General features: G+C 37.3%; 2 protein-coding genes across 2 annotated transcripts; both read right to left on the reverse strand.

The window, feature by feature from the left end:
* Nucleotides 1–23,580: 23,580 nt before the first annotated feature.
* LOC149179839 (putative UPF0481 protein At3g02645) lies at nucleotides 23,581–25,959 on the reverse strand. Its single transcript, XM_089418066.1, has 2 exons — nucleotides 25,305–25,959; nucleotides 23,581–25,053 (listed from the first exon to the last, which is right to left on the reverse strand). The coding sequence occupies exons 1-2, from the start codon at nucleotides 25,655–25,657 to the stop codon at nucleotides 23,973–23,975; spliced, it is 1,434 nt and encodes a 477-aa protein (XP_089274192.1). The 5' UTR covers nucleotides 25,658–25,959; the 3' UTR covers nucleotides 23,581–23,972.
* Nucleotides 25,960–32,697: 6,738 nt separating this feature from the next.
* LOC149179840 (uncharacterized) lies at nucleotides 32,698–90,781 on the reverse strand. Its single transcript, XM_089413663.1, has 5 exons — nucleotides 90,516–90,781; nucleotides 86,619–87,060; nucleotides 86,204–86,307; nucleotides 32,948–33,040; nucleotides 32,698–32,905 (listed from the first exon to the last, which is right to left on the reverse strand). The coding sequence occupies exons 1-5, from the start codon at nucleotides 90,779–90,781 to the stop codon at nucleotides 32,698–32,700; spliced, it is 1,113 nt and encodes a 370-aa protein (XP_089269789.1).
* Nucleotides 90,782–144,179: the final 53,398 nt, after the last annotated feature.

Consider the following 144,179-nt stretch of genomic DNA (forward strand, 5'->3'; position numbering starts at 1 on the left):
ACCCTAGAATGGTTATTGAAGATGGTCTTAATATCTTCATAGGGTAGCTAGTAGATTTCCCCTCCTGTAAGAAGGTTTAGGGTATCCAGAAGATCTTCCCTGAACCCCCCCTGAGTAGGACTAGCTTCAGTGACTCAGGATCAAGTGTGAACCTGACCCTTTTGTACCTAAGCTGGAATCTTTCCTCATAATCTTCTAAGGAATCATCATGCCCCAAGGTCATTCCCAAAATTTCCTCTTTAGTGTCTTTGGACTTGTAGTAGTCCTGATACTTGTTGTTGAAGGCTTGCTGCATCTGAGCTCAGATGGTGATGTTATCCCCAGGTAAACCCATGAACCAGCGTAGATCTGCATCCTTGAGAGTGGATGGGAAGAATTTCAACTTTTGATCATCAGTGGTGTAATCATAAGTTATGCGTATGATAGCGAACTCAAACAAGAAAGTATCTGTATCTTCTGAGGTCAAGCCATGGAAGTGAGGAAGAGCAGAGGGGCTTATGTTTTTCATCTTGGCATCCCCATTAGTTTCTTTGATGGGAAAAGAAACTTCAATTCTTTCTCTATTTCATCTGTCATTTCTATTTTCATCCATTAGCTTAATTGAAATGGGTTCTCCTTCTTCTTCTCCCCATGTAGGCTCTTCAAAATTCTTAGGTTGTTCGCGTAAGGGGTCCTCCAATTCACAGCCACCGAAGAAGAGCAAAGGTTGGCTATTTAAAGTGTTGTGTGTATTTGGTATAAATTTTCCTAAGTTATCCCTATTCCTAGGAGGCATGAAATAAGTTCTTTGTTTTGTTTTGTTTTTTAAGCTTTAAGACTAATTGCAGAATTGAAATAACAAGCTGAATGGAAACTAACTGCTGAATGAAATATCACTTGCAGAATGGAAAGGAAAGCAAACCAACTTACAATTACTTTTGCAAAAAATGAAGCTAATAACATAATGGAAGAAAGAAAGCAGAAATCACACCTACTTAGACACATCCCTGGCAATGGTGCCAAAAATTGATGAGCACCAGTATTACAACAAGAATTCTACAACTCCTAGGGCTACCAACTTTACTTTATCAACCCGAGGTTCGTACAAACTTGGAGGTGAAATTGTTGTATACACAAGTAGATGCAATGGGTCCACTCTTTGTCACTGCTGAGATAGCGATAGACCACTAGAGTTTCTCAAACCAACCTTCTATTGATTTAGAAGAAGTTTGATTACCAATGGAGAAAGGGGATTTTACCCTAATTGAGAGAATTGAAATATTGTCTACTGCAATAATGAAATACCGAAATAAATGCTTTAAACACACCACTCATCTAACTATTTTTTAAGAGATCTTTCTTTAGAAGAATTATAAGCTAACATATGTGTAATCCTAACTATTCTAAGTATGCAATCTGAGATAATCCAACACTTTACTGTTGCATATGAATGAACACAATAACCTTTTTTTCCTTTTTGTACTTTTTATGAAAACATGAATGCTAATTCTTCTTGGTTGTGTGGCAGGTGGGTTAGGTGTGAAGAGAGATGGTTATGAAGGGTCAGATGGCCTAGAAGGCAAGCAGGGGTCTTCTCCTATCTTTCTGGATGCATTTTCCACAAATTAGTCTCAAAACAGGCCACTACAGGTTGTCCTATAGGATGTCCTAATGCACCTACATGATGTCCTGATGCTCCTACAGGATCTGACCGAAAGCATAAGGAGTGTTTTGGAAGATGGTATAGGGCTTAGGGAAGTTGAATGATGGAAGAATAAGGCAAGTGAGTGGCTAGGAGTTCCTCATAACTCAAACCAGAGTTTGTAAGATGGTTGGATTTGCTCAACAAACATAGAAAGTTATTCTTATGGAATGATAAATCGGTTTATGGACTTAGTGGATTTTGGTGATCATGGGTAGATGAGGTTAGGCTGGGGCTACTGATATGAGATATTCCTGCATAATTGAAACTCCTGCAATACACACATCACTGGCATTTACCCATGAATGATGTCAAATAAGAAAGATTTCCAATCAACATAGGAAGACAGAATTCCATCATTTAGTTGCCTAGTTCATGCATGAATACTTGAAGGATATTGTAAGACACCATGAGATCTAATACAAAGCTGGAGATATCAGAAATAACAACTGAAACCTATTCTTGAAAACTAAAAAGATGTTGGCCTAATTAGCAAAAAACCCTAAATTCCATAAGAAATCATAATTTTGTCTTTTGGGGGCTGAATAAGATTTTTCCTCAAACCATGGTCCCTGAAGGGAGGAGTGAGGCAAGATCCATCTGCTATCAGCCTTTTTGGTATTACTTTATCTCTCTAAAGCTTCTGCTAAAGCTATGCATAAATGGAAGCAAACTAATCAAATTCACTAATACTTGCAATGAAACAATGCCAAAATCAATTCAACAATTAATTTATGAAATAACCTAAGCATACAAGTACAATAAGAGGAACCTCTGCTACTAGGGTTGGGCCCTAAGCCAAGAGCTTCATTTCTCTGAGTCAACTCAGTGCTGGATCAAGGAAATGCTCATTCTCATTATCATATCAAAAAATTACATAACAGTGTTTTGCCACAATCCTTCAACTCGAAAATGCTTAGTTCTCTTACATAAAAAATCTGAATCCTAATGAGGCTCTAGGCCTCCTTATTTATACAACTGAAGTCTCCAAAAAATTCCTTATATCTAGGGAGGTTTGGCTCCCAAACTCAAGATGAACTGATTCTTAACTATCCCTAGCTCAGCTGCCAATGACCTCCATGACTCGGCTGCTCGCAACTTTGAGCTAGTGTGATTTGATTAAGGGATATTCAAATGAGTGAGGATTTAATGAGGAAGATCCATCTCTTATAATCTCTCAATCTTGTCTCATTCGAGTTCCTGCACCTTAATTAGCCAAAATTTCCATGATTTTCTCCCAAAAACCTGCAATTAATGCACATTAGCCGACTAGACATAACATCTTACTTTTACTCATCTCATTAAGCAAAATATAATTAAAACATGTAAGGAATTATGAGAAGAGTTGATTTTAGTAATCTTGGAGGTGTATTAAAGTCCATATATCTACCCAATGATGAGCCTCATCAGTGAATTCGACTTGGTACTTATAGAAAATGATTAGGAATCTTCCCCATGAAATAAGGAAGCTTTCCCCACCAGAATCCCTTGATTAGTGGATCTAGTTCCCAATACTAGGAATTTGCATTAAATGGCAGGGAACACATTCCTATATTTTTTCAATCATTAGAGCTCCACAATTTGTGCCATAATTCCATAATATCTTGTTGATTTATTATTTAATATTGATCTTCCTGTAGTAGGGAGCAAATCCCTAAATTATCTCCTCCTCCAAATCTCCATATTCTGCCCAATATTCTCACAATATTCCACAAAAATAAATAATATTAGGAACAAATATGCAAATATGCAATTATCCATAAACCTTCCTAATGAAAATATTAAAGTTAAAAATACATTATCTAATGCAAAAAGAGAGGTTTAATGTGTTGAAGGATGGTTACATGGGCCTTAATTTATGTTTAATTTAGGGACATGGGCCTTAATTTATGTCTAATTTAGAGACCCATCATACCCCTATGTTGAAAGTGTTGCTCATCCTCTGAGAAGCTTAGTGACCTCATTGTGTCTCATTCACAACCTTGGTGGCCTCTCTCTTGTGCATTCCTCAGACCTTTCTCTTAAGAATGTTGGTTGTAAGTTCTACAAGGACAAGCACAAATATGTAGTTGTTCTTATCATGATTGTTTAACAGTATTTCAAGAAAAAACATAACTTTCCTCTTTGAAATTGAACGTTGTTGGCTTGTAGATCCATTTCATTCATATCCTCTCCCTTGAAACCATCATTCCATTTTCACTCATTTTTCCAAAACTGTTTGTGCATAGAAAAAATCACAATGTTTCTTAAGACCATTAGCCTGCCTTCTTCCCATTATTCAAGATGGGTTCTTGAATATTTTTCAGTTTGGAAAGGTCTTCCACATCCTTTTCCAACCTTGTTCTACCTTGTTCCACAATTTGGACACCTCTGAAACCTTCAAAACGCCTTTAGATGAGAATTAGGACATCCTGTAGTAATTCCTATAAAAATTACAGGAAACTCTGTTTAAACCTGTTTTGAGCAAAAATGATAGTCTGAGCCTAGGGTAGGCCCTTAACTTGACTTCCATGTCTTTCTACCATTTCTATAACATCTTTTAGGCCTTAGACAAAAGTTGGAAAGAGATTAGATACCTCTTGGAAAACCTCTTTTCATCTCTACAGTTTGAGTTATGTTTAGATGGTGAATGCCTTATTTATTTTTGTTGCCTTCTTCTTCTCTTTTGTGGCATAGATGATTTCCTAATGGCCTTGGAGTTCTATGTTTTGATTAGGTCTCTCTCAGGCACTGCCATTTTGGGTTTTAGCACAATTTGTTCATTTCTTCCTTCTTGTAGCAGTCATTCCTTCTTCCTTCAGGGTCTTAATCTAAGTATATGGGAGTGATGAGAAATGATGTAGAGGGTTTGGAGGATGATGCTAGGGCTCAGAGGGAGTAGAGTAGGTTTGTGAAAATGAAGAAGATGCTATATTTGTTTTTTTCAAGAAATTTTCAAGGTGAGACAGAGTGTAGGGTTTTTCTTGAAAAATATTATTTTTTTCTAATAAAATGGGATGGACGAATGATGGATAGATAGTGGATATGAAGTGGATGGAGAGCTTGGAGTTCTTTGGTGACTTGGCCTTTACACAAATTTCCTCTTGTAACTATTATTCCCATTCCTCGAAATCATCACCCTTCATAATTTGGCTCTTCCACATTGCATAAGTGAAGGAGTGAGTTGCAATTAACTATTTGAAGACATCTAAGACTACTGATCCATCCTTAGCTTATAAAACCTCATCTCTCATGCATTGACAATAAATTTCTAACTATAATATGCTCAAGAGAAGAGGTCAAGAATATTGCATACATATACCTACCTGATGGTTTTTGGAGAGACATGCAGGCTGTTGTTAAGTTGATGATTGATCATGGTCCCCTATAGGTGATAATTTCCTTTGTTTTCTTCTACACAGGTCTTCATAGCTTGGTGATTCTAAACCTATGTCTTCCAGTTACCATGAGAAAGTTATCTTAGTCAAATTCGACCTTCTTTGAGTGATGGGTTTGTCCATGGGTGATGTTCACCTTCCCTATAACTTATTCCACCATTAGACACCTTTCCCACACTCCATTATACCTTTCCTACCATCTCCTAAGCTTACAGCAGGTTTCCTGTAGTAAAACAGGGCATCCCATAGTAGAACTAGGACATCTTGTAGTAGTACTACAAGAAACCACATATTTGCCTTACTTTTTCTATATCTCCTAAATGGTAGAATTGATTGACCTAAAAAATTTTGAGCATGTTGCCATCATCTGTATGCACCTCCTAATAAAAAAAAAATGGGCAATGGATGCAAGAATCTCGAGAAAAATTAAAAATGGCTAAAGTTGATGGAGGCTGATTTCTTGGAAACCGTGCACTGGAATTTGCTAAAACTTATTGGGGATGTTACCACCATCCATATTCATATCCCCATGAAACAACATTTTAAATGGATGCATGAATACTGAGAAAATTAAAAAATGGTTGTAGGTGATGGAGGCCAATTTCTCGAAAACTGTGCACTAGAATTTGCTGAAATCGCTTGAGCATGTTACCCTCATCCATATGCATCTCCACCTGAAACAACTTGGCAAATGGATGCATGGTTTTCATGATATGACAAAAATAGTTTTCTGCTCTATGTATTTATGTTTCCTGTAGTAAACAAATCATTCTTGTAGTATTTCAGGACAACAAAGAAAATGAGTGGTAAAAGCTTGGGAATGATGAGTGGATGATGGAAATAGACGAGGGTAATGGATTTGTATGGCCTTGGTCCTTCTAAACCATCTGAGCAAAGGAGGAGAAAGTCCAAGTTTGAATTCCTTTGACTAGAATTGTGTCCAAATTTTTCTATTCTTTGGTGCCAACTTGTTTTTGTTGCTTGCAGGTATTGGAGAGCACCTACATTCATCAAAGAAATACATGGAGTAGAGATTTTTTTATTTTTTCCTTCTTTTTTTTCTCTTCTAGGCCTACTAGTTGCCTCAATGAGGTTTTCAACTCGTAGGTCTACTTAGGCACCTCAAAAGAGATTTTCACCTAAGATCTTTTCTTTTTCTCTTTTTTCTTTTTTTTCCCAACCCATTGACAGCCTCATGGAGGTTTTCAATCAATGAGCCAATCTCAGATGCCTCAAAGGAGGTTTTCACTTGAGATTTATTTTTTCTCTATTTTTTCGTTTTTTTTTCTTCCCTACTCTACTTGAAAAACAAAATCTTTTTCAAGTATAAGAATATTTCCAATGGAACCATGTGCATATCAAGATGACAGATAAACTGATGTGTAGGCTTAAAATACATGATTTGACATGTACCTAAATTTCAAAGACCAAATTCTTTGACTTTGAAAATATCAAGCACAATTGAAGAAGAGATTGATGCTCGATCTTATTGATTTTCTAGAACCAAACCTCAATATAAATTTGATGTCCTTGATTTGCTTTCTTATCTGGATCATTCTTCATGTCTTCTTCTACCATGACCTTCAAATATTCATGTTTTTGTTGATTGTTCTCTTGAATACATGGAGGATTTGATGGTAACCATAAGGGGCCTTTCTCAATCTCTGATTTTGATGTCTGTTCTTCATCAAGTGCATCCCATGATTCTTTGGTCTTCTCTTTTGAATCAATTTTTTTGCATGTTGTCCTTCAATGGCATTAATAGAATCTCCTTTTTGTAATATTATTCCTGAGTTGAGATGAATACCATTGAGATCAAGAGGAGATATTTGGAAGCATTGTACCTCAACATTGTAATTGGGCTAAGCTACTTGATTGTGTGGGTTTGGAAATGGTGGTATAGGTAGTTGAGTGGGAGTGGATATTTTAGATGGATGTGGTTGGGGTTGTGGTTGTGATGGAGGTCACTGGTAGGGATAACATGGAGTTGGGTATGGAGGATATAAAGGAAAATATTGAGGATATTGTGGATGGTTGTTATGAAACCAGCTCAAGAAAAGATAGAAAAGATAGATCAACGCCTTAGAATTTAGCCTCTTTGAGGGGGAAACCTCCTTTACATTACATAAATGAACAATTCTTCGATGATACGAATGAAAAGACCTCCTTTCTATATATAGGAGTCTAAGGGGTCATAACATAATCAGAGCCGACATAACAATAATAATGTAAGGGCACAATAATAACAATAGTGGGCTTCTATGTGGCACAATAGTAACAATATCAGCACTACATGGGTACGTCAATATAATAAGTGAGTTGTACTAATAACAATAAGGGGTTACACTAGTAGTATAGGGGCCTAACATGCCCCTCTCCTTCAAAAAGCGTTGTCCTCAACGCTTGAGTAGTTCTTGATGCTTCTGTATAAAATTCTTGTCCTCCCATGTGGAATCTTCAGCGGGTAAGTTCTTCCACTTGATGAGATACTCTGAAATTGATTGACTTCGTAGCTGTCGGGTTCTTGCTTCTGTGACTGCTCCAGGTTCCAATATGATTTTTCCTTCCTCTTCAATTTCTGGCAATATTGTTTGAATTGGGATCTTTTGCAACTTTTGAATAAGTGGCCATACTTCTTCTTCCTTCTTCCATTCATCCCTTACTTCGTTTATCCAATCTGGTTGGATAATAGAAATAACACAAAACAATGCTTCCACATCCTCATCCTTTCTTGAGAGTGCATCTGCCACCACATTTTGCTTCCCTTTTTTGTAGATGATTTCAAAGTCATAACCCAACATCTTTGTGACCCACTTTTGTTGCTCTTCAGAGGATAATCTTTGTTCTAAAAAGTATTTAAGGCTATCATGATCCATTTTTACCTTGAAGTGTCTTCCCATTAGGTAGGGTCGTCATTTCTTAAGTGCATGGAGTATTGCCAACATTTCCTTCTCATAAATAGCTTTGTGTAAAAACTTTCCCTTGATTGGACGACTTTCAAAAGCAATGGGTCTTTCATCTTGCATTAAAAAGCACCAATTCCATTTCCTGAAGCATCGCATTCCACAATAAAGGTTTTTGTGAAGTCCGGTGTAGCTAAGACCAATGCTTGGCACATTGCCTCTTTAATATGTTCGAAGGCCTTTGTTGCTTCTGGAGTCCATGAAAATGCATCTTTCTTCAATAATGTTGTTAGAGGTGCTTCTATTCTCCCATAATTATTAACAAACTTGCGATAATACCCTGTCAACCTGAGAAATCCTCGCAGATGCTTTATGGATGTGGGGATTTTCCATTCCTTAATGGCTTTAATTTTGCTAGGGTCTACCTTAACTCCTTCATGAGATACAATATGACCCGGATATTCCACCTCTTGTACTCCAAAGAAACATTTGGATCTTTTTGCATATAATTGTTTCTCCTCCAATAGTTGTAGCACCCTGTCAACATGTTCAACATGATCCTTCCAAGACTTGCTGTAGATTAGTATATCATCAAAAAATACTAACACAATTTTTCTAAGGAATGGTTTGAAAATGGAATTCATCAAACCTTTAAATGTTGAAGGTGCATTGGTAAGGCCAAAAGGCATGACCAAAAATTCATAATGACCCCCATGAGTTCTAAATGTTGTTTTCAGAATGTCTTTAGTCTTCATTCTAATTTGATGATATCCTGAACGAAGATCCAACTTGGTGAAGTAAATTGATCCATGCAATTCATCCAGTAATTCATCAATGATGGGAATGGGAAACTTATCTTTAATAGTGAGCTTGTTGAGCTCCCTATAATCCGGACACATGCGCCATGATCTATCCTTCTTGTGCACTAATATTACTAGAGCAGAGAAAGAACTTTGACTCGATTGAATTATGCCAGCCTCTAGCATTTCTGTAACCATACGTTCAATTTCACTCTTTTGGGCATAGGGATATCTGTACAGCCTGATGTTTGGAGGAACACTTCCTGGAATCAAATGAATAGCATGATCATGATCACGAATAGGTGGGAGACCTTTGGGAGTCTCAAATACCTTGGAATGATTGTCCAAGACTTTTTGGAGATCTGGAGAAATAGATGATTGCAATGTGGAAACATCTAGTGAACATAATTGTGCAATTACACCCCTTTGTTCCTTTTCTAGAAGCTTTGTCATACCATTAGAGCTAATTCTCTTTCCCGGTTTCCCTGAAATACCCCTTAATTCAACTTCCTTTCCTTCCACAGAAAATTTCATGAAAATTTCTTGAAAATTGAAAGCTATTGTACCCAAGGATTGTAGCCATTGTACTCCTATTACGACATCAGCACCTCCTATTGGAATGGAAAGCATTGGGCTAGCCAATACATATTCTCCCATCGATAGCTTGATATTATGGCACTTTCCAGAGCAATTTATTGTTCCTCCATTTGCAACCATCACTTGACACTCTGGTGTTGGGTATAAGAAGCAATTCAATTCTTTTGCTACCTTACAATGAATAAAATTGTGGGTACTTCCTGAATCAATCAACACTAGTACCTTTTTCTTCTTGATTTGTCCTTCTATCTTGATGGTTTGAGGAGTGGTAATTCCCGCCAATGCATTACAAGATATGGTTGGATTCATTTCTTCTTTATCTAGGCTTTGTTCCTGGAGTATATCCTATTTTTTTGACCTTTCTTGCTTCTTTTCTTCTTCCTCTTCACAATCTATGTAGAATAATTTCTTCTCAGCACACTTATGACCTTTAGTGTATTTGCTATCACAACTGTAACAAAACCCTTTTGCTCTTTTTTCTTCCAATTGTTGTGGTGTCAACCTTATAGTTTGTGGAAGACTAGGAGCAACCACACTTCCATCTTTATAGTTGTGAGTGGTATGCTTCCTTGTTGCCATAATTTTTCTTTCCATTTTTCTTGCTAACCTGAATGCCTTCTCTAATGAATCAGGTTCCCAAAGGCAAACATCATGTTGGATATTATCCTTTAAAGTCCCTATGAACACATCAATCCTATGCTCCTCTGGAATATCTTTTACCCTTATGTTCAATTTTTGGAACTCCTCAATGTGCTCCATTATTGAACCCTTTTGTTTGAGACTTATCAATTGGCTAAAAAAAGTGTTGCTTTTTGTATCCTCATAATGTACTATCAATTCTTCCGTAAAAATTACCCAAGTGATAATTTGTTTATGAGAGCAAAGCCATTGATACCATACAAACTGATTTGGTTCCAAATATAAAGTTGCAATACATACCTTTTGTGTGTTTTGCACATTATTGAGATCGAAAAATTGCTCCATTTGTAATATCCATGTTGCGAGATCCTTGCCATCAAACTTCCTTATATCTATTTTTGGAATATGGTGGGTTTTTGATCCCACATTAGAGTCTAAGAAATCATGATTAACATTTCTTTTGTTCGCATCATGAGTTTCCTTTACTACCTTTTCACCATTGGTAAGTATTTCTTGTAGAAAATTTGTCAAATCTGTCTTCAAATCTGCCATGCCTGTCTTCAAATTTGTGTTCAAATCTATCTTCAAGTTCTCCATCTTAGCTTCCATTCCATTCATATTAGCTTCCACGCCATTTATCTTAGCCTCTGTTAGCTTTTGTGACAGTGACATTTGTTGCACTTGTTCTTGTAATTTTGATATATCATGTAGCATTTCTTCCTCTTCTTCATGAGTCATGCTAGAGCTTTCAGGTTGCTTACTAGGTGTTTGCATTTTCTTTCCTCGGGGCATCAGTTACCGATAATAATTCTCTACTATGCCCTTTTAATTCCTTCAAAATAAATTTTCAAACCAAGCTTAAGCAAAAATTTAAGAAAATATACACACCTTTTTTCACTTTGTAGGAGCTCGATATTCCCTCTGATGTATCTCTGTACTTTCCGATCATCTAGTTCTGAATTTGTGACCTACAGTAGCTCTCTATGTCCTCTTTCCAATGCCACTAGTCTGACCCAAATTGGATTCTCCAAGGAAGCGTTATGTGAAATCTCCCACAGTGACTTGATTATAGACTAGTTCAGTAGAGCGAACTTGTACGACGTGCCACGAGTCACTATTTCTACCTTTGGATCTGAAAAATGTACAAAACAAACTACAATCCGTCCTCTTTCTGCACCTTCTTACGAAATTTCAATCCGATCCCCAGAGAGAAAGTTATGATGATTTTCCCCAGGTCACCTGTTTGGAATGTAATTCAGGAGTCTGCAAAAAGACCAACTTCCTCAGATCATATCTCCGCAAATATAGCGCGAAAAGCTCTGAAATTTGGACCCGAGGTTTAGCGTGATCTCTTCTCAAATGGGTTTTCCTTGTAACTTCCGAAACGTCACAGAAAAAAGTTATAGCGAAAATGTCACGATGACTTGTTTGGAGCAGCGAAACCCTAGAATCCAAAGCTCTGATACCAAATGTTATGAAACCAGCTCAAGAAAAGATAGATCAATGCCTTAGAATTTAGCCTCTTCGAGGGGGAAACCTCCTTTACATTACATAAATGAACAATTCTTCGATGATACGAATGAAAAGACCTCCTTTCTATATATAGGAGTCTAAGGGGTCATCACATAATCAGAGCCGACATAACAATAATAATGTAAGGGCACAATAATAACAATAGTGGGCTTCTATGTGGCACAATAGTAACAATATGGGCACTACATGGGTACATCAATATAAAAAGTGAGTTGTACTAATAACAATAAGGGGTTACACTAGTAGTATAGGGGCCTAACAATGGCTCCCATAAGTTCCTTTCCAACCTTGTTGCCAAGATTGGTTTTGGGGTTGAGATGGCCAATGTTGCCAAGGAAAAGGTGTGTTCCAATTACTTTGAGGTGGACATGCATGACCTTGAATTTGTGAGTTAGATTCATGCATCATACTAGGTTGACTAGGTTGTCATAGTCCTCTTGGAGCTACATAACATAGTTGCATTTGCAATTGACTTGCTCCATTGTCCTCTTGGTAAACTTCCTTCAACCTTGATAATGATGGATGTTATTTAACATCATGTGATTCTGCATGGACAACACAAATATCAACATCTTTTTTTTCTTCATCTTGCATTCTTAACATTTCTACTTGTTTAGTTAGATTTCTATGAATTTATGTTTTAAAGTCATTAAACAAATTTCCAAATTTAGCTTGACTTACCAATCTTGATGTTGATTTACATACTCTTACCTTTCCTCTTGATATGTGTTTGCATGTTTCACAAATTTCTTCAAATGTTAATTGGTATACATCACTTCTACTCATGAGATCAAGTAGATCAATCTACTCATCCCTAATTGTTCTAAGTAAGAGGGTTTTTGGTGTGTCAGATCCTAAGTGATGCAGTTTTTCCCTCTTAACATTATACATGAACCTTTACATTAGATCCTCAAGGTTCTCATCTTCTTTTTGATTCATTCTAAAGATTTATTCTTTAAGATCATGATCTTTATATTTTTCTAGAAACATCTTTTGCATCTTACTCCATGATCTTATTAAATTAGTCGCTAAACTCCTGAACCATTTAAGAGCTCTAACTTTCAATGTTGCCGAAAACAATCTCAATTTTTGAGTGTTTAATAAGTAACCATAAGATCTACAAAGGATTTCAAATTCAAAGAGAAAGGTTTATGTATCCTCTAACCTTAGACCATGAAAGTTTGGAAGAAAAGATTGAGAATTGTTCTTCATATGGACACTGAAATCAGTATCTTGAATGGGAAATCCAAGAGGAACTTCCTCATTATTATCATTTTCATCCATTTCTTCTTCCTTCTCTGTCACCTCTTCTTCTTCTACCTGCAAAAATGAATGGTGATGTGGCTCTTACTGCACCACATGATCAAATGGGGGGGGTTGGTGTTGGAGAAGTATTTTTAATTTTTTTCTTTTGAATAAGAATGCTAATGCAATGCAAATTTCTATTTTTGAAATGAAATATGCCTAAAACATTTTTTTTGTTTATGCAAAAAGTAAAAGAAATAAATCGAATAGAGAAGAAAACAATGCAAATTTTTACACCTCCTCGGCAACGGCTCCAAAAAGTGATGAGCCTCGGTATTGCAACAATAATGCTACAACTCCCAAGGCTACAAACTTTAATTATCAACCCAGGGTTCGTACAAACATAATAGGTATCAGCACTATAAGTGCAGCATATAATGTGTCCTTCCTTTGCTATCATGATGTAATGGAGTGCATGTAATGAAATCAGATCCTAAACAGAAAACGAAATACTTGAAATGGAAACCTTAACCTATTGCAAGAAAGAAAGAACAAGAAAAGAATACTATTCTAATTGCATAAAGTAAATATCATGAACTAAATGTCAACCATTACATTTCAAAGAGTTTATATCCATTAACAGAGCTCACTGGATGTGGCAATCAATAAAATCATCATTGTATTATTCAATCCATAAATTCGTCCATTAGCCCAAATCGCTTAAATGTTTTGCATGGGTAAAGAAGCAAGTCCTAACTTCTAAGTAGTCTTTAGTCTTCCCTAATAATTGATTTAGAGCCTAAGGATATTTATTCAACCCTAAGGGACAATAACCAATATTCTTGAGTGAATTTGGGCAAGTATATGCATGTTGGAAGGCTAGTACAGGGTTTCTTGTAGTACTACTACATGAAACAACAGATTTGCTATAGGGAATTATAATTCACCAAATGACCAACCAATTCAAATCTAAATTGGATGGAAAAAATTTATTTACTGACTAGGATGTCTTAGGTCTCCATTCCAAGTGGAATCACTCAAAAATACCTTTGTTAACACATGCTAAAAAATGGCAGAAAATTACTAGTCTAACAACTAGAAATTCGAGAACTAGTGAGCTAGTAAATCATCAATTACATAACCTAATAAAGTAATAATGAAATGGGTTAATTTTTTTATTAACTAGAATTTTTTTTTGATCTAATTTAAGTGGAATCAACTTGATTGAGGCTCGATAGAATTATCTAAAAAAATAGTAGAAATTTACTGTTATTTGCCACAAAGGACTTCCAGAAATCTAGATTTGGGAATAAGAAAACTAATCCAAGTAGCTCAATGATTACTATGGCCTTCCAAATCTATTCCAAGGATGAAATGATGCTTGTGGTCCTTCAAAAGAACTTACTTCAACCATTTAACCCAATCCTACAACAAGAAATCATTTAACACTAAATGCAGAAATAGAAGAAAGACGAGAACAAGATATGCATGTGAATAAGTGAAAGGAAGAAAAGTAAATGAGACAAAATGGCTTTGAAGCTCCTGGGGTGGCCAAGCCCAAGGAAACTCAGAGTCCTATGGAGGAGACCAAGATTTAGAAACTGAACACAACACCAATCTTCATTATTTCCATCAATACTATTACATCCCAACAAGAAATGAAAATGGAGCTGCAAAAATACGAGTTCTCTCCACAAGAAGACTAATAAAATCCACCCCTAGAGGAAAATTAGACTTGTAACTTATACAAAATTATTAGGAATCATTCCCCATGAAATAAGGAATTTTTCCCCACCAAATCCCTTGATTAGTGGATCTAGTTCCCAATACTAGGAATCTGCATTAAATGGCACGGAACACATTCCTAGATTTTCTTAATCATTGGAGCTCGACAATCTATGCCATAATTCCATAATATATTGTTGATTTATTATTTAGTATTGATCCTCTTGTAGTAGGGAGGAACTCTCTAAATTATCTCCTCCTCCAAATCTCCATAATTTGCCTAGTATTCTCACAACATTCCACAAAAATAAATAATATTAGGCACAAATATGCAATTATCCATAAAACTTCCTAATGAACATATAAAAGTTAAAAATACATTATCTAATGCAAAAAGAGAGGTTTAATGTGTTGAAGGATGGTCAAATGGGCCTTAATTTATGTTTAATTTAGAGGCATGGGCCTTAATTTATGTCTAATTTAGAAGTCCATCAATGTACATATGTATATCGACGTAAATACTGCCATGGGCTATGTTATAAAGCTCCAATAGGTGGTATGGGTGTCATGTCATATAATTTCATACTATTATGTTGTTATGATGTAGGTTTGCTTCTCAGCAGGGTGATCATTGTAAACACTGCATTGAGTTATGTTATAAATCTTCATGGGTAGTATGTTTGCTTTTTATCGGTTTTGTTGAGGTCTTGGTGTGGTCTAACACTGAGGATAGTGTTCCCCAAGGGGGAGGGTTCTGTAATAGCCCTGGTGAAAATTTCATGTAATAAAAGTTAATAAAGGCAAAAATAATAACCACGGTTGATGGGACACTTATTCCAAGCTGAATGTTGGGCAAGACATCCTATGGGGTGTTCATTTGGTTTATTATGGCTAAGGAATTTGGATAAGGCAATGGTTAAAGCTTTGGAAAGGCAAATGGAATTTTTGGCACATTTATTTATGAAAATAATGGAAATTAGGAGAAAAGGGAGGTGAAATGTCACAGGTTGCATGTGAGGAGAAAATTAAAGGAAAATAATGGAAAATGAAGAAATAGAGGCCTCAATAATAAAAAGGCTTTTGAGGATTAGTTGGTAACCTTTTCTCAGTTGAGTTTTGGAGCTCTCTTGTTATTCTCTCTATATATCTCTCACTCTTGGACACAGAGTTTTCAGGGACCAATTTCGGAATTGGAGCAAGAAAGACAAGGAAGGCAAGAGGAAGCAAAGATCAAGTAGGGAAAGGCAGGATCAAGCAGCTACAATAGGATTCATTGTAGGTATCGATTTGCATTTCTATTTTCCTTGCTAGATTTGAAATGCATGGTATTGCATGTGGTTCTTGTCTATCATGGCATAGGTATTTCCACGTGTAATAGTGCTTTTAGCCTAGCCTTTCCATTTCTAGATAATCATGGTTTGATGGGGTTCTCATGTTTTGGTTGAGACGGATTGTCAGATGGATTCAAAGTTGAGTGGGGTGGTTCTTTGAATGATAAAGCAAATGGCTTAGTGGTCCCTGAACCAGACTGTGGATCACTATAAAGCCATTGGCCTAGTGACCCCTAAGCCAGATTGTGGGTTGCGGTAAAGAAAGGATTTTTTTGCCTCGGTGGGCCTAGGAATCCTTACCAGTAAATGGTGGGATATACAGTAAAGACAAGAAGTGGTTTTCTCTTCATTGGGCCTAGTAATTCGGGTTTGGGATATGCAGTAAAGCCTGGAGAGTGGGCCTTGGTTTAGGGCCTAGTGATTAGGGTTTGGATTGCGGTAAAGCCTGAGAGACTAGGAGGCAGGAAAATTCCTCATTGTGTAGGTGGAGAAATCAGGTGGCATCCATGCTTGTTTAGCCTAGTGATTGGGTGGAGATCACAGCAAAGCCTGCTATGATGTGTTCATGTGTTGGCCTAGTGATCTATGATGGATTACGATAAAACCTGGTCTCTATTGATGAGGGTGAGGTCATTTAGGCTCGGTATGCCCTTGTTGGTTCTTTGGTTTGAGTCTCATATTCATGCTTGGAATATGGCTTGGGGGTGAATGAGTGAAGAGAGATTTGGTTCAACCATTCTATGGTTGGGTGGAATGTGGTAGTCCCATCTCTGGTTGGTTTATTACATTTATTAATGAGAAATTCGTTCCCTTAATTTTCATGTGTAAACTTATTGATGTATATGTGGATTTTATGGCTGATATGCTTATGATATTTATGTCCCTATTATGTTGGTTATATGTATGATTTATGACAACATCGATGTATGGCTCTCAACATGTTTTTACTTGTAAATGAATGGATAATGTATTCATGGCCTAATAGATGATAATGTAGCAAATGACATGAGGCAACGATGGTTCATAATGATTCTCAAATAAGCATGAGATCCCTACACTTAATTATGGTGTTTACACCTGTAGGTTACATGTTGATGACATGTTTGACAAAATGCATGTAATGGCTAGTAGGGGTCTGATTAAGGTCTTCTTTAACTTATTGTTTTTGCATCATTGTTTCCCTGTTCTTTGACTGATCTTATGCTATCATTCCATTCTGGGCAGTGACTTGGGCTCTGGGCCTGAAAAAGTGGCTCAAATCCCGGGGTCGCTGGCATAACACATGCAAATCGAGTCTCTGGACGTTGGCACGCAAGCCTATGAGAGTGACTTTGGGTTTCCGAACGTTATCATGCCTTTAGCATGAGAGCGAATGAGGCTTAAGATATCTAGAACATCAGTGGGACCTAGGGACAAGATGTCTAAGTGCCTCTCATCACATGTTTACCTCGACTGGCTAGTTACTTGGGTAAATCTGTGAGGAGGGTGTTACAGGGAGGCCTCTAGAAACCGGCTTTAGCAAATTGAAATATATATGTTCACTAGTTTATTCATCTTTAATTCTTCTACTCTTTGTATATGATGTTTTAGTTTTGGGGATGGTTTATAGAGAGGTGTTAAAACTATTCATAGTAATTTAAGTGTTTTGAGAGTTGTATTGTCCAAAATATATATAGTTGAAATGTTTTTAGAATTATATTGTCAAAATAATATATATGAAATAAATTAACCTAAATCTTGCATCATGTTAATAAAGATTTATTAAAGTTTTTATTTTTATTTTTAAAAATGATTTTAGATTGGAATTAAATACTTTGAAAATTGAAATTAAATATTTTGATTTTTAAGTGAAATTAAAAATGGTAAATAAAATTTTTAGAATCAAATAATTTGAAAATTGAAATTAAATATTTTGATTTTTAACTAAAACCCATAATTGTAAATAGAGTTGTCTTATCATATATTATATAACTTTGTTTATGTGGTAAATTTACATTGATTATTATTAATGTATTATTACACGACTATTCGATGTAATGTTGAATATTGTTTTATATTTCTAAATGTATGTTGAAAATATTAAGAAAAATATTTGCAATTTTTGTGCACTGGAAATATTTTCAATTTTTGAAAGTAAAAATGACATTGAATAAATATTAAAGGTTAATTATACTTGAAAAGGAGTGGAATAGGCTTTTGGGTTTTTGACTGGTTTTTTTAATGGGCTTTGAATATTTTTTTCTTTTTTAGAAACACTTATTGCGAAAAGTTTATAGAATGATTTTTGGTAGGTGATTGTAGAAGATGGTTTAAAAAAAATATTCTATTTAACTCTTTTTGTTGTTGTTGTTAATAATCTTGATGGTAGAAGATACCCTACAAAATAATATTTTATTAACTTGTTTTTTATGGTTAATTTTGGATTGGATCATGAGTCTTTTCAAAATTCATACATTGATTTGATTGTGATTATTTGTTAGATAAAATTAGAAATTTGAGTAAAAGGATAAAAATATAATTCCAAATATGATTTTAAAAAACAGTTTTTTTTGTTCATAAATTTATTTTATTTTTACATTTATGATTAACGTGAAAATCTTAAATCTTATTAATTTTTTTAAGTTGATTTTGATTTAAAAAAAAATTAATGTTTGAAATTATTTTTTACTTCTAAATTCTATGATAATTGCATTCGACTTCTCTTTAATTTATTTTTGAAAGGAAAAAACTATAATTTCATAATTATTTGATATTTAATTAATTATATAGATGTAAAATGTATTTTTAGATTCAATTTTTGACAATATAAAACAATTTAATTTTTTTAAAATTAAATAATAATAATAATAATAATATAATATATGATTTAATTTATATAAAAATAGAAATTTTGCAAATTCTCTCTACCAATCTCACTCTGAGATTTATGTAGAAAATTTGAGTGTAGATTAACCCGATAATGCAATATAACCAAAGCAAAATACTATAACTTACTTCCACTATCAATTTTGCAGAAACTTAAAGATCGAGCTGAATCGATCTGAACACATATAACCATAAGAAGAAGAATCAATGCACAATACACATGAAAATAGTTTGGGGAAAGCCTAGCTAAAACCCCACTATCTGTATTATCATACAAGGTGGAAATACATAGTAATTATACAAAGCCTTAGCTCTCATAGCTAACTAGCTCTCAGTACAATCCTCACAGATGCTCAAAGGCAATCCTAGCTTCTCACAAGCCTTCTCCTCTACCCTCCAAGCTCCTATTTCCTTGAGTTGTTCCTGTCGGATGATCTTCTCCAACCAAGTGGAAAACTGATCTCACACCCTGTATGAACTATGCAATCCTCAAGGAATTATTCCTTCTGCATGCATGAGTTTTCTTTATAGGAAAACACATGCAACTGATAGTACACTGTCCTTGTCTTTAATCTCAATTGGGTCTTTCTCAGAATAGACATGCATGAGTTTCTGATGAGGGAATCTTCAGTTAACTGGAGTACACTAGTCGAGTGCATGCATGCATCAACTGACTGTTAACTCTTTATTAGTTCCTCAAATAGTTTAGAACTAATTTAACTGGACTTAACTCAGTAAACTGAGTTAACTAATTACAACTCAAATATAACTCAACCTCATCTCCTAAATTTAGGGATAATTCTTGCATGGCTTCAGAAAGACTTCTAACATGAATTTCTCCAACTAATTAAGTCAAAATAAATTAATTGATTATTTTTGAAGTAGTTGGTAAGGCTAAATTCGATTTTAATAATTCAAGGACCAATTAAATTGGAATATTCTAGATTCTATTTTTATCATTTCTTGTTACTATTTTCAACACTCCCTCTCAACAAGAAAGGAATTCAACTCGATCCCGATCGCGAACCTTTGGAATGTTATGCATGTAACACTTCTCTCTAGTGTTGTTGCTCCAACAACTCCAGAAACAAAAAAAACATCCAACCTGAATCAGTATGACGCATCTGTCATCAAAGTCTCTGACTGCTATTACCTTTGTCAGCTGAAAACTTTGCGCTTTTGCTGACTCTGCCTTCTGCACTGTTGTCAATCCTTCTCTGCACTCTTCAGTATCTGACTGCTCTAGCCTCTGTCACTTTGATCTCTGACTGCATCAATCCCACTGATTTCTCCTGCTACTATGTACTTTGGGCTCCTCTCAATGGACCCTACCCAATTTCAGCCTTCCTGGGACTATCACTTCACATCGCCCCACCTCACACTTGGAGGTATGGCTACATGTGATCCCTCTGCCCACTTGGATCAAAATTCTCCCCTAATGGAGGTATCCGAATGAGTGGATCTCTTCACTCGGTCTCCTCTCTGCTTCTCCAATTGTGGCTCCTCCATAATTGTCTGAGACTTCATCTGGGACTGCATGTTGAGAGGTAATTTACTCTCCCTCTCAACCACCAAATCTCTAACATGTGTCTTACTCTTCAAGGCTTTGCATGCATCTTAAACCACAAGAGCATACAGGTTCTTAATTTGTGAACCGATATGTTTCACCTGTCTCATGGTGATGTGTCTAAGGAAAACCTTTCCCTTACTAAAGACAACATCGTAGCCTTTGTCCTCTGACATCGCGACCGATACCAAGTTCTTCTTCAGTCCAGGCACATACTTTACATCTGTCAAGGTGATAGGAGCTCCAAGCTCTCTCTGAAAAGCAACCGTGCCCACTCCTGAAACACTATACATTTCGTCATCACCCATCTCTATGCGCATCTTGAGGTCATTCTCCTCCAAGGCACTGAATAAACTTTTAACACTGGTCATGTGGAATAAGGCTCCACTGTCAATATACCAGACAACCCATCATCGATGACACCATGCAAGCGATGAGGGTAAAGTCCATTTTGAACTAAAAGACCAATGCCTCACCTTCCGATCCTTCCGAGGATCCTTTCGATGGGCAATTAGTTGCATAATGTCCCATCTCAATTGAAGTATGATATGAATTTGATTTGCACCTGCAACCTCGAACTTCAAACTTCGAATTCTCTTCTCAATATACTATTCACAGCTCCAATAAACTTAACTCCGATACCATGTAGAAATTTTGCAAATTCTCTATACCAATCTCGCTCTGAGATCTATGTAGAAAATATGACTGTAGATTAACCCGATAATGCAATATAACCAAAGAAAAATACTATAACCCACTTCTACTATAAATTTTGTGGAATCTTAAAGATTGCGCTGAATCGAGTTGAACACATATAATCAGGAGAATAAGAATCAATGCATAATACACATGAAAATACTTTGGGGAAAGCCTCAACTAAAAACCCCACTATCTGTATTATCATACAAGGTGGAAATACATAGGAATTATACAAAGCCTTAGCTCTCACAGTTAGCCAGCTCTCCGTACAATCCTCACAGATGCTCACAAGAAATCATGGCTTCTAACAAGCCTTCTCCTCTGCCCTCCAAGCTCCTATTTCCTTGCACCGTTCCTCTAGGATGATCTTCTCCAACCAAGTGGAAAATTGATCTCACACACTGATCTCACACCCTGTATGAACTGCGCAATCCTCAAGGAATTATTCCTTCTGCATGCATGATTTTTCTTTATAGGAAAACACATGCAACTGATAGTACACTACCCTTATCTTTAATCTCAACGAGTCTTTCTCATAATATGCATGAATGAGTTTCTGATGAGGGAATCTTCAATTAACTGGAGTGCACTAGTTGAGTGCATGCATGCATCAACTGACTATTAGCTCTCTATTAGTTCCTCAAACAGTTTGGAACTAATTTAACTAGACTTAACTCAGTAAACTAAGTAAACTAATTACAACTCAAATATAACTCAATCTTATCTTCTAAATTTTAGGGATAACTCTTGCTTGACTTCAAAAAGACTTCTAACTTGAATTTCTCCAACTAATTTAGTCAAAATAACTTAATTAATTATTTTCTAAGTAGCTAGTAAGACTAAATTCGATTTTAATTCACAATTTAATTCAAGGACAAATTAAATTGGGATATTCTGATTCTATTTTCATCTTGTTGCTATTTTCAAAAAAAAAAAAAAATACTAAAATAATAAAACATTATAAGAATTTCTAAAATATTATAAATATGATTTAATATATATATATATTATCCAAAATAAATTATATAATATATGAATAAATTATACATTATACTTTCAATTACATATATATTTATGTTAAAATTTAAACCTTATCTACCGTTTAGATCCAGTTTAACTCCAGATCAAATCTCTTTTCACTTTAAAACATCTCTACCATACTCAGATCAAATGTTTACATAGGAGTTAAGTTTACTTAGGAACCTCAAATATATATATATATATATGAAAAAGTGAATAGGTGAGGGGAAATTTTGGATAAAATATAATATTGCAATATTATATGTTACCCAATATTTATTACCACCCCCACCCAATAAAAAGTGGCTAGCTGTCGGGGAATACCAATTAAAATGTAATATTATTACATTTACATTTTACTCAATATTCCCCCTCATCCGTGCTAATTTTATAGTTGAGTTTATTTACTTTTAAACTTCAAATATAAAAAAAGATTACAATAAGAAGTGGATCTGTTGAGGGGAAATATTGGTTAAAATGTAATATTATAGTATTATATTTTACCTATAACATCAAACTAAGATGGATCTAGACTAGTTTAATTTCCCCCTTAAATAGGCTATATTCCACATGAATACCATTGATTCTTAAAACCGTGGGTCAATATCATGCGTCATTTTTATTTTTGTATTATTTAATTTTTATAGGGTTATTTTTATTTTATTTTTTCACCGAGTTAAAATGTTTACATTAACTTAGATCTTAGAATTTTGTGATCCATATTGTGAACAATAATGGATTTTAGATTAATCACATCATTAAGATTTGGTCGACCTTTCGAACCAATTAATGTGGTTCATCCTCAGGACAAAAGTTTACATTAGGTTTTGTTAGACATTTCTAACATACTATAACCAATTAATGTGGTTCATCCTAAGGACAAAAGTTTACATTAAGTTGTGTTACACATTTTTAACATACTATAAGCATTAAAACGTGAAAATTAAAATAACTTTATTAATTTGTAAAGATAACATTTATTTTTTTAGTATAAGTAACAATATCTCCTTCATGTAGTGGATTGTAAAGCCCTCTAAACTCCACGATTATATAATTTATTTTAAATACATTTTTTTTTAAATTCTTTTTCAAATTAACCATACTAAAAAACTATATAACTTATAAATGTATAAAAATAATATATATATATTTGATTTATAATTTGATTTATTTATTTATTATATATTTAAACAATTAATTTCATTACAAATTCAAGTCACAAGAGGGCCTTGCAATAATCAACTAAGACTAAAAAACCACATAACTTATATGAACTATAAAGATGATATAGATATTTTGTTTTATAATCTAATTTGAACAATCATGGCGTTGCAATAATCAACTATTATTTTATTGTTAAGTTTTCCAATGATTGGATTTTATAATAAATTTATGCTACTATATAATTTACTTAATGATATTAACTTCTCATCATCTTTAAAATAATAAGAAATTACATTCTAAAGCAAATAACCCACATTTACAATTAAATTATATCCACAAATAGTTCGCTCAATAACATTGACTAGTCATCAACTCCAAATAATAATAATAAAACATTCTTACAAATTAAACAAAAGAAGCCGAGAAAAACAATAATTCTAACTTTTTTTTTTTTTTGGCACGGTCGATGAACTTTCCTGCCATGCAAGCAACGCGAATACACTTAAAGAGAAATAAAGTGATACAGTTCACCAGCCCAAAATGAAATATGGCCTTTGGAACCACCATTTTTCCACCTCGCTGCAATAAAAATCGGTGATTGTACAGAGCCCGCCACTCTATTAAAAGAAAAAGGAGGTGTACCTACGGAAAACCAAAACCGCCTACATCCTGCACTGCAAGCAGAAGTACTTGGATTGTTGATAAAGAAATCCGACAGAGATAATACTGAAATAGGACATAATAACTAACCTGCTACGACAGAAGCCACTGCTATTTTGAAATCTTTGTGGTAATGGAGCCGATCACAATGAGGAGATGAATCTGATTATACCTTTTTCATACTCTCTTGTTGAAGACGGAGTTGTTTCCAGGCGAAAATAGTTTGCAGTACACTTAAAATTAAGAGGAAACATCCTATGATCAAAGACAGGACCAGCCATGCCCTCGGCAAATACTTTTCCTTGACACCAGCATACATCATTCTATACTCATAATTTATGTAGAAGGTTGTAACCTCATCAATGGCGGTCTGGATTGGTTCGTATTCGCCTTTGTCCAGTCCTTCGCCAATTCCTTTCCAGGCAGTGGCCACTTCGTCTGGTTGCGAGAATTCGTCGATGATGCCACTATCTATGAGCACATCAACATCCGCGGATGTATCGATCAAGGATTCCATCAAGTCCAGGTAAGTCTTTAGCGGTTTCCTTTGATCTTTCCGAGCCAGTGCCTCGAACGCCACCAGATTTTCCATTAAAACCACTGTTCGGTTGCTTATTTCAACTCTGGGCAAGTAAAACGTGCCGGTTTTGCCATCAAAACGAATCCTGTTGAGAACCTTTACGTTTGCAGAGAACGTCACTCCTTTCTTTTTGAGTTCTACCGCTGCTGGCAGACTGATGCCCCAGTTCTTCTTCTTCTTCTTGTTCAATCTTGGATCACCTTTAGTACGATCTGTGAAATGAGAAGAGCGGATCATATTTTCGTACAGAAATTCCAATAGATGTGAATTCTCCCTCACAGCAGCCCCGGCTGATATTTGCGAATCTTGGCTGTTACGCATATCCAGGAAAGGGCAGAGACTGTGCCAAGCCAGTCTTAGAGTTGAGTTGAGGTCTTGACCTGCACCTAAAACCCACTCAAGAACATGGTATCGATTAATCTTGATGTCTTGATATCGACTATTAAAGGTCCGGCTTTCAAGGTCCTTTATGATTTCTTGATGTAAATCTGGAAGTGTAGCTAGCTCCCATCGAAGGATCATCTGTAGGGCAAATAAAGGTATTTGATTTTCTAGCTTCATAATATCTTCCTGAACTGCGAAAGATTCTTGCAATGGTTTATACTTGGGATCTGTATACCTGTTCGCCAAGGATATCAAGCGAGATCCATACTCCTCGGAGAATTCCCTTAAAACACAGAAAAGTTTACGAGTCATTTGACCGAGTAATGGTTTTAAAGATTAAGCACAAATAAATCCTCATTGCTGGAATAAAAGCGTAAAAACACGCATTAAGTCTGCAACTGCAATAATTCCATTCCTGTCGCACTAAATAAATTGGGGATATAATGGATGTATGCTACTTGTAAGTTTTAAAACGGACTTCTTTGTCCTGATTTTAAATTTCCTGTGACATTTCGACAAAAATGGAGACCATACCTCAAGAATTGCAGAAGGAAGAAGCCATCTGTAGCCATCATTTCACATAATTCTTTGTCTCCAGGAACAGAGTCGGAGAGCGCATACCATTGCCGAATGCTACTGATAAATCCTTGATCATCTCTCATGCTGTGAACCAGCTCCTCGAATTGTTGGTCTCTGACGCAGAATCTGACCCAAGGGAGGTCCCTTTTAAACGTAATTTCATACTCGTCAAGTTGGGGCTTAGAACGGTAATGAAACGGTCCTAGAGAAACCTTCTGTGGCACATAAGCTCTGGATTTTTCTGCAAGCAGAGACTCCGGTACGCGGGGTATACAGCTCACAGCAATATCAATCCTGTGGTCGTCCATGATGCGGCAGTGCTTCCTTGGCCACAAGAAAAACTCAAATGTATATAATCGCAAATTTAGAGATTTAATGCGGAGAAGACAGTATAAATAGGAAGTTCATAGCCTGTAGATTTCAGTAAAATCATTTTATATGTCAAACAGCACAGCTAAGCTCAGCTCAAGACAGGCCTACCAATTCCAGAATATGTTCTTCCATTTTAACATTTAAACATGCCGAAGAAAGCGAATTGGCAAATAATCCCCTGTTTTCAAAGGCGGTCTAGGGTTTGCATTTGACAGAAGTATTTTGCACTTGTGCAATCGTGAAGATTGCCCAGCGCGACACTGACATCAAGGTTCTCTCCGGACAATAACAGATGTTTTTTTGACATATGCTTTGAGTATGATTACAGAGAGGAATAAGCAATAGAAACCATTTTGGTTCAAATATGTTTTTTTCCTTTCCAAAGTGGGGTGCGCCCATCCCATCCTGTTAACTCATTCTTTACTTCGATAATACGCCTAGTTTCCACTGATTACATTACAGTACCTTTCTCTTCGATCCTTTTAAATCGCCGATTTTTTCTAATCTCATAGCTTCATCCAGAAATAATTATTATTCCTCATTTGTCTTTCCACTAGAGCTTCCACGCTCCCCTTGCTACAGATACAAATTGCAATTATTTTTTATCCTTTTTTTCTCCTTACAGTAATCTAACTTTAAAAATATCATCCAATTGGTTTACCCTCTATTAATTTACATTTTTAAATCTCATGGGATAGGTTAGCTCTCACTCAATTTTTGGGAATTAAATTATCCAACAAGCATCTAAGACAATTTTGGAGAATCTCTTATTAGCATGTAATGGGCAATTTTTGGGGAATTAAATTATTTGGGGCATCCAAATTGACAATTTTGGATAATTGGTCACTTTTGGGGAATTAAATTATACAAAAGGCATTTAAGCAAAACAATTTTGGACAGTCCCTGTTAGCATCTAATTGGTGTACAAATCATTCCTCCATTCAACATTGGGATTGATGACATCCTAAACTCAATATATATATATATATATATAAAAGAAACTAAATATTTATTCATAGAATAATAATAATTATTTAATTTTAAAGTATACTCAAACTAAATATCAAATCTTTTAAATATAAACTGTCTCCTATACAATTATTACCATTAAATTATTTAGGAAAAATTAAAATTTTATTTAATTATAAATAAATAAACCATGATTAAGGTTATAACAAACATAAATAGGACATCTGCAATCTTAAGGAATTAATTAGAAACCCTTTAACACATCAACAATATTTCATGTTATAGTCGTTTTCCAGTCGAAGTTACATTATAAGGTTAAGGGATCTGGAGGCGGAGCTCTACTAGGGTTCGTGACGGCGGCCTCGGCCCTCTGCGGCTGTTCCGACTTCCTCCCTGGATCCGATTCTCTCTGTAGCGGTGAGTTAGCTGGGTGCTTTCCTGAGCACTGAAGATTGTTTCTTGGCGTTGAAAGGGCGCAGGGGCATTCCAGGTAGCGCTCCTGTGAGGCAGCCATGGGTGATCCTGGGGGTGGGGATTCCTCTCCCACCCCTCCGCTATCCTCTGAAGAAGCATTTCTGCGTTTATTAAAGCAGAAAGGAAAGAAACGCCCAGCCCCAGACATCCCTAAATTCATTAAGAAACTCGAGGAAGTGCCAGAGATAGCCCTGCAAGAAGATCAGCCGATCAAAATTGCTCTTGCCCTTGCTGATAGAGGATTGGTCGGGCAATTCATGGGGCGTTGGCCTTCTACTAAAATCACGGACGATTGGATTCAACGCAACTGGAGGCCTCAGCTGAAGAACAGTGTGATCTGTTATCCGGTAGGGAGAGGTTTCTTCATTTTCAAGTTCACCACCAAAGAAGATCGGGATCTGGTATTCAGGAATGGACCGTATTTCATGGGAAACCAGGGTCTGTACCTCAATAAATGGACCCCGGATTTTGATCCCTCAGTAGATGTTCCGAAGGAAGTTCCAGTCTGGGTTAGGCTCCCCAACCTTCCGATCCATTGTTGGAGCTATCAGTCATTGCAAAAGATCGGGAACGGTCTGGGCAGATTCATTGACAAAGCAGACCCTAAAGGCCAATACACTTGTGCAAGAATTTGTGTGGAGGTTGACTTGGAGGCTGGGCTCCCCGAAGCGATTAAAATCACAGTGGGAGAATGGCAGCATTATCAAAAGCTGGACTACGAACAACTTCCGTTCAAGTGCAGAACATGCCATGAACACGGACACTTCCAACGGAACTGCCCCAAATCCCAAGTCGGGACTAAGGAAGACGAGGAGGGATGGAAAGAAATCAAAAGGGGAAAGGCCATCCCAAGACCAACAGAAAAGAAAAATTCGGGTTCAGGGGAGAAGCCGAAGTCCAATCTGAAGAACAATGAAGACCCAAAAGTGGGATCCTCCGCTGGTGGGAATGAAGAAACCAACGAGACTCACGAAGCAACTGAAAACCCAATGAAGGAAGCAAAAGAAACGGGTACTGAAACAATCACCCCCCCAGCCTCAGGAGGCATTGAAGGAAACAAAGATAATGAAGATCACATAAGCCTGGCCTCCGAATCGGATGAAGACTCAGAAGGAAGAACCGATGAATCAGACAGCTCTCAAGTCACCCCTATCAAGTCATCCAGGGGGCGAAAATCCAAGAAGAAACTAAGAGAGGAGAAAACCTATAGGGATGTTCTCCAAGGATCCCAAAAAACTCTCAAGGGAATGATGAATACAAGGTCTGGGCGCAAGCATGGCTCGGCTCCAAAAGGAGCCACAGTCCCCCAAGCCAATAAATAATGAAGTACGTCTCCTGGAACTGCAGAGGATTAGGCAGCAAGCTAAAAGAAGATGCCCTCAAAGACATAGTCAGAATGTACTCGCCTGAAATCCTACTAATCCAGGAGACAAAGATGGAGGAAAACTTCCTCCTTAATACCAGCAAATCCTTCTGGCGAAAAGGTATTGGTTGTGCTGTCAGTGCAAGAGGCGCCTCCGGTGGAATCGCTACCTTCTGGGACAGCACTATATATGACCTGCTTCAAAAAGAGAAATCCACCCACTGGATATTCACGAAACTCCTCCACAAAGACTCCGGTCATCAAGTAAGTTTGTTCAATATGTATTCTCCTGTTCTCCATTCTGATAAAAAACTATGCTGGGATTCAATTTCGTCCTATCTCTCTCTGAACAACCCTGAAAACATTATCATAGCTGGGGATATGAATGTTACTCTTGCTGCAAATGAGAAAAGGGGAGGGACCCTGGTCAGGGACCCAGCAAGAGAATGGGTTGAAGATCTCATATTGGGTTGGGATCTAGAGGATATCAAGCCCTCATCCGGGAAGTTCACATGGTCCAACAGAAGAGTGGGTCCAAATCATATCGCAGCTCGGTTAGACCGCTTTCTGGTTCAATCCTCTTTCCTGACCTGTGGTCTCATGGCTTCGTCCAAGATTTTGCCAAACAGCACTTCGGATCACAAACCCATTATTCTTGAGCTCTCCACGGAGGAAAATCTTGGGCCCATTCCCTTCAGATTCAGCTCATTATGGCTTCAGCATGAGGGGTTCCAAGAGATGGTTTCTGAAGCCTGGAATAGACCGGTTCAAGGTTCCCCCTTCTATGTATGGGAAGAAAAGCTGAGGAGGCTCAAAAGAAGACTCAAGGACTGGGCAAGAACGCTGAAATCCCCCTCCTCCAACAGAAAAGCAGCCATGGACAAGCTAGCAATCCATCAAATGTCGTTGGAAAATACTGAAGTCACCCAAGACCTTCTTCAGAGAGAAATCGACCTGCAAAAAGATTTTCACAAAGCAAGCAGGGAAGAAGAAGAATTCTGGCGGCAGAAATCCAGAGCTCTCTGGTTACAAGCTGGGGACAAAAATACCAGCTTTTTCCGCAAGCACGCTGAAGCCCGAAAGCAATTCAAATCAGTTAAAGAAATTCACCATCAAGATGTAGTGGTCAAAGACTTCGAAGAAATAAAGCGGGCAGCTCACATTTACTTTAAAGATCTTTACTCAGCCCCGCAAGAACCACCTTTGGATCCCCAGATCTATCCGATGAATATGATTCCTCATTGTGTCCAAGATCCTACCAACGCAATGCTGATGGCCCCTATCAGTATGAATGAACTCAGAAGCGCCTTGGACAGTATGGAACCGGACAAAGCTCCGGGTCCGGATGGGTTCCCTGTTAGATTCTACCTTTCCTGTTGGGATATAATCAGTTCTGATCTTCTGAGAATGGTTAAGAAATCCCAATCTTGTGCCAAGATTGGCGGCGGCATCAATTCAGCGTTTCTGGCCTTGATACCAAAGGAGAAAGGAGCAGCTAATTTCAGCAGATTCAGGCCAATCTCGTTGTGCAACTCCAACTACAAGCTTATAACCAAAATTATAGCCAATCGCCTCAAAAAAATCCTTCCTGCCATTATTCCGGAAAATCAAGGTGGTTTCATCAAAGGGAGGAAAATTCTTGATAATATAGTGCTGGTGCAAGAAGCTGTCCATTCAAGCTATCATCGAAAGGAAAAAGGTATGGTGATTAAGCTGGACCTGGCAAATGCGTTTGACAGGGTTAAGCATGAATTCCTGTTCATGGTTATGGAAAAAATGGGCTTCTCTCCAGCTATCACTAACTGGATAAAAGCCTGCATTGCCTCTCCTTGGATTGCGCCTTTAGTTAATGGGCGTCCTTCAGATTTCTTCCAAGCCTCTAGGGGCCTTAGACAAGGGTGCCCTTTGTCCCCGCTTCTCTACGCGATCCAAGCCTCGGTTCTCAGCTTCCAACTGGATCATAATCTCCAATCACAAATCCTTCCTGGACTCCGTATGGTTCATCAGGTCAAAGACATAAACCATGCCCAATTTGCTGATGATACGCTTTTGATGGGAGGGGCAAGCATTAACTCTGCAAAATCCTTCAAGAAGGAGCTGGACAGCTACAGAGAAGTTTCGGGCAGCAAGATCAATTATTCTAAAAGTACAGTTTATAGTTGGAATTGCTCGGCCAGGGAACTATCTGATATTGCAAGGATTCTCCAAATGGAAGGGTCTTGGGATTGGGACTCCTTCAAATACCTGGGGATTCCTATCTTCAGGACCATTTCCAAAGTTGCCCATTGGACGCCCTTGCTGGACAAGATCAAAAACAGAATTCATGCCTGGGGAGCTTCATGGCTGAACAACGCAGGGAAGATCATTTTGATGAAAGCGGTCCTCTCAAGCCTTCCGTTATATCAGCACTCTATACTCTTGGCCCCTAAAACCTTCATCAACAAGATGGAAGTTCTGCTCAGACGCTTCCTGTGGGAAGGGGGGAAAAACAACGAAAGAAGGCTGCACCTTGTTAAATGGGATACTATAAAAAAGCCATTTATGGAAGGAGGATTACAAATCCGCGATCTGGCTTCTCAAAATTTGGCCTTGGGAACCAAGCTGCTCTGGGACATTGTCTCTGGGAAAATCAGCTGGAGCAAGAAGGTCCTGTGGAGAAAATATTTCCATGGGAAGCGCCTCAGATGTCTGGACCATCCGCCTCGCTTCGCCAAAGGTTCCCCTGTCTTTAATCTCTGCCTCAAAGCCTGGGATCATTTTAGTCGTAAACTGTATTGGATTCCAGGTAATGGGCGAAAAATAAGAATTTGGGATGATCCTATTCTAGGTGACCAACCGATGAATCAAGAAGAAGAAATTTCTAATATCAGAGACTGGCTCCAAGATCGCAACCTGAACACTCTCTGGGATATCTCCTCTTGGTCAGAGGATGGTCTTTGGGAAAGCTGGCATTTGGGGGAGGTCCCCCAGTGGCTGGAGGGTGAAGCCTCTGTTCTATTGGATAAGCTACAAGGGAAAGCTCCTGTAAAAGCATCAACAAAAGACAAACGAGGGTGGGGATCAGTCACAGGCTCATATTCCGTCGCCGAAGGATACAAAAGCATCACGGCCATCCCGAATGTTCCCCCAAACCCGGCTCAATGGCATTTTATTTGGGACTCCCCCTCTCTTCCCAAAATTGATTTCTTCTGCTGGACATTAGCTCATAATAGTATTCTCACTCGAGATAATCTCCGTAGGCGAGGAATGGAAGGACCATCCTGGTGTAATCTGTGTAAGTCAGAGGAAGAAACAGCTGATCACTTGTTCTTAACTTGCCCCTTTGCATCAGAAGTCTGGAGGGGAGTCCTCATGCTAAATGCAGATAACTTCGAACTCCCGAGGAACATCCAAAACCTGTTCCAGTCCTGGAGCAAATTGTCGCCGTATGGTCTCTCCAAAAATATCCTTCTCAAAAACTGCTGGCTCTGGATCCCCAAGTTCGTTTGTTAGAAGCTGTGGCTGGAAAGGAATAACAGACTTTTCAGAAATGAAAGCTGCAATCCGCTCAAAGTCACCACCAAGATCAAAGCTCTTTTAGGAGAAACTCTGGATGCCAACACTGCCAAAAAATCTGGGAAAGCCCTGAATAGAGAAGAGGAACTCTGGCTGAACTGTTTGGTCCCAAATCATAAAGATAGTGCTGCCATCGCTATCAATGTTCCCTCTAATTGGGAAATCAGGCTGGAGGAGCAAGAGTTCATAAAATGGAGGTCGGCCCTTAATGAGCATTGCCTGTTTTTTGATGGGGCCTCCAAAGGCAATCCCGGTTTCGCAGGAGGAGGCGGAGTTCTATTGAGCCCGGATGGCTCTGAGCAGTTAAGGTTTGCCTAGGGATTAGGCAAGGAATCCAACAACAGAGCGGAGGCTCTGGCTCTGTGGCAGGGGCTCTCACAAGCGATCAAAGGCAATGTCAGTTCCATATCAGTCTTCGGGGACTCCAGAATTATTATTCAAGCTCTGCATACCAAAAAGAATCCTTCGCAGCTCCAATTATCAATCATCCTCAGGAGAATCAGATCTATTTTGCCCAAATTTCACAAGATCACCTTCTATCATATCCTCAGGAATCTAAACTCCCAATCAGATATGGAAGCCAACCAAGGCGTTTTGCTAAGCAAAGGTTCGATGTCAGTCAACCAGATCGACTGTTTCTGCAACATCCCCTAAATTGAGATCGTTGGATTTGCTGATGTTTTGTCGCCTTTCGTTTTCTCTATGCTGTAAGGGCATCCAAAGAATCAATAAGAAGAACGATCTGAGGAGTTCTGACATTGTCGAATCTGTCTGCCTTTGGGGAGAGCTACTGCCACCGGGCCATCCAGCCACCAGAAATCGACTACAAAATCCGAAAGGGCAATGCTTTTGAATCCGTTTCTACCTGAGTTTTGTAATCGCTGGATTCTCCAGGATAGCGATGTAATCTCCAACTGCATTATTGCTGGCGCTTATTAAATAACATATCCGTTTCTGTCTAAAAAAAAAACAAACATAAATTAATAAACCATTGTTTAAAGGGAAGGAAAAAAATGTCATTGAATAAAAGTCATTTACTTTGACAAATTGTAAATATGGTTTAGACCAATTTTCAAAAGAATATCCCTTAAAGTAAGTTTAGGGAAGTTTCTTTCCCTAATCAGGACTTGAACATCTATAAACACATGCTTGTCCATTGTAGGCTTAGCTAAATGTTTTCATTGGATCTTGAAAGTGTAAAAGTATATTTATGGTTGGATAGTCGTTTTAGTAGGAAGAAATATTTGATGTTGTGATTATAGGTGCAACAATTGATATTCTTGATAACTTCTTCTATTCCAAGGAAAAACAACAAGATACGTAAATGAGATGTTTATTTCTCAAGTATGATGCCCTTACATAGGAAATAACAATCTCAAAGTTTTTGTTTTGACTAAATTATAGAATATTCCTGGTTTTGGGTCATGTTACCCACCATTTTGTGGGTGATATCCCTAGGAGAATTTCTCCATGGTGGTCCTTAGCCTACAACCAACAACCACTTGCATCCACCAACTAGCTCATTGTGCCATTTCTCCACCACCTAAGCCAGCCATGTGGTCCCTCACCCATCTCCCATAATCGTATGTTTGAAGGTGGGCCTCCCAAACCTAAAGGCATGCCTTGTCATTTGGTAATTGAGTATTGTAGTTTGCTTATCATGGACACTTTCGGGCATGGACTAATGGGGGGATTCAACGGAAAGAATAGACTAGGTATGTGCTCTTGTCCCCTAGTCCCCTTTGGATGATTAACCTTGGATTCTAGTCCCGTGGGAGCTCTTTTACAAACCATTTGGCTTTAGGGACACTATTTCATGGGAAACCCTGATTTTGGTTGCATGGTCCTGCTCCCTCATCCACAAATATTATGCAATTTCCACTCATTATTACCCCATTCATCATTTCTCCCACTTGGGTCCACATTCCTCCACTGGCTCTACATAGTTGTATTTCGCCCCTTCCCCTTACCCACACCTTGGGTTAGGCTTGGAATGATGAACCAGAGGTTGATGCAGCTAAAATAAAAGCAAAAGAAAAATTGGCCACATTCAACACGAAAATGTACCACAAAATGCAAAAGATAGTCGGGACAAACACATTTATCACATGGGAAAAACCCAACACATGAGCTCTAGCCAATCATCATGGTCATCACCCTCATTCCTACAGGTTCTATGAGCCTCCTTCATCATATAGGAATCCATGATTGTCTCAACCCCTTGTGGGAAATGAACCGACCTACCTTAAAAAGGGTATCCACTGCTATATCTCACACATCATACTCTTACCCCTTGAGCCCCGAGTAGTTAATTAAAGAAAAATCATCCTTGAGCCCTGACCAGTTAATTAAAGAAAAATCATAATTTAAAGGCAAAAGACATATAAAGAAGGGTGGAAAAATCAAGGTTGGGGCACCTCATGTACCACAATTGCTACCTCTTATACATTATATACCCAAGTGCAAGTTTCCACTCTACTAGCTACCCTTGTAACCTAGTATGTGGCCCAGGGTTGCCCCTTCTCATCCCCTACTCCATTCACCTCTTTATCACATACCACCACCTTTTAAAGGATGTGCCTTAGACATATTATCCAATTTAGAAGTAGAAACCACCTAAAGGGATACTTGGTTAGCCCCATTTGGAGTTTGGAAACATTAGCACATGCCAAAGGCCATTATGGAAGGGCGGGCCATTATGAAGTCCCCACTTGTGGTCCATGGTTTGTAAGCTCTTTTACTTGATTTCCTTAATGACTTGTTTGGAAGGCTAGGGGATGCATTGGATCTTATGTAGGATTGTAGCTGGTCTCCATCTTGGGTTTGGTTTCTCTATACAAGGTCCTAACCCTCTAGAGGGCCAAATTAGCACATGTAGGGTGTGTGTTGAGAGCCATGGGCCTCCACAACAGTAGATAACACTCCATGGATATGTAGAAATGTTCAGATATTGGCTCGAGATCCGCTTATTGGATGAGGAAGATGCACCTGGTTCACCTTTACCTAACCAGCCCCATAGATGTACCATGCACTTGGAAGCTGACCTGAGACTTGTAGGATGATGTGACATTACCTACACCATCATATGAGCCCTTATAGATGGTCTATAGGCATCTTCGACCCATTTGAACACCCATGAGGTTATTATTGTTCCCCCACACCCACTAGGAGCACCACAGGTTTACTGTTTGGAGAACAAGGAGCCAACTCCTTGTCCATCACTTTTGAGGGTCATATTCTTCATTAGGGAACCTATGGACCTCATCAAGCCTCTTGGGGGACCCTACGACATGTATTATTTATTATTTGACCTCTTAAGAGACTAATTCGAATTCCTCAATAGTGTATAAATACAAGTGAGATGAGTTCATTTTCTCATCATCACTTTGTACTGGACCTCTCTTCTCTTTAGATAATTTCACACTTTTTCTAAGATGAAGAATTGGATCACAGATGAATTTTGATGTTTGGATTGGAGTATGTTTAGATTATAGGTTCTTTATTTTAAAATGTTGATGGTTGGATATGCTATATTACATGTAAGTACACACTTTTAATGCTATTCTTGTTTTACTTCTTTCACATGCATTGATTGGGATTTTCGCTATAATAGAGCTAATTGTTGCATTGCGTAATTGTAAATTTGTGGAATTATTATTTCTTTATAGCATCTCTCAATGTTTAGTCCATGTATGTGAATGAAATATCCTAGGGATAGTTCCATTGGGCAATTGATCTTAATAATCCATATCCTTTTCCAAGCGAAGTATAAAAATTTTGAGGTCTTTTCCTCTTGCCCTAAAAGGTTGAGTGAAGAAGTCCTTAAAGCCTCCTTGACTAAAATATGAAGTCTTTTCTCATTATTGTCCTAGACTCCATTCTCCCCAAGGATTAAGACACTGATACTCCAATAGTTGGTCACTCAATGAATACCTTTCTTCACCTTCCCCTCCCTCTTCTAGGTCTAGCTAAGTTGGGTCACCTAGGGCATAATTTTCCTGACAAAATAGCCCAAGGAAAAGTTTGATCTCCTAGCCTCTCCTGCGTTGGTGTGTCCTCAAGGCCTCCTCGGATTTTGAAGCTATTTCGATGATGGATTTGTGAGATAACCCAAGCCCTAGCTCTGAGATCAAATTTTTCCCTTGTGTTCCCAAGGCTAGTACCTCATAAGATAAATTTGACACCTTCAAGTGAAAATTATTTCTTTGATCCTTCCCCCTCCTTGTCTGGGTTAAGAACACCACTGGTTGCTAGATTCCCCCCCCTTGGCCTAGGCCGGGTCCACTTGGTCCTATGTGGTCCCACACTTTTGAAAATTCAAATATTCAAGAACCATTTGGGAAGTCAAGTCCAATAAGGATTTTAAGATTGGGAAAATTCTTTACAAATCATACTCTAACCTAACCCTCAAATCCTCACCTCCTTATCCTAGAAACCTTTGTACCTTGCTTAACAAGCAAGCAAGTCTTGACCTCCTTCTAGGAAAAGGATCATTAAGGTCACTTCACATCCATTTATTTATTCATCCTTCATAAGTGACTTTCCATATACCGGGTCTCTTCCCATCGGTGAAAGTCGATAAAGAGTAGGGAGTCTTAGCTGAGGTGACAGTGGGCTAGGTCTCCATTATTTCCCTTGATCTAGTAGTCATCCCTTAAGGAGTCCCTTTTAGGCCCCTTGCTAGTTTTAGCGGTGACATTTTTGTGCCATTGTCGAGGACACGAAACATGTGCTTTGTTCCCCATACGACATCATTGATATATCATTTGATGAATCCATTGGAGGAACGAAGTCCTAGTTCCTCATTAAACTTCAAAGTCAATGCTTATAGGGTGAAGAAAGGATTTGTGAAGGAATTTTAATTCACCCTAGTAACTCCATTTTGGAATTATATGCAATTTCATGAAAAATGGCTAAATAAAGTATCCACGACATTAGCCCCTAAGAAGAACAAGACCTATGGAAAATATTGGATTCGTGATCTGAGCTTTGTGATCATCTGAAAGAATATGAGAACAAGCACTTCATACTCAATTTTTATAACAGGAACAGGTCAAAACTCAACAACATAAGGCAAAAGTATGAAGAAGGGCCCACATATTATCTCTTCTTTGAGCTTTCCTATTATACTTGTGCATTTAATTCCTTGCCTCATAAGATCAAAGAAAAAAAAAAATATGGCTCATTACCAGATGGGGATTTGGATGACCAAGAAAATAAGGATGATGAGAAAACATCAGTTATGGAATTGAGGGCTAATAGCAGTGAATTGAAAGATATCTCCTCTAAGTATGACGAACAGTTGGATCCCGAAAGCCTCCAAATCATGCAAGAAAGAATGGATGAATATAGTAGGTCATGTAAGGGGTTAGTAAGGGAATGAAATTCTAATGAAGTATTCTCCCATTTATATGATGAAGAGGTGAAGCTTCATAAGATGAAATGTGAATATAAAGAGAACCCTACTAATGCTATCCTCCTAGAAGCATATTACCAAAATCATGTAACAAATATCTTAGTCATTATTCTTCAAGAGAAGAGAGAAGAAGAGAAGTCCTACTTGTCAACCAACCAAGATGAATATGACCTTGAGGGTATTGACAATAAGTAGGAATATAAGTCCCCGTTGGGGCTGCAAGATGTCCAACATGATTTTGAGAACACATGTGTTGAGGAGAATGAGTTTACAGAAAGTGGGGCCAAGACTGACATTACCTCTCTCAAGGGCATCGATCCTGATGACTCTCCTTTTGAGAACCTTGAGGAAGGTAATCCCATGAACTCCTTGGAGGATGACATTGCAGATTATTCCCGCATTGAAAAGGAGAAATGGGAGATTTTTGGGCCTCAATTTAATTATGCTCCCATTTTTTATACTGACAAAGAAGATGAGGTTGAGATTAACTTTCCCTTTATCCCAAGCATTATTTGCGATGACATATCCATTGATACCCTTGGGAAGGAGAATTATTATTTTCCCTTGCATGAAGAAGGACAGTTGGAAGTGATTGATTCTCCTTTTAATGAAAACCCAATCTTTGATGCTTATAATGAGGAAATAAATGAGGCTCCTACCTACCCACATTATGATTATATATTCAAATCACTTGAACCCTTAGATTATGGGGAAGGAAAACCATTTTAATATGAAACATCACCCTCTCATTTTCCTTTCCCTCTTGCTCATCATCTTGAGTCTTCCTCAAGTAAATCCCTCGTCCCTTTTGCTATGACCTCAAGTGACCATGCCCCTTTTTCCCTTTTTGAATATGGTGTCAAGGAAGAACCCTTTATTGAATATACTTTATCCCCTTTGACTCATCCATAGGGTTTTGATCACTCCATGACCTCCCCTCTCCGATGGGACCATCACATTGTGCAACCTATTTGTTGCACTCCTTCTTTCTCTCACCCCTCGTTCCCCTCTCATCACAACCATGTGACATCTTCAAAGCATGACATTACAAGAAATGATTGTGATGAGGAGTTCTTGATAGTGATCTTTCATTCCACCATTGAGTACTTAGAGGGAAATCCTTGCACTTCTAGATTTCCTTATTCTCCTTCTCCTAGGGCTTCCTGTTACCTTGAATGGAGATCATATTTTCCCACCTCCCACTCGCTTCATACTCCATACAAATGTATCTGCATCTGCTTCGAGATTTGCTACATGGGTAGTCATACTTGCAGGCATATGTATATTGATATGATGATATGTTGGCTTCACTAGATTTATGATTACACTTAGCATTTGCATTATTATATGCGTGCTAGAGTAGGATGCATTTCATGTTGATTCTACATTACAACTAACATAATATGATATTTCTCATGGTAGAGTAGATGCATCTTTGCATATCTTATTTTTCTGTTGATTTTTAATGCCTAACATTAAACATGTGTGATCATGAGACATAGCAAAAGCATGTTGCCCTATATTCTTCATCTATTATATGTGTAGGTAACATGTCTATAGTAAGCAAGATATTGCTCGAGTTCTTGTGACCTCCCATTTGAGTAGCTTCATCCACTTCGAGAGAGATCACGTCCCAGTTGGAGCTAGATGTTACACACCATTTTGTGGGTGATATCCCTAGGAGAATTTTTTTCTCCAAGGTGGTCCTCAATTGGTAGCCAACAACTCCTTGCAACCACCAACTGGCTCATTATGCCATTTCTCTGCCACCTGAGCTAGCCATGTGGTCCCTCACCCATATGCTATGATCATATGTTTGAAGGTGGGCCTCCCAAACCTAAAAGTATGCCTTCTCATTTGGTAATTGAGTATTGTAGTTTTCTTATCATGGAAACTTATGAGCATGGATTAATGGGGGGATTCGCTAGAAAGGCTAGGTCTATGCCCTTGTCCCCGAGTCCCCTTTGGATGATTAACCTTGGATTCTAGTCCCGTGGAATCTATTTTAATTACCATTTGGCTTTAGGGATGGTTGTTCACAGGAAACTTTGATTTTGGTTGTGTGGTCTTGCTCCCTCATCTACATATATTACCCCCTTACCACGAGTCATTATCACCCCATTCATCATTTCTCCCACCTAGGTCCACATTCCTCCACTGGGTCCACATAGGGCTATATCTCCCCTTCCCCTTGCCCACACGTTGGGTCAGGCTTGGAATTATGTCCTAGAGGTTGATGCAAATAAAATAAAAGAAAAATCAAAATTGGCCACACTCAACTGGAAAACGTACCACAAAAAGCAAAAGATGGACAGGACGAAAACATTTAGCACATGGGAAAAATCCAACACATGAGCTCAACCCCATCATCTGACCATCACCCTAGTTCATACAAGTTCTATGAGCCTCCTTCATCATATAGGAATCCATGATTGTCCTAACCCCTGGTGGGCAATGGACCACCCTACCTTAAAAAGGGGTATCCACTTTTATATCTCACACATCATGCTCTTACCCCTTGAGCCCCAAGCAGTTAATTAAAGAAAAATCATAAAAAGGAAAAATACATATAAAGAAGGGTGGAAAAATCAAGGTCAAGGCACCTCATGTACCATGATTTCTCCCTCCTATACATTATATACCCAAGTGTGGGATTCCCTTCTACTAGCTACCCTTGTACCCCAACATGTGGCCCAAGGTTTCCCCTTCTCATCCCCTACTCCATTCACCTATTTATCACATACCACCACCTTTTAAAGGATGTACCTTAGACATACTATCCCCTTTAGAAGTAGAAACCACCTAATGGGATACTTGGTTAACCTCATTTGGAATTTGGAGATATTAGCACATGTCAAATCCCATTATGGAAGAGCAAGCCAATATGAAGTCCCCACTTGTGGTCCATGGTTTATAAGATATTTTACTCAATTTCCCTGATGAGTTGTTGCCCTAGAAGGCTAGGGGGTGCATTAGATTTTATGTAGGATTGTAGGTGGTATCTATCTTGGGCTTTGTCTCCATATACAAGGTCCTAACCCTCTAGAGGGCCACATTGGCACATGTAGGGTGTGTGTTGAGAGCCATGGGCCTCCACAACAGCAGACAACATTTCATGGATCCCCATAGATGTTCATATATTGGATCGAGATCCACCTATTGGATAAGGAAGATGCACCTGGTTCACCTTTTCCCATCCAGCCCCACAGATGTGCCATGCACTAGGAAGCCGACCCAGGACTTTGAGGATGATGTGGAATTACCTACAACACCATATAATCCCTTACAGATGGTCTAAAAGCATCTTCGAGTCATTTCGAAACCCATGAGGTTATTATTGTTCCCCCACACCCACTGGGAGCACCACAAGTTTATTGTTTGGAGAACAAGGGGCCAACCCCTTTTCCATCACTTTTGAGGGTCCTATTATTCATTATGGCACCTATGGACCTCATCAAGCCTCTTGGAGGGCCCTATGACATGTATTATTTATCATTTGACCTCTTAAGAGGCTTATTATTTCATTTGTGAGCTAGTTTGGTGGGCTTGCCACCAAAAGTTAAGTTATTAGCACATTATTTTATTTTTGGGGCTTATGTAGGCTTAAGAGACTAATTTGAACTCCTAATTAGTGTATAAATACAAGTGAGTTGATTTCATTTTCTCATCATCACTTTGGATTGGAACTCTCTTCTCTTTAGAGAATTTCACACTTTTTTTCTAAGATGAAGAATTGGATCGTAGATGAATTTTGATGTTTGGATTGGAGTTATCTTGGATCTTATTTATTGTCAAATGTTGATGGTTGGATATGTTCTATTACATGTAAGTACACACTTTTAATGCTATTCTTGTTTTATTTTTGTCACATGCATTGAATGGGATTTTTTCTATAACAGGGCTAATTGTTGCATTGCATAATTGCAAATTTGTGGAATTATTGTTTCTTTATAGCATCTCTCAATGTTTGGGCCATGTATGTGAATGAAATCTTCTAGGGATAGTTCCATCAGGGAATTTATCTTGATAATTCATCTCCTTTGCCAAGTGAAGTATAAAAGTTTTGAGGTCTCTTCCTCTTGCCCTAAAATGTTGAGCAAAGAAGTCCTTAAATCCTCCTTGACCGAATTACGAAGTCCTTTCTCATTATTATCCTAGACTCAATTCTCCCTGAGGATTAAGGTATTTATCCTCCAATAGGTGGTCACTCAAAGAATATATTTCTTTACCTTCCCCTCCCTCTTCTAGGTCTAGCCAAGTTGGGTCACCTAGGGCATAATTTTCCCGAAAAAATTGCCCAAGAAAATTTTGGATCTCTTTGCCTCCCCTACACTGGTCTGTCCTCGAGGCCTCCTCCAATTTTGAAGCTATTCCGACAATGGAGTTGTGAGATAACCCAAGCCCTACCTTTGAGATCAAACTTATCCCTTGTGTTCCCAAGGCTAGTACCTCATAGGATCAATTTGACACCTTCAAGTGAAAATGATTGGTTTAATCCTTTCCCCCTCCTTGTTTGGGTTAAGAACATCATTGGTTGTTATATTCTTCCCCCTTAGCCTAGGCTAGGTCCACTTGGTCCCATGTGGTCCCACACTTTTGAAAAGTCAAATCTTCAAGAACCATTTGGGAAGTCAAGTCCAATAAGGATTTTAGGATTGGGAAACTTATTTGAAAAGCATACTACTCTAACCTAACCCTCAAATCCTCACCTCCTTATCCTAGAAACCTTTGTACCTTTCTTAACAAGAAAACAAGTTCCATTCTTGATTCATCCTTCACAACTGACTTTCCATATACCAGGTATCCTCCCATCAGTGAAATCCTGTAAGGAGTTGGGAGTCTTAGCTGAGGTGACAATGGGCTAGGTCTCCATTGTTTCCCTTGATCTAGTAGTCATACCATAAGGAGTCCCTTTTAGGCCCCCTGCTAGTTTGAGCGGTAACAAGTCATAAAGGCACTTAGGATGCTTTGTTAAGTTGTTTCATTTACAAGGTTGTATAAGAGATTGCACCCATGAACTAATAAGTTGTAACTAGAAAATTGATCAATTCTAAGCATTATTTTTGGCCAACTAAATAGATCATTGAAGCATCATCAAATAAGCATCGATGGTGCGTTCAATTGGAAATAATGAGAGGTGGGTGAATCAATATTTCACTTAATTTTAATTAACTTTTTACTTTCAGAGCATTAAATATCATTAGCACAAATGAAATCATATAATCAACAATAGATCACATCACATGAACAATACACATGAAATTTTAGGTGGAAACCCTTCCAGGAGAAAAATCATTGAACACTTTCTAATATAAATGATGAATACAATAATTTGTCAGCTCCAACTGAAGGGAAGCACCAACTCCCTAGTACTCAAATAGAAAGCATTCATTTTTATTAGGAGGCCCCAAATCCCTTAAATGATGCTCCAACACCCTAGTTTTACCAACTCCAACTAGAAGGATGCTCCAACACCTTGCGCATCAATTTGTTGCCCCAACACCACCCTACCACCTTGAAGTGTTCTTAGGATCCAACCTAAAGGAGACTTCAATTTTACCCTTGCACCACCCTACCACCCTGAAAATAAAAGATACGAGTAGAAATTGTGGGCTCTCATACCAAGGATAATGACTCACTTACGATGACATTGAAATACCAATAAATTCATTGCTATATTAGCTAATACATGTTGAAATAATTGTCTATTGATTGACTACTATAGATCTAATTGTTACTTTAATAATAACCCTTGTACTAGAACCTATAATAATGTACAATACCAAGAAAATGAACAACAACCTCATGCCTCAATTCTTCATATTATTTAGCAAAGGTCTGGTCATCATTAATCTAGCTGCCAATGTGTATGCTTTCTTCTACCATGGATTTGCTTTAGAATTTCTTCAGATTTTCCCAGGGTTATGGTCGTCGAATATGTCATTGAAGGTGGATCAAATAGGCCTAAGTTTTCCCCTTACATATATCTTATTACCAAGTTTGAACAAGACTAAAATTTATCCCTTTTGTTGAGCTTTATCAAGCCTCAAATATTCTCTTCAACAATTGCTTGAGCAAGACTAGAAGAAGCCTCACTTAGTCCCTTGAATAATCTAATATTTGGCCTCCACATCTGATCTCAGTCACATAAAATATTCCACTAAGAATCACTATTAGAAATAAAATTAGAATTGGTCCTTGTATCTTGATTTACCCATATAAATTTAGCCTTCAAACTACCCTTGTAAACAAGCCTAAATAGACTTAAATTTTGGTCCTTCAACACTACCTTTGAACAAGCTTGGATGTGCCCTTTAATTGAATTTATTTTGAAACATAACTAGGACCTACTACATCCCTACTGTGGCCCTAACCATGCCCTACTATGGCCTCTTCTTTGCGGCCTATAACAACCCTAACTTGACCTCCTTTTGTAGCTTTCCTAGGCCGAAAATTTGGCCTCCTTTTGTAGTCTGTCACAAGGATAATTCAACCCTTTTCCTCTCTATACTGCATCTATCCTTGTCCCTTGTCTGCGGCCTAGACTTGGCCTCATACAACCCTACCTTTGCATCTAGAACAAGCCTAAAATTGGCCTCTATTTGTGTCTTAGAATAGCTTCCTTCTGCGGGATAAAAACAAGACTATTTCATCCCCTTTCCTATGGCGACAACAAGGTAGGATCAACTTCCAAACATTCTCCAAATTATCCATCAAACATCTCTCATAGAACTCTGCCTAGACTAATGAATCACCACACAAAATGGATAAAACAATAAAGCTCAAAACCCCTCGAAACTTGGCCTTCTTCTTCAAATCTGCATACTACCCTGGCCTTTGAAAAATTAAGAGAGAAAACACAAGATAATACAAGATAATTTGATAATTTTGGAGGGAAACTGAGTTCCCTATATATACTTGAAGGAGGGGCATAAAAGGAGGGATGACTTATTAAAAATGTAACTAGTGTCTTCCTTCATAATGCAAATTGTATTAATTAATAAATTGATTATTTTCACTAGCATGCTCTTTTTCTTGCTAAGATTTATTTATTTTTCAAGCATGGGTTTCATGCTCAAGTCAAATTATTATTTTATTCAAACATTTCTTCATGCTCATTATTCTTTGTATTGGTCAAAGTCAAAGGCTTATTCATAGCCTAGAAAACAATTTTCAAAATATCTAATTTGAGACAAAATCACCTCAAGAAGCCAAGTCATCCCTGCCTAGGAAAATAAATATATTCAACTCCCTCTGAACAATTATAAATAAAGGACAAGTTGAGATCATTTGGAAGGAATAATTATCACATCATCATCTGCTCATCTACAGTAGAGTGAAAAAGGAGACAAAGTCAAGAAGAAAAAGAGAAGGCTAAAATTTGATCTTTCTAAGGCTCACATATGTCAAAGAGAAGTCTATCTTGAACTCAGATGTGTGGAAACTCTGCTAGGAAAAGTCTTTGGTTGGTAAATCGATGTTTGCTATTGTGACTAGATTTGTTGATGGGCTTACTGCTAGAAGGATATCTTGAAGGAGGGCTTGACTTGGCATCTTGGAGGGTGGAGTCTTGTATTGGTCTCGGGTCTTCGATTTGTCACTTTGATATGATTCCATAAGAAGAGGATTTGTTTGGTTTTCCCTTTGGACAATCACTTGTTAGCATCTAATTGGTGTACAAATCATTCCTCCATTCAACATTGGGATTGATGCCATCCTAAAGTCAGTTCATATATATATCTATATCTATAAATATATATATATATAAAAGAAACCAAATATTTATTTATAGAATAATAATAATTATTTAATTTTAAAATTATACTCAAACTAAATATCAAATTTTTATAATATAAACTATCTACTCTTATACAATTATTACCATTAAATTATTTAGAAAAAATTAAAATGTTATTTATTTATAAATAAATAAACCATGATTAAGGTTATAACAAACATAAATTAATAAACCATTGTTCAAAGAGAAGGAAAAAAATGTCATTGAATAAAAGGCATTTACTTTGACAAATTGTAAATATGGTTTAGACCAATTTTCAAAAGAATATACCTTAAAGTAAGTTTAGAGAAGTTTCTTTCCCTAATTAGGACTCGAACATCTATAGACACAAGCTTGTCCATTGTAGGCTTATCTAAATGTTTTCATTGGATCTTGAAAGTGTAAAAGTATATTTATGGTTGGATAGTTGTTTTAGTAGGAAGAAATATTTGATGTTGTGATTATAGGTGCAACAATTGGTATTCTCGATAACTTCTTCTATTCTAAGGAAAAACAACAAGATATATAAATGAGATATTTATTTCTCATGATGCCCTTACATAGGAAATAACAATCTAGAAGTTTTTGTTTTGAATAAATTATAGGATATTCCTAGTTTTGGGTCATGTTACCCACCATTTTGTGGGTGATATCCCTAGGAGAATTTTTTTCTCCAAGGTGGTCCTTAGCCTACAACTAGCAACCTCTTGCATCCACCAACTAGCTCATTGTATCATTTCTCCACCACCTAAGCCAGCCATGTGGTCCCTCACCCATCTGCCATAATCGTATGTTTGAAGGTGGGCCTCCCAAACCTAAAGGTATGCCTTGTCATTTGGTAATTGAGTATTGTAGTTTGTTTATCATGGACACTTTTGGACATGGACTAATGGGGGTATTTGACGGAAAGAATGGACTAGGTCTTTGCTCTTATCCCCTAGTCCCCTTTGTATGATTAACCTTGGATTCTAGTCCTATGAGATCTGTTTTATTGACCATTTGGATTTAGGGATGGTATTTCATGGGAAACCATGATTTTGGTTGCATGGTCCCGCTCCCTCATCCACACATATTACACCCATTCCACTCATTATTAACCCATTCATCATTTCTCCCACTTGGGTCCACATTTCTACATTGGGTCTAAATAGTTCTATTTCTCCCCTTCCCCTTACCCCCACCTTGGGTCAGGCTTGGAATGATGAACTGGAGGTTAATGTAGCTAAAAGAAAAGCAAAAGAAAAATTGGCCACATTCAATAGGAAAACGTACCACAAAATGCGACAGATAGCCGAGACAAACACATTTAGCATGTGGGAAAAATCCAACACATGAGCTCTAGCCAATCATCATGGTCATCACCCTCGTTCTTACAAGTTCTATGAGCCTCCTTCACCATATAGGAATCCATGATTGTCCAAACCCCTGGTGGGAAATGAATCGACCTACCTTAAAAAGGGGTATCTGCTGCTATATCTCACACATCATGCTCTTACCCCTTGAGCCTGAGCAGTTAATTAAAGAAAAACCATCCCTGAGCCCCGAACTGTTAATTAAAGAAAAATCATAAAAAGGAAAAAGGCATATAAAGAAGTGTGGAAAAATCAAAGTTGGGGCACCTCATGTACCACGATTTCTACCTCCTATACATTATATACCCAAGTGCATGTTTCCACTCTACTAGCTACCCTTGTAAACCAGCATGTGGCCCAGGGCTACCCCTTCTCATCCCCTACTCCATTCACCTCTTTATCACATACCACCACCTTTTAAAGGATGTGCCTTGTACATATTATCCTCTTTAAAAGTAGAAACCACTTAATGGGATAATTGGTTAACCCCATTTGGAGTTTGGAGACATTAGCACATGCCAAAGCCCATTATGGAAGGGCAAGCCATTATGAAGTTCCCACTTGTGGTCCATGGTTTTTAAGATCTTTTACTTGATTTCCTTAATGAATTGTTGTTTGGAAGGCTAGGGTACGCATTGGATGTTATGTAGGATTGTAGCTCATCTCCATCTTGGGTTTGGTCTCCCTATACGGGGTCCTAACCCTCTAGAGGGCCACATTGGCACATGTAGGGTGTGCGTTGAGATCCATGGGTCTCCACAACAGTAGAAAACACTCCATGGATCCCTAGAGATGTTTAGAGATTGGCTCGAGATCCACCTATTGGATGAAGAAGATACACTTGGTTCACCTTTACCCAACCAGCCCCACAGATGTACCATGCACTTGGTAGCTGTCCCAGGACTTGTAGGATGATGTGACATTACCTACACCATCATATGAGCCCTTATAGATGGTATGCATGCATCTTTCCTCATTTGGATACCCATGAGGTTATTATTGTGCCCCCACACCCACTAGGAGCACCACAAGTTTATTGTTTGGAGAACAAGGGGCCAACCCCTTGTCCATCACATTTGAGGGTCATATTCTTCATTAGGGAACCTATGGACCGCATCAGGCCTCTTGGAGGATCCTACGACATGTATTATTTATCATTTGACCTCTTAAGAGACTTATTATTTAATTTTTGAGCTAGTTTGGTGGGCTTGTCACCAAAAGTTAGGTTATTTGCACATTAGTTTATTTTTGGGGCTTATGTAGGCCTAAGAGACTAATTCGAATTCATCATTAGTGTATAAATACAAGTGATATGAGTTCATTTTCTCATCATCACTTTATATTGGACCTCTCTTCTGTTTAGAGAATTTCATACTTTTTCTGTGATGAAGAATTGGATCATAGATGAATTTTGATGTTTGGATTGGAGTATGTTTATATTAGAGGTTCTTTATTGTCAAATGTTGATGATTGGATATGTTATATTACATGTAAGTAAACACTTTTAATTCTATCTTGTTTTACTTTTGTCACATGCATTGAATGGGATTTTCACTATAATAGAGCTAATTGTTGCATTGCATAATTGCAAATTTGTGGAATTATTATTTCTTTATAGCATCTCTCAAAGTTTAGGTCATGTATGTGAATGAAATATCCTAGGGATAGTTCCATCGGGAAATTGATCTTGATAAGCCATCACCTTTGCCAAGTGAAGTATAAAATTTTTGAGGTCTCTTCCTCTTGCCCTAAAAGGTTGAGTGAAGAAGTCCTTAAAACCTCCTTGACCGAAATACAAAGTCCTTTCTCATTATTATCATAGACCCCATTCTCCCCAAGGATTAAAGAACTGATACTCCAATAGGTGGTCACTCAATGAATATCGTTCTTCACCTTCCCCGCCCTCTTCTAGGTCTAGCCAAGTTGGGTCAACTAGGGCATAATTTTCCCGATAAAATAGCCCAAGAAAAAGTTCAAACTCCTAGCCTCTCCTGCGTTGGTGTGTCCTCGAGGCCACCTCAAATTTTGAATCTATTCCGACGATGGAGTTGTGAGATAACCCAAGCCCTAGCTCCGAGATCAAACTTTTCCCTTGTGTTCCCAAGACCAGTACCTCATAAGATCAATTTGGCACCTTCAAGTGACAATTATTTCTTTGATCCTTTCCCCCTCTTTGTCTAGGTTAAGAACATCATTGGTTGTTAGATTCTCCCCCCTTAGCTTAGGCCAGGTCCACTTGGTCCTATGTGGTCGCACACTTTTGAAAAGTTAAATCTTCAAGAACCATTTGGGAAGTCAAGTCTAATAAGGATTTTAGGATTGGGAAGCTTCTTTACAAAGCACACTCCTCTAACCTAACCCTCAAATCCTCACCTCCTTATCCTAAAAACCTTTGTACCTTTCTTAACAAGGAAGACAGTTCCATTCTTGACCTCCTTCTAGGAAAAGGATCATTAAGGTCACTTCACATCAATTTATTGATTAATCCTTCATAAGTGACTTTCCATATATCGGTTATCCTCCCATCAGTGAAAGTCTGTAAAGAGTAGGGAGTCTTAGTTGAGGTGACAGTGGGCTAGGTCTCCATTATTTCCCTTGATCTATTAGTCATCCATTAAGGAGTCCCTTTTAGGCCCCTTGCTAGTTTGAGCAGTAACATTTTGGTGCCATTGTCGGGGACATGAAATATGTGCTTTTTTGCCCATATGACATCATTGATATATCATTTGGGGAATCCATTGGAGGAATGAAGTACTAGTTCCTCATTAAAATTCTAAGTCAATGCTTGTAGGGTGAAGCAAGGATTTGTGAAGGAATTTTAATTCACACTGGCAACTCCATTTTGGAATTATATGAAGGATAATGAAAAATGGCTAAAGAAAGTATCCACGACATTAGCCCCGAAGAAGAACAAGACCTATGGGAAATATTGGATTAGTGATCTGAGCTTTGTAATCATCTGATAGAGCATGAGAATAAGAACTTCATACTCAATTTTTATAACAGGAGTAGTTCAAACCTCTATAAGGCAAAAGTATGAAGAAAATATTATCTCTTCTTTGAGCTTTCCTATTATATTGGTGCATTTAATTCCTTGTCTCACAATATTAAAGAAAAAATATGGCTTATTACCAGATAAGGATTTGGATGAACAATAAAATAAGGATGATGAGAAAACATCAGTTATGGAATTGAGGGCCAATAGCAGTGAAGTGAACGATATCACCTCTAAGGATGACAAACAGTTGGATCCCGAAAGCCTCAAAATCACACAAGAAAGAATGGATGAATATAGTAGGTCATGTAAGGGGTTAGTAAGGAAATGTAATTCTAATGAAGTATCCTCTCGTTTATATGATGAAGAGGTGAAGATTCATAAGATGAAATGTGAATATAAAGAGAACCCTAATAATGCTCTCCTCCTAGAAGCATATTACTAAAATCATGTAACAAATACCTTAGCCATTATTTTCCCTTACATGAAGAAGGACAGTTGGAAGTGATTGATTCCCCTTTTAATGAAAACCCAATCTTTGATGCTTATAATGAGGAAAGCAATGAGGCTCCTACCTACCCACCTTATGATTATATATTCAAATCACTTGAACCTTTAGATTATGTGGAAGGAAAACCATTTGAATATGACACATCCTCCTCCCCTTTTCCTTTCCCTCTTACTCATCATCTTGAGTCTTCCTCAGGTAAATCCCTTGTCCCTTTTTCTATGACCTCAAGTGACCATTCTCCTTTTTCCCTTTTTGAATATGGTGTCAAGGAAGGACCCTTTATTGAATATACTTTATACCCTTTGACTCATCCATAAGGTTTTGATCACTCCATGACCTCCCCTCTTTGATGGGACCACCACATTTTGCAACCTATTTGTTGCACTCCTTCTTTCTCTCACCCCTCGTTCCCCTCTCATCACAACCATGTGACATATTCAAAGCATGATATTACAAGCAATGATTGTGATGAGGAGTTCTTGAGAGTGATCTTTCATTCCACTGTTGAGTACTTAGAAGGAAATCCCTGCACTTCTAGATTGCCTTATTCTCCTTCTCCTAGGGATTCTTGTTACCTTGAATGGAGATCATATTTTCCCACCTCCCACTCACTTCATCCTCCATAAAACTATATCCACATCCACTTTGGGATTTGCTACATGAGTATTCATACTTGCAGACACATGTATATTGATATGACAATATATTGGTTGCACTGGCTTTATGATTACACTTAGCATTATCATTATTATATGCATGCTAGAGTAGGATGCATTGCATCTTGATTCTGCATTAGAACTAACATCATATGATATTTCTCATGGTAGAGTAAATGCATATTTGCATCTTTTATTTTTTCTGTTGATTTTTATGGCCTCACATTAAGCATGTGCGATCATGAGACGTAGTGAAAGCATGTTGCCCTATATTATTCATCTATTATATGTGTAGGTAACAGGTCTACAGTAACCAAGAGATTGTTGGAGTTCTTGTTACCCCCCATTCAAGTAGCTTCGTCCATTTCTTTGAGATATCACATCCCGGTTGGAGCCAGATATTACCCACCATTTTGTGGGTGATATCCCTGGGAGAATTTTTTTCTCCAAGGTGGTCCTCAACCAGCAGCTAGTAACCCCTTACAACCACCAACTAGCTCATTATGCCATTTCTCTGCCACCTGAGCCAGCCATGTGGTCCCTCACCCATTTGCCATGATCATATGTTTGAAGGTGGGCCTCCCAAACCTAAAGGTATGCCTTGTTATTTGGTAATTCAACATTGTAGTTTTCTTATCATGGAAACTTATGGGTATGGATTAATGGGGGGATTCATCGGAAAGAATGGGCTAGGTATGTGCCCTTGTCCCCTAGTCCCCTTTGGATGATTAACCTTGGATTCTAGTCCCATGGAATCTCTTTTAATTACCATTTGGCTTTAGGGATGGTAGTTCATGGGAAACTTTGATTTTGGTTGCGTGTTCCTCCCTCATCTACATATATTACCCCCTTTCCACTCATTATCACCCCATTCATCATTTCTCCCACCTGGGTCCAAATTTCTCCACTGGGTCCATATAAGGCTAGCTCTCCCCTTCCCCTTGCCCACATCTTGGGTTAGGCTTGGAATTATGCCCCAGAGGTTGATGAGACTAAAAGAAAAGAAAGATCAAAATTGGCCACACTCAATAGGAAAACGTACCACAAAATGCAAAAGATGGTCGGGACAGACACATTTAGCACATGGGAAAAATCCAACACATGAGCTCTACCCCATCATCTGGCCATCACCCTGGTTCATACAGGTTCTATGAGCCTCTTTCATCATATACGAATCCATGATTGTCCTAACCCTTGGTGGGAAATGAACCACCCTACCTTAAAAAGGGGTATCCACTGCGATATATCACACATCATGCTCTTATCCCCTTGAGCCCCAAGTAATTAACTAAAGAAAATCATAAAAAGGAAAAAGACATATAAAGAAGGGTGGAAAAATCAAGGTCAGGGCGCCTGATGTACAACAATTTCTCCCTCCTATACATTATATACCCAAGTGTGGGCTCCCTTCTACTAGCTACCCTTGTACCCCAACATGTGGCCCATGGTTTCCCCTTTTTCACCTCTATCACATACCATCACCGTTTAAAAGATGTACCTTGGACATACTATCCCCTTTAGAAGTAGAAACCAACTAATGGGATACTTGGTTAACCCCATTTGGAGTTTGGAGATATTAGCACATGCCAAATCCCATTATGGAAGGGCAGGCCACTATGAAGTCCCCACTTGTGGTCCATGGTTTGTAAGCTATTTTACTCGATTTCCTTGATGAGTTGTTGTACTAGAAGGCTAGGGGGCACATTGGATTTTATGCAAGATTATAGGTGGTATCCCTCTTGGGTTTTGTCTCCCTATATGGGGTCCTAACCCTCTAGAGGGCCACTTTGGCACATGTAGGTTGTGCGTTGAGAGCCATGGGTCTCCACAGCAGTAGAAAACACTTCATGGATCCCCATAGATGTTCATATATTGGCTCAAGATCCACCTATTGAAAAAGGAAGATGCACCTAGTTCACCTTTTCCCATCCAACCCCATAGATGTACCATGCACTTAGAATCCAACCTAGGACTCTTAGGATGATGTTGCATTACCTAAACCATCATCTGATCCCTTATACAAGCATCTTCAACTCATTTGGAGACCCATGAGGTTATTATTGTTCCCCCACACCCACTGGGAGTACCACAAGTTTATTGTTTGAAGAATAAGGGGCCAACCCCTTTTCCATCACTTTTGAGGGTCCTATTCTTCATTATGGCACCTATGGACCTCATCAAGCCTCTAGTAGGGCCTTACAACATGTATTATTTATCATTTGACCTCTTAAGAGGCTTATTATTTCATTTGTGAGCTAGTTTGGTGGGCTTGTCACCAAAAGTTAAGTTATTAGCACATTATTTTATTTTTGGGGCTTATGTAGGCCTAAGCGACTAATTTTAACTCTTAATTAGTGTATAAATATAAGTGAGTTGATTTCATTTTCTCATCATCACTTTGGATTTGATCTCTCTTCTCTTTAGAGAATTTCACACTTTTTTTCTAAGATGAAGAATTGGATCGTAGACGAATTTTGATGTTTGGATTGGAGTATTTTTATCTTGGATCTTCTTTATTGTCAAATGTTGATGGTTGGATATGTTATATTACATGTAAGTACACACTTTTAATGCTATTCTTTTTTACTTTTGTTTCATGCATTAAATGGAATTTTCTCTATAATAGGGCTAATTGTTGCATTGCATAATTGCAAATTTGTGGAATTATTGTTTCTTTATAGCATCTCTGAATGTTTGGGCCATGTATGTGAATGAAATCTCCTAGGGATAGTTCCATCAGGGAATTTATCTTGATAATCCATCTCCTTTTCCAAGTGAAATATAAAAGTTTTGAGGTCTCTTCCTCTTGCCCTAAAATGTTGAGCGAAGAAGTCCTTAAAGCCTCCTTGACTGAAATACGATGTCCTTTCTCATTATTATCCTAGACTTCATTCTCCCAAAGGATTAAAGAAGTGATCCTCCAATAGGTGGTCACTCAACGAATATATTTCTTCACCTTCCCCTCCCTCTTCTAGGTCTAGCCAAGTTGGGTCATCTAGGGCATCATTTTCCCAAAAAACTAGCCTAAGAAAAAGTTGGATCTCCTTACCTCTTTTACGCTAGTGTGTCCCCAAGGCCTCCTCCAATTTTGAAGCTATTCCAACAGTGGAGTTGTGATATAACCCAAGCCCTACCTTTGAGATTAAACTTTTCCCTTGTGTTCCCAAGGCTAGTACCTCATAAGATCAATTTGACACCTTCAAGTGAAAATTATTTCTTTAATCCTTTCCCCCTCCTTGTCTGGGTTAAGAACATCATTGGTTGCTATATTGTTCCCCCTTAGCCTAGGTCGGGACCACTTGGTCCCATGTGGTCCCACACTTTTGAAAAGTCAAATATTCAATAACTGTTTTGGAATTCAAGTCCAATAAGGATTTTAGGACTGGGAAACTTCTTTACAAAGCATACTACTCGAACCTAACCGTCAAATCCTCACCTCCTTATCCTAGAAACCTTTGTACCTTTCTTAACAAGCAAACAAGTTCCATTCTTGACCTCCTTTAGGGAAAAGGATCATTAAGGTCACTTCACATCCATTTATTGATTCATCCTTCACAACTGACTTTCCATATACTAGGTGTCTTCCCATCAGTGAAAGTCTGTAAAGAGTAGGGAGTCTTAGCTAAGGTAACAATGGGATAGGTCTCCATTGTTGCCCTTGATCTAGTAGTCGTCCCTTAAGGAGTCCCTTTTAGCCCCCCTTCTAGTTTGAGTTGTAACAGGTCATAAAGGAACTTAGGATACTTTGTTAAGTTGTTTCATTTACAAGGTTGTATAAGAGATTTCATCCATGGACTAATAAGTTGTAACTAGAAATTGATCAATTGTAAGCATTGTTTTTATCTATCTAAATAGATCATTGAAGCATCATCAAATAAGCTTCGATGGTGCGTTCTGTTTGAAATAATGAGAGGTGGGTGAATCAATATTCCACTTAATTTTAATTGAGTTTTCACTTTCAGAGCATTAAATATCATTAGCACAAATGAAATCAGATAATCAACAATAGATCACATAACATGAACAATACACATGAAATTTTAGGTGGAAACCCTTCCAAGAGAAAAACATTGAACATTTTCTAATATAAATGATGAATACAATAATTTATCAGCTCCAACTGAAGGGAAGCACCAAATCCCTAGTACTCAAATAGAAAGCATTCAATTTTATTAGGAGATCCCAAATCCCTTAAAGGATGCTCCAATGCCTTAGTTTTACAAAATCCAACTAGAAGGATGCTCCAACACCTTGTTAGCATCAATTTGTTGCCCCAATAACACCCTACCACCCTGAAGTGTTCTGAGGATCCAACCTGAAGGAGACTTCAATTTTCACCTTGAACCACCCTGCCACCATGAAAATAAAAGATACAAGAAGAAATTGTGGGCTCTTGTACCAAGGATAATGACCCACTTACAATGACATTCAAATACCAATAAATTCATTGTTGTCTTAGCTAATACATGTTGAAATAATTGTCTACTAATTGACTACTATAGATCTGACCGTTACTTCAATATTAACCCTTGTACTAGAACCTATAATAATGTACAATACCAAGCAAATGAACAACAACCTCATACCTTAATTCTTCATATTATTTATCAAAGGTATGGGCATCATTAATCTAGCTGCCAATGTGTATGCTTTCTTCTGCCATGGATTTTCTTCAGAAGTGCTTTAGATTTTCCCAGGGTTATGGTCCTCGAATATGTCTCTGAAGGTGGATCAAATAGGCCTAAGTTTTCCCCTTAAATATATCTTCTTACTAAGTTTTAACAAGCCTAAAATTTATCCCTTTTGCTAATCTTTATCAAGCCTCAAATATTCTCTTCAACAACTGCTTGAGCAAGCCTAGAACAAGCCTCACTTAGTCCCTTGAATAATCTAATATTTGGCCTCCACTTCTGATCTCAGTCACATAAAATATGCCACTAAGAATCACTCTTAGAAACAACATTATAATTGGTCCTTGTATCTTTATTTACCCATATAAATTTAGTCTTCAAACAACCCTTGAAAACAAGCCTAAATAGACTTAAATTTCGGTCCTTCAACACTACCTTTGAACAAGATTGGATGTGCCCTTTAATTGAATATCTTCTGCAACATAACAAGGACTTAATACGTCCCTACTATGGCCCTTACCATGCTCTACTATGGCCTCTTCTTTGCAGCCTATAACAACCCTAACTTAACCTCATTTTGTAGCTTTCCTAGGCCCAAAATTTTGTCTCCTTTTGCAGTCTGTCACAAGGATAATTCAACCCTTTTCCTCTCTATATTGCATCTATCCTTGTCCCTTGTTTGCGGCCTAGACTTGGCCTCATACAACCCTACCTTTGCATCTAGAACAAGCCTAAACTTGGCCTCTATTTGCGTCTTAGACTAGCTTACTTCTGCAGGATAAAACATGCCTATTTCATCCCCTTTCTCGTGGCTATAACAAGCTAGAATAAAATTCCAAACATTCTCCAAATTTTCCCTCAAACATCCCTCATAGAACTTTGTCTAGTAAAATAAATCACCACACAAAATGGATAAAACAATAAAGCCCAAAATCCCTTGAAACTTGGCCTTCTTCTTCAAATCTGCATGCTACCCTAGACTTTGAAATATTCTGAGAGAATACACAAGATAATGCAAGATAATTTGATAATTTTGGAGGGAAACTGAGTTCCCTATATATACTTGAAGGAGGGGCATAAAAGGAGGGATGGCCTATTAAAAATGTAACTAGTTTTTGTCTTCATAATGAAAATTGTCTTAATTAATAAATTGATTATTTTCACTAGCATGCTCTTTTTCATCTTAAGATTTATTTATTTTTCAAGCATGAGTTTCATGCTCAAGTCAAATTAATATTTTATTCAAACATTTCTTCATGCTCACTATTCTTTGTATTGGTCAAAGTCAAAGGCTTATTCATAGCCTAGAAAACAATTTTCAAAATATCTAATTTGAGACAAAATCACCTCAAGAAGCCAAGTCACCCCTGCCTAGGAAAATAAATATATTCAACTCCCTCTGAACAATTATAAATAAAGGACAAGTTGAGATAATTTGGAAGGAATAATTCACATCACATTATCATCTACTCTTCTACAGTAGAGTGAAAAATGAGAGAAAGTCAAGAAGAAAAAGAGAAGGATGAAATTTGATCTTTCTAAGGCTCACATATGTAAAAGAGAATTCTATATTGAACTCAGATGTGTGGAAAATCTGCTAGGAAAAGTCTTTTGTTGGTAAATCGAAGTTTGCTATTGTGACTAGATTTGTTGATGGACTTACTGCTAGAAGAATATCTTGAAGGAGGCATTGACTTGGCATCTTGGAGGGTGGAGTCTTGTATTGGTCTCGGGTCTTCTATTTCTCACTTTGATCTGATTCCATAAGAAAAGGATTTGTTTGGTTTTCCCTGTTGTGGGGTTTTGCCCTGGATTGGAGCCTACATCTTTGTGTTCTTTGTGTGTTGTGATCTTCATTTTTTATATGTTTTGGTAATTGTTTGATGAAGAGAACATAATAAAAGAAATAGTAAGGCAACACATATTCACAAGAAATTATCAAGTAAGAGAAATATACCCTAATCTCTAGGGCTATTGATTTCTCAACATGGTATCATAGCTAAGGTGAAAAGAAGGTAGATTGAAGATCACAATTCCTAGCATTTTTAAGTAGATATCTCTCTCTCCATCACAAAGGAAGAAAGGCTTGAAGTCCATTGATTCTGTGTTAAGACTACTTCAATAAAAATCCAAATTCTGCAACATTCAATAAAGGAGGTCTGAAAACTTATATTTGTAATCTGAACTATTTGGAGTCAGAAGTTAAGAAAAGAAGTGTGAAGATCTGTAATATATTCTAAAAATAAAACCAGTGAAACAATCTCCTATGGTGTGCGAAGTATCCAAAGTCTTGTGATATAGTCTCTATAGTATTGTGTCATGTGAAGACATCATGGTAACCCTAGACAGAAGACAAAGTTCAATATTTAAAGATCCAAACCTATGGTGGCATTTGAACCTTGAGGTAATCTGAATTTTATAAATAAGAGATCCACATTTGATCTAAAAGGTCTAGAGTTGTGATCTAGAGGTGTGCATTAATGTAAAATTCTGTGTTTGAGGTGAATAAGAAGTGTCTGAACCCTCTTTGAGACATTCGAAGCCTTATACAATTTACAATGTTCTATGTGATTTATGGAAAAAGATGGAAGAATAATTAATGAAGTTTGAAACCTCTATTCTAGCTCACTCATGCACAAGGATGAAGGTCAAGTTTATGAGAATCATATTTACTAAATAATCTATATATTTTGGGAAAACAAAGAAAAATGAAACTTGGAACAATACCTCATTTTTGTGATAAGTGGCCTGAATGATAAATTCGATGAAGCATATAATCTCAAATGATTGGGAGAACTGTTTTATGTGGACAGTCTACATCAATTCTCAAGAAATAACAAGTAAAAGGAGTATTCACAAAACGAACCTATAACAAAAATCAAATCTTCTATGGTGACATTCGATTCTCTTATGGCACAATGGTATACAAAATATTTAGGACACCATGACAATTAAGTCCGAAAAATCTCTATGGCTATGTGGTCTCTCTTCATTATACTAGTCCATGTGGCACGATTCTTTGTTCTAATAAAAATATCATAAATATTCCTCACTCAAGTGGACTACTAGATCGAAGTTTATGAAAAAACCCTAAATGAAGTATTGTGTGAAGATACGAAGTATGTTCCTTCTCTACGAAAATATGAAATTAGTGCTCTTATTTCGATTCGAGATCTAAACTGAAATAATTCAAGCATCCAAGTGATTGTTTTCCTTTTCATTCTGAAGTTGGTTTCTAGGACAAGCCATAGAGGAAGAATAAAGGAACAAGAACTGAGACATGTATTTTATGAGTTTGTCATGATATGTCACCTTGCCGAAGAACAAGAACTGAGACATGTCACCTTGCCGTGATATATAATGGATCATCTCTATAAGCATATAGATGTAGACATACAAAGAAAGTCTTATATGAGATTAATCTCATGCTATAGGACCGAAAGGCTAAGATACATGGTCTAAGGAAGTAAAATTAACTAAAATAATCACTAAAATCTGAGTCAAATTACCTATCCAGCATGATAAGGCCTATATTTTCGAAATAAATTATCAAGAACAATGCTTTATCTTATTATATAAAAAAAAATGAACAAGGAATCCGAAGTATTTGGAGCACATATTCGAGGCACAAATGTATAAAGCAATCATACTACCTTCATATACGTAGAAGACTAACCACATCCAGGAAGCCGACGTATGTTATGTTGAAGCTTAATAAATGAAGGATATTGGAAGCAGTCCAAAAATATCTTTGCGCTTGAAATACGAAGGATGAGATCGACGTTCGACCTCGTGAAAACCATATGAAAACCGGGTTGCAACTATATGGACAACATTAAAAGTTACATACTCGAAGGCAATAACGAAGATCAGGTATGGTTAAAATTGGTTTGTATAAACTATGCAATCAATGATCTATCTCAATTATAGTGATGTCAAGTTAATGATCTTTTGAAAGATAGCAATGCATCATAGAAAGGGTTTGTTTTAGAAATCATTAGAATTTGAAGTATTTTCTTATAGGAAAAACTAAGAATGTAACTAAGAATGTAATGAATTCCATGTAGAAAATTTGCTATTGATATTTCTAGGGTTTGTATAGAATTGGCAATTTATAAACTGACAGGTATTCAAGACTTTGGCATCTAGGATTTATAAACCCTAGTAAGAAGAACTCAAGGAACAAAACTTGATCTAATCATTTCCGTCATAAGAAGTTGATCTAACCCTAGCTAACACAAAAAGAGATGATCTAGCATGCATTCTCATGATCATATACCATAAAAAGAGTAGGGAAAGTGTGGCTTCTTTTGGATTTTGCATGAGTTGACATAAATGACAACTTATTCTCAAAAATACCCCCCTTTGGCATTAATGACAATTCTCATACTCCCCCTGCAATTTGATTCTCTCCCTGACTCTGTGCTCTCTCTAAATCCCCTTTTACATCAATGGCAAAGATGACTCCCCTTAATGAAATATCTTCCTCTAACTTCCTATTATATACCTTTCTCCCCTTGTCTTCTTGGATGATGGAATGTAGATCAATGTGAACTTAGAAGTATCCTGAGCCTCTACTGAAGATATTCAAATGTTTCTTGCGAAAGAGGATTGGTGAAGATGTCAACTATTTGTTCCTTTTTCCTAATGTACTCTACCTTGATATTATTTTCTACAACTTGTTTCCAAAGGAAGTGGTATTTGATAGGGATATGTTTGGTCTTAGAGTGCATCATAAGATCCTTAGAGAGACTTATGGCATTGGTGTTGTCATAAAATGTCAGATTGGGATCATCATACTTCACTTAAATAGCTTGCAGAGTTTGCTTCATCCAGAGGACCCGAGTTCAATGTGTTGTAGCCACTATGTATTTTTCCTCTGCTATAGACAAGGACACTAAATACTGCTTCTTTCTCAACCATGATATGAGACAATCACCCAAGTAGAAGGCTACTTCACCGATGCTTTTTCGATCATCAAAACTACCTACCTAATTTGCATCTATAAAATATTTCATAGTTAATTTATTCCCTTTTGGTTACCACAACCCAAATTTTATTGTTCCTTTGAGATATCTGAAGATCCTTTCCACTGCTACATCATGGGATTATTTTGGTGCTTCTTGGAATCTTTCCACCTATCCAACTACTCGCATCACATCTGGTCTTGAAGCTATCACATATAGTGAGCTACCAATCATCGATCTATAGAGTCTCTTGTCTTCTTCCCTAGGTTCATCATCCTTTCTTAACTTGCAACTTGTCACCATGGGAGTGCTTAAAGGTTTAAAATATTCCATTCAATTTTATTTTAGCATTTATTTGACGTTCTTAGTTTGGGAAATGAATATTCCTTCATATTCTTGAGATATCTGGAGTCCTAAGAAGAAGGCCAGCTCTGCAAGTAGAAACATCTCAATCTCATTCTGCATATTCTTAGCAAACTTTTGAATCAACCTGTTCTCATCACTTCCAAAGATGATGTCATCCACATATACTTCAATGATGTCCAGGCTGTCTTGATCAAATTTTATATATAAATTACTATATTCCATTCCTCTTATGAATCCTTTTTGTTATAAATACTTTTCCAATCTCGTGTACCAGGTCTAGGTTCTTCCTTTGTACCATACAGGGATTTCTTAAATCTACAAACATAATTTTCATTTTTAGTTAGTAGAAACCATTCTGGCTATTCTATTCTAACTCTTAGTTTAGAAAGGATTATTTTACGTCCATCTGGTGCACTTTTATCCTTCTTATGTAAGCATAAGTTAAGAACATCCTAATTTCTTCCATTTGAGCCATAGGTGCAAATGTTTCCTCAAAGTTTATCTCTTCAATTTGTGCATACTCCTTACATACCAATATTGCTTTGTTCTTGGTTACCTGTCCATCCTTGTTCAAATTATTTCTGAGAAGCCATTTTGTTCCAATGACATTTTTGTCTTTAGGTCTTGGAACCAATTCCCAGGTCTCATTCTTCTCAATCTGGTTCAACTCTTCTTCCATGGCTTTGAATCAATGTTCATCATGGATTTCTTCTTCAAAACTGCTAGGATTAACAATGGATAACAACACAAAATGTTCTTGTTTTGGCATGTGTATTTTTTTTCTTCTTTTGGTTTCTATTCCTACATTCATATCTCCAATGATATTCTTTGAAGGGTGATTCTTCTGACACCATAATTTAGGTGCTTTAGAAGGTTACTACTGATTATATTTCGTTTCTTCCTTGTCAACAATTAACTCTTCTTCTATTTTTTCTTCTTATTTTATTCTTTATTATTTCTTTGGTTCTTTTATTTCTTACTCCTTTGAAGATGTGTTTCCCTAATTGGCCTTTTTCCCATGTATTTCATCATCTGTTACATTATGATTTTCACTATCTTCTTGAGTCTTAGATTATAAAATTTGTATGCCTTGCTTTTTCTTGATTATCCAACAAGTATACCTTCATCTACCTGGGAGTCAAGTTTCCAATATTTTTATCTTCCCTTTTTATATAGAATTTGCTTCCAAAGACTCTGAAGTGCTTGACATTTGTTGGTCTCCCCTTCCATAGTTCATATGGAGTCTTATCTCTATTACTTCTGAGCATTCCCTTGGTAAGAATATGAATAACTGTTTCTACTGCTTGTACCCAAAATATATTACTTAGTTTGAAGTCATGCAACATAGTTCTAGCTATTTCCTCTATCAATTTGTTCTTTCTTTCAACAACTCCATTTTTTTTAGGTGTCCTTATTGCAAAGAATTGTTTATTCATTCCTTGTTTTTCACAAAAGCATTAGAATTATTTAGACATGAATTCTCCTCCATTATCTGACCTTAAGCACTTGATTTTCAAATCAGTGGAGCATTTTCAACCATCTCTTTGGAAATCCTAAAGCATTCAATTGCTTTTGACCTTTTCTTCAGAAAACATAACACTGTCATCCTAATGTAATCCTTGATAAGCAACATGAAGTATTGTTCACCATCCAATACTTTAGTTCTCATAAGTCTGCATAGATCATTGTGTACCAATTCCAATGAGGCTTTGAAGTGGAGTGTTCCTTGGTTCTGAATTCAACCCTTGTTGTTTTACATGCTGACATTTCTTACACAAGGTGCTTTCTAGTTTCAACATTTCTAGCATATCCCTTATTGATTCTTTTTGTTGGTTTTGACCAAATTGTTGAAGTGCATGTGACCCATTCTCTTGTGCCAAATCCAAATTTCATCTTCCTTTACCAAACAACAACTTTCCTTTCCAATTTCATCCAAGATGTATATATTATTTGGAGTCCTTGATGTTGTTCCCACTAATCTACTTGATTTATTCTTTCTTATTTCACATTTCTTTGAGTCGAACAGAAGTGTGTGCCCTTGGTCAAAATTTTTATTTATACTTAGTAGGTTATGAGTCATATTATCGATGAGAAAAACATTTTATGCCATCTCATCCTTGCTTTTGAGCTTGACTGTACCCTTTCCTAAAATCTTGGTTGAGCCATCATTTCCAAACGAAACCGTTCCATCCCTTTCCTTTTGCAAGGTTACAAATTTGTCTCTATCCCCCATCATGTGTGTTGAACAACCACTGTCAACATACCATTCACCTTTCTTGCTTTGGGCTCATAAAGCAATTGCATAGTTTTCAACCTTCTTCTTCTAGATTCTTGAAGGTTCTTTTGGAGGATTGTTTAATTCATGCTTTAGCTCCTTTGGAGGAATGTTAAACTTGCAATCTTTTTCTATGTGTCCAAAATTGTTGCACTTGTAGCATTCTACTTCATTACTTAATGATCCAAAACTATTATAGTTTTGACCATAATCTTCACTAGGTTTTCTAGGATAGTTACTCTTAAAGTCACTTCCATAATTTTTTCTATTCCTAGCATAAGCTTTGTTCCCAAACTTTTTGTAGGAAAAACATAAACCAAGAAATATAGTTTGGTAACTGAGAGTGGGGGATCTTCTAGGTGGTGCATCTCTCTAGAAAAAAATCTTCTCAAGTCCTCTCCACTACTGGTTGTTGATTCCACATTCTCTAAAATGATTGATATTAACCTTTGATTGGATTAACATTCTCTTTTTATGGCTTTCATTCCTCCTCCGATATAGGATCCTTGATGACACTTGCATAACTCTTTTATTCCTCTTATTTTCCAGTTGTCATGGCTTGAGCCCTTCTCGACATATGTTGTCTTGTATCATAAATCCATATTTCTCAATTCACATGGCCTTTGTATCCTAGTCCATATTTCATAAAAAAAATTAGTTCTATTCACAAAGTTCCGTTGGATGTTTTTCTTTTAAAATTCCTTTCTTAGTGAAACTATTTTCGCTTCCAAACCTTCCTCTATTTTGGCATTTTCTTCCAACTGGTTTTTGAGTGTTTATTCAATCATTCTGGATTCCTATAATTGGATTTTCATACTGATGATTATATTTTATGATTATTCGAACTTCTTGTTGGGACTTTTAGAGTGTTCTTTTAGTTCACTCAGGTTTTTTTCCAATTCCTTGACTTTCTTCCTTTCTACTTTCAGATCTTTTAGGGAATTGACTAGTTATGTCTCAAGATCTACTTCTCCTTCATAACATCATCTTCAAAGGTTTCCTTTTTTTAATCCATTTCCATGAATAATACTCTTTTTGAGTCACTATCACTCTCGCTTTCCTCATCAAATGAAGAATTATCTTCTTTTGAATAAACTTTTTTCTTGTAATTTTTCTTTTACCTTGTTTCTTGTCTCTATTTTGATTTTTCTTTACCTTAGGAGTTTCTTCTTCTTCATCACTATATAAACATTTTGAATAAAAATTACCAATTTGACCATAATTAAAACACTTCAAGAGGAGCTTACCTTTTTACTTTCCTGTTACTTTCTTCATCTTTCTCACAAAGTTGCACATTTCTTTACCTGAATCATTTCTACAGCTACAACTGGAACTTGGATTTGATTGTTTCTTGATCTTTCTTATCTTCTTGGATGCTTTGAAAACTTATTATCCTTTGGATGCATTCTCCTATTCTATTCTCATTTTGTAAGTTGTAAGTATTCCACGTAACTCATTCGTACTAAAGTTAGGTAAGTCCAATATTTCTTTTAGAAATGAGACCTTAGAATCAAATCGCATTGAAAGAGATCTTAGTACCTTTCGAACAACCACCTTGTTTTCCATTGGTTCTCCCAATCCTTCCATGGTGTTTACTATTTACCTATATGAAGAAAATATGCTGCAACCTTTTTGTCTTCGCTCATTTATAGCTACTTAAATTGTCCTCTGAAGGTCTAAAATTCAGCCTCTTTAACTTTCTTATCCCCTTCATACATACTTTCAAGCTTGTCCCAAACATGTTTTTCAGATTTTCAATGCATCACTTTAACATAAACTGAACTTGTTAGGCTACTTAAAATAACATTCCTGGATTTTGTCATTATCATAGAGTTTCATACTCGCATCATCTATTTGAGGAGTGGGAGGTGTAGTGTATCCACTTTGTATAGAGCGTCGGACATAAAATACTTGTGCTTTCATAAATGTTCTCATCTGTCCACTCCAAAATGTACAATTTTCTCTGTCAAGCAATGAAGTTTCATTTTTGGTGCTATCCATGATCTACCTTCTAATGCTTAGACTGATGTGAGGCAATTTCTATGCTTCCAATTGTTGGAGATACTGAGAAACGGGTGAATAAATATTTCACTTAATTTTATTTAATTTTTATTTTCACTATTGGTCCTGGGGCATCATAAATTGTCGATACAAGTATTCCATGGAATTGAAATTGTCTCTACCTTATTATTTTATAGATATCATATATAGTGATGTCGTCCCATAACTTTAGTAACTCATTGATAAGAGGCTCAATACATACATTCATATCTTTAACTTGGTACTTACCTAATTGTTTGAAATTACACATAATTACTACCATGATATGTATATATAAGTAAATAAACAAATATAAGATATTATGCAACAAACAAGACAAATAAAAATGTTACATTCAAAAAATTAATGTAAACAAATACCTAGAACAATCATTGTCAACATTATGTGCTCTCTCTTTATTGACATCCAAGGAGGAAGGTTATTGTTGATAAAAAAAATTGTCCACCCAAGAGTAAATAGACCTGAGCTCTCCAAATGGATTAACACTGTCAACTGTGAATGAAATCCTAACATCATCACGTTCATCTTTAAAATGTGGCCATTTTCCATTAATTTTGCTAAATGCATAACCATCTGTAGGCATTCGAAGAACACCATCTCCACTTCTCTTTCATGCATGGTAATCCATAAATTGTGCTATTCTTTTGCACCTGAACAATCACTACAAATGTGGAATTATGGGAATATGATGAAGAACCTTTTGAGGTACCTTTTTTTGTTATTTGATCAGTTCTATATCTACTGCTATGACATTGTAGGTATTTTTTTTCAATACATGTTGCCCATAATATATAATATGATCATTAGGATATGCATCTATAGTTTGATACTCCATTCCAATTTCTTTCATAACAGCATATAAATCTTGGTATGTGTGAGGTAAAATATTTGTCAATGGTAACAAAATTTCACCTAACCGTATCTACAACATAACAAGTCACTAGCTAGTGTAAAAAATATTAATAATAAATATTTAATTATTATTTTACACATTAGTTAATAGACAAAAGGGATAAAAAATAACCTTTGTGTATAATATGTGATGAAACATATTACATACATTAGGATCTACATCATATAAGTGTTTTATAAAACATTTAAAACCTTTAAGTTCATCAACAATAATGTATTGGAGAGAATATTTTCTCTTGAGCCTTCTAGCTAAGGTTCATCAAGAATATCATTATTGTCCTCATCATGATCATTGATTGGTTGAGCAAACAAGTCTCGGATAAATTCATCTGTCTCATCATCTTGAACTATGTTATTATTGTCATCTTCTTCCATAGGATCATTAACTTGATCTTCAATACTTGCTCCATGTTCCTCAACTTGTACAACATCATTTCACCTACTACTTGGGGAATTTAGACATCAACTAGGGGACCGACTTGAATTTATAATTACAAACAATCATGAGAAATTAGTTTACATAACAAATATTATAACAATATAAATCTTTACAAATATGATAAAAACAATAAATAATGAATATATAGCTTACCAAGGGATGATATTCCTTTGGTCCTCCTTCAATGTGCCCATGTTTCATACAATATCTTTTAGTTGCTTCTTTTAAAACTCTTATGCGATGTAAGCCCCCACATTTAATGTAAGGCCAATAACATTTCCCATCATCCCCTTGATTTCCCCCTCTATTAATGTTTGTTGACATTCATCCCCAAAAAAATTATGCGATGATTATGTTAAAAAATTGAGTGGTGTACTAGATCTATTATATTTTGTAATGTAATTGATCTTTATATGTGTGTGTGTGTGTGTGTGTGTGTGTTTCACTCAACAAGAAGACCTTATAACCTTTTAGAACCATTGTAGTTATAGCAAAAAATTCACAATGTCTCTTAAAATATACATATTTATAAATTTACATCACGTCTAAATTCCGATGATAGTTGACCAAGTCAAATTTATCTAGTCAAAAAGTGACCTATCATTCCACTAATAACTCAATGGATAGAAGTGACTGGTCAAGGGGGTATTTTTGTTGGTATTGTGATGATTGTGGGATACTATTGTCCTTACGACAATATGGAGAATACCATTGTAATTATGATGATGTGGAGATATGCCATCAAAATATCGAAGAATGCAGACCGGTTAAAAAAACAAATAAAAAAATTGACATTAATTCTTATAATTTTCGTCGGTACAATCAATGTTAGCCGTACTGTTGTACTATTTAATTGAAATTTATTAGTATATGTAGTAGTGAGAATAGTCTCCTCAAGTCATATACGCTTATATAAATGTAGTGTAGACCATCATTGTTAAAGAAAGTGTAACTAGGTTCGGTCTTCATAACAACTTGTAATTATGATTTTATGTAAATAAGAAACAAATTTATTTATTGTATTCATTGCATCACGGGTTTCATGAGCAAGAAGTGTTTTTCACAGGTTAAAGACTTATTATTGATGTCTTTAGGGATTTGTCATCTTGTCATAATATATAATTTAGAGTCATGTATGAAGTGTTGTTACACTTGTAAAAGTCCTTCAGAATAGGCAAGCACAATCATTCTAATGGCATCAATATATATATGCTCAAACTTCACGTCGGCTTCAATAAATGGAGATACAACTTTTGGAGAATGTCATAAATGTATATACGTAAATGACATGTCATCTCAGCATAAAAGGACACATTGGTTCATAAAGATAGGTTGGCTTAAATGTATGACCCAACAACTATATATAGGAGCATGTACCCTCACATTTCTACAGTGGACAGATTCGACATCTCTCTGAAATTTCGGATGGGTACAAGAGAGAAAAGATGTGGATTGCCTACAAAAAACTTCTCGGCATATTTCTTGAGGCTCTCGGTGGCCAAGACAACAAGAAGTTTGATCACATTGCAGACTAGTTTGGGGTAATATTATAGTGATATCCTCCTCACTGTCTCAGGCATATATTCACTAAAATTTCGGATGGACAGTGGTGCATTTTGGATAAGGTCTCAGTAAGATGATACTCAATGATGCTCAGTGCTAGATCTCGGTGATAGCAGGAGTTGTAATGATATGATAATAAACAATTCTAGGTGCTACATGATGCTGTTAGATGTTACATGGTACAACTCAATGAAGGTATGATGCACAACTCTGTGAGGCCAAAATTTGAGGATATATCAGAACATTTGAATGTTTCAGTGATCATGTTTTAGTGCCATGAAGAAATCGAAGAATCAAGGAAGAAGGATGATTGTGTCTTGGTCTAGGAGTGGCAATATAGGTCAAGGGTCTTGGTTCTAGTCTTCGTCAATTGGAATCTCTATAAGAAGAATTTGTGTGGGTTTTCCTCTCAAAGAGTGAGAGGTTTTGGCCCTGGAAAAAAGCCAACATCATGTGTTCTTGTCTCTTTTGTTTTGGTGAATATTTATTGAACTAAAAGACACACTCTAATACTAACAAGAGAAGATTGTGATAATAAGGAAAAGTTAAAATACCACATAAATAGTTATCATGGAAAGACGAATCTCATAAACGTAATTTGGCCTAGATTCTTCAACATGGTATCAGAGCTAAGGTGTTGAAGTCAAAGGAAGGGCAGAAAAGAAACATTAAAGGATCAAGTTTCAAGAAAGGCATCAAAGCAAGTTGAAGGTTATCAAAGAAAAGGATCAAGATCTAGAATGAAGAATCAAACCTGATTTTGATCAAACCTTGGATCGAAGAAGTAATCAAAAACATCAAGAGATTTTGTCTACATAGTCATAATCAAAAGGCCATGAAGACCCTCATCTAGTTGTCTATAAAGAAAGGTAGCTCGAAGGACCTCAAAAACAAATATCACATCATCTTGAAGAAAGTGAAAACCATAGAAGCAGTCTTGATCTACACTACAAAAGAAGACAAACCATATTGAAGGTGAAAAGGATTGTCATCATCTTCAAGGTTATAAAACAAGCAAGGATAATCTCCTTTCCCTAGAAGAAGATCATCTGAGGGAGCATCAAATCATCCTCATCAAAAGGTGCAACCTTTTCTATTGAATAAAGGCTTTTTCATTTGAAAGAAGATTATCCTAGAGGAAGCTCTAATACATCTTCTTTAACCATCATCAAAGTGATCAAGTAGAAGAGTTCATCTTCACTTGTCAAGTAAGTATCTTTCATTCTATAATAAAATTTGGTTAAATGACTTCATGTTTGCAAGGAGATCTATAAATTGATTGGGTCATCAAAATTCCTTGCATAATAAAGGAGGATAGATATAGTCCCTAGAAAAGAAGTCATTGATATCTATGGAAAAGTCTCTGAAGGTCAAGCATTGTTTGAATGCATGGAAAAGGATCAAGGGACTCATAGGATTCTTATGAAATCATTCAAAGGTCCCTATGTAGCAGGAGAGGAGACATCAAAGAGATATATAAAATACTAGAAGATATATTCTCTGAAAATGCAGTAAAGAAGGTCATATCACTTAGACTTGATCTACAAAAAATTGAAGGTATCAAAGAATGAAGGGATATCTTCATAAAGATCTCAATTGGAGTTCTGGGAGAGATGATAAGAAATAGTCATCATTGTTCTTAAATACACTAACTAATAAGCAAGGTAACAAATTTCCATACACAAGGAAGCTACCTCATTCGACAAATTATGGTCTCTATGCTAGATAGAAAAAGGCAAGTTGAGGGAAAAAGTGTTGAAGGTTAAATGACTCAAACATTTGCAAAAAGGAAAGGGAAGTTTGGTCCTCAAACAAGATAGAACAGTTCCATGGAAATATTATGAAAAGAAAACTCATATCGTTGAAAAGATGGGGGAAGATGAAGAAAAGGGCCAAGGAAAGAGGAAGTAATAGATCTCTACTATGATTGAGATGGTATCCATCACAAAAAGGGCCTTATCATCAGCTCTTAAATATTTTGTTATAGATATGACCATGATAATAAGATGCATTGTGGCATCATGGAAGCATTAGAAACAAGAGTTCGTGACATCACCATGGGAATCGTGAAGGACAAAATCGATGGCAGTCAAACATGAAGGATATAGCTCTTGGGAACCTCATTGAACATTGAAGGAAATGAATAAGTCATCTAGGACAAGGTTTATCATGCATCAAGTCAAAAAGGAAACATCTTCCAGATGGGGATATACAATATCCCCAATATTCTCTGATGGAATCCTCATCGGAGGGTTCACTAATATATAGAGGAAGCAAGTGTTTCATCATAAAACTCAACATGTGGAACTCATGGATGATGTTATGATGACATGAGAAATGAAGCAGATCAAGGGATTGAATATCTTTTCAATCAAGGATGTTGTTGGTAGAAGCCTAGATGACCTAAAGGTAAAATGAGGTATGTATGCTTGTGTTTAATATTATAAACTAATGTCATATGGTTGTAGGATCACTACTTCAATCTTGAGAAGCATGATCAAGAGAAAAAGGATCTCCTCCTATGAAAGGATGCAGGAAGGCATAAGTCACACTAGATGGAATAAACATAATATGTTCTCATATGAAGTATGAGGTGGTTGACTACAATTAAGAAACTATGATTAAAAGATCATGGGAATGGAATGTGTGAGGAAGGAAGAGATAATGAGATATTCAACCCTGATGAAGCCAATCAACATCCAAAAAAAACCAAGAATATTTGACTATGAAATCTCCCAAAAAGATATGAAGACTCTAATGAGAATCTGAAAAATATGGAGACCCTTGACAATATATATCTTTGGGAGAAGTGTCAACATGTATGAAGGATGTTGATAAGTATAGGAAGATGTCATGATGAAGAGCCATCTCATAAGGTACTATTTTATTTGATGTTATGTTTTGATTTCTTGAATAATATTTGGATGAGTTCATGCAAGTCTACTGGAACAAGAGTTATAATTGAAAGTACAACTAGCATCCATGTGGTGGATGAAAATTCCTGAAAGAAGCATGATGAGAAAGAAGTAGCCTTATGAAAAAGGTTCCATATACGTATCAAGAAGGCCATTTTCCATGAAGAAAGGAATGTCATAACGAACCAAGGAGGAAAGTGATTGATGGATAATGCCCTACAAGGAAGAAACTCAACTAAATTTCATGACATCAAGGAATGAAATTGATCAAGTGGTTGAAGGACCCATGAAGAAGAAGTCGTTGATGAAAAGAGAGTCCCTAGTTGAGAGGGAGCACTGACAAGTCTCTAATTAAGAGGGAGCTTAGGCAAGTTCCTAATCAGAGGGAGCTTGGGTACATTCCTTTACAGGAATGGGCATATCTTCCCTAGTTGAGAGGGAGAGATAGACACAAAATTCTTGTCTTCGCTTGGGAAGAAAGAATGGAGGATTGGGTAATCATCTGGAATCTGATGCTTTTTGAGGATGTGTAGGGCATCCAATATAAAAATAGGCAAGAGGACTGATATTCTTTGAGGGTTGGGAACCCAAGATAAGAATATACCTAGAAGGTCATACTCAGTGAACACCCGGGTGGGTATGTACCTTGAGAGATAATGACGAAGGTGTCTATATTCATTAGTCTTGCCAAAATTATGTTCTGATCTAATGAGAGTTACAGTTTTTAGTCAAGGACTTGTTGTGGAAACAATGTTTGTTACTATGATTCTATATAGATGGGTTACCAATCTGATTCTTCTTATGAGAAATTCTTCAGATTGATAATGACCAAGTACCATTATGAATACCTCCCTAGTTAATAGGGAGTGTTGAAGAAAGTGTAACTAGGTTCAGTCTTCATAACAACTTGTAATAATGATTTTATGTAAATAATAAACAAATTTATTTATTTTTTTCCTTTCATCATGGGTTTCATGAGCAAGAAGTGTTTTTCATAGGTCAAAGACTTCTTCTCGATGTCTTTAGGGATATGTCATCTTGTCATAAATGTATAATTCAGATTCATGTATATGAAGTGTTGTTAAACTTGTAAGAGTCCTCGAGAATATACAAGCACAATCATCCTAACGACATCAATACATATATATATATATATATGTGTGTGTGTGTGTGTGTGTGTGTGTGTGTGTGTGTGTGCTCAAACTTCATGTGTTATGGAACTAGCTCACAAAAATATATAAAAGATAGATCAACAACTTAAAAATCAGTCTCTTAGAGGGGTCAACCTCCTTTACATAAAAAAAAAGGGAAAAATTATTGGATGATACAAATGACAAGACATCCTTTCTATATATAGGAGTCTAAGGGGTCCTAATACAGTCAGAGCTTACATAACAACAATATTGTAAGGGCACAACAATAACAATAGTGGGCTTATATGGGGCATAATAATAACAACATGGGGACTATATGGGCACAATAATACAATAAGGGGGTTGCACTAATAACAATAAGGGGTTACACTAGTAGTATAGGGATCTAACATGCTCCTCTCCTTCAAAAAGTGTTGTCCTCAATGCTTGAGTAGTTTTGGATGCTTTTGTATAAAATTATCATCCTCCCATGTGGAATCTTCAGTGGGTAAGTTCTTACACTTGATGAGATATCTAAAATTGATCGATTCCATAGTGGTCGATTTCTTGTTTTTGTGAATGCTTCTAGTTCCAATATGATTTTCCTTCCTTGTCAAGTTTTGGCAATATTGTTTGAAATGGGATCTTCTCACCTATAACCTTCTTTAAGAATGAAACATGGAAAATTAGGTACACTTGGGAAGATGCAGGAAGCTCAAATTTGTATGCCATAGTACCAATATTTTGTAACACCTTGTACAGACCATAATACTTTGGTGATAATTTATTATCCTTATTAGCTTGCTTGAGGGACATTTTTTTGTATGGTTGTAGTCATATAAATACCCAATCACCTACATCAAAACTTCTTTCAATGTGATGTTGATCTGCCTGTTGTTTCATTCTATTCTTCGCTAAAGTGAGGTTATCCTATAAGAGTTTGAAAACTTGTTGTTGATGCTCGATGTGATCTTCCACTGCTTGAACCTTAGAATTTTATTTTAAAGATGATGTGATGGACGATGGATGATATCCATAAAGTTCCATAAATGGGGTCATTTTTGTTGCAGTATGGAAGGAAGTGTTATACCACCATTCAGCTAGAGGCAAACACTTGACCCATTGTGTTTATTTATCAGATACAAAGCAACGAAGATATACTTCCAAACATTTGTTCACTATCTCGGTTTTCCCATCAGATTGAGGATGATAAGATGAGCTATGAGCTAACTGAGTACCCAAGTATTCCACCTCTTGTACTCCAAAGAAACATTTGGACATTTTTGCATATAATTGTTTCTCCTCCAATTGTTTGAGCACCCTGTCAACATGTTGAACATGATCCTTCCAAGACTTGTTGTAGATTAGTATATCATCAAAAAATACTAACACAATTTTTCTAATGGTTTTAAAATAGTATTCATCAAACCTTTAAATGTAGAAGGTGCATTGGTAAGGCCAAAAGGCATGACCAATAATTCATAATGACCCTCATGAGTTCTAAATGTTGTTTTTGGAATGTCTTCAGTCTTCATTCTAATTTGATGATATCCTAAACGAAGATCCAACTTGGTGAAGTAATTTGCTCCATGTAATTCATCCAATAGTTCATTAATGACAGGAATGGGAAATTTATCTTTAATAATAAGCTTGTTGAACTCCCTATAATCTAGAAACATGCGCCATGATCCATCCTTCTTGTGTACCAATACCACTGGAGTAGAGAAAGAACTTTGATTAGGTTGAATTATACCAATCTCTAGCATTTTTGCAACCATACGTTCAATTTCACTCTTTTGAGCATATGGATATTTGTAAGGCTTGATGTTTGGGGGAACACTTCCTGGAATAAAATGAATAGCAAGATCATGAGCACGAATAGGTGGGAGGCCTTTGGGAGTCTCAAATACCTTGGAATGATTGTCCAAAACATTTTGGAGTTCTGGAGAAATAGATGATTTCGACGTGGGAACCTCTAGTGAACATAATTGTGCAATTACGCTTCATTTTTCTTTCTTTAGAAGATTTGTCATACTGTTAGAGCTGATTATATTTCCTGATTTCCCTTCAATACCCCTTAATTCAACTTCCTTTCCTTCCCAAAAAAAAATTCAAGAAAAGTTCTTGAAAATTAAAAGCTATCGTACCCAAAGATTGTAGCCATTGGACTCCTAGTACAACATCTGCACCACCCATTGGAATGGAAAGCATTGGACTATTCAAGACATATTATCCCATGGATAGCTTGATATTATGTCACTTTCCAGAGAAATTTATGGTTCCTCCATTTGCAACCATTACTTGACACTTTTGTGCTGGATATAGGAATCAATTCAATTCCTTGGCTATCTTATAATGAATAAAATTATGGGTACTACCTGAATCAATCAAAACTATTACCTTTTTCTTCTTGATATGCCCTTCTATCTTGAGAGTTTGAGGAGTGGTAATTATTGTCAATGAATTACAAGATATGGTCAGATTTCCTCTTTCTCTGGGATTGGTTCCTGGTGTATATCCTCTTCTTTTGACGTTTCTTGTTCCTTTTCTTGCTCCTCTTTCCCATCTATGTAAATTAATTTCTTCTCAGCACACTTATGACCTTTAGTGTATTTTCTATCACAATTGTAACAAATCCCTTTTGCTCTTTTTTCTTCCAATTGTTGTGGTGTCAACCTTGTAGGTGGTGAAAGGCTAGGAGAAACAACACTTCCATATTTATAGTTATGAGTGGTAGGTTTCCTTGTTGCCATAATTTTGATTTCCATTTTTCTTGCCAATCTGAATGCCTTCTCCAATGAATCAGGTTCCCAAAGGTGAACCTCATGTTGGATGTTATCCTTTAAAGTACCTATGAACACGTCAATCCTATGCTCCTCTAAAATATCTTTTACCCTTATATTCAATTTTTGGAAGTCCTCAATGTGCTCCATCATAGAACCCTTTTGTTTGATATTTATCAATTGGCTAAAAAAGGTGTTTCTTTTTGTATCCTCATAATGTACTATCATTTCTTCCATAAAAATTTTCCAAGTGACAAATTGTTTACGAGAGAAAAGCCATCAATACCATACAAACTAATTTGGTTCTAAATATAAAGTTGCAATGCGTACCTTTTATGTGTTTTGCACAATACAGAGATTGAAATATTGATCCATTGGTAGTATCCATGTTACGAGATCCTTGCCATCAAACTTCCTCATATCAATCTTTGGAACATGGTGGGTCTTCAATCCAACGTCAGAGTCTATGAAATCATGATTAACATTTCTTTTGTTCTGATCATGAGTTTCCTTTACTACCCTTTCACCATTAGTAAGAATTTATTGTAGCAACTTTGTCAAATTTGTCTTCAAATATTCCATGTTTCCTTTAAGTTTTTCTTCGATACCATCCATCTTAGCTTCCATGCCATAGCTTCCATGCCCTTTGAATTCCTTCAAACTAATTTTTCAATCAAAATTATGCAAAAATTAAAAAAAACTACACAATTTTTTTTTACTTTGTAGGAGGTCGATATTGAATCTATTGTATCTTTGTAATTTCAGATCTCCAAGGTCTGAAATTGCATCCTGCGGTAGCCCTATGAGTCCAACCCCGCAAGTCCAATCAAGATTGTATTCTCCAAGGAAGAGTTATGCTAAATCTCCCATGATGACCTAATTATAGATTGGTTCAGTAGAGCGAACTTGTACGAAGTGCCACATGTCACTATTTCAACCTTAGGACTTGAAACCAATACACAGAAAACCATAGGCTATCGTATTTCTGTAAATTTTTATGAAATTTCAATCTAATGCTCAGAGAGAAAGTTATGACGATTTTTGCTAGGTCCCTTGTTTTGAATGTAATTCAGGACCCTACAAAAGCCCTAAATGTCTTGGACCATATCTCCAAAAATATAGCGAAACAAGATCTAAAATTTGGGCCCAAGCTTCATTGAGATTTTGGCTCAAATGAGTTTTAATTTTAGAGTCTGAAACTTTGTAGAAAAAAGTATAGTGAAAATGCCATGATGACTTGTTTGTGATGGAATTATGGAGCTTTAAAAAACCCTAACTTCCTCAAATCATATCTTCGAAAATATAGTGAGGCAAGATCTGAAATTCGTAACCGAGGTTCATAACGATTTCGGCTCAAATGGGTTTTTTTAATCTCCTGAAACATCGTAGAGAAAAATTTGTATCGAAAATTCCACAATGGCCTATTTGGAGCAGTGAAGCCCTAGAATCGAAAGCTCTGATGGAAAATGTTATGAAACCGGCTCACAAAAAGATAGGAAAGATAGACCAATGACTTAAAAATCAACCTCTTCAAGGGGACAAGCTCCTTTAAATTACAAAAATTAACAATTCTTGGATGATACAAATGACAATACCTTCTTTCTATATATAGGAGTCTAAGGGGTCACAATACAATCAGAGCCTACATAACAATAATATTGTAGGGGCACAACAATAACAATAGTGGGCTTCTATCAGGCATAATAATAATAACTTGGGGAAGATATGGGCACAATAATATAATAAGGGGGTCGTACTAATAACAATAATGGGTTACACTAGTAGTATAGGGACCTAACATCATGTCGGCTTCAATAAACGGAGACACAACCTTTGGAAAATTTCATATATATATATATATATAGGGACCTAACATCATGTCGGCTTCAATAAACGGAGACACAACCTTTGGAAAATTTCATATATATATATATATATATATTTATAGATGACATGTCAGATCAACATAAAAGGACACGTTGGTTCATAAAGACAGGTAGGCTTAAATGTATGACCCAACAACTATATATATATATATATATATATATATATATATATATATATATATATATATATATATATATATATATATATATATATATATAGATATATAGGGACCTAACATCATGTCGGCTTCAATAAATGGAGACACAACCTTTGGAAAATTTCATATATATATATATATATATCTATATATATTTATTTATAAATGACATGTCAGATCAACATAAAAGGACACGTTGGTTCATAAAGATAGGTAGGCTTAAATGTATGACCCAACAACTATATATAGGAGCCTATACCCTTGCATTTCTACAATGGATAGATTCAACAATTCTCTTAAATTTCAGATGAGTATAGGAGAGAAAAAATGAAGATTACTTATAACAAACTTATCGGCATATTTCTTGAGGCTCTTGGTGGTTAAGACAAGAAGAGGTTCAATCACATTGCATACTAGTTTCGGGTAATATTACTGTGATATCCTCCTCACTGCCTCAGGCATATATTCAATGAAATATCGGATGGACAATGGTGCAGTTTGGATAAGGTCTTGGTAAGATGATACTCAATGATGCTTAGTGATAGATCTCAGTGATAACAAGAGCTGTAGTGATGTGATGATCATAAATTCTAGGTGCCACATGATGCTTCTAGATGCTACATCATGCAACTCGATGAAGGTATGATGTAAAAATCTGTGAGGCCAAATTTCAGGGATATATCACAACATTTGAATGTTGCAGTGATCATGTTTCAGTGCCATGAAGAAATTGAATAATCAAGGAAGAAGGAGAGTTGTTTCTTGGTCTAGGAATGGAAATATAGGTCAAGGTTCTTGGTTATGGTCTTCATCAATTAGAATCTCTATAAGAAGAATTTGTGTGGTTTTTTCTCTCAAAGAGTGAGAGGTTTTGGCCATGGCAGAAAGCCAACATCTTGTGTTCTTGTCTCTTTTGTTTTGGTGACTATTTTTTGAACTAAAAGACACACTCTAATAATAACAAGAGAATATTGTGATAACAAGGAAAAATTAAAATACCTCACAAATAGTTATCATGGCAAGAAGAAGCTCATTAAATTAATTTTCCCTAGATTATTCAACAATCATGTGTGAATTATTACTTCACATATCGGGGAAATGATCTTCTCCATAAAAAAATAGTAGGATAGCTTTGCACAACTTACCAGTGTGATGTAGAGGCTACAAAACCTTCTTACTATTTATCAAAACTTGATAACACAAACACATGTGGTGTAGGCCTTCGTATGTGCATTCTTCCTTCACCCGTAGGAGAAATAATGGGATCCTTTCACATAAGAATAGAGAAGGAAAACTTTGTAGAGCTTGATTCTAGCACCAACGAAGATGTAGGGAATGTGAAGCCTTCTTACTATTTATCAACCCTAGCTAACACAAACACAAGTTGTATGTGAATTAAAAATATGTAGTTTTACGATGTCAGAAGTTGGTTTCACATTTTTTGTGATGATATGCACATAATGATTCTAAGTGGTGAATGAACCTCTTCCCTCTTTTTTCGGATAGGCTCTTCTAGTGAACAAATGTAAGTTACTCTTTCCAATTTGGATTATTACAATGAAGAAAACTTGTCTCACTTACAGAGGCTACCCTTCTGCTAAGATGTCACAGTTGGAGAAATGGTCTACATGCTTAGGCAAGGAAAACCGTGAGAGGTGAAAAAATCCATTTAGTGAGAGGAATGGGGAGAAGAATGTTAATGTTGAATAACAACACCTCAACTTTACCAACCAGCTGAGACCTTTCATGTTAACAATTTTAAAGAGGATAAGAGATATTTTTATTTCTTTGAGGGTTGGAAAAGGGCCCTGAGAAAATGAAGCCAGAGTAAAGCTAGTTTGAGTAGGCCAAGAGCATGGAGAATTTGATAGAGAATCTTAGAACCTCAAGTTTAAATAATTTAAGAAAAAAAAAGAAGAATGGAAAAAAATAGGGTTACAGATATTAAACCTCCTCACCTTTTGTAGGTAGATCTTTTTGATGTCTAAAACTCGGGCAATACCCTTATGTACTAGTTTTTGCATATTACCTGGCCCAATGCCGGGAACCATTTGGAGGTCTAAGATTTCTTGCATTTTTGGTCATCTCTTTGCCTACAAACTAACTTTGTCACTATGCAACCTTCCACCATCCACAACAAAAGACCTATTATCCTTCTCCTCATCCTCGTCATCTTCATCTTCTTCTTTCTCTCCCGGGTCTTGAAAAGTTTGACATTCCTTTTTGAGGCCATGGGACTCTTCTATTTTAGAACCATTTCTAATAGGTATTTTATTTGAGCCCCTTGTAGCGCAAGTGCAAATCATGTGAAATGGGCACACCTTTTTGGTGCTACTGTTATGAAGAAGAAAAACTTGTTGCTTTAGAAAACTGGTCCTCTACAAGTGCAAGTACAAACCGATAGGGGGAATTTGTACTCAGAGAATTGTTGCCAAAGATATTTCTAGTAGTGGTTTGTGGCATTTAGTGTCTTTGAGCATGTCAGGTTGTAGCTTGGTGCAACATTTAGGAAACACATATAGTATTTCACACTGATGCATAAGAAAAAAAATTGACGAATTCACCAGTTGCTTCCAAGATGATCAGGTAGTTGTGGTGAGAGTAGTGGTGATCAAAATGAAAAGGATGGTTAGGCCTATTGTTTTTAATTAATAATTTGCATTATTAAGCTTATTTTCCCTTATTGCTTCTTTGTCCGTACCAAAATTCACGCCTTCTTACCTATTATTCATTTGTCCACCATCAAAGTTTCTACAGAAATACACTAGAATTTGGCTTGAGAACGAGCACATTGTTTTACCCATATCAATGGACTAACATGGCGGGAGTGGAGTTAGTAAAAACCTAAAGAGGGAGTTGATAACGAAACTAGGGAATCTAAGTTGGGTAAGGAATATGTTGCTGCTCCAAGGTTCTATAGGGTAATGCAAGATAGGGTAGGGTTTCTAGGGTTTTTGACTATGGTTTCTCATAATTCTTGGTGTGATCATCAAACATCAATATTATGATAGATAGATAATTGACCTGGTCAATCTTTGGATATCCAACGAAAATTGAAGGTTCATTGGATATTTGATGAACACAATTATTTTTGGATATCTGGCTAATGTATTGTCAGATATCAGATGATAATTGTGTTCGTTGGATATTCGAAGAAAGTTGGGGATTTAAGAAAAATGCAAAAATGAAAGTAAATTTTGATAATATGGCTGAACTATTGGAGTACGACGTTGGATTTTTCACCAATATGTACTAGTGTATTATCTTGCAACTGGTCCTTACGATTTGGTCATAAGAACCTAGTATCATGATGTACAACTTTAGTTGGTTTTTACAAGTGCTAAAATTTAAAGGGAATCCTGAAACATTGGATGCCACTAAACAATTTTCCCTAAAGGTAATTTCTACCATGCTAAATTCATTGTAATCACACTTTTCCAACACACACTTTTCTAATATAAGAGGTGATATGAAAAAAATTATAGCACCATGATCAATCAAAATATATAACTAAAAATCATTCAACGTACCTATGGTCTTAACCATTAAATATTAATGCTATTTTTGGAAATTATTCACTATCATATATATTAAATTGGACCCACATATGTCCCCCATTATATCCTAACCATTCCATCGAGTCTTACCCAACCTTGTAAAAATCCAATACCTTGAAAATTCACCATTTGAGTTTTTCCCTATTGTTGATATGTTGGTATGTATCAATAGATCCATGTGACATGGATTATTTTTTTCATGGTTTAGAGGTGACCACACTAGGAACTAAACTACAACCATAAAAAGAGGCTTGGAACTAGATCTCTTCAAGAAGGCCTTTCCTCATTTCCCAAATTATTTAAACTATGGTGGACATGGTGGCTAGGTATCTTGGACACCCTGCATACTTCTCCTTTGACTGCTAATTCCCTCTCCATTCCTAATGATCAATACACTAACTCAAAAAAAGAGTGGATAGGTCTAGGGTGTTGATCCTAGCATCAATGGTGGGATTCAAACCACTAATAAACATGTTAACTCAAATATCTTATGCACCCAAACACTCAACATAGGGGTTAATTCCATGAACCATATTTAATATTTATTCAAAGTATTAGTCCCTTAGGTTAGGAAAAATAAGACATCAATTTGATGAGTCTTCTATTGCTTGAATTAAAGTATGAGTCACTTAGGTTAGGGAAATAAGATGTTAATTTGATTAGTCTTCCATTTCTTGCACAAAAAATTCAAAAAGTTCCTCAAATAATTCCCAAGTTAACATCTCATTAGACATCCCTAGTTGCCTTAACATTGTGTACCACCATATAAAAGAAAGATTCTTAATTTGAAGAATGGCTATCTAGGACTTCTCATTAGAATGGTACATCCTTAAGACAAAGCATAAAGTTATGATATTTAATCAAGCCTTTTCTTTATATCCCCATTTTTACCCCCATGGAACTTAGGAAGTCACACTTTTTGGAATTCCTGAAACATGTTGAAAGGAGGAAACTCCTCCTACTATGCCAAAACTTCTAGCTCTTTTAGAATAAGTTTCTCTCAAGTATTCCATCTAGTTCTTGATTTACCATCCATTATACAAGCTTTAATCATAGCAATATTATTCTGCTCACCTTGAAATTTCTTTGTCTTAGATGAGGATCATGGGAATTCTATACCTTCTCATGTCATGACCATTATGTGAATTGTGCCATGAAACTAAGATATATAACCTTTTCTCATTTTACCTATGAATGTGTGTGTGTGTGTGCGTGTGAGAGAGAGAGAGAGAGAGAGAGAGAGAGAGGGAGAGAGAGAGAGAGAAACCTAAAAAAGGATGTCTATGGGTTAAGCTAGCCAATTCATCATTATTGTGATTAATCTACAATTGATAATGTGAAAGGCTACATAAAATCTACATTAATTTTTGTAGGTTTTAGTCATATGTTTCACAATTGTGCTATGATACTAAGATATAGAATCCATTCTCATTTTTACCTATGACACACACACATGTATGGAGAGACAGAGAGAGAGAGAGATTATTTGATCACAACAAGAAACAACCACCCAAGGAAGAATGTCTATGGGTCAAACTAGCCAATTCATCTCTAATGTGATCAACCCATAATTGATAATGTGAAGGAAAATTACATTGTTCAAAGGTATTCCCTGCCTACACTTACGCTCTAGGGTATCCCAAATGCTACATTGTCTCCAATTTATTGTAACATGGTTCATGTTTAATAATGATAATGATTGGAATCACTTTTACTATGTTTCCATATACTAAGTTGGGCCTATGCTACATGAAGATTAACTATGAACTAAAAAGTAACACTAAGGATTCCTTAATGATAATTAATGTATTTAAAATAATAGATAAGAAAACCTATATTTAACTAAACAAATTCAATAATGTCCATACAAGAAACATGATATGACTACTTACTATATACCAACTATCATTACTTTAAATAAAATATGATATTATTTATAACTTATCTAGAAATATAACTCAATTAGTTATGAGAAAAACATATTATTTTTCTTATTTTATTTTACATCTCACTTTCTAACATATTTATTTTCAGTGTAAAATTGAAAAATCTTGTAAATGTAGTGTTTGAATCATGTTTTTGTTTTTGAATTTTGACAGCTTTTACTTAGATTTACAAAAATCTCTGCTAGATTTTTTCAAAATATGACTGAAATTTCCATCACTCTCAAAATCGAAAACTACCGCTGAGAAAATATCATCTCAATAAAACTGTAATATAAACTATTTAGTATTCATCTAAAATATCTGCCTTCTTTTCCATAAAACATGTACCATTATAATTTCTTACTTAACATTGGGGCTTTTGTATTTTAAGGTTTTACTTTGATGAACCAACCGCTTTGCTCTCTCTTCACCGATAACGTTCCAATGGCATGGCAAACCTTATTATGCTCCGAGGAAACCAACATCTGAGTTGGATGGGTGATTTTATTATGCCACTTGGACGACTCCATGGGAGCGTTTCATGGACTTCTACTTAACATACAATTCAATAGAGGGACATTTATTGAAGATTGTGGGGCTTTTAGAAAATGGTAGATTTAGGGGGGAATTTACTTACCAGGTCTAATTTTAAGGGTGTTGAGAATATTTGACCTTTTGATTTCCCAATTAGAAAAGTATTTAGCAGTGAGAACTGGAATTCCCAATTAAACTGTCCCTTAGAGCGTTTTAATTAATTCATTTGTGGTTGGTATATAATATTTTAATTTTTTGGAATGGGTCATCGAGGACATTAAACAAAAATCTTTTAAGTGTTTTATTGCTGTAAGACGAAATTCAATTAACAAAAATCTTACATATGTTTTGTAGTTTTGAAAGTTAGTAAAAGTTTATCGAAGATTTTCTGTTTTTGAAGATGATATTCAGACTGGAATCAAATAATATGTAAATTGAATTCAAATATTTTGGTTTTTTAGCTGAAACTAATATTTCAAATAAAAATATTGGAATCAATTAATTTGAAAATTAGAATTAAAAATTTTGGTTTTCACTTAAAATTAAAGACTATAAATAAAGTTTATTATATTATATATTATATAGCTTTTTTTTATGAAGTAATTTTTTAGTGTGGTAAATTCATTTTGGTTTAAGATATTTTAGTATTATTATAAGATATTCTATGTAATGTTGAATATTGATTTATATTTTTAAAAGTATATTAAAAAGATTAAGAAATTTTTTTCCAATTTTTGTGATTTTTTTTAATTTAAATTTTATTGATTTTTTTGAAGTTAATTTTGATAGCACAGTTATTTTGTTTGAGGTCATTTTTCATCTCTAATGAATACATTAAACTTTTTGATTAGTTTTATTTGGAAATATTATTGGAAAATTATAACTCATGACTATTTGATATTTAGTTAAGTATAAAGTTTTGAAATATATATTTTAGTTTTTGATACTAAAAGATAATTACACTATAAAACAATGTGAATGTAATTTCATTTTTTAGTTAAAATAAAAAATTTTACCAATTATATTAAAATATATGTAGAATCGTGAAATCACATCACATAATAATTTAACAAGTTGAATCATAAATATGATATATATTTATATTTCATAAAAACAATTAAATGTATTCAATTTTGTTATGGTAATATTTAATTTAAATTATATAAAAAATAAAAAAATAAAAATAATAATAAAATATTATATACATTTGTAATATAATTTAAAAATAAAAAATTTTAAAACCTAAAAGGTAATCTAAAAAAATACTATATAACACATGAATTATACATTATATTTATATAATACATGGATGAATTACATATCATACCTATATAACCCATGAATGGATTACACATCATACTTATATAACACATGAATGCATTACACATCATATTTGCAATTACATATGCATATATTTAAGTTGAAATGTAAATCTTATATATTATATCATTTATTTTATGTCAATCTAGTTATTAGATAAAATGACCTTTTCTTAGTCTAATGCAGTTTAAAATATGTAAATATGTTGTTGATTGGATTCAACATCCTAAAAACACTAAAACAAGGCTTTAAAAATTAAATAACTTAAACTTATGTTTCTTAAAAAAATAACTTAAACTTATGTTTCTTAAAAATATTTATTAAATTTTGACAAAATTAATTTGAAAAAATAATACTTAAAAAATTTCATTATATCTATTAATTTTTTTTTTTCTAATTCTTTAAAACTCTACGGTGTCAAATTAATAAAGATAAAGAATCTCATATATATATATATATATATATATATATATATATATATCGATATATTCAAACTTTGATTACATAGCTATGAATGAACCTTATAATAAAATCAACCATTATTAGTCTTATAATAAAATGAAGAACTATTAGTAATCGATAGATCGTTGACCGATCATTAGTTTATACTTTGACCGATTTTTTTCCAGTGTTTTTTCATTTTAACCTAACTTTAATGCTCCCAATTTCATTCAACGAAATTTTAAGCAAAGTTTTTGGTTCGGAAAACAATCGACCTTTTATTACAGCCTTCACGTTGCCCGATGCAGAAAGATTGAGGCAATATCATCTTATCCAAAGTAGGCTGGTTGAAGCAAAGTTTACAATATCATTTTATCCCACGTATGCTGTAGTTTCGAGATCCTTTCCACATGTATATCAAGGCTCTTTCCACACAAGGCTCTTTCCACATGGCTATTAGCATGCAAGGCCCCTTCCTTATGACTATTAGCATGCAACTCTTAAAATTCTTGCAAGAGAAAGGGCCGTATAAAACCTAAGACCGTTTGCCTCTATTGTTTATCAAGATACCTATTCTTGGAAAATTTCTTCCAAGAGAAAGGGCCGTATAAAACCTAGGGCCGTATAAAACCTAAGACCGTTTGCCTCTATTGTTTATCAAGATACCTATTCTTGGAAAATTTCTTCCAAGAGAAAGGGCCGTATAAAACCTAAGACCGTTTGCCTCTATTGTTTATCAAGATACCTATTCTTGGAAAATTTCTTGCAAGAGAAAGGGCCGTATAAAACCTAAGACCGTTTGCCTCTATTGTTTATCAAGATACCTATTCTTGGAAAATTCCAGTGTCTGTAAATTCTGTAAAAGATAGTCGCCGCCTGCCCAGAAGAGTCTGCAAGATTTCAATTGCAATTGCAGTCTTTGGGCGTGCTTTGTTATCTACATGCTTGAGTCTGCAAGATTTCAATTCTAGCCGATTTCAATTGCAGTCTTTGGACGTGCTCTGTTATCTACAGAGCTTGAGTCTGCACGATTTCAATTCTAGCCTTATTTCAATTCTAGCCTTTCGACGTAGTTCATAGATAGTTGCACCAGAGAAAGGCAGTGGCATTGTAGAAGGCGGTGGCATTGTAGTTTGCGCCCTGACAGACCTGATACATACAATGCCACTGCATTGTAGTTTGCGCCCTAACAGACCTGGTATGTATCAGACTATCTTTATGTATTTGGGCAAACTTCAGATGCAATTAACTCCGAAGAAGTACCTTACTTGTTATTTTATGTTATTCTGATGTTATTCTGTTAGCTGTAAGGGATCTACTGCAAAGGATCATGGAAAACCTGTTAATTTAAAGCATAAATTTAGCACCGTGGCTTCTAGGTGAACTTACCAAAATACTCAACGAAAAATGCATCCACTTCGTTCTTTAATTTCCTCTGCTTTAAATGCATCGTTTTTTTTTTTCAACAACTGTTTCTTCTATTTACTAGAGGCGATATTAATGATATTCTGTATGATATTCAAATATCAGTGAACATGAGAAGAATACGGTGTTCCGGTCCACTCGAAGAATACGGTGTTCCGGTCCACTCGAGAGAATGAGCCGAAATATTCTGCAAAACTGGGAAAGTAGAGAGAATGAACCGAAATATTCTGCAAAACTGGGAAAGTAGAGTTTTTATTGAATTACAATTCCGTTCATATTTTATTATAATTTAAGTTTATTTAAATTGAACAAAGTTATTTAAGTTTATTTAAATTGAACAAAGTTGTTGGGTGCTCAAAAAATTGATTATATTTCGACCATAGTAGGGATTTGTACCCAATTCTTAACAAATTTGTCACTGACAAGAAAATATATAGTAGAAAAATCTGTTTTCTACATCTATGTATAGTAAACTGTAACAAAGAAAACATCTTTCAAATCATTAATTAAATAATTAAGAGATTTTTCAATCACATACCTGAACTGCAAGCAAAGGAAGAGATCGGCCGTCTGCACAGATAGAATGGTTCAGAGGAAACAGCAGTTCCTGAATATAGCGAGGACTTTTGGGAAGGAAAATCTGGTCAAGAGTGGCGTCTGCAACGACCTCTGTAAATTGGGCACCCTCGTTATTGCATTCGATATTTAGAAAACCATCGGGAGAGTCGACCAATCTGCCAGCGAAAGGGTAGAAATGAAGGAGCACTTTTTCCAGGCTCCATTTCAACCGCTCAATTGTTACTTCATGCGAATTATTAACAAATCCATGTTGGAAGAAGAGTACATACTGAATGTAGTTGGCCTCTGCTAGCTGAAGATCAAATGGAGAAAGCGAGCAATGCTTTTCTTGTGTTGGATTTGCAGGACAGAGTGTGGAACTACTCACTGTGCTTACGCTACCCTGGAGAATAAGTTTTCTACTGCACAGAGGGAAAATTATAGTGCACATCCAACCGCAGAATTATAGCCAAACCTGAATGGGTCCAGGTTTTATAGCTTCATGTGCCTCTGACTAAATTCTGATCTACCTAAGGTTCAACGAATTACTTTAGCTTTTGGTGGGTTCTTCAATTCACACACGGCACCGACCAAATCCAGAGGTGCTACACATCTGTAACCTTGCTAACGTTGCTCCAGCAACGCAAACGAAATCTGCATCCAGAAACATGTGTCATACATCCAGAAGGGTCACACATATGTAACCTTGCATGGCAAAATGGGGCCACGTAGTATTTTAGAGACTCAAAGAAGAATAAAAATTATAATTAATGGAAATCCCAAATCTCTCAAATTAACACACTTCATATATAGTGGTGCAGATCACTAAAACAGTACGAACACGCATAGTGATATCGTTCTCTGAAACATTTTTTTTTTCTTTAAAAGCATTAACTATTGTTAGTTTGACTTCGAAACGTGTTGGCTGCTCTTAACTATAAGGACGTCGCGGTGCTTCTGTTTATGTATACACTCGTTTGATGTTTGAATTCTGAATCAACTTTTTTAGTTAGTTGCTAGAGTGTAGACTATGTAAATATCTTAGAATCCAATAGAATTAACACGTTAACGCAGTTCATATATAGTAGTGTAAGATACTAAAACAGTACCAGCATACATAGTGATGTGGCACTCCGAAATCCATAATTCCTTTAGGTAGGCCATGTTTCCTAATTAATTCTATTTTTGTTGAAACCGTTAACAATTGTTAGTTCGATTTTCAAACCTGATAGCTGCTGTTCATTTCGATTTTTTTTAAGAAGCATTCCAGCAATTGTTCTGAAATTTCTTGAAATCTGGGTGGCGTTGGTCGAAATTTGTGGAGGCTTAGTTTAATTTTCCCGCAATTCCTCTAGTTTTTGTTAACTTATTTTTCCTGCAAATATTGTAGCCGCTGTTAACTTGATCTAACCGCTGTTATCTTGAATCTGGTTTTTCTTGGAAATCTTGAAGCCGTTTTTTATTAAAATTTCTTGAGACATGTAATAAATTGAATTTATGATGACCGATATAGGCAATGCTGGGGGATCTTGTTAGTTGAATATATTTAGTAGGGACCTATGATGGGCAATGGGGGATAGGGGATAAGGTATTGGGGAATCCTTTTGTGTAATGCATGAATTCACTCATGAAATCCCCTTATCAATATTTTTCTTGAAATCCCCTTATCAATATTTTTCTTGAGAGGAAACGCACAACCCCAAATTTTTTCTTTGGAAAAAAATTAGAAGCATTATATTTAAAAAAAAATTGTGTGACTTTATTTATGAGTAAAAAAACTTATTCGGCAAAAGTTAAACGAACATATTTCTTAAAAGAAATTACATAGATTGTGTTTGACAACAAAACACAAAAAACTAAAATATTATTTTGAGAAATTAAAAAAAGGTCTATAAAAATAGGTTTTTTTTTTTTTTTTTTTTTAAGGAAATGAATTTTTTTTTTTTTTTTAGGAAATGAAAAGTATGCAAAAATTTTTTTGCAGACTAGAAAAGAAATATGAAAGGTACATATCCCATGAAAAAAAAATGGAGGAAAACACAAAAAATAGCCATGCAGAGGATGCTCTGTGAGGAAAAATTGTGGGTGGGCACAGAGAGGGAGGGTCGATCATGGCGATGCAAGGTTGGGCCAAAACCTTGGCTATGAGCAGAGACAGAGTGCCGCTGAAGTTTACCATATTTCGAAGGGAATACGAAGGTATCACTGCCACATGATTATATTGAACGGGCTATCCATCACGCTGGAACTGTAAGGTTTAGCCAACATACTCTTCAATTTAATATTTTACTTCCATTTTGCAATAGATTTGGTTTAATTATATTCGGTATTCAGCGATAGATTCACACTTTATGCACTAGATTTCATCACACAAACAGATTCCCTCGTCAGTAGGCCAAGACCAATAATCGCCCACCAAAATTTTCATTATAATCAACAAAAATTTTCATATAAGTGCAATGCATATTCCATATGTCGAACGATCAAGATTTGAACATAATGTCTACCTGTAAAATTAATCTTTTTGTGATTGTATTGCAGTGGTTGTCTAGGCAAAATAAGAAGGCCCTATATGATGAACTTGAAAAAGTGAAAGGAACCAGTATCATCATAAGCATTTCAATTACCCTAATCATATTCCAGAACACTGAGGTATATGTATATTCGTAGTAACTGCATTGTTATAATTAGGGATATGCTTACATGCACGCCCAGTCAGGAACAAACCAAGGTTTTGTGTTTGAGGGAGGCCATTCGCTTACGGCATGGACTACAGGCTGCATGCAGCACTTGTTTTATAATTATATTTTTTCAACCATCTGAATTTATAATTTATATAATAATATTAACTTTTCACCATCTTCAAAATAATAATAAATTACATTCTTACCCATAAAACCAATAACCCACATTTACAATTAAATAATAGCGTTGTCCTCAACTCGAAATAATAAAAAAATACATTCTTACACATCAAAGGAACCACATGGAAAACAAGATCTAAGTTCTTGCTCTTCAAAACACTTTACAAAAAAGGAATTCTAATTTTTTTTGGACTTCTCGAATTCTAACTGGATCATTTTTTTTGGACTTGCTCGAGCACGTTCCCTGCAATAAGTTACGCGAATACAGTTGAAAGAGAAATAAAGTGAAAGGGAAAAAATGGACTTCGAAGTTTGGAACAACGATTTTGGAAAACAAGATCTAAGTTCTTGCTCTTCAAAACACTTTATAAAAAAGGAATTCTAATTTTTTTTGGACTTCTCGAATTCTAACTGGATCATTTTTTTTGGACTTGCTCGAGCACGTTCCCTGCAATAAGTTACGCGAATACAGTTGAAAGAGAAATAAAGTGAAAGGGAAAAAATGGACTTCGAAGCTTGGAACAACGATTTTATAATGAGATTTTTTACGTTTTTTCAGTGGGTTTTTTCAGTCAAAATTCGACAGCAATTTATTGGAATCGCAAGTTTGAAAGCTAGTTTCTACACAATCAAAGCGTACCAAGAGTTTTTCAGGGTGCTGAATCCAAATATACAGTTAAAAAACCATTTTAACTACAACAAATCAAGATTTAACCTCAATTTCTTCAGCGGATTGCGTCACCAAAATCTCCAAAAAATCACCAAAAAAATCGTATTATAGACAACTCCCAATAAAATGGTTAGTTGTACAAAGTCCGTCTTTCTACTAAAAGAAAAAGGAGGCGTGCATACTTGTAATTTTTGAAAGAGTATTGTTTAGTCTGATTTTCAATTTCTAGTGAAATTTCGACAGAAATGGTGACCATACCTCAAAAATTGCAAAAGGAATAAGCCATCTGTAGCCATAATTTCACATAATTATGTCTTCAGGAACAGAGTAGGAAAGCGCATACCATTGCCGAATGCTACTGATAAATCCTTGATCATCTCTCATGCTGTGAATCAGCTCTTCGAATTGTTGGTCTCTGACGCAGAATCTGACCCAAGGGAGGTCTCTTTTAATGGTAATTTCAGACTCGTCAAGTTGGGGATTAGAACGGTAATGAAACGGGCCTAGAGAAACCTTCTGCGGCACATAAGCTCTGGATTTTTCAGCAAGCAGAGACTCCGGTATGCGGGGGGTGCAGCTCACAGCAATATCGATCCTATGGTCGTCCATGATGCAGCAGTGCCTCCTTGGCCACAAGGATATGATCGAAAATTTAGAGATTTAATGCGGAGAAGGCACAGTGTAAATAGGAAGTTCATAGTGGGTAGATTTCAATAAGATAATTAAAAAAAAAAAACCCTTAAAATACCATGCAAATGATAAAGGTGAGAATATAATATTTATTTATAAAATAGTAATTTAATTTAAAAATAAAGTATTTATTTATAAATAATAATAATAATTTAATTTTAAAATTATAATGAAATTAAATATTATTTTTTATAATATAATTTATCAATTTTTATAAAATTATTACTATTAAATTATTAAAAAATTTAAAATATAATTTATTTATAAATAAATCAACTAAAATTATCATTATCACAAACCTAAAATCAAAAATCATTAATTATCACAAACATAAATTCACAAACCATTGTTTAAAGAGAAGGGAAAAAACATTATTGAGTAAAAGTCATTTACTTTGACAAATTGTAGATATGGTTTGGACCAATTTTAAAAAGAATATCCTTACCTAAATTCACAAACCATTAATTATCACAAACATAAATTCACAGACCATTAATTATCACAGATATAAATTCACAAACCATGGCTTAAAGAGAAGGGGAAAAACGTTATTGAGTAAAAGTAATTTACTTTAACATATTGTAGATATGGTTTGACCAATTTTTGAGTTTAGAGAAGTTTCATTTAATTGGGACTTGAATAACTATAGGCACATCGCTGTTCATTTTAGACTTAGTTAAAGAATCTGGCTGTTCATTTTAGACTTAGTTAAAATTGTTTATTAGATTTTGAAAGTGTCAAAGTAGATTTATGGTTGGATAGTTATTTTGGTAGGAAGAAGTGTTCAGTGATAGTTGTTTTAGTAAAAAGAAGTATGTGGTGTTATGATTGTAGGTGCAATAATTATTATTTTTGGTAATTTTTTGTATTTCAAGGTGAAACAACAAGATAGGTAAATGAGATGTTTATTTCTCAATAACGATATGCCTTTACAGAAGACATAACAATCTAAAAGTTTTTGTTTTGACTAAATTATAGGATATTTTTGTTTTAGCTTTAAAATACATTTAAGATGTTTTGTTAAGTTGTTTCATTTACAATTAATGTTGTTAGTTGTGTAAGGGATTGCATCCATGAGCTGATAAGTGGCAACTAGAAAATTGATGAATTCTAAGATCATTTATAGCCATCTAATTAGATCATTGAAGTATCATCAAATAAGCATTGATGGTACATTTATTCATGAAAATCAATTCAACTTCTAAAACGAGAATTGTAACTTCCAAATAGTCCTTTTATAAGTGTACTTATACTTATTTGGAACTAAGGTGAATTGTGTAGTAAACGAATGCATTTCGGTAAAAGCCCATACCCTTATTTTGTTGAGCTTGAATTATTAAGAAAATGATTCAAGATGATGAATTGTTAGAGTTACTGAATACTCTAATACTTTTTATTATTGACGATACAATCCCAATTGATAGAGAAATTCTTAATGATGTTCAGACCTATTTAGAAGGTTTATCGGACAAATTCAAGTTTCTCTAGCTCAAATCATAGCTCCTACTAATGTTCATACTTATTTAGAAGGTTTGTAGGACAAAATCAAGTTTCTTTAACTCAAATCATAACTTTGATAAGATGAAATATAACAAAAGAATCAACATTCTAAACTAGTCCTTGTTTAGAAAAAATTCTCTTTTTGAGTTTGAGAACTTGATTCATATCAACAACCAACACATGATTACGTTAGTGATGTTTCTTTAGGAGTAGATTCAGGTGAAGATAAAATTTTTCATAAACAATTTCCTCTCAGACTTTCCAATCCCTTCATCAAAATCTGGGCAAGAAATCATCAACAACAAGTGTAGAACAGGTCTTGGATACAAATAGGAAATGACCTTTCACATTCATGACTAATTAAAACCAATACAATTCTAAAGTGTTGGATCCCTTAAAGATAATTCATGTTCAAGTACTTTAGTTCAAGATCATATTTATAAATGTCAACATTGCCATCGAGTTGGACACATGGAGAATTAGTTTTTTGATCTTCATCCTCATGAGCATTGTGGAAAGCATAATCATCATTCAAATATATGTTCTAGACATAAGAGACTTGCAAGAATAAACATTCAATATGGGTGGATCACTTCTTGGCAATGGTCATCAATGACCACAAAGATCTATTGGTTGAATATCAAAGAATCCATTCTCAACTATTGGAAAGTCTTGCAATGGAAATATTTTCTTCTTCTCACCTTGCATTTGAAGGGGGGGAATAATATTAGTGATTAACAATCAAGCTTGAAGTTTCAAGGTCTTATAAATCAAGCAAAAAAAAGTAAGCCTAAGCCATAACCAAAACTAGAGCCTCAAACTAGAGTAGTATCAGTAGCCAAAGCAATGTTCCATGAGCATGATTTTGTTTGTGGTCTTCCTTAAACCACCATTTAGTAGAAAACTTACAACCTCTACTAGACATGAGTTTGTTGTCCTCTTCAGACCACCATTTGGGAGCACTTCCATTTTGTAGAAGACATCAACTAGCAAGAGTAGAAAATGTTGTGGGATAGGGGGGCTAATAGTATTAGTGAGTAATAGTCACACTTCAAGTTTTAGAGTCCAACCAATCAAGCAAATACAAGTCAACCTAAGCAATAACTAGAACTGGAGCCTTCGTCTAGAGTTAGAGTTGTATGAGCATTATTTGGTTTGTGATTATCCCAAAACCATCATTTGGTTTGTCGTCTTCCTTAAACCATTATCTAGCAGAAGAATTACAATTTTTCCTGGACATCAATTTGTTGTCCTGTTTAGACCACCATTTGTGTTCATTTCATGGAAGATATCAATTAGCAAAATTAAGAAATGTTTAGGAAATAACTGAGCCTTACAATCATGTTCCAAATTTTGCGGTCATATTAAAACCATTGTCTCTACCAAACAAAGTTTTTGTTCTTCTTAAACCACCATTGAGTAAAAGACATTACCTTCTGCTAAGCATTTTGTTTGTGGTCATCCCAAAAAACCACTAGATCTAGAGAGCACATTCAACCATTGAAAATTGTCCATTTCTATATTTCAACAGTTTTCTTGGACTCACATACACCCCTTCAGATTAAAGGGAGGAACCTTGGAAACCTAATCCTTAGGGAATCTGAAGGAAAATTTTAAGGGACAAATTTCACAAATGGGATAATTTTCCATGTTTTTTCGAAAACAAGAGATTTGCCAATTTTCATTTTTTTCTAAAAATAAATTTACCAATTATTATATGATGAAATTATATTACCTTAAAAATCACCAAAAATTTATAGAGACTATATAGAATTATTATAAATTTATATATTTTTAGAAAAGTATCACCTAACATTTTATAGTTTGCATCTTAGGGACTAGTAAGATTTGTTAAGGATTATGGTAAATTGTGATATTCACTTGAGAGAGATTATGAAAAGTGACAAGTGAATATGAATTATCGTCAGGAGTCCAAGAGACCTAGAAATATGGATCCAAAGGTCATAAAATGATGTATTTTTATCTATCATATTAATGAGAAACATGTTACACATCGATATCCAATTTTGTGTCTTCTAACAATGAAGACACATTTATTGAACTAGAAATAAAATTACAACCACTAGCCATAAAAAGAAAAATTTACATGGATTAGTGCACCTACCAATCATTTATGAGATAGTTAGATAGATAGGTGTTCTGTGGTATTTGAAAAGCCTTCTTTTAATAATAGGGAAGTGCCTCTATATTTCCTTAGAAAATTATTAGCAGATTTTATTCTATGTCACTGTCTCAGCTACTTTGACATCGGTGAATTCCAAGGAGTAAGTTATGAGTCCACGCAAAATAGATAAACTGCTAGGTGTGACCTTTTTCTAGATCCTTGTTCTCCTAGGAGAAGCCCTAATTACCCTACCCAACATCCTCTCACAATAGAAAGCATAAGCCAGATGTAGACATCCATATCGACCTTAACTCATATCATGGTTCAACACCTGATCCAAAAATGGGGCTCTTAGGCTTCTTGTCTAGCTTACAAGAACCTCTCCCACTTCCAAAGCTTGAATATTCCCAAGTCTTTAATGATTAACCAATGCGGAATTAAGAAATGCTTGAAAGTATAGGTATATGCTTGTATTTATTGTTGGCTGTTTATGTGCTTTAAAATCTATTGTGTATGCTGATATTTAAATGTGTTTGAACATATACTAAATGAATATAACAATGAATAATGCAGCAGTAAAACAATAGACATAAGACAACAATTTAATGAGGAGTTCCCCAAAACTCTTGTGGGCTATGCCTCCGTGAGCTCTTGTCAACTTGACTTGGCTCTTTGGGATTATGGCTTCAATTCTTTTACAAGTGCTACACTTAACTCCATTAGTTTACAACTGAACCAACGGGCTTAGAATGCCATCTTACCCCGTTGGCTGTCCATGCTCTGCTGACAGATCTAGGCTTCTCTGCACTAATTCCTTTAGTTAGTGCTCTGAGCTTCGTGAGCTTCTGGCCTCTCCGACTTCCTCAGATCTCTATACTGTATTTGGAAAATGCCTTCTTATGTGTTTACACACCTCAGACACTAGCAACAGCTAGACCATTTGATCTCTTGTTGTTCTACAATTTCACTACAGCTTCATCGCCCCCAACCTCAGGTGGCTTCGCTCTTTGCTCCTCTCACTTGGCCTTCCTAACCTTTGGTGGCTTTTTGAGCTTTCGAGCCTGTTCGAGCTCCTCTTACTCTACACCAAGCATCCTTACTCTGTAGACTATCTTCTGTGAGCTTACGCTCAGCATTTGAGCACCTTTGTGCTTCTGGAGCTCCCTCTGTGCATCTGTTGAGCCTCCGAGAGTTCACTGGGCCTTCCCACGGATTCTGTAGCCTCTCTACTTTGCCTACATATTCACTGAAGCATCTCTGGGCTTCCCGAGCTTCTCTGAGCTCTCCCTAAGCATTCCTCTACCTGCGCCTCTGAGAATCCTCCTTCTCTGTGGTTTCTGTGTCCCTCTCGGCCTCCCTTTGTTAACCGTGTTTTCTGTTGTTTTATTAACCATTTGGTTACCCTACCAAGGCGTGTAAGACCGATCATTTTACCAAGGAATCTGTTTTCCAATTGGACTGAACCGGCGAACATGGGAAACCCAGTCGTTTCACCTTTCTCTTGCATAAAACGCCAAATAGACATTATAACAGAAAACACAGGAAAAACTCATGAAAACACATCATGAGCCTTTACCCTTGGACTTCAAATTTTATGCAATCGCGTGAATGATCCCCATCGGGTCTGTGTCTGATCGCATATCACAAGCGCAATGTATATTGGCCCTGGCATTGGGGGTTCACCGATCGCCGATTGGCGATATCGGCGTATCGCTATCAACCCCTTTTCATCGGTGCTATCACTGATCGCATATCGGTGTATCGCAGAGCTACGGCCCGAGGGTCTTCCCTTATGACAAATGCTGATCCGATACATATGCGGATGCAATATTGCATTGAACCATGTTGCAATCAGATCATTGGGTCCGCGACATACATCCCAGTCGGGGATTTTGGGGTGACGGCTATAACCGAACCCGCCGATTACACACACACACACACACATGCACACACACACGCACACACACGCACACACACGCACACACGCACACACACACACACACACACACACATATGTTGCCAATAATGTAAACACACACACACACACACGCACACACACACACACATATATATATATATATAAGTATGTGCCTCTGATAGGCTCGATTTCATGGTTTTTTTCATGTTTTTGGGTCCCATTATTAGTGGATTTTGCTCCTTTTTACAAGGGATACAAGCAGCTTCATTTTATAATAACTTCTGCATCCTAAGTCAGTTTTGGCTCGTTCAAATTGCAATAGATTCAGAATGAGACGATCTCTGCAATGGGGCTAGTTCTAGGAACTTCCTTGGACTTTCATTTTTCCTCAGTGAGGAATACTTAGACTTAGGAGTCTATCCAAAATCCATTTTGGATCATGCCTCCCCACTAAAAGAACTTTTGGTCTCCAAAAGACTGACATACTGATCTGAATAGTAAACGAGAGTGACTCACCCTCTTCTTTCAGCCTCCCTACACTTGCCTTTGCATAGTGACTCTGAACCAAATGTTCTGACCACTTCCCTTCTTGGATGGGCTGGTCTTCCTGGGAAGAACTGTCTTCCTCATTGCCTTCCTGCAAAACTTCTGCTAAAACGGTCATAGAAGGTAGTTTGAACTTCTTTGCCTTGATCATTGATCCAAGGTGGCTCAAACAAATGTGAAGTACATCTGCTCCACAAAACTTTCATTTGTACCTATTTGACAAGCTGCCAACAACAATTGTTAACAACAACAGGCATACAGACAACAACTGGATGGACTAAACTCCTGCTCCAACAAAGGAACAGATTTCACATCTTGTGAACACCTCTATGTCTTTCATCTTCATACAAATGATGGACTAGACAACAAGCCCACAAAACATGCCTTTAAAAACAAATGACCCTTCAAGTCAAGCATGTAGAAAAAGACCATTTGACTTTTCTTTTTTTAAAAGATGAAGCGCTTAATTATTATCTCCATTTTGGAGACCAAGTTAACTTCTCTCAAGTCAACATCACATGCATGTCAAAGAAATAAACCCTGCAAGTTAATCACACATACATGTCCAAATACAAGGAAAGCCTCAACATCCCTATGTTCATGCATCTCATGCTCATGCATTCATTTCATCCTTTAACTTTCGCTTAAGTACACTGTACTTTTAAAGCTGAAATGAACATAATGTTGCAACAACAAAGTGAGCCTCCTACTCAACTTTTTCCCTTCACCATTTTGGTATACACTTGCAACTTGCATTCCATCAACAAAGAAATGCAAACATATGCATCAATAGACATGCAATCTTTAATTGGATAAGAACTCTAACCATTTCTTACCAATCCATTTCAAAGGTCCTTCCTTTGTCTGCACATCAGCATCAATATGTGAATCATTATGAGACACATCAGTCATGGAATCTTCCTTTCCATTTCTTCCATCTTCTATTTCCACCTTCTCCCTTAGCTTTAGTGAAAGCATTGCTGGATTCAGAGTCCAACACCTTTCAACAAGATGCCCTTGCTTATGGCAGTAAGTGCAACACACATGCATCCTCTTGACAACATGGTTTTCTTTGTCCAATGGACCTTTGGCTACTTGCTTCTTTTCCTTCAAAAGTTTCCTGTATGTGGCCATTCTCTTCCAACATCTAGAAACATGATGGTTATCCAAACCACAAAAGGAACAAGCAACTCTTTTTCCATATCTATGTGGAAATTTATCATGTTTTCCAAAATCAAAAGGACTATGGTTAGCACCAGATTTATACCTACCTCTTTCACCTTTGTTGCCTTCATCAGGAGGTGAAGCAACTGAAGAAGTGGCTCCCTTTGGAATTCCATCAATCTCTTCAAGGCTGTCAGAGTTTCCACAACTCTCTGGTTCAAGGGTGTGCTTCTGAACACATACACCCTACAAATGATGTTTCAAACCATTGCATTCCTCCTGAACACAATCTTCACACTCTTGAGATAGAGGACTTGAAATGAAACTCCTTCTTGGAATGGTTTCAATGGCTTTCATGGCAGCTTTGGAACACTCTCCATAAGACTATCCATAGCCAAGACCCAAATATTTAGGCCTTTCCTCAACCATTATTGGTTCAATAATACATTGTGCATGCTTTCCCAAGCCCTTGCCTTCATAGCCCATCTTGGACATTAGCTTGGAACCTATGCCTTTAATATGCTTTTCAAAAGAACCAATACGAGCATTCTTAGAAGAATTTGAAGACAAACTGGAATGGCTTATTTGTTCTTCAAGCTGATACTTGACTAAGGCTTCTTTGGAAACAAAGAGCTATGACTCCAACTCATGCATCCTTTTCAGGTTCATATTTTCAATATGAAGTTGTCTCTCCATTTCCTATGGTCTATCAGCAAGCAATTGCTTCTCTTCCTTCATGGAATTCAGCTACTTTCTAAGTATGCTGCTCTTCCCTCCATCCTCATACATTTCTCTCACCATATCCATCATGGTGGATAATTCTTGCTTCATGTCTTCATCAAAGAGTCTTGTGAAGAGAGCAGAATTTGAGGATCCACTTGTAGAAGTTGTCATTATGCCAATGAACAAAAAAACTTCAACAAGATAAATAAAGAGCTTATTTAAGCAACCTCTTGCAACAAACCTCTTGTGCTTTGGATTACCTTGAGGTCCTTTGGGATAGAAGAATGCCTTCAACCCTTCTCCTTCTTGTCCTTCCTAGACAGAGCTATCAATAGCTTCTCCTTTACCTCTCCAAACTCAGAAAATAGTCAGTCTGCAAAACAAGCATACAATCAGTCTTTTGTTGTTCAAACACCTTTCAGGCAAGCAGTCTTTGCTTTGTCAATCAAGCATTTTGTTATAACCTTCCTAAAGGTGTGGTTAATCAATCTTAAGCTCTGATACCACCTGATCTGAAAATGGGGCTCTTAGGCTTCTTGTCTAGCTTACAAGAACCTCTCCCACTTCCAAAGCTTGAATATTCCCAAGTCTTTAATGATTAACCAATGCGGAATTAAGAAATTCTTGAAAGTATAGGTATATGCTTGTATTTATTGTTGGTTGTTTATGTGCTTTAAAATCTACTATGTATGCTGATATTTAAATGTGCTTGAACATATACTAAATGCATATAACAGTGAATAATGTAGCAGTAAAACAATACACATAAGACAACAATTTAATGAGGAGTTCACCCAAAACTCTTGTGGGCTACGTCTTCGTGAGCTCTTGTCAATTTGACTTGGCTCTTTGGGATTATGGCTTCAATTCTTTTACAAGTGCTACACTTAACTCCATTAGTTTACAACTGAACCAATGGGCTTAGAATGCCATCTTACCCTGCTGGTTGTCCATGCTCTGCTGACAGATCTAGGCTTCTCTGGACTAATTCCTTCAGTCAGTGCTCTGAGCTTCTTGAGCTTCTGGCCTCTCTGACTCCCTCAGATCTCTATATTGTCTCTGGAAAATGCCTTCTTCTGTGTTTACGCACCTCAGACACCAGCAACAGCTAGACCATTTGATCTCCTGCTGTTCTGCAATTTCACTACAGCTTCATCGCCCCCAACCTCGGGTGGCTTCGCTCTTTTCTCCTATTGCTTGGCCTTCCTAACCTTTGGTGGCTTTCTAAGCTTTCAAGCCTCTTCGAGCTCCTCTTACTCTACACCGAGCATCCTTACTCTACAGACTGTCTTCTCTAAGCTTATGCTTAGCATTCGAGCACCTCTATGCTTCTGGAGCTCCCTTTGTGCATCTGTTGAGCCCCTGAGAGTTCGCTGGGCCTTCCCATAGATTCCGTAACCTCTTTGCCTACGTATTCATCGATGCATCTCTGAGCTTCCTGAGCTTCTCTGAGCTCTCCCTAAGCATTCCTTTGCCTGTGCCTCTGAGAATCCTCCTTCTCTATGCTTTCTGTGTCTATCTCGGCCTCCCTTTGTTAACTGTGTTTTCTATTGTTTTATTAACCATTTGGTTACCTTCCCAAGGCGTGGAAGACTGGTCATTTTACCAAAGAATCCATTTTCCAATTGGACTGAACCAGCGGGCATGGGAAACCCAGTCGTTTCGCCTTTCTCTGGCATAAATCCCCAAACTGACATTATAACGGAAAACACAGTCCAAACTCATGAAAACACATCATGAGCCTTTATCCTGGACTTCAAATTTTATGCAATCGTGTGGATGATCCCCATCAGGTCCGAGTCTGATCGCATATCACAATTGCAATGTATATTGGCCCTGGCCTCAGGGGTTCACCGATCGCCAATCACCGATCGGCGATATCGCCATATCGCTATCGGCCCCTTTTCATCGGCGCTATCGCTGATCGCATATCGACGTATCACAGAGCTACGGCCCGGGGGTATTCCCTTATGACACATGCCAATCCGATACATATGAGGATGTGATATTGCATTGAACCATGTTGCAATCAGACCATCAGGTTTGCGACATATATTGCAGTTGGGGGTTTTGGGGTGATGGCCTATAACCAAACCCACCGATTACATTGTCGCCGATATATATAAAATCTTTCTCGCTCCGATAGTGTATAACACTATACCTATGTTTTTGACCACTGATAGTGTATATGACCCATATATCTATATATATATATATATATATATATATATATATATATATATATATATATATATATATATATATAGATATGTTTATGCCGTCGATAATGTAAACACACACACACACACACACACACACACACACACATATATATATATAAGTATGTGCCTTCGATAGGCTCGATTTCATGGTTTTCTTCATGTTTTTGGGTCCCATTATTAGTGGATTTTTCTCCTTTTTACAAGGGATATAAGCAGCTTCATTTTATAATAACTTCTGCATCCTAAGTCAGTTTTGGCCCATTCAAATTGCAGTAGATTCAGAATGAGACAATCTCTACAATGGGGCTAGTTCTAGGAACTTCCTTTGACTTTCATTTTTCCTCAATGAGGAATACTTAGACTTACAAGTCTATCCAAAATCCATTTTGGATCAACACAACGCATCCATAGCATTATATTGCTAGGAATGACCTTCAAGTGATATTGAGAGAGGGATTGGGCCTTTAGGATTTGCAACAAAGTTCAACTAGGAGGGTGCACATGGATAAATGTTAGGAAACCAGCTCACAAAAATATAGAAAAGATAGATCAACGCCTTATAATTCAGCTTCTTCGAGGGGGCAACCCCCTTTACATTACACAAATGAACAATTATTGGATGATACAAATGACTAAACCTCCCTTCTATATATAGGAGTCTAAGGAGTCACAATATAATCAAGCCAACATAACAGTAATAACATAAGGGCACAAAAATAACAATAGTGGGTTTCTATGGGGCATATTAATAACAATATGGGGACAATAGGGGCACAATAATAACAATAAGGTATACAATGACAATAGTAATGGGGGAATCACTAGTATTATAGGGGCCTAACATGCCCCTCTCCTTCCGAAAAGTGTTGTCCTCAATGCTTGAATAGTTTTGGATGCTTCTGTATAAAATTCTCATCCTCCCATGTGGAATCTTCAGCAGATAAGTTCTTCCACTTGATGAGATACTCTGAAATTGATCGATTTCATAGCTTTCGAGTTCTTGTTTCTGTGACTGGTTCTGGTTCCAATATGATTTTTCCTTCCTTGTCAAGCTCTGGCATTATTGTTTGAACTGGGAGCTTGTCACCGATAACCTTCTTTAAACATGAAACATGGAAAACTGGGTGCACTCGGGAAGCTGCAGGAAGCTCCAATTTGTATGCAATAGTACCAATCTTTTGCAACACCTTGTACGGACCATAATACTTTGGTGATGATTTATTATTCTTCTTAGCTTTCTTGAGGGACATTTGTTTATATGGTTGTAGCCGTAGGAATACCCAGTCACCTACATCAAAACTTATTTCGCTGTGATGTTGATCAGCTTGTTGTTTCATTCTATTCGACACCAATGTGAGGTTATCCTTTAAGAGTTGGAGAACTTGTTGTTGATGCTTGATGTGATGTTCCACTGCTTGAACCTTAGAATTTTCTCTTAAATATGATGTGATGGATGGTGGATGATATCCATAAAGTGCCATAAATGGGATCATTTTTGCTACAGTATGGAAGGAAGTGTTATACCACCATCAGCCAGAGGTAACCATTTGACCCATTGCACTTGTTTATCAGATACAAAGTAACGAAGATATCCTTCAAAACATTTGTTTACTATCTTAGTTTGCCCATCAGATTGAGGATGATAAGATGAGCTATGAGCTAACTAAGTACCGAGACAAGAAAATAATTTTGTCCAAAAATTTCCAGTGAAAATGGGATCTCTGTCGCTTACAATAATCTTTGGGTTTCCATGTAGCTTTTGAATTGTTTCCATAAATGCAATAGAAACTGTATTGGCTTTAAATGCATGTGATAATGCACAAAAGTGTACATACTTGGTAATTCTGTCAACTACCATGATGATGACACTCTTTCCTTCGCACTGGGTAAACCTGTGATAAAATCCATTGAAACCTCCTCCCAACATTGGCTTGGAATGGATAAAGCTTGTAATAGACCTAGGGCCTTAATTGTTTCAACTTTATTTTGTTGGCAAACCAAATCGCCACAAACTTTTGAATATTCGATTTAAGGCCATCCCAAAAAACTTCCTTCTTAACCCTGTGGTAAGTTTTTAAAAATCTTGAGTGCCCTCCTAAGGGAGAAGTGTGCAATTCCATAAGAATATTTTATTTGAGTTGGGAATTCTTACATAGGTATAAACAGTCTTTGTACCATAACGAATCATTTTTCTAGCTAAATGTATCAGATGTATTGGGATCTTTTTGTAACTTTCAAATGAGTGCCCACACTTCTTCGTCATTCTTCCATTCCTCCCTTGCTTCGTTTATCCAATCTGGTTGGATAATAAAAATGGCACACAACAATGCTTCCACATCCTCATCCTTTCTTGAGAGTGTATCTGCCACAAAATTTTGCTTCCCTTTTTTGTAGATGATTTCAAAGTCATAACGCAACATCTTTGTGACCCATTTTTGTTGCTCTTCAGAGGATAATCTTTGTTCTAAAAAGTATTTAATAATATCATGATCCGTTTTTACCTTGAAGTATCTTCTGATTAGGTAGGGTCACCATTTCTTAAGTTCATGTAGTATTTCCAACATTTCCTTCTCATAAATAGCCTTGTGTAAATACTTTCTCTTGATTGGACGACTTTAGAAAGAAATGGGTCTTTCATCTTGCATTAAAACAACACCAATTCCATTTCCTGGAGCATCACATTCCGTAATAAAGGTTTTTGTGGAGTCCGGCGTAGCTAAGACCGGTGCTTGGCACATTGCCTCTTTAAGATGTTCGAAGACCTTTGTTGCTTCTGGAGTCCATGAAAATGCATATTTCTTCAATAATGTTGTTAGAGGTGCTACTATTCTCCCATAATTCTTAACAAACTTGCGATAATAACTTGTCAACCCGAGAAATCCTCGCAAATGCTTTATGGATGTGGGTATTTTCCATTCCTTAATGGCTCTAATTTTGCTAGGGTCTACCTTAACACCTTCATGAGATATAATATGACCCAGATATTCCACCTCTTGTACTCCAAAGAAACATTTGGAGCTTTTTGCATATAATTGTTTCTCCTCCAATAGTTTGAGCACCCTGTCAACATGTTCAACATGATCCTTCCAAGACTTGTTGTAGATTAGTATATCATCGAAAAATACTAACACAAATTTTCTAAGGAAGGGTTTGAAAATAGAATTCATCAAACCTTGAAATGTAGAAGGTGCATTGGTAAGGCCAAAAGGCATGACCAAAAATTCATAATGACCCTTATGAGTTCTGTTAGCCTCCTGTTGCGACAGGTGTTCATGTTTCATGATTGACATTTTTACATGCCAAATATGTCATACTTTGCATGCTGCAATGTTCCATATTTCCAGAAGAGACGAAAGAAGAAGCCATGAAGTGTGCTAGTCCAAATGTCACTGCTATATTCCAATTTTGATGAGTTGTTCCATTTTTGAAGAGTTCTTTAGGTTAAGGGAAGGCCAAACATCTTAATCTTGGCCTCCCTAGGTTTCAATTTCCTGTTTTAGAATATAGAGAATGATATCTGTTCAAACAGCTTAATCTTGGCAGATTTGTAGATAAGTAGAGAATCAAAGGAGCCCAACTGCTTAATCTGGGTCCTTGGCAGAAATAAGTGTAGACTTAGATAGGAAGGCAATCAAAAGAAAAAATTGTAAAGCTAGGTCTGCAAGTCTAAGTGCACCCAAACCAAAAAGAATAAAAATGCTAGGAAAGTAGGCTGGGTAGGTAGTTTTTGAGGTTGCAGAATGTTCATGCATGATCAATTTTGTATTTCTAAAGTGTTATATCTTTTCAGATCACAGTCATGATGCAGTTTTTCATCTGGAGGAGCTCAAGCTGGACATTACTAACTCCCATTCTTCTTTCCCCAAATCACTTACTAACTCCCCTAAAGAGGTCAAGATCTGCTTGATTCCTCTTAATTTCACCATTATCCATATCAGTTGCCTTGGTGAAGATCTGCTCCACTCAAGGATTGTCCATTTCTCCTCTATAAGTCACTTTCCCCAAAAAAAATAGCCTAAAGTCCCATACCTTAGCGCTTTCTCATCATCTCCATATTAACTACTAATTCTATTACCTAACTCCCTAGATTCTTCCCCTTCCCCTACTAAAACTATGTATAAAAATCCCCAAAAAAATATATTAAATATCCCCTCCCTGGCACTATAGCCCTATTCTCCTAAGTCTGGGAAAAAACAGTCCATCTGGGGCCTTTTTTAACCCATCCGTGTCCTAGCAGGAGTTACCCTGACACCTGGTCAGAATAACAACCTTCACCGCCCCTTTACCCCTCGAAACCCCACATTTTACCCCTCCGTAGTCTTTTTCCAAAGATTAATGTTCAAAAGCTTGATTAAACGTTAAGTTATGTCCCCCCTGCCTAAACTAACCCACGAAAAACCCACATTTCCTAAGTTTTTACCCTCCCCGTCGCGCTATATCAAAATCCGAATATTCGCGTGCCCGTCCATTATTCCCCCACCGATTCACCTGTTCCGTCCACCGTCGGATCGGGCCCTCCCCATCTGACGGCTCTCGGCGATTTCGGAGGCACCCCGCTGCTCGGCCGTTAGCTTCCGATGGCGAGGCGGTTTCTCCGCCGTACCAAAGACACTTGTCCACCTTCTATTGCATCGGAAGGGCTCTGATGGATATCGCTCTCGTACAGAAAGCGGTCCGATAAAACCGCTTTCCGCCTTCTATACGCGCGCCCCATGTCGCCTGTCCTGTTCTACGTGTCTGCCTAGTCACCCACACCACGTCATCTGCACACGTCGGCCCCCTGCCGAGTCACCCTTGCCACGTCATCCACTGTACATGCTGACGTCATCCTGCCACGTCATCCGCCGTACCATGGTCCCACCTGCTGACGTCATGCTGACATCATCATCAATTTTTGGAGCGAGAGGCGAAAATCGTGCTTAGGAAGCCCGGATTCAAATTTTGAGGCAGTTTTACATGCGCTAATCGCGCATGGCTACGGGAAAAGGGCCGAAATGGAAAACCCCTCATTGCGTAGCCCCCAGCAAGCCCGAAAGGCACCGAATGACCCATTTTTCTTCGCGAAGCATACAGAGAGGAGAAAAAGATAGTTCTAAAGGAAACAGAGGGCCGAACAGCGGCCATTAAGTTTTGATTTAACCCACAGCTAAGGAGAGAACCGGCCCGATTCATTTGTCAAAGAGTATTAGAGGAAAGATGAAGCGGCAAAGAGTATCAGTTAAATTTTTAATAGAAATCTTCAGTTCCCAAAGCAGGTCAACATTGAATGGCCTCCAGCAAAGTCAAATCAAATGGTGTAAGCCCATCCCAGCTCTCAAATCATAGTTAAAGCACTTAAAGCCACCGAACTACAATGGAGCAGAAGTCCATGCACAGTTATTGCAGAATCACTGCACCTAGCCAGCGAGGACAATGCATTAATTCAGTTTTGATACGGCTGCCCTCAGCGCAGCCCATAGATATTTTCTTGCATTTATTCCTGATAGGTTTAGGTTAAAGTAATCTTTTACTTACAGGCCTGTTTAGGTCACAGCTGTAATAAACAATTTTGGAGAATTTTTCCTATACATACCACCCTCTGCATTGTTTCAAGGGTTGGTTGATTGATAACTTTTCATTAGAGACTCGCCCTGTATGTCTGATACCTTTCTTTAATCAGAGATTGCTGAAGAGGTTGGAGGAATGACTGTCTGATGTGTTGTTAATGGTCTCTAGAGACTGAATGATGGAATTCTTGTGCTGCAGCATGGCTCAATAAGTGCTTCTTACCTCTGTTTTCATTTTTCACCATCTGAATAGCAAAAAGAAGGATTAGCTTAGAACTTGTTTAACTGCACTCTAGGCTCAATTTCTGCTGTTTCTTTATGTTTTCATCTGAAATGAATTGGACATGAATATGAATTCGTCGTGGCTCATATTTACCCTAATTCACATGTGTTTGACAATTATCTAGGGATTCTTTACTGCCCCTAGATAGAGCTCATTCACCCTTCTCTGTTAAGTTGATTGAGAGATTCTTAATTTCCTCTCCTTCCTTAGCATTATTTCCATCCTTTAAACTTGAAAAATTGTTCCATGTGCAGCTACCTTGCTCCTTATTCCTCTTGTGACCAAGAAAACGCACCAGCAGTCTTACACCTTGACTCCATGCCCAATGGTTTGAAACTTTCACACTATACCTGCCTCTTTACATGAAAACATCAATCTTCCCACCAAAACACAAGCAAAACACAAACAAAAACCCCTGAACTCAATAGCTAGCCTAAAATCATCATCAACAAAGCTAAATCAGAAAGAGAGAGCCCTCTTTGATTGCAGGTGGGCTAGAACCTGCAGTCCAAAGTTGGTTTGTGGTTACCTCGGCCGTATCCCTTTACTCCAACCTGAGGGACAACCTGAGCGATAACATAATGGCGACTCCGCTGGGGATCTCCTCAGTTAAATTCACGAAACAGGTTGGAAGAATCCACTGAGAAATCAATTTTCTAATTGTTGTATATTCCTTAAAACTACAGATGAAGCCTGAATGTCAGCCAGGTAGCCTTTGAAACTGTCTTTGCTTTGCATTGGCAAAAGTAAATAAAAGTTGCTTCAGTCAATCTTCATGCTAGTTTTAAGCTATAGATAGCGGTTCCAAAATTTGATCAGTTCCTTGCTAATTCTAAAAACATTCCCAGAAAAATACCAAAACAGTTCGGAAACTGGCTCCTAAAAGGAATCTACGATATACAAGGTCAAATCCAGACCCAAATTCCCCAGCTGCTTTTGAAAATCCGAACCTAATCCCAAAGATCCTCAGGAAGCAAGAGCAAAGACAAGATTTTGCTGATTTGAGTCCTGAAGCAGCTCTCCCAAGTTGTGTTCCAACTCCTATTAAGGTTTTATTTCATTCAACCCCTACTTCCCTTTGTTCATCATCCACATCTCAAAACACTCCATCCACACCTCCATTCATTGCACATACTACAAATACCACTATTGCTGTTCCAGTTACTTCTGTTATCCCTGTTGTTCCATTTATCCCTGTTGTCCCACTTATCCCTGCCAATATGGCTAATAGATATGCACCCCTGCAATTGCCTGCTAATCCTGGGGCTTTACCTCAGGAGTACCAATCTAAAATTACCTATTTTGACAGTACCGGTCCTTTCACAGCCCTTCAGCATACCAAAAAGATGCAAGACTATTTTGAAAACTACGAGATAGACGATGATAGCGTGAGAATGAGAATTTTTGTTCAAAGTTTAACCGATGATGTAAGAACTTGGTTTAGATCACTTTCTGCAAATTCCATAACTACTCCGGATGAGCTTTACCAATCCTTTACCAACATATGGGAGAAAAAGAAAGACCCCTTGCACATACTAGCTGAATATGATACAATTAAAAGAGGTCCTCAGGAGACTGTTTTGGAGTACTGTGCAAGATTCAATAATGTCTATAATGTAATACCACAGAACTTAAGAGCCCCACCTGACCTTGCCTTGTATAAATTCCCTGATGGATTCAACCTGGATATGGCATACCAGCTAAAAGAAAGAGCTCCTCAGACCCTTGCAGACATGCAAAATGTTGCTGTTAGCGTAGAGGCCAATCTAATTGCCAAAAGAAACAGAGCCAGAATGGAAAGAAGAACACCTTTAAGGAAGAACCTTTAGCCTTTGATCAAAAGCTGGATGCTATTATCAATGGCCTACAAAGGCTGGGAGAAAGAGTAGAAAGCGTTGAGAGGAAATCATCATGGGAAGGACAACAGTCCAATACTATAAGAAACCTAAATTTTAGGAAAATGCAGAACAAAAATGCTGGCAGGTCTAGCCCAGACCATGACATAAGACCCCCTTTTCAAGATAATTATGTTGAAGGATCTACATCCAATGAGCAAACAGAAGACACTCACATGAATCTGATGGATCTAAAGGGTGAGCATCAAACTTTTCTGAGCCAAGAAGACCAAGATGAGCATAACTTTAGTCAATTTCAGACTAAGTCTGGTGAGTCTTTTGATTTTAAACAAGGTTATGATACTGCTGTGTATGAGGTCCACAAACAATATAAGCTGAGAACTAGGACCATTGACATTTCTAAACCTAGCAAAACAAAGGATGGCAAACAACCTAACAAGATTAAGAGCAAGGCTGTCATAACAGAACCAGCTGAGACAACCGTCCCAAACCCGCATCAAGTGACTGTAGAAGACATTACAGAAGCGCAGCCTTCTGTAGATAAGCTTTTACCACCTTCTTCCTCTGAGCAAAACTCGAACAACGTTCCAAAAAACTCTCCTGAAGTCGAAAAACCGCAAGCAATCAATTCCCATAACGCTGACAAACAAGAGCAAGTAGCAGATAATTCAAATGAAACAGAAAAAATTGCCATTATCAACACCAAGACTCCATTGGAAAAGCCATTTAATTTAGAGGCAGAAATAGCTAAGTTGAAGATATCCATCCCCCTCTCAGAACTTGCCAAGCACGATGTATATAGGCAACAAATTCAAAGATCACTTCAAATACCAGAGAATAAGGACGATGTAAATGTTTTGGATGATACCCCTGAACTGTTGTTTGGCCCAGAAGTTAATGGAAAATCAACATATGGACCTATTCCACCCTTTTATGTCAGTTTGCATATACATGACAAAGTTTTGCACAATGCTATGTTTGATTCAGGAGCATCGCACAATCTTATGCCCAAAGCAGTTATGGAAAAACTGAACCTCGATATTACCAGACCCTACAAAGATCTATTTTCCTTTGACTCAAGCCAGGTCAAGTGTTTAGGCCTCATCAAAGACTTGTGTGTCTCCCTAGTCCAATATCCCAATAAGACCATCCTCATGGATGTGGTGGTGGCTGACATCCCACCAAAGTATGGTATGCTCCTGTCAAGATCATGGGGAGCAAAGCTCCAAGGATCCCTTCAACTAGACCTCTCCTATGCTACTATTTCAGTCTTTGGGCAACCAAAGAGACTGTACAGAGAAACACTCATGAAATATGTGGTAAGTAGTGAGAGCAAGCCTGAAAATTTTCCCATTTACTCAATCCATTCTGATATGGATTCCTTTATTCTGTTTAATGATGATACAAATTCTCCAACTGATGATGAGCCTTTGGCTCTAGAACAACAAGCACACATCAATGAAGAATCGGTTGCACATACCCATGAGACTGTCACAACAATTAATGCAACCAACATGCTAGAAGAAACTCCCCAAACAGAAATTTCAAATCTGCCCAATCCTAACATAGCTGAAACTCTTAGCACAAACCACAAGCAAGAAATCACATGGTATTTAGAGTTTGATGGCTCGGTCAACAAGTTAGGAGCAGGGGCAGGTGTATGGATTCACAATACACATAACAAGCATGCGGAAGGCCATGCCTACAGACTGAATTTTAAATGCACAAACAACATGGTAGAGTATGAGGCTCTGCTTTTAGGCCTTAAACTACTCAAAGCTTTAGGAGCTGCAAAGGTGTCCATTCTAGGTGACTCTGACTTAATCATTCAGCAGATGAAAGGTAATTTTGTAACCAATGACAATAGAATGAGGGCCTATAGGACTGCTGCCACTAATATACTCAATGCATTCAATGAATTCAGCCTGGCCAAGATTTCAAGAGAGCATAACATTCATGCACACAGCCTAGCCACCTTTTCTAGTACATGCAAGCTTCCCTTTGAGCCAAACCATCACTTTACTACTGAAATAAAACATAGGCCCGCTGTCCCAAATAACGTTAAAGATTGGCAAGTGTTTGAAAATGATGCCCAGATTAACAATTTTCTCACCCTTGAGCATGAGTTTTCAAATATTAACATTGACACGGATGCTATGAATAGTGCCCAACAACAAACAACTGAAAACCAGCAGGCTGTAACAGCTGCAACAGCCAAACAAATCCTAAACCCGACTGTTTTTTACAAAACAAACATAGAACAGCTGAAACAAATGCATTTGGAAGAAGTTGCCAAAACAGAGGCAGAGATCATTGACTTAAAGAAAAAAATTTTGCCTACTGGCCTAACCCCATTAGAAGACATGTTTGACGCTAATGATATTCCCAGAAAGCCAAAATTACAACCATTGAATGCTGCTATAGAAGAACACAACATTGGGACAGCAGAGAATCCCAAAATGATCAAATTGTCCAAGAATTTACCACCTGATCAAAAGCCCAAGTACATTTATTTGTTTAAAGAGTTCCAAGATGTATTTGTGTGGAGTTATGAGGACTTGAAGTCCTATAAGACTTCAATAATTCAACACACCATTCCCTTAAAACCAAACCAGAAACCTTTCAAACAGAAACTGAGGAGAATCAATCCTGTGCTGCTCCCTTTGATTGAGAAGGAAGTAAAGAGGATGTTTGAAGTAGGCATAATAGCACCCATCAGATTCTCTGAATGGGTATCCAACCTTGTTCCCACAAGAAAGAAGACAGGTGAGATTAGACTTTGTGTAGATCTAAGAAATTTAAACCAAGTCTCCCTAAAAGACCACTATCCTTTGCCCAAAATGGATCACATCCTACAAAGAGTAGTGGGGTCATCCAGAATCTCTTTGCTAGATGGCTTTTCAGGTTTTAATCAAATACTTGTTCACCCGGATGACCAAGACAAGACAGCCTTTACCACACCGTGGGGAACATTCAAGTATGTTAAGATGCCATTCGGACTTAAAAACGCTAGTGCAACCTTTCAACGAGCAATGGATATTGCATTTGCCAAAGAAATACATGACTTCCTAGTTGTCTATCTTGATGATCTTACCCCATTTTCCAAATCTGATCAGGAACACCTCAAGCATCTTAGGAAAATATTCATGACATGAAGGAAATATGGCATTTCCTTAAACCCCAAGAAGTCTCTCTTTGGCCTTGAAGAAGGAAAATTACTTGGCCACATCATATCGAAAGATGGGATTAGAATTGATCCTGAAAGAATCCAAGCCATCCTCCAAATCCCATATCCAAGAAACATAAAAGAGTTGCAAGCATTCCTTGGAAAAATCAACTTCTTAAGAAGATTCATTCCAAATCTAGCTGAACTGATACGACTGTTAAGCAATATGTTAAAAAAGGATGCCAAGGTAAAATGGTCTCTTGAAACCAAGCAAGCATTTGAGAGTATCAAAACGGCCTTAACCCAAACCCCTGTCCTCACCAGCCCACAATTTGACAAAGATTTTATCATTTTTTCCTTTGCATCTGATCATACAATAGCTGCTGTCCTTTTGCAAAAGGATGAACAGGGAGCTGAAAAGCCAATTGCATTTTTCAGCCGAGCCTTAAGAGATGCGCCTTTGAAGTGCCCAATCATGGAAAAGCAGGCCTATGCACTCGTTAAGGCCATCAAGGATTTCAGAGTGTACATTTTATATTCACATGTGATTGCCTATGTCCCACACGCTGCTGTAAAAGACATATTGACCCAAGAGGGATTAGAAGGCAAAAGAGGCAAGTGGATAGCAAACATCCTTGAGTATGACATAGAAATAAAACCAACCAAGTTGATAAAGGGACAAGGTTTAGCCAAACTGATGTCCGAAACAAACTTTCAAGCCCTAGACATTAACCAACTGGACAATGAACAGGAGCTGGCGACTCCATAGATCAGTGAGACCTTTTTGCAATCTCCATGGTATGCTGATACATGTTTTGTACTGTTAAACCTGTTTGCTCCCCCAGGATTGTCCAGGACCAAGAAAAGATTTTTGAAAATGAAGGCTTTAAAGTTTTGTGTCATAGATGGTGCATTATTTTGGAGAAATCATGAAAGTATATTGCTTAATTTTTTAACCATGAGTGAAACTAACAATGTCATGAAAGAATTCCATGCAGGTGACTGTGGAGGCCATCTATATTGGAAGTCCACTGTTGATAAAATTTTAAGAGCTGGTTTTTACTGGCCCTCTCTTTTTGCAGATGTAAAGAAGTTTGCCATGTCATGTCACAAATGCCAAATATTTGAGGGTAGAAGAAAGATGTTACCCTTGCCCTTGAAACCCATCTCAACCGAAAAACCTTTTCAACAATGGGGTCTTGACTTCATTGGAGAAATCCATCCCTCTTCCTCAGGCCAGCACAAATGGATCCTAACAGCCACCGACTATTTCACCAAATGGGTTGAAGCCATTCCCTGTAGGCAAGCAAATGACACCATCATTATTCAATTCCTTGAGTGCAATATCCTTTCCAAGTTTGGTTGTCCTGAGAAAATCATCACTGACAATGCCGTTGCCTTTAAGTCCAAAAAGATGATCAATTTTTGCCACCAATTTCATATTACCTTGGGCCACTCTACAGCCTATTACCCTCAAGGTAATGGCTTGGCCGAATCATCTAACAAAAGCCTCATCAACATCATAAAGAAAGTGCTAGAAGAAAACAAGAAGAACTGGCACAAAAAGCTGGTAAATGCCCTATGGGCAGACAGACTTTCAACAAAGAGGTCCATTGGGATGAGCCCTTATGAGCTAGTATATGGCATGGAGGCTAGATTTCCTTCATCCTTGGGCATCCCTACTATCAGACTGTTACAGGAAATTCAGGCTGAACCAAATGACATTCAAAGAAGAATTAATCAGACCATTCATCTTCAGCAAACCAGAGAGCAAGTTTATGACAGAACTCAAATTTTGCAAGAAAAGCTCAAAAAGATGTTTGATAAGAGAGTTAAGGCTGAGGATTTCTACATTGGTGACAAAGTTCTAAGGTGGGACTCAAGAAGAGAAGACAAGGGCAAACATGCAAAGTTTGATTTTTTATGGAGAGGGCCATTCGTTATTTCTGTTGTTCAGGGAAATAACACTTATTTTCTCAAATCTGTAGAGGACAGCACTGTTGAGGAAGGCCCTGTGAATGGCCGTATGTTGAAACATTACCATGATCCCTTTTAAGGGATACAGTGCAACTTTGTATATATTTTTTGTACAGTAATATTTGTATATATCAACGTTTTGTTTTATTTTTCTGAATGTTAGAGGAGCAGCAATAAATCTTGTGAAGACACAGCCAATACAAGTGTTCCAGTTTTAAAAGCTCTGTCTCTGTACTAATTTCAACAAAACAGCAAGAGTGGCACAGTCACATCACAGCAATTCATGGTAAAGGGAAGTTGTTTGCAGTCTTCAGTCTAAAATATCAAAACAGAGGAGTTTTTTTAGTTTTATATCAGCACCCTTGGTCAAAGCAAAAGTAAAGCAAACACATCAGTTTTGATCCATGTTTTGAGAATGTTTCAAAGGCAATGCTCAAGCAACATTCTACATAATAGCAAGCACGCAGAAGAAAGCAGGCAGTGCTATGCATTTCACAATATTTCAGTTGAGGAGGAGGTTGTTCATATTACAAAGTTTCAATTATCTAACAGCCAGCACCAAGAAGTTTCTTCAATTTACAACAACAACAGAAGATCAGGCATTCTGACCTGCTATTCTTGGCTTTTCACAAGGAAAATCCATCCCCAAGTGGAGCCACTGTTAGCCTCCTATTGCGACAGGTGTTCATGTTTCATGATTGACATTTTTACATGCCAAATATGTCATACTTTGCATGCTGCAATGTTCCATATTTCCAGAAGAGACCAAAGAAGAAGCCATGAAGTGTGCTAGTCCAAATGTCACTGCTATATTCCAATTTTGATGAGTTATTCCATTTTTGAAGAGTTCTTTAGGTTAAGGGAAGGCCAAATAGCTTAATCTTGGCCTCCCCAGGTTTCAATTTCCTGTTTTAGAATATAGAGAATGATATCTGTTCAAACAGCTTAATCTTGGAAGATTTGTAGATAGGTAGAGAATCAAAGGAGCCCAACTGCTTAATCTGGGTCCTTGGCAGAAATAAGTGTAGACTTAGATAGGAAGGCAATCAAAAGAAAAAATTGTAAAGCTGGGTCTGCAAGTCTAAGTGCACCCAAACCAAAAAGAAGAAAAAATGCTAGGAAAGTAGGCTGGGTAGGTAGTTTTTGAGGTTGCAGAATGTTCATGCATGATCAATTTTGTATTTCTAAAGTGTTATATCTTTTCAGATCACAGTCATGATGCAGTTTTTCATCTGGAGGAGCTCAAGCTGGACATTACTAACTCCCCTTCTTCTTTCCCCAAATCACTTACTAACTCCCCTAAAGAGGTCAAGATCTGCTTGATTCCTCTTAGTTTCATCATTCTCCATATCAGTTGCCTTGGTGAAGATCTGCTCCACTCAAGGATTGTCCATTTCTCCTATATAAGTCACTTTCCCCAAAAAAAAAAGCCTAAATTCCCATACCTTAGCGCTTTCTCATCATCTCCATATTAACTACTAATTCTATTACCTAACTCCCTAGATTCTTCCCCTCCCTAGATTCTTCCCCTTCCCCTACTAAAACTATGTATAAAAATCCCCAAAAAAATATATTAAATATCCCCTCCCTGGCACTATAGCCCTATTCTCCTAAGTCTGGGAAAAAATAGTCCATCTGGGGCCTTTTTTAACCCATCCATGTCCTAGCAGGAGTTACCCTGACACCTGGTCAAAATAACAACCTTCACCGCCCCTTTACCCCTCAAAACCCCACATTTTACCCCTCCGCAGTCTTTTTCCAAAGATTAATGTTCAAAAGCTTGATTAAACGTTAAGTTATGTCCCCCCCGCCTAAACTAACCCACGAAAAACCCGCATTTCCTAAGTTTTTACCCTCCCCGCCGTGCTATATCAAAATCCGAATATTCGCGCGCCCGTCCATTATTCCCCCGCCGATTCACCTGTTCTGTCCATCGTCGGATCAGGCCCTCCCCATCCGACGACTCTCGGCGATTTCGGAGGCGCCCCGTTGCTCGGCCGTTAGCTTCCGATGGCGAGGCGGTTTCTCCGCCGTACCAAAGACACCTGTCCGCCTTCTATTACATCGGAAGGGCTCTGACGGATACCGCTCCCGTACAGAAAGCGGTTCAATGAAACCGCTTTCCGCCTTCTGTATGCGCGCCCAATGTCACGTGTCCTGTTCTACGTATCTGCCTAGTCACCCACGCCACGTCATCTGCACATGTCGGACCCCTTCCGAGTCACCCTTGCCACATCATCCACCATACATGCTGACGTCACCCTGCTGAAGTCATCCTGCCACATCATCCGCCGTACCATGGTCCCACCTGCTGACGTCATGCTGACATCATCATCAATTTTTGGAGCAAGAGGCGAAAATCGTGCTTAGGAAGCCCGGATTCAAATTCTGAGGCAGTTTTTCATGCGCTAATGTGTATGGCTACGGGAAAAGGGCCGAAATGGAAAACCCCTCATTGCACAGCCCCCAGCAAGCCCGAAAGCCGCCGAATGACCCATTTTTCTTCGTGAAGCATACATAGAGGAGCAAAAGACAGTTCTAAAGGAAACAGAGGGCCGAACAGTGGCCATTAAGTTTTGATTTGACCCACAGCGAAGGAGAGAACCGGCCCGATTCATTTGTCAAAGAGTATCAGAGGAAAGATGAAGCGGCAAAGAGTATCAGTTAAATTTTTAATAGAAATCTTCAGTTCCCAAAGCAGGTCAACATTGAATGGCCTCCAGCAAAGTCAAATCAAATGGTGTAAGCCCATCCCAGCTCTCAAATCATAGTTAAAGCACTTTAAGCCACCGAACTACAATGGAGTAGAAGTCCATGCACAGTTATTGCAGAAGCACTGCACCTAGCCAGCGAGGACAACGCATTAATTCAGTTTTGATACGGCGCAGCCCATAGATATTTTCTTGCATTTATTCCTGATAGGTTTAGGTGAAAGTAATCTTTTACTTTCAGACCTGTTTAGGTCACAGCTGTAATAAACAATTTTGGAGAATTTTTCCTATATATACCACCCTCTGCATTGTTTCAAGGGTTGGTTGATTGATAACTTTTCATTAGAGACTCGCACTGTATGTCTGATATCTTTCTTTAATCAGAGATTGCTGAAGAGGTTGGAGGAATGACTGTTTGATGTGTTGTTAATGGTCTTTGGAGACTGAATGATGGAATTCTTGTGCTACAGCATGGCTCAATAAGTGCTTCTTACCTCTGTTTTCATTTTTCACCATCTGAATAGAAAAAATAAGGATTAGCTTAGAACTTGTTTAACTGCACTCTAGGCTCAATTTCTGCTGTTTCTTTATGTTTTCATCTGAAATGAATTGGACATGAATATGAATTCCCCGTGGCTCATATTTACCCTAATTCACATGTGTTTGACAGTTATCTAGGGATTCTTTACTGCCCCTAGATAGAGCTCATTCACCCTTCTCTGTTAAGCTGATTGAGAGATTCTTAATTGCCTCTCCTTCCTTAGCATTCTTTCCATCCTTTAAACTTGAAAAATTGTTCCATGTGCAGCTACCTTGCTCCTTATTCCTCTTGTGACCAAGAAAACGCACCAGCAGTCTTACTCCTTGACTCCATGCCCAATGGTTTGAAACTTTCACACTATACCTGCCTCTTTACCTGAAAACATCAATCTTCCCACCAAAACACAAGCAAAACACAAACAAAAACCCCTGAACTCAATAGCTAGCCTAAAATCATCATCAACAAAGCTAAATCAGAAAGAGAGAGCCCTCTCTGATTGCAGGTGGGCTAGAACCTGCAGTCCAAAGTTGGTTTGTGGTTACCTCGGCCGTATCTCTTTACTCCAACCTGAGGGACACCTGAGCGATAAAAAGTTCTAAATGCTGTTTTTGGAATGTCTTTAGTCTACATTCTAATTTGATGATATCCTGAACGAAGATCCAACTTGGTGAAGTAAATTGATCCATGCTATTCATCCAATAATTCATTAATGACAGGAATGGGAAATTTATCTTTAATAGTGAGCTTGTTGAGCTCCCTATAATCCAGACACATGCGCCATGATCCATCCTTCTTGTGCACCAGTACTACTGGAGTAGAGAAAAAACTTTGACTAGGTTGAATTATACCAGCCTCTAGCATTTCTGCAACCATATGTTCAATTTCACTCTTTTGGGTATAGGGATATCTGTTCGGCCTGATGTTTGGAGGAACACTTCCTGGAATCAAATAAATAGCATGATCATGATCACGAATAGGTGGGGGACCTTTGGGAGTATCAAATACCTTGGAATGATTGTCCAAGACTTTTTGGAGATCTGGAGAAATAAATGATTTCAATGTGGGAACCTCTAGCGAACATAATTGTGCAATTACACCTCATTGTTCCTTCTTTAGAAGCTTTGTCATACCGTTAGAGTTGATTATCTTTCCTCGTTTCCCTGCAATACCCCTTAATTCAAATTCCTTTCCCTCTGCACACAATTTAGTGAAAAGTTCTTGAAAATTAAAAGCTATTGTACCCAAGGATTGTAGCCATTGTACTCCTAATACAACATCAGCGCCACCCATTGGAATGGAAAGCATTGGGCTATTCAATACATATTCTCCCATGGATAGCTTGATATTATGGAGCTTTCCTGAGAAATTTATGGTTCCTCCATTTGCAACCATCACTTGATGCTCTGGTTCTGGATATAGGAAGAAATTCAATTCCTTTGCTATCTTACAATGAATAAAATTATGGGTACTTCCTGAATCAATCAACACTATTATCTTTTTCTTCTTGATATGTCCTTCTATCTTGATAGTTTGAGTAGTGGTAATTCTAGCCAATGCATTACAATATATGGTCAGGTTTATTTCTTCTTTATCTAGGGTTTGTTCCTGGAGTATATCCTCTTCTTTTTACATTTCTTGTTCCTTTTCTTCCTCCTCTTCACAATCTATGTAGAATAATTTCTTCTCAGCACACTTATGACCTTTAGTGTATTTGCTATCACAACTGTAACAAAGCCCTTTTTCTCTTTTTTCTTCCAATTGTTGTGGTGTCAACCTTGTAGGTTATGGAAGGCTAGGGGCAACAACACTTCCATCTTTATATTTGTGAGTGGTACGCTTCTTGGTTCCCATAATTTTGCTTTCCATTTTTCTTGCTAACCTGAATGCCTTCTCCAATGAATCAGGTTCCCAAAGGTGAACCTCATGTTGGATATTATCCTTTAAAGTCCATATGAGCACATCAATCCTATGCTCCTTTGGAATATATTTTACCCTTATGTTCAATTTTTGGAAGTCCTCAATGTGCCCCATCATTGAACCCTTTTGTTTGAGATTTATCAATTAGATATCATTTTTGGGATTCAACTGCGTTAAGTAAGTCATTCAAACGTATGACCATTTCCATGAGAGGTAGTCGTAACTGACTAATTTCTCATGATTTTTGAATAGTTCACTTAGCACTCATTGCATCGGGTGATGCTCACAGGGGTGAAGAAGTGGGATTGAAACTAGTGAAATGTGGAGAACGAATCACATAGCATCAATCATCACTTCCGGGGCTTGCACTGCGTAAATCCCCCATACTTAAATTTATCAATTAGCTAAAAAAGGTGTTTCTTTTTGTATCCTCATAATGTGCTATCATTTCTTCCGTAAAAATTTCCCAAGTGACAATTTGTTTATGAGAGAAAAGCCATCGATACCATACAAACTAATTTGGTTCCAAATATAAAGTTGCAATACGTACCTTTTGTGTGTTTTGCACATTATGGAGATCGAAAAATTGCTCCATTTGTAGTATCCATGTTCTGTGATCCTTTCCATCAAACTTCCTCATATCGATTTTTGGAACATGGTTGGTCTTCAATCCAACATTGGAGTCTATGAAATCATGATTAACATTTCTTTTGTTCTCATCATGAGTTTCCTTTACTACCCTTTCACCATTAGTGACCATTTCTTGTAGCAACTTAATCAAATTTATCTTCAATTCTTCCATCTTATCGTCCATGCCATTCATCTTAGCGTCCATGAAATTCATCTTAGCTTCCACGCCATCCATCGTAACTTGCATGCCATTCATATTAGCTTCCATGCCATTCATATTGGCTTCATTTACCTTTAGTGAGAGTGAGATTTGTTGTACTTGGTCTTTTAATTTTGATATATCATGTTGCATTTCTTCCTCTTCTTCACGAGTCATGCTAGAGCTTTCAAGTTGCTTACTAGGTGTTTCCATTTTATTTCTTCGGGGCAATTAATGCTAATAATTCTTCACTATTCCCTTTGAATTCCTTCAAAATAATTTTTCAAACCAATCTTATGCAAAATTTTAAAAAATCTACACACCTTTTTCTCACTTTGTAAGAACTTGATATTGAATTTGTTGTATCTCTATAACTGCAGATCTTGAATATCTAAAATCTTGTCCTACAGTAGCCCTTTGAGTCCTATTTCTAACCCTGCAAGTCTGATCAAGATTGGATTCTCCAAAGAAGAGTTATGTCAAATATCCCATGGTGACCTGATTCTAGACTAGTTTAGTAGAGCGAACTTGTATGACGTGCCACGTGTCACGATTTCGACCTTAGTACCTGAAACTGATACATAAAACTACAGGACATCCTCTTTCTGAAAATTCTTACGAAATTTCAATCTGATTCTCAAAACAAAAGTTATGACAATTTTCCCAGGTCACCTGTTTGGAATGTAATTCGGGAGTCTACAAAAACACTAACTTCCTCAGATCATATCTCCGCAAATACAGTGAGACAAGCTCTAAAATTTAGACACAAAGTTCAGAATGATTTTGAATCAAATGGGTTTTTTTTGTAACTTTTGAAATGTCACAGAAAAATGTTATAGTGAAAATTCCACGATGACCTGCTTGGAGCAACGAAACCCTAGAATCCAAAGCTCTGATACCAAATGTTAGGAAACCAGCTCACAAAAAGATAGAAAAGATAGATCAACACCTTAGAATTCAGCCTCTTCGAGGGGGCAACCTCCTTTACATTACATAAATGAACAATTCTTGGATGATACAAATGACTAAACCTCCCTTCTATATATAGGAATCTAAGGGGTCACAATATAATCAAGCCGACATAACAATAATAACATAAAGGCACAAAAATAACAATAGTGGGCTTCTATGGGGCATACTAATAACAATATGGGGACAATTGGGGCACAATAATAACAATAAGGGATACAATGACAATAGTAATGGGGGAATCACTAGTATTATAGGGGCCTAACAATAAACTAGGCATTCCTACCCTAGTTCATGTGACCCTCATATATATATATATATATGATGTGTTTTTTTCAATATCGAATTATATGATGTTTGTAGTTGCTACACTCGGATAACATACTGTCAATACTCATAGATGCATCAACATCATTTTTTTCCATTTATGCAATAATAGCAACACATTTATTGTTCGGTGTTCCACACACTCAAGTATGGTGGAATTAGCAATTCATGAATTAAAATGATCCTTCCTACCAAAATTTTCCATACTTTTTTAGTCCATGCTCTTGATGGCTTTACTTCAAATTTTATGTGTTTTAGATGTAATGCTAACTTGATCTTTCTTAACCAAGTACACACTTCCACTTTTTTGCAATAGTTATAATATTGGCTATAATTGCGGCCTTTATTTAATGTTCTGAGAGTGCCTTGTGGGAGTTGATAGAAAGGTTCATTCTCTAGATTTATGTATTGCATGTTCTTTTAGTGAACCTGTAGTGGCTATCCAATTTCACCAATATAGACTTTGCAATAGAAACATGGGATTTTATAGACACATTTAAATTTCCTAAGATCTATTAAGTCCTTAACCAAATATGCTAAGATTATAATCATATTCATAGGAGTGAAGAATATCATGATGTTCCTACTTCTTAGTCTTTTTCTAATTTTATTTTGGTGCCTTGATATATGGAAATGTGATCTTTGGGATATCCACCCTCTTATGTAAGTGTCCTATATTCATTGTTTTATGGATTCCCTTGCCAATCTTCCAATCATTATAATCATTCATTTAAAATACCATATTAAGGTTATCAAGTTCATATTTCAAGTGTTATGAATATAAGTGTAACAACCCCGAAATAACAATACGTAATTAATTAGATTAATCAAGCGATTTATAATCCACACGCAATTTATCAACTAGTTAACATTAAATTTCAAAATAAATGTGAGGAGAGACAACTTACCTGTGGAACGCTAGTTGAATTCTGCTAACTGCAACAAAGTCTTGGGGATGACTCTCCACCCAATCGTAGGCTCGATTGCACAAAATCTTGTTACAACTGGCCACCCCCGAGTCCTTAATCAACGTACTACTGCCAGGATATCCTTTGTCTCACAACACTATTCTCCCAAGAGAATGGATGATGGAATCATGGAATGATGGAATGTCTCTCATCTTCCTCACCATCTATTAAATAGAGCAAACATTGGAAGGGGAACCACATTCACACACTCCATGTGTCAACATGCAACTTCACTACTTTCTTGTTTTATTCTTTTGTTTTTACTTTTTGATAGCTTTACTGATTTTTACTATTTTTCTATTTATTCTTATTGATATTTATTTAGAGCATGTAATTAATTTATTATTATTTATTATTTATTTACTATTACTATTTTTTATTTATTGTTTATTATTTATTTAATATTATATTATATTATATTATTATTTATTATTTATTATTAAGGGACATTACATTTATTTTGTTATTTATTACTTCATGTAACAGTCCCGACACTCTCTGCTAAACTAGTATAACCAGCAGGTATTGAAAATTTCACAACATCTGAGAAATCCCAAGGAATCTCTGTCCTTTTTCCCACTTTTGGAATCAGGCATAAGCCTCCTCGGTCTGTATCCTAGTCCAAGGCTGGCCCTAAGGCTCACGCCTAACTCAGACCTCATCTACTCCCCAGGCCCCAAGGCAGGCATCTCGTACAATGATCAATGTCTTTGGGTATCTCGCAAGGTTGGCCCATGCCCTCCACAACTCACTAAGGCGCACAACCCCAGGCATCGAAGTCCTTACACTCCTACCAGACTTCAGCATCCTAATATAATACTAGGCACCTAGCCTTCAATATCAGGCACTTGGCCTCCTCAAGATGGTCCCATAACCCTCAAGAGCTATCCATCAAGAGTTATACAAGACAAAGGAACCACTGGCATATGTAGTGTTGATTGAGTTTGTCCCCAGCCCATATGATGTTACTTATTCTCCCTCATGCGTATGGGCTCACACGATATCATCAAATAAACCAGCCCTCTCGGCCCATTTGTGGAGTCCTGTCAATTATCACACCTCAACATGCAACCAATGCATTTGCTATACCATCATAGTATAATAGAAAATAATCCACATGCCAAGTCTTGCATGTCATCATGAGAACATTCATCATTGTTAATCGCAACATTATGAATAATAACAAACTACATGCTCATGCATGTCATAAATTTGTACACAACTATGACATGTTTCACCTCATGAAATACCATCATAAGTTATAACATCAACATTTTTGCATCAAAGACATATCATGACTTCACATAATAAATGAACCACATGTCAATAAACCTCATATTATAGCATCATAATTCCTATGCCATGTTATACATATCATATCCATCATGAGTATTCAACATTAAATACCTATCATCATGTAGTAAATGAATATGTCAATATATCTCGACACACATTTTAATCAAGTAAATAAGGAAAGTCATTAAAAATAACATCTGCATCTTCCCAGGTAGCTGACCCTGGGCTATATTGGTCCCACTGGACCTTGACTTGCTCAAATTCACGGTTCCTGAGTCGACGAACCTATCAAAATATCAGCTGTCATAAATAAGATGACCCATGTGGAGTTTGGCCCTAGTTGCCAATTTTAACAACAATGAAATTATGAATACAACCAACAGATATTTTCACAAAGCTACCCATAGTTTCTACACATTATCCACCAACCAACGACCTCCATAGCATTCTCCTATAAATAGATAAAAATTAAAAACGCTGCAAAATAATATATGACCAGCCACCAATAAATCTTAAAAATAAAAAACCTTGTATTTTCAATAATTTCCATGGTTTCAAGAACCCATGGCTCTACACTTCAAGGTTTACCATTCACCATTCCAGCCCATGGTATTCAAAACATAGCCATATGTTAGTTGAATAAGATATAATCACGAGCATGAAAATAATGTTGGCTCCATTTCATTCTCATTCAGGATTCTACAAATGCTTGCTCATGGTTTTGACAAAAACAAATTGCTAGTTTTCACAATTAATACCACTCACATCAACTATTAAACTTAAACGCAGTCAATTTAATTCATTCCAACTCCTGAATTTAATGAATGAGGCTGCATTATTATTTTTTTACCAAATTTTATCCAACGACCACTAGTTAATCTAGGTTTTAGGTTTTTTTGGCACAGGTGGATTTGATTAAGTGGTAAGATTCCATAAATTAATGACTCACCACAATTTATCCACGAATAGCTATAGTGTATACAGTGAAGAAGTTAAGCCTTACTCTATGCATTCAAATGTTGAAGCAGCAGCAGCTCCAAAACATCAACTGAAACAACAATAGGAGTCTCATGATGTGTTTGGTAGGTCCAAGCCTTTAAAACCAGTGATATCTTATGGGCCAAAAAGGGTGCATTTTGTGAACCTTGACTCCTCAATTAAAGGCGAAAGTATTGAGCTTCCAAATTCATGCATTATAGACACACAAAATAAGCAGCTCTATCCAGCATGTGATGACCAACAAGTGCAGTTGAAGTCAAGCAGCTTGTTGAAGCATGCTACTGATGGCAAAAAGACATTCTCAAGCTATTTTTCTAGAGATGACTCCATTCACAGTAAGCCCTACCCTTCACTCATAAATGAATATAACAAATAAATTTTTGTTAGAAGGGCCAATTTGTAAGTTATGATCTTGCCATGGTTGTAGTGATACACTAAAGAGTGATTGTTACATTTCTGATGTTGAAGTTAGGCCAAATATGTCATCTACTCCTATTGTTTTTGTGTCTACTGAGGCCTATGAAAAGGTGGCCACTGATACCAGCGTGGAGAACTTGTCATCTTATTTAAATTCACTTCCACTGACAGAAAATTAGGGAAGCGAAAATTTGAGTAATTTAGGGCAGTCATTTACCATTCATTAACAGAACTCAAAGTAGGCAGGTCTACCTAATGCGGTTAAAGATGAAGTTCATACCCATAAAGAGGTACATGCTACCAAACCAAATCTGACTTCTATAGCAACAATAAAAATGACCGTGGATCAAAACCTGAATCCAAGGGCTAGTTCTTCTTCTATAAATGAGGCAAACATCTCTTCAATTCTGTCTGTACCTGCATTTTCATCATGCACAGTGTCAGCATTTGTTGCGACCAATCCATCGTTAGTCCAGGGCATGCCTACACCCAAGCCGTTATTCTCTGTCCAAATCATGGTCTATGTGAGGATCCATGTTCAAACGGTAAGAGAGGAGAACTACATGAATCAAGTGGAAATTTGAAGCTTCCAGATCCTCGTTCTGTTTTGGACAATTCTTCAAGGAATTTACATCTTGATGCATGCAACTCTTCAACTCTGCGTGCATCTATTTTTCCATCCACAGCTTCAACATTTGCATGCCAGAGCATGGCATCATTATCTGTAGATCAGGGTCTCTACATGTCCAGAGGATAGATTGCCTCTATGGCTTAAATTTGATGCATTTCACTGTAATGTCTCAGAACCGTTTTAATATATCAGCAACAATAAATTAAAACCACAGAGCCTTATGAAAATGACTGGTGATATAATTCTAGAGATTTTTCAGATAGCTATAACTTTGTCCTGTAATATGAAGCTTAGAAACTTGATAGAATTTCATTCTACATACCAAAAATAGTAATAAACAACAGAACAGGGATATCGCAGGATCAAATTCATTCAACCCTTCAATCATCCGTCTAATTTGATTCTCCACTACCATTGAAGCTTCATTTTTGCCTCTACAGACTGAAATATTATGTTGCCACTTCATGTTTTTGGCAACATAACATCATGAATTCAAAACCCAACAAATTGCAGAAATACCTCTTTACCCTGAGACCCTACACTACATAACATATGATTAGGACCCCTTCTTTTGTTTCTAACATCTTCTTACAATTGGGTGCTACAACTCTAATACATCCGAATGCCAATACTACAACTCATGACATGCTCTTAAAAATAAAAAAGAAAGTTGTATGGCCTCCATTTGAAGGCATTTACGCCCAAAGACACCAGTGATTGGTATCTATGTTACCAGAAACGGGACGGGAGCTTTCGTTTCCAGAAAAAAACGTACACAAAACGGCACGACACGGAAAACGGCGTTTTGTACGGCCGTTTTGGTTTCTCGGTCCAAGAAACTGTTTCTCCAGAAACAAATACAATTTTCTGAGAAACATTGTTTTGGTTCTTTTGTGATGTACAAGGTTGGTTTTCGAAGGCAGTTGCATCGTTTGCAAAATGCTGTCTTGGTTATTTTGTGATGTATCGAGGTTGGTTTTTGAAGGCAGTTGCATGGTTTGCTATTAGAAGTAGAACAGGGAAAGTCCAATTTTGGCCGTCTTATTTTAGAAACCGCGAGTCATATTATATAGCAATCCAAGTTTAGTGGGTGTCAGTATTTAGGATGTTTGAAAATCGGCTATATATGTGGCAGTGATTGGGGAAGAAGACTTCAGTTTTGCTGGAGAGGGAATGCTTTATATTGCCTAGGGTGTATATGGCAAAGGTCAGCCATATATCGCTGAGGAACTCTGGTGGAACGGGATGAGCCTATGAGAAATTAAGGTTGCATAAAGGCACCTCTCTCATAAAATTGATTTTGAAGGAAATCGTGGTCACTAAACAGGTGTAGTGCATAGAAGTTGGGTGAAAAAATATTTCCTTAACAATATTAACCATTTAGGGATTTCTTTATCAAAATTATGTTATTTTAAATGCAGTGATGGATGTGTAGTTACTGTTATGATTTTTCATTTTTTATTATTATCTTTTTCTCAATTTTTGTGTTCTTCTATTTAAAAATGCATTTAGTGTATGGTTTCATTGTATTTGATCTTATACAAAATTATAAATTTAAATTTAAATGTCGAGTGTTACCTTATATATAATTTTATAAACGAGTGGTTAAATATAAATAATAATTTAGTAAACTTCATTCACAAACAAAAAAAATCTTATATATCAATTTAGTATCTAGTTCAATTATACTTTTAAAATATATTATTTTTATTATTATAAAGATTAATTTACTATTATCATAGATTAATAATAAAATATTGAATTTAGTATCTAGTTCAATTATATTTTTAAAATATATTATTTTTATTTTTATAATGATTAATTTACTATTATAATGGATTAATAATAAAATTTTGAAAGTTTACTAATAACTTTGTTTAGGTTTTCTCTCTAAACACTAGTTGTAGCACTGGAGAAAGTGGCACTCTTTTTTATACTAAGTTTGTTGTAGGTGGCAATAGTTCCCAACAATCCTCTACTTCTAACTCTATTCCCAATGGAGATCTGCTCAATCTCCACAATCTTGTTACCAAACCATGGAAACGAAAACCCATTAAATGCCTTCTAAATGCTAATAGACCCCAAATTTGAAGTCCACTCAAGTCACATTAGAGAATATATACAATATATCGAGAAGTTTTTAGGGAACTGGCCTTAAAAAAAATCCCACTCTAAGTAGGTCCAAATCAAGCTTGAATTCAATACCATGGGTTTCTTCACCATTGTATTTTCCATCCTAGAGGATCAAACATGGATATTCTATAATGGCCCATGTGATCAACTGAAGCTTTGTTTCTCACTATGAGTATTCGAAAATGGTCCATGTAAGCAATTGAAGCTTATGAGCAACTGACTATGAACCATAGTATTAGAGAATGTTGATGATGAATGTATTTTTTATATTTTTCATATATTATTTTGTTTTTTCTCTCTCCTCGTTTCTTGAATGCGAAACCTCCAAAATTCGTTTCTCGTTCCGTTTCCCGTTTCTCGTTTATGGTAACATAGATTGGTATCCATCTTTGACTTCTCTACCCATATTTAAACACCTTCTTACAAAACTACATAGTTCCCAACTAGCTACATCTGCACCAAGTGATTATGCAGATTAGTGGTACATGATACATCAATGTACAGTATAAAGCTGTCGTGAAACTGCCATCCAAAATAGGATATATATTGTATATCCTGTCAGCCCTTTATGGACATCTTCCTCTGTCCATGGTTGGGTTTCAACAACTAAAAAACAAAAAAAATGCACAGGTTTAATGCAATGCCTCTCTAGCCCAAACATTGGCAACCCACCCATACAATACAATATAATGAAAGACCAAAAAAGACTGCCATGATATAACCCTTGCCACTTGTTGACTGACAAGTTTTCAAGAAATTATACTATACAATATACTCCAGATCAACCAAACTACCAGTATAACACGACATTTTTTGTTAGAACCTTCAAATTAATAGACCCCAAAATCACTGAGCCACATTACTTCACAGATATAGCCTTTCTCCAGCCTTTTTTTTAAAAACTAGCTATTCTTACAACTTAATAAAATTCATTATATTTTTCCACCTCTTAAATCTTTAGAAAATCCCCTTAACCGTATGGCTCATCTAAATGATATTCTCGTGTAAGTTCCTATAACCGTGACAACATTAGTCCTATTTCTGTCTGAAGAACTTATAGGCTTCATTAAAAGTAGTACCGCAGCTTGACAGAATAACTGGGATGTACATTCTACTGTATGGAACATAAACCTTTCTCTGTACTGTCACAAAAGCTCAGGAACATATTCCATTCTGATTTTTCAAATGCATATACATCCTCACAAGTATCTTGCTATGGTCAGACTTCTTGCTGATGTAGGGTTCAATCTAGAAGCTATCACCTCTTTTGCCCCTCTCTGGCACGCCTATGAAGGGTGTGCTGATATAATCTATGTTCTAAACCTTGGGAGAAAAATATTAGAATCTTATCACCTGTCCTCCAGAAAGATTAGTTGTGTGTGCAGCATTGAAACCCAAATTCAATGGTAACATTTGTCACTGAAGCCCTTTTTGGACCCTTAAAATGAACCACTGATTGGATTTAACTTTTCTTCTTTCCACTAATTAGCCAATAAAACATAAATGCATTCCAACTTAAAATTCTTTAACCTGCAAAATGAACATATCCACGAACCCATCACAAATTTTCAACCAGGCAACAGTCTTGATCAAAACATGATGCACACCATTGCCATGAATTGGTGGGATATTCTCAGTAGCAAAACATATTAACTGCAAAATTACCCGCATCTTAACTGCACACTTACCCACATCACTCTTTCCAGTCCAGTAGCTCATCCATTGACCCATGCAGGTCCGAAACACATGGAATACGCTCCAGGAGATTGGTTGCTAAAGGCATAAACAATGTAACTGCCACTTAAAGAGCATTTTTCAATTCCAGGATCATCCGCAAAAAGTCATACAAGACTAGAGGGTCTACTCAAACTGTTATCCAGTGGCATAATCACTTATCAGGTCACAAGTTAAAACCCGGAGAGTGATTACTTGGACACGTAATATAGTACTCCAAACTTAATCTGCTTTCCTTCTGTTGATATGCACACTAGATCCCCATAATTGGTTGCTTGTAGGCTTCTTCAAACATCCATTTATGAGCTTAAACAGGTAGCCACTAAGCAGCACATTTGATCCATTATAAATTTGAAGGGCGTGTATCAATACCTCCTACAATCCATTCGTCAACTTATAAAAACCTCTCACTCACTCACCTAGAATCTCTGATATAGCTGTGAAACTACTTCAATGTGCTAATTTACTGCATACATTTTAATTTAAACACACAAAGTTCCTGCTGCATGTATTTCAACAGTTATTAAGCCTAAGAAATATTTGTGAATGTGTGTAAGCACTCCTAATTAGTTATGTTAGAGTCGGTCTTGAGCCCTCCATCAGTGATCAAAACTCTTTGCATTTGCATAGGTAGGTGTCTCATCAGTGTCATGTTTTGCATTCCATTAGGCATGCCATAACCCTGATGGAGGAGCTGGTGTCTTTGTGCCCCTCTTGGCATTGCTGGATCAGGTCATATCAGTCATTAAGCTCTTTCAAAGCTTGTCTTGATTTGTCTTGAAGTCAATTCCTAGGTCTAGGGTTTTGGTCATTTATCTCTGCAAGGTCATGTCTCTGAAAGTTCATAAGTGCTCAGCAAGCCAGAGGGAGGATTGTAAAGATGTTTCTTTGATATTTTTATCTTGTACAGTTCATTTTCACCTTGGATTTAAAAACTCTGTTTTTAAACCCAAGGTCATTTTAAATTTTTGTAAAAAGTGATGAAATTTCAAAAAGACTTCAAAAGGGCAGCAGTAACCCTGGTCCCCTTGCCAAGATCCCTCAGATGATCTCCCTGCAAAAAGAATCAAGTCAAAGCACTAAAAGAGTCAATTTCAGGACAAAGGAAGCCAAAAAGTCAGTTTTAAAAAGTGTCAATGAGAAAACTTTAGAAAGTGGGTTTGAGCATGAAATTTTTTCAAATGAAACCTATAAACACTCAATCTCCCTCCTTTTACTCTCATTGTGCATCCAAGGCATTGAGGAGTGAGAGTGAGCAAGCATTCAAGAGTTTTGGGCAAAGTCTGGTCGAATTCGGGCTCAGGACAGGCGCGCGACCCGTCAGGCCAGGCGCGCGACCCGTCAGGTGCGCGCGACCCGTCAGCGCCATTTTCGCAGTGCATTTTGTAACGGGCGCGACCCGTCAAGCGCGCGCGACCCGTTGGGCGTGGCGCGCGACCCGTCAAGGTTTCCCCTGCAAATTCAATTCGAAACCGTTCAAACTCCCTCAAATCTTCAAGATTGTTCGAGGTAGGCCCTCTACACTTCAGTTTGGTGGTTGGTTATGATTGATGACCCTCATGCTTGTGTTTAAAAGTTAAATTGTGCAAGTGGATGAAATTTCAAATGACTGTAATGTTAATGGTTAAATGTGCTAGGGTTTGTGTTGTTTCAAGGTTTTTTCCCTTTGTAATTGTTTCCCTCCTTCCCCTTTCCACTCATATGTGTACTCATATCTAGTTTCCCATACTATTCCATAAATAAAATGCAAACCCTCCCCTCTCCCTAATCACTAAAAGTGCAAACCCTACCCCACTCCCAAAACATCAAAAAACACTCAAACCCTAATCTTGCTGCACCATATGCATGAGTAAACACAACAATTTGTTGGTGAATATGTAAAGAGCTTTGTAAATATATTTCCCTATCTTCCCCTGTTAATACATGTATTCATATTCCCATATTTTCCCTTTTTATACTTGTATTCCCATATGCAGTGATCTTTGCAAATGATTTCCCAATATCCCTGAGTATAAAAATGTATTCCTATATGCAAAAATTGTTTGCAATGTTTCCTTAAATTCCCTGTTATGTTCATATATTCCCAATTCCTTGTAAAAAGGTCCCTCCCCTAACATTTCCCTCATGTCATTGTCCCCTTGAAACAACATAGAATTCAGCACTTTTAAAGGCAAAAACAGCAGTACATTTTGTCCATTCTGCTCCTCAAACATGTCAGACACTGAAACATATGAGCAGAGTGATGACCATTCATCATCTCCAGAGATTGAGGTACAGAGGAGGCCACATAAGGGTGGAAAAGGTGGACATCACAGGCGAGAGGAGCCCACATCTTTAGCAGAATTATAGGCCTGTCCTATGGCAGTCTCTTGCTTTCAATATATGTCATGTTATGAGTTTTGTGAGAGGATCTCTCGTATTCAGCACCACAGAGAGTTGGCTCGCCTGTTTGTTTTACACTTGCATGATAGACATGTCAACCTTGCCGGGGTAGAGTTCACTTTGACACCTGAAGTGATTGCACAGGCCACAGGGATACCTAATGTTGGAGAGATATGGAATAAACGCAAAGTGTTGGATAGTGTTCATTTTGAGCCTTTCGTTAGACCAACACTCATGAGACACTTGACAGGAGTGTTTCCCTTCAGATTTCTCAGGAGTGAGTATGCTCCCATCATGAGGCTCATTATGCATTATTTTACTTGTGAGGGTAGATTTTCACAAGTATATTCATACCACATTCGCCTCCTGATGCACTTCACCCGAGTGAGGATGATGAACATCCCTGTTTTCTTCTACCAGAACATTGAGAAGATGGTGTCCATGATGCAGAGGAAGAGCCCGACACAGCAGTACAGGAGCCTTTATCATTATGGTTTGATTCAGCTAGTGGTATTGCATCAGTTGACTCAGCAGGGCATCTCTTGGGATGAGTTCATCTCTCGAGATTTTTTCACAGCACCACCTTCACCACATCATGCGGTTGTTCACGAGGAGGGAGGACCATCACAGCAGCATGACATCCCTGTCACTAGACATGTCAGCTCCTCACCTCTCGTTACATATCAGAAAGGCCCGAGGGCCTTATTTACAGCAGCTAGGCGAGTACTATCTCCACAGCAGGTGGAAGGGGTCTCGCCTTCATCATCGGCTCAGCGAGTGTTATCTCCACATCAGGTGGAAGGGGCCTCGCTTTCTTCACCAGCACAGGTACCAGAGAGGGGCAAACAGCCCATGATTGATGAGGGTCCATCACGAGTTCCCGATATTGAGTTTGTTGATCTAGAGGCTAGTTCTCCGAGCCAAGAGGCAAAGGAGACCATTCAGCATCTCAGAGCTGAAAATGATGCCTTGCAGAGGAGATTAGAGGGGGCACAATGGACCATCACATACCTTGAGCAGCACAACAAACAATTGGAAGATGAGCAGGCACTTGATGAGTTATGGAGGATTCGTAGTGACTGAGTCTTGAACCGAAGAAGACCCGGTGATCCATTGCCCGCTGACCGAGAGTCGATGCTCATCCAGGAGAACGGACACTTGGAGAGGCTGTTGCCTAAGGCCAACCAAGAGAAGAAATTGCTGAGGAACATGAAAAACCATTACTAGGCAAGAATGCATGTGTGCAAGGCCAAGATGAAAATGTTTCAAAGGCGGTTGTCCGAGGCCCTTAAACGGAAAAAGAAGACCAATCCACTTTGTATCTTGGCTGAGGCTTCCCTCAAAGATCAAGGCACTAATTAGCTGAGCCACAGCACAAATCCAAAATTTTTTTGAGAATTTTGGGTGAATTTTGGCAATTTTTAGCAATTTGCAAGTTTTTCGCATTAACGGGTCTCACCCCCCGTGCGACCCTACATCATGGCAACTCCTTTTGGCGAAAACTCAGCATTTCTAGATTTGTAATGCAAAGTTACATATGCCCATGGATGGACTTGAGATTTTGTGCAGTTTTGGTCCCCCAAAAGGTCAAAAAACTACCAAAAAATGACTTTCTGGCCCTTTTTTGAGTTGCAGAAACCAGTCTTGGGAGAATTAAGTTTTGACAGGGCAAATGAACTCAAAATTCAAAAATTCTAGTTCGGTTGGAAAGTCGACTCACAGACCTTTCCAACAAGCCTACTCTTGCCCAATTTGGACACCTTCAAGTTCCCCAAAAGTGGTGCCAAAGGCACGCGACCCGTCAGGCAAGGGCGCGCGACCCGTCACGCAGTTTTTTCAAAAATGCACTGTACAGCCCAGAAAACGCAGTTTTGACCCAGTTTGACTTTTTGGGGTGGAAGATGATTATCTTTGATGTAATTATTGTAACTCTAAGACACTTTTACTCTTGTTTAACACTTCTAGAAGATTCATTCATGTAAAGGGTAAATATTTAATGAATAGATTGGTTTCCTAGCTTATAGAGGCAAGTTGTTTTGACTGCCTAGTTTGTAGTGCTTAGTTTAGAAGTGGTTTAAACAGCTCCTAGGATAGTGAGATCGACCCATGGAGGCAAGGAAAGAGGTTAGATCATCTATATTATGTACTTTCTTGCTCATTTTAATGGTTGGACTCTTGAGGGATAAGATTTCATTGTATTATTCGCTGTATCTCTGCAATTTTTGGCTAAGGAAGACCAGGGTTTTGCAGTCCTCTTTGGGATTCTTGTGGACTCATGTGTTGATGGTGTGCTTCTCAATGTATTTGTAAGCTTTTTATGTGATTCATTTCCTTTCTTTTACTTCTGCACATTAAACAAATGAAGTGTTAAAGTAAGAATTCATGCCTGCCATGCTCTGCTTTTAAGTTTGTTTAATTTCAATGTTTTCTTCTGTCTAAAGAGAATTCAAAGTTATTGTTTGCTCTCTTTAGCTCTTCATCTTTCATTACTGACCATCCACCTCAGTTGAAAGGCATCAACACTGTCTCCTACCTCGCCCCAAGGAACCGCCTGCAGAAACTGTGTCCAATCCCTGCACCCAAAATTGCCCTCTCCTCAATTTGCCACCAAAAACCCAAAAAACCCCAAATCAACCTTTTTTATCAGTTTACTAGCCTAATATCAGTGTTACCTTGTTGGTCATCTCATCCCATTGAAAATTTCACGAGATAGACCGGAGAGAGCCTTCTCCTGCCCCGTAGGGCTAGCTACGAGGCTAAATGGTTTGATGTTGCCTTGAGGTTTACCTTTCTCAGCCTGAGGTGAAATTTCAAGCGCTAACATACTGGCGACCATACTGGGGAGAACAAATTAATCATTGGCTCATTGACGTGTTATTTCATAAGTCTTAGACGGAGCCTGAAGTTACGCCAGGTAGCCTTCGAAAACGCTCTTGTTTTACATCAGCGTTAGTAGATAAACGCTGCTTCAGTCAATCTCCGTGAGCTTGTGAACGTAGCACTTCATTGACTCTTTACCCCAGTATAATTGTTGACTCTGAGCCATGGATGATAGGTTGAGAGTTTTCATAGGCTGAATGGTTTTTCTTTCCTAGTCTTTTTGAGAAAAACAAGCTGGCTACAGATTCTGAACCCATTTTCAGATCTCATTCGTGCCCAGCTATTTTTGATTATCTTGAAGATTTAGATTTTGACGAAAGCTTTGAGTTGTCTCTGTTTAAAGCCAAGTCTGAAAGTGCGCTCGATTCTCTAGTCCTTGACCCTGATTTTGCAGCTGCTATTGAATTTGAGAAACATAACAAATTGGTCGAAAATTTCATCTTGCGACATCTCCAGACACATATTCAAGCTACTACTCTTGCTGATTTTGTTGAGAATATCTCTAATCACTTTGGATCCACTATCACGGCTCACGAAGAATCTTATCCTCCTTATGTTTCAGTTTCGCCTATAATCACCTATCCCGAATCCACAGTCGGTTCCCCTCCTACACCCCATACTCCTCCTACTTCTCCTACCCCTCCGACTCCCCCGACTCCACAGCCTCCGCTTATTATAGTCCCTGCTATCACAGATCCTCCTCTTCATACTCATCCTACTCCTCCTCCTAGAGCAATGGCTACTTGGTTTGCCCCACTTGTTTTGCTTGCAAATCTTCATGATATGCCAGCTGATTATCAAAGCAAAATTCCTATGTTTGATGGCACCCCACAAAGTATTACTGCTCAACAACATATCGACAAAATGACCACTTTCTTTGATCTATATGAGTTAGATGAAGAAGATGTTACCATGCGGTTGTTCGTGCAAACATTTGCAGGAGAAGTTAGAAAATGGTTCAGAGGGTTGACAGCTAACAGCATTGCCACTTTGGAAGCACTTCAGAATCAGTTTTTAGATCGATGGGAAATCAGAAAGGATCCGCTTCAGATTAATGCCAAATACAACAACCTCAAGTGTAATCCGGGTGAGTCAGTTCAAGATTACATAATCAGATTCAATACAGTTTACAATGCTATTCCCGATGACTTGAGACCATCAAGAAAATCAGCACTTCTTAAGTTCCCGGATGGTTTTGATCCGGAGATGGCCTACTCATTGAGAGACAGAGATCCACCTACCTTGGAGGATATGCAGAAGATTGCTGTCAGCGTTGAGGCAAACTTGAATGACAAAAGAGCAAGGATGAAGGCAGAAAAGTGAGTCACAATCAAAGAGGAAGCATCCACATCAAATCAGGTTCTCCGTGGAATTGAACAGCTTCAAAGGGCATTTGAAAAGGTTACTATTGACAAGCCGGAGCCTCAAATTCGTAATCCAAATTTCAGAGGTCAACAGCAGCAACAATATAGGATCAAGCAGCATGAAACAAAGGCACAAGAGGCAGCAGTTCAGCAGCAAATGAAACCTCCTTTCCAGCAGAATTTTGTTAGCCAAGAATCAGAGGATGAAGGTGATAATGTTGGAGAGGAAAATCACTTCTTCACGCCTGATGATTTGCCCACTTATATTACAGAAGAAGATGAGTTGGTGAGTAATTCTATCATTCCCCAAGATGAGCATTATATTTTTTCAAATGATGCAATACTTGAAGAAGAATCCGAGGAGTATCAAAGAGGATATTTGCATGCTTTATCAGCTCAGCAAGGCCAGCAAAGGCAATTGAGAAACCGAGCTATTCCCATAAATCCCATTCAGAAAAGGAAAGATACATCAGCAAAGAATGATTCGGTTTCCTCACACACAAAAGGAAAAGACATAGTCAGTCCTTCAACAAGTCAATCATCACCAGCAGCTAAGACGGATCAGCCATCAAATGCACCAAAAGATAAAGCTGAAAAAAGAGATAATCCGGCTAAAGAAGGTGAGAAGGTTTCAGTTTTCAGTTTGGAGAATGAGATTGCAAAGTTGAAAGTGCCCATTCCTTTGACAGAAATTATGAGGAATAGCACATACCGAGGCCAGCTCTCCAAGATGTTGAATTTTGATCCAATGCTAGACACGGTGAATGTACAAGATGATCAGCCAAAGTTGATTTTTGGGCCAGCTTTAAATGGTGAGTCTCCTGAAAGTGATGTTCCTCCATTTTATATCAGTTTGCGATTGCATGAGTTTGTGTTGCACAATGCCATGTTTGACTCAGGAGCTTCGCATAATTTGATGCCGAAAACGATCATGGAGAAGCTGGGACTTGACATCACAAGGAAGTATCATGATTTGTATTCATTTGATTCCAGCCGGGTAAGATGTATTGGTTTGATCAAATACTTGGTGGTGAGTCTAGATCAAATTCCAGCGAAGAATGTTTTGATGGATGTGGTGGTGGCGGATATTCCTCTGCGGTTTGGCATGTTGTTGTCGAGATCATGGGGAGCCAAGCTCAAAGGTACACTTCAGCTTGATTTTTCATATGCCACAATTCCAGTTTTCGGTCAAATGAGGAAGTTATATCGGGAACAAAAGATGAAATACATGATCACTAGTAAGGAAAAGCCAGTCAATCATCCTGTAAATTATGTACAAACAGATTTAGAATCTTTTGTTTTGTTTGCTGATAATTTCAATGAGGTAGATAGTCAATTAGTGCAAGTAGAAGATATACCAGGCATTTCAGAAAATTTCAGAGAAGTTTTGGCAAAGGAAAGTGAAGAAAGGTCTGTTGTCATAAGGCCAATTGCTGAAACAAATGGGCAGCAAACAGAAAATGCATCAACATCACATTTGCAACACTTAGAAGATGATGAAGATGGTCTTTGGACCATGGATTTTGATGGCGCAGTGGGCAGCGATGGTGCTGGTATAGGTGTGTGGATTCGAAGCCCATTTTCAGTCCAAAACCAAGTTCCAAGCAAGGTACGGGTATGTTCTTATAAGTTGGCATTTGATTGTTCAAATAATGAGGCGGAATATGAAGCTCTTATTGCTGGTCTGAAAATTCTTTGGAAGTTGAAGGCAAAGAAGATAGAGGTATATGGCGACTCCGAGTTGGTTATCAAGCAAGTGAAAGGTGAATTTCAGGCCAAACATCCTCGTATGCGAGCATATCGGAATGTTGTCCTAGATATCTTAAATCGGTTTTCAGAACATACTTTGACATGTGTGCCCCGGATTCAAAATGGTGTTGCCGATGCACTGGCAAAGGCAGCAAGTAATCTGAAAATACCCATGAATTCCAGCAATAAGTTTGAGATATATGTGAAACGTCGTCCTACATTTCCAGATAATCAAAGGTGTTGGCAAGTTTTCCAAGATGACGAAGAAATCAAGGATTTTCTGCAAATTGAGGGTAAATTCGAAGAGATTTCAATAGACACAGAAGCTGAAGGAGTAAATCAGAGGGATGTATTGCAGCTCAAGGACAATTACATTCCTAAAGGATTAATTCCTTTGGAAGAATTGTTCGATCAAGATGATGTCGCCCGCAAGCCAACTTTGAGACCAATGGATGAAGGAGTTGAAGATGTGAATCTTGGGACAGCCGAAAATCCAAAGATGGTGAAGCTCTCGAAAGCATTTCTGCCCAAGGTAAAGAAGGAATATATCAGATTGTTTTCTTCGTTTTCTAATGTTTTTGCATGGGACTATTCAGACTTGAAAACTTATGACACAAGTATCATTCAGCATACCATTCCCATAAAGCCAAATCAAAAGCCTTTCCAACAAAAATTGAGAAGAATTAATCCTAAATTGCTGCCATTGATTGAGAAGGAAGTCAACAGGTTGTATAAGTCGGGAATCATAGTGCCAATCCGATTTTTTGATTGGATTTCCAACTTGGTGCCCGTGAGAAAAAAGACCGGCGAGATTCGCTTGTGCATAGACTTCAGAAATCTGAACAAGGTGTCATTAAAGGACAATTATCCGCTGCCCAAAATGGACCATATATTGCAGTGGGTAGTGGGGGCATCAAGGATGTCATTGCTTGATGGTTATTCTAGATATAATTAGATTTTGGTACATGAAGATGACCGTGACAAGACAGCATTTACTACTCCATGGGGTACATTTCATTATGCCAAGATGCCATTTGGATTGAAGAACGCGGGTGCCACATTTCAGCGGGCAATGGACATGGCCTTTGCAAATGAGAAGGATGTCTTTTTAGTTGTTTATCTTGATGATCTGACCGTGTTTTCTAAATCAGATGAAGAGCATTTGTTTCATTTGACTAAGGTGTTTCAAAAGTGCAGAAAGTATGGCATCTCATTGAATCTGAAGAAGAGTCTTTTTGCTATGAGCGAAGGCAAGCTGCTGGGCCATATCATTTCTAAAGATGGCATTCGTATAGATCCTGCACGAGTGGAAGCAATTCAGCAATTAGAGCAGCCCCGAAGTAAGAAAGAAATTCAGTCCTTCAATGGCAAATTGAATTTTCTACGTCGCTTCATTCCCAATCTTGCAGAACATCTTAGAGAGATAGCCAACATGCTCAAGAAGGACAGCGAGCTCAAATGGACCGAAGAGGCGGTAAAGTCTTTTAATTTTATCAAGGTAATCTTATCTTTAGCCCCAACTTTGATCAGCCCAGATTATACACAGGATTTTATTTTATTTTCATTTGCTTCTGAGCATACGTTGGCAGCCGTATTGATGCAAAAGAGAGATGGGGTTGAAAGGCCCATCATTTTTTTCAGCCGTATCATAAGGGACAGAGCGCTGAATTATAATATTATTGAGAAGCAAGCATTGGCGCTGATCAAAGCCTTGAAAGATTTCCGGGTATACATATTAAATTCTCATGTTTTAGCATATGTTCCCAATGCAGCTGTTAAGGATGTTTTAGTGCAAACGGAACTGGAAGGAAGAAGGGGTAAGTGGATCGTTGCACTATTAGAGTATGATGTAGAAATTAAGCCTACCAAGTTGATTAAAGGTCAAGGTCTTGCTAAGTTGATGGCTGAAACAAATCTTCACGTCCTTGATATCAATTTGATTGCTGCCTTGTCCGATGAAGATGAAGAAAATTCAGCTCTACAGGTATCCGATATCTTTGTGTCTTCTCCTTGGTATGCTGATATAGTTTATGTGCTTCAAAATTTGTCTTCACCCCCTGGGATGTCTAGAAACAAAGCTAGAACATTAAAGCTAAAGGCTGCCAAATTTTGCATTATCAAATCAGCACTTTATTGGAAAGATCCCGGTGGCATATTGCTGAACTGTTTGGTCGAAGAGGAAGCTAAGACAACAGTAGAAGATTTTCACAAGGGTGACTGTGGGGGTCACTTGTTTTGGAAGACCACGGCTAATAAGATTTTGAGAGCTGGTTTCTATTGGCCTTCTTTATTTTCTGATGTGTATAAAGCGGTAAAGAGCTGTCATGAATGTCAAATTTTTCAAGGAAAGCAAAAATTACAGCCGTTGCCTCTCAAGCCCGTTGAAATCAGTGCACCATTTCAGCAATGGGGCTTGGATTTTATTGGCGAAATCCACCCAGCATCTTCCGGGCAGCATCGATGGATCTTGACCGCCACAGATTACTTCACGAAGTGGATTGAAGCCATTCCCACCCGGCAAGCCACGGACTCGGTAATTATTTCTTTTCTTGAGAATAATATCTTGTCACGTTTCGGCTGTCCACACAAGTTGATTACAGATAATGCAGCAGCATTCAAATCAAAGAAAATGGTTGATTTTTGCTATAAATATAACATCAGCTTGGGGCATTCGACCGCCTACCATCTGCAAGGTAATGGGCTGGCTGAATCTTCGAACAAATCTCTAGTGAACATCATAAAGAAATTGCTGGAAATAAATAAGAAGAGCTGGCACAAAAAGTTAGTAAATGCATTATGGGCTGATCGGGTAAGTCAAAAGAAGTCAATTGGTATGTCACCTTTTGAACTGGTTTATGGAGTTGATGCAGTGTTTCCTACTTCACTTAGTGTTCCAGTAGCTAAGTTGTTTCAAGAAGCTGGTGGCGAAGAGGATCCTATGCAACGGCGGATCAGTCAAATGATTCATTTACAGCAGACACGAGAGGAGGTTCATCAAAATTCCCTTAAGTTGCAGGAGCGCATAAAGAAAATCTATGACAAAAGGGCCAAATCAGATGATTTTCAGATTGATGATGTTGTGTTGAGATGGGATGCCCGAAATGAAGACAAAGGGAAACATGGAAAATTTGACAACTTGTGGAAAGGTCCCTACAAAATTGCAGCATACCGTGGTCCAAATGCTTTTCTTCTCAAAGAAATGAACGGTGATGAATGTCTTGGTGGGTCGGTGAATGGCCGGCTGCTCAAAAGGTATCATGCTTGAGCATTTTCTGCTCTAATCACTCTCATTGTAATTACCATTTTACTTTCATTCTGCAGCAAGTGTGAGCTGATCACCCATCTTTAGTTTGGGGCCCGCGGTGAAGGCTATAATTCTGAAGATGATGATTAGTTGGTGTGAGTTTTTAAAGTTGTTTTAGTCAGTCTATTTTCTGCATAAAGTGAGTCAGTCAGTGTCAAAGTAAGTCTAAGATTTCAGTCAATTGTCCAAGTCAAATAAAGTTGTTCAAGCTTGGTCACATGTGTAAAAGTTGACTCCATTGCCCAATGTTAATAAAGCACTGGTCTGCTCTCCCAGAGGTCTAAGGTTCTTGGTACCTCCAAGGAGCTACCATCCCCATTGGAGCCAATGTTAGAGTCGGTCTTGAGCCCTCCATCAGTGATCAAAACTCTTTGCATTTGCATAGGTAGGTGTCTCATCAGTGTCATGTTTTGCATTCCATTAGGCATGCCATAACCCTGATGGAGGAGCTGGTGTCTTTGTGCCCCTCTTGGCATTGCTGGATTAGGTCATATCAATCATTAAGCTCTTTCAAAGCTTGTCTTGTTTTGTCTTGAAGTCAATTCCTAGGTCTAGGGTTTTGGTCATTTATCTCTGCAAGGTCATGTCTCTGAAAGTTCATAGGTGCTCAGCAAGCCAGAGGGAGGATTGTAAAGATGTTTCTTTGATATTTTTATCTTGTACAGTTCATTTTCACCTTGGATTTAAAAACTCTGTTTTTTAAACCCAAGGTCATTTTAATTTTTTGTAAAAAGTGATGAAATTTCAAAAAGACTTCAAAAGGGCAGCAGTAACCCTGGTCCCCTTGCTAAGATCCCTCAGATGATCTCCCTGCAAAAAGAATCAAGTCAAAGCACTAAAAGAGTCAATTTCAGGACAAAGGAAGCCAAAAAGTCAGTTTTAAAAAGTGTCAATGAGAAAACTTTAGAAAGTGGGTTTGAGCATGAAATTTTTTCAAATGAAACCTATAAACACTCAATCTCCCTCCTTTTACTCTCATTGTGCATCCAAGGCATTGAGGAGTGAGAGTGAGCAAGCATTCAAGAGTTTTGGGCAAAGTCTGGTCGAATTCGGGCTCGGGACAGGCGCGCGACCCGTCAGGGGCGCGCGACCCGTCAGCACCATTTTCGCAGTGCATTTTGTAACGGGCGCGACCCGTTGGGTGTGGCGCGCGACCCGTCAAGGTTTCCCCTGCAAATTCAATTCGAAACCGTTCAAACTCCCTCAAATCTTCAAGATTGTTCGAGGTAGGCCCTCTACACTTCAGTTTGGTGGTTGGTTATGATTGATGACCCTCATGCTTGTGTTTAAAAGTTAAATTGTGCAAGTGGATGAAATTTCAAATGACTGTAATGTTAATGGTTAAATGTGCTAGGGTTTGTGTTGTTTCAAGGTTTTTTCCCTTTGTAATTGTTTCCCTCCTTCCCCTTTCCACTCATATGTGTACTCATATCTAGTTTCCCATACTATTCCATAAATAAAATGCAAACCCTCCCCTCTCCCTAATCACTAAAAGTGCAAACCCTACCCCACTCCCAAAACATCAAAAAACACTCAAACCCTAATCTTGCTGCACCATATGCATGAGTAAACACAGCAATTTGTTGGTGAATATGTAAAGAGTTCTGTAAATATATTTCCCTATCTTCCCCTGTTAATACATGTATTCATATTCCCATATTTTCCCTTTTTATACTTGTATTCCCATATGCAGTGATCTTTGCAAATGATTTCCCAATATCCCTGAGTATAAAAATGTATTCCTATATGCAAAAATTGTTTGCAATGTTTCCTTAAATTCCCTGTTATGTTCATATATTCCCAATTCCTTGTAAAAAGGTCCCTCCCCTAACATTTCCCTCATGTCATTGTCCCCTTGAAACAGCATAGAATTCAGCACTTTTAAAGGCAGAAACAGCAGTACATTTTGTCCATTCTGCTCCTCAAACATGTCAGACACTGAAACATATGAGCAGAGTGATGACCATTCATCATCTCCAGAGATTGAGGTACAGAGGAGGCCACATAAGGGTGGAAAAGGTGGACATCACAGGCGAGAGGAGCCCACATCTTTAGCAGAATTACAGGCCTGTCCTATGGCAGTCTCTTGCTTTCAGTATATGTCATGTTATGAGTTTTGTGAGAGGATCTCTCGTATTCAGCACCACAGAGAGTTGGCTCGCCTGTTTGTTTTACACTTGCATGATAGACATGTCAACCTTGCCGGGGTAGAGTTCACTTTGACACCTGAGGTGATTGCACAGGCCACAGGGATACCTAATGTTGGAGAGATATGGAATAAACGCAAAGTGCTGGATAGTGTTCATTTTGAGCCTTTCGTTAGACCAACACTCATGAGACACTTGACAGGAGTGTTTCCCTTCAGATTTCTCAGGAGTGAGTATGCTCCCATCATGAGGCTCATTATGCATTATTTTACTTGTGAGGGTAGATTTTCACAAGTATATTCATACCACATTCGCCTCCTGATGCACTTCACCCGAGTGAGGATGATGAACATCCCTGTTTTCTTCTACCAGAACATTGAGAAGATGGTGTCCATGATGCAGAGGAAGAGCCCGGCACAGCAGTACAGGAGCCTTTATCATTATGGTTTGATTCAGCTAGTGGTATTGCATCAGTTGACTCAGCAGGGCATCTCTTGGGATGAGTTCATCTCTCGAGATTTTTTCACAGCACCACCTTCACCACATCATGGGGTTGTTCACGAGGAGGGAGGACCATCACAGCAGCATGACATCCCTGTCACTAGACATGTCAGCTCCTCACCTCTGGTTACATATCAGAAAGGCCCGAGGGCCTTATTTGCAGCAGCTAGGCGAGTACTATCTCCACAGCAGGTGGAAGGGGTCTCGCCTTCATCATCAGCTCAGCGAGTGTTATCTCCACATCAGGTGGAAGGGGCCTCGCTTTCTTCACCAGCACAGGTACCAGAGAGGGGCAAATAACGCATGATTGATGAGGGTCCATCAGGAGTTCCCGATATTGAGTTTGTTGATCTAGAGGCTAGTTCTCCGAGCCAAGAGGCAAAGGAGACCATTCAGCATCTCAGAGCTGAAAATGATGCCTTGCAGAGGAGATTAGAGGGGGCACAATGGACCATCACATACCTTGAGCAGCGCAACAAACAGTTGGAAGAT

Source organism: Pinus tabuliformis, chromosome 3_2 (genome assembly GCF_031772625.1).
Source record: "Pinus tabuliformis cultivar Carrire ecotype Pingquan chromosome 3_2, CPIR1, whole genome shotgun sequence".
NCBI lineage: Eukaryota > Viridiplantae > Streptophyta > Pinopsida > Pinales > Pinaceae > Pinus > Pinus tabuliformis.

What these genes read in the sequence shown, in the direction of transcription:
- LOC149179839 (XM_089418066.1), bottom strand. Translation starts at nt 25,657, where the DNA reads ATGGACGACCACAGGATTGATATTGCTGTGAGCTGTATACCCCGCGTA. An exon ending in TTCCTTCTGCAATTCTTGAG is followed by an intron (nt 25,054 to 25,304) that starts GTATGGTCTCCA and finishes CTGTGTTTTAAG; the next exon opens with GGAATTCTCCGAGGAGTATG.
- LOC149179840 (XM_089413663.1), bottom strand. Translation starts at nt 90,781, where the DNA reads ATGGACGACCATAGGATCGATATTGCTGTGAGCTGCACCCCCCGCATA. An exon ending in TTCGAGTGGACCGGAACACC is followed by an intron (nt 33,041 to 86,203) that starts GTATTCTTCTCA and finishes TTTTTTTTTTAG; the next exon opens with ACAGAAACGGATATGTTATT. An exon ending in CCAGCGATTACAAAACTCAG is followed by an intron (nt 32,906 to 32,947) that starts GTAGAAACGGAT and finishes CGGATTTTGTAG; the next exon opens with TCGATTTCTGGTGGCTGGAT.